The sequence below is a fragment of the Passer montanus genome, unplaced genomic scaffold (genome assembly GCF_014805655.1).
Source record: "Passer montanus isolate IOZ18808 unplaced genomic scaffold, ASM1480565v1 scaffold141, whole genome shotgun sequence".
In the NCBI taxonomy this organism is placed as follows: domain Eukaryota; kingdom Metazoa; phylum Chordata; class Aves; order Passeriformes; family Passeridae; genus Passer; species Passer montanus.
In genome coordinates this window covers 332726-466235 of record NW_024361053.1, presented here as the reverse complement: position 1 = coordinate 466235, position 133510 = coordinate 332726, and the positions used below count along the sequence as shown (strand labels likewise).

Here is a 133510-nt window from a genome sequence, read left to right as displayed (position 1 = left end):
TCCCAGAAACATCTCTGCTGACTATACGGAAAGGGAAAAGAAAATATCCATAACTTTGTGTTCACTCTGGTTTCAGTGGAGCTGTTTGAAAACCAGGGGAAGCTGATCACATGAGAGGACAAGTTCTGTCAGATAGTTTCTTGCATGCTTAGGATAACATCCAACATGTGAAAACAGATAACCCTCACTTCAGAGAAGAGCCTGTTTGCTCATGGGAAACAAGCTTGTGGTGTGGTGTGAGTGAACACCTGAGCTGGGACAGGTGAGTAACCCCATGTCCCTCACTCCCCTAAAGCCAAGGAGACTAAACATACACAGTGAGCTGAGTGCTTGACTGGATACTGCTGGGGTTTTTAAAAAGTATCCTTCCCCTCCTGTGCTAGTGACTTTAATTAGAGTAACTCTTTTTTATTGGTTGCTTGCTCTGATAAATTACATATGCAGATTCACCTGGTCATTAATTTTAACCTTATTTCTTTTACAAGCAGTTCCTGTCAACTCCACTGTAAACAAGCTGCACAGCCTGATTTAGTGCACTTCTGGTGTTATGTCCTGGCATTCCTCTGAACTCTCACTGCCTCTAGTGTTCCATATTATTACCTTGTTACTTCTTCATGCACCACTTTGGGGCAAAACTGGGACACATAAGGGAGGAGAGACAATGAGGCCTCTCAGGTATGGTTTGACCCCCAAATGTGGGCATTTGCAAGATAAATAATCCATTTTACAATGAACACTTCAGATACCAGAGACGTGAGAAAGTAGGGTAAACACTGAGTCTCTGAATGAGGAAAAGACAGGGACAGTCATATTTTTCTATTAGTCTTTCAAGTAGAAAAGCATATGAGCAATTTTTCCTCACTTATTTTCTGAATTTTGTCATTACTTTTGTTTTAAATCTGGAAAGAGCTCCCCTTACCTACCTTAAGAGAACCAAATTTCCTGACCAGAACTAGCAAGTATTCTGTTATTTCTGTCTCACTTAGTTCTTCATCCATATTATGAACTCATCCCAGGACTGTACTGACCTGCACATTCTCTTAAAGGCTTCTTCATGGTCTTTGAACAGGTATAACTCACTGGCTGCCAGCATACTATTTGGTAACTTTTCCTTTTTTTTTTGTTAGGTTGGCATGTGTCTTTGCAACAATCAGTTTCTAAATACAGAGTAGCACAATCACATGAAAATGGAGAATCATACTTATTGCATATCTGTATTTTAAAATTCATTATTGTAAGAGAAAGAAACCACAAGATGTATTAATTATTGTTGTATTAGTAAAGGAAAACCTCATTTACCAAAAAAAATTAGAAATGAACCCAGGTGAAATTTCTAACAGTTTCAGGAATGTTCTTTGCTGCACCTGTGGGATGTGTAGGCACTGTGAGGACAGGTGTGCCTTGAGCTTCAGGCTCCCCAGCAAGACTCCTCAATACTTACCCTGGTCCTTGTTCAATTAGCAGAATTACAAGAACTATCACACAGTAATAAAACTTTTTCCCCTGCAGTGACCTCAATGCTGACTGGTACCTACCTTTCTACATGGGTTGTTTGGACTGAGCAGTAAACTGGAATAATTTTTGAAGGTTATTCAGATTTATGATACACCAGTAGATTCAAAAACCAGTAGTTTTTGGGGGTTTTTTTAACTATACCAATATGATTCTAGTAAAAACATGATGAAAGTCAAAAAGCAAGCAAAGGCCTTTTCTTTTTTCCTTTCTACTGTGTTGCTTTGCCTTTCTGCTGCCAGAGGTTTAAGTGCTGCTGCCAGTCCCTACAAAGGCTGTCACTAATTAGTGAGGAGAGACTTAAAAATCAATGCGCCTTCTTTGGCGTACGTGATTATTTACTTCACTTCACCACAGCCTTTCTTTGGCGTACGTGATTATTTACTTCACCACAGCCCATAAATGTTACTGACCTGAAAAGCTAAAGCAGATAGAAGAAGGGAAAGAAATTAAAATCTCCTGGGGCCATTTTAGTGTTTTGCTTTTTTTGAACCATTTTTTCCCGTGCTGTGTCCTGGCCCTGGCTCCTGACGGCACAGCTGTGCCTGGGAGAGGGGCAGGCTCTGCTGGGCGGCTGTGACACCGCTGCCACCCAGCCGAGAAGCACTGAAACCATTCTGCAGGAAAGCGGGACGGGAGAGAAAGCAAGCGGGGAAAGAGAGAAATAAATTACAAGCAGAAGGTGCTCCGCAGTCGGGCCGGCAGCGCTGCGGGGGCCGGGGCCCGGCTTTGGCGCTGCCAGCGCCGCCTCACGGATCCCCTCAGGGCCGTCCCCAGAGGCGAGGTCGGGCAGAAAACGGGGCCAAACAGCGCCCGGTGCTCAAAGATGCCTGGGCAGGAGCGAGCAGGCTGGAATCCCCTCCAGCAACATGGGGCTGCATCCCACCGGGAGCCTCCAGCTCCTCGTGTGCCAACACCTCCCGTGCCGGAGCAGCCCGGCCTGCCCCGGCCCTGCCCCGCCTCGCCTCTGCAGAGCTGTTTAACGGGGCTGCAAAGGGACACGGCCCTCCCTTCACGGCAGGCTCCCTTTTGAGTGAAGGATGAGCCACAAGCAGCAGGGAGGGAGAGCCCCGGTCAGCCCCAGGCAGTGAGCGCGGAGCAGTGCCTCGGCTCACGGGGGCACACGGCTCCATCGCCGCCTCCTGCCCCGCTCGGGGACCGAGCACCATCGTGCCCTGAGCACACAGCGAGGTGCGACCGGCCATGGAGAGCGCTCCAGGTAGCGGCGACAGAAACAGCTGGCACTTTTCAATATAAATACACCAGTGTAAGGTCGGTAGTCTCACTTCTGCTTTTTCTTGCCACGACACCTCTGCAGTTGCCTTGAAAACATCTGTTTTCTGCGGAGTTACAAGAAACATCCACCCCCGCCACCATCTGCCAGGCTCCTGGGCTCTGCAATTTTGACTTGCTCATCCAAGCTGAGAGCCCTTGGATGAGCAGCAGCAGAGGCTGCAGTTTGCCACGCAGAGGCTGGGTTCAGGTGCTGCTGGCTGAGGACTAAAAGCCATTCCCCCTGAGGTGATGTTAGCCATGTAAAAAGTATTTTCTCTCTCCACAAACCTCCAGAGACTGCTATAGTGACCACTCCTTTGCATTAGTCAAGCACCATCAGGTTCAAGTGAAACTCAAAGGAAGCTATTAAACCACATATGCATAAGTAAAGGTTTAATGAGCTTCCTATTGCTCCAATGAAGTTCAAAATTTGCAAAGTGAATTTCTAAACTTCAAGGAAGGTGCCCACTAGAGCCCACACTACCAGCTGAAGCACAGCCACAGCAGCACCTGATGCATGCAGAGCCCAAGGCTGGGGCCACCCTGCCCTGTGCAGTGGCTCTGCTCACTTGGAATGCCACTGTTGTTCACAGTCACATTTAATAACCAACCACCAGCCAGGGAACTAAGCTTTGGTAAACAGTAATTTTCAATGTTATCCATGAGTCAAAACTCAGCTCCCTTTTCCAAAATAGTCCTATGTGCTGAGCACTCTACAACTAGACAATCTTGCGGCAAAATGCACTCTCACCTCGTAATTACAGGAAAATTGTCAAGGGGTAAAACCCAACAATCCCAAACTCTTTCAGTTCCATTTTTATGGCTATTACAGCTAAAGCCAGCAAGACACAAACACCTGGGCTCTGCAGGGACTCAGAAGCTGCTGCTGCAGAGCAACTGGTCCTGCTGAAAGAGTCTGAAATCTGCTTTGCTGGCCAGCAGCTGTTTGCCATGGCCTCTTGTCCCCAGACCACACCAGGGTCCTCCTGACCCCAAACCAGTCTGGCTTTCCGTTTCATTTTTCACAAATAAAATTACTGGTCCTGCAACTCTGAATATTTATATGTATATATGCAAAGCAAAACAACAACAAAAAAAACCAACAACCCCAAACCAAACCACAATGAGATTTTGCTTGAATTTTGGTAAGTGGAAGCACCACAGAGATACATGTTTTCAGAGCATGCCTTCAGCTCTCACCCAGGGGAGGCTGCACTACTCAGCCTTGAAGGTTCATGTTTTGATTAATTCATGGAACAGCTCTTACAAAACTCCTCTGGAAGACAGAAAAAGGTAACACTGCCTTTCTCCTGGACAGCAGCAACCAGAAATGCTTTGGAAATGATGCTAAGCTATGGCAAAAGGAAAATATGAAGTATTTCACATGCTTTTAACTAAGTCAGCTCAAATGCACGCCAGTGCTCTAGCAAGGTGTTCAAAGGCAGATGGTGGAGAGACCTGCACCATCAAACCCCTGCCAGTGCACAAAAGGCAGTAGGCAAAGTCCCTTGAGGCTTCTTGAAGCATTAATTGCTAAACATTAACTTTATATTGCAAGCATGGACATTTTCTCTAACCAGCAGGTCCACTGCCAAGGCCAAATACCAGAACCAATTTGCATTCACTGAGCATTGGCAGAAAAAATATGTCTTTACAAGAAGTATCTTTGCACCAGTCTGAGTAAGGAAGGTACAAATAAACCCCAGCTTCAGGGGTGCCTTTTAAAAACAGAGGTCTTAGCAAGTATCCCCAAAAATGCTGTTCTCCTTTCCCATCTCCCCAGAAGAAAGCTGCAGCACCTGACTGCCTCTGAAGAAATAGGGAGCAAAGAGCTTTAGTATTATCAGTGCCACCAGAGATGTGACAAGGTGATCCTCTCCTCCTGCTTCAGTGTCACTGCATCATTACACAAGACATCCTTAGCAACAGATCGTCTCACAGAGAACTCAACAGCAAAAGGACAAGGCAACAGCTGCTTCCCTGACCTTGGTTTTGTCTGTTCAGTTAATCACAGCAGCGTTTATACACCAAATATAATCTGCCTCTGACCTTTCCTAAGCAACTACCCCTCTACCTAGGGCTTGGTTTGTCAAATCGGTCCCTGAAAAGCTTAAAAAGATCTTGCACAGGGCAGGAAGGAAGGTTGTTGCTCAGTTCCATGCAGGATTGATTCCATCAGCACATGTCCCTGTACTGCCATGGACCACCCCAAATGGCCACCCCAGGCAGAGCCCCATACCTGCAGTACAGGTCCCCACCACAGAGCTTTGGACAGGGAAAGAGGTGAATTTGCTTTCAAATTACTTACCTGTTTCTGGGATGAGAATTTCAGGGGAAAGCAGCTTGGGTTTGCTTTTTTAAAAAATGCCTCCTACATCTCTTAACCTAATCCCTTTCCAGCTACAGACAGACATTCTTTTCCTCCCTATCTCTCTACTAGCAGGAGTTCCAGAATATCTGCTAGAAAAGTCAGAGAAAAGAATGAAAAGAGCCTGAAGTAGAAAAATTTCCATCCTTATACCCACTTCACTGTGTTCTTGTGGTGTGTCCTGCACTAGGCACCAATGCACAGAACAGAGGCAGTAAGAAAGATGGCAGCCATAAAGTACAGTGGCATCCATGCCAGCCTGACTCCCACAGCCTCCCCATCCCACCCACACCCACCACAGCCCCTCACACACAACTCAAGAACACAGCAGACTCACCTAGATGCACTATTAGTATTATAAGTTATATTAATTTACTCCTTCTCCCAGATCACAATTTATTTTCCCCCTGATGTTCTCTGTCACAGCTGCAGGTTTTGATCACAGCCTGTCTCTGCCCTGCCAGTTTGCTTTTGCTGCCTTGTCCAGAGCAGGTACCTGCCCCAACAGCCTCCCTGCACACTGACATCTCATCCCACCTTCTGCTGTACCATAAAGCAGCAGCCCCCTACTGAGGGAGTCCTGCAGTGCCAGGGATGGCTAGTCTTGCCTTTTCCTTTCTCTGATCAGAAACCTTTTGTGAAACACACCCAGGATAACTCAGAAATTTTATAGCAACTTCTTGTTAATGCTGTGTGGTGCTGGCTTGCAGGTGATCTGTTCTGTTAAAAACCCAGATTGGTGCTTCCCCTTGAGCCATAAACCATCACTGGACCAATATCTGTTCCTATTCCCTCCTCACCCCTTGGGTCTGGCACTGGCTTCCCACAACACTGGGGTGAGGCTCCAGGGCCTGTTACCCAAAAAGAAGTCCCTGCAATAAACTGTTATTTTCTCCAGGACTTCCCTGCACATGCTGGTTAAGGTGCTGACAACACATGGTACCAGGGGCAGCAGTACTGATCCAACTACCAAACTCCCTGTGGAGAGACAGCAAACAGCACAGGGTCAAACTGATCCTGCATTCACTTCCCAATGCAGCACCTCACATCTCATCATAATTTTTCTTCTATTAGCAACCAGCCCTCACACAAGCTTTTTTTAGATAAAACAACATGAATATGCCACACAAGGATTTAAGACACATCAAGCCACTTGGCTCTTTTATGTGACAATAGAAAACATTTAACGTTCTGCTACAGAAAATCAGCTGAGATCAGTTTCTCCCACCAGTACAGTCTGTTCCAGGCAGATAAGAAACAAGTGTTAGGAAAAGCCCAAAGCAGAACCAGTCTGAGCAGAAGTAGGAAAAAAACCTCAGAAGGAAATGCCAAAGAGAAATGGGAACCAAAGAGTTTCTCAAACTGCTGGAGTTTAATTGATCAATGTTAAAAAAGCAAAGCACAAAAGAGAAAACCCCAAACCTGGCTGTCATCCCCAAGGACCCAGCTTCCTTGAACTTTTTTCTCAAGACCCAAATTCAACAGAAGTCTTTCCTTATTTCCCACATTTTATTTACTATTCCATTTCTTTTTAGGAAGCCCTTCACTTTGCATAGCAAATCAGCTGTGTTATCAACACTATGCTCATCAACAAAGTCCAAGTGTCCTAGAAAGTATATTAATGAAAGCCAGCAAAATCTGACAATGCCACAGAGATTTTTATTTTTTCTGTAATTAGTCCTCTTAATTAAAATATTAATTCCATGGTGAGTAAGGCCAGGATCAGCATCATCTTCTAACATATTATTAAATCAGTTTTGCTGAGAAGGAATCATATTAATAATTTTTTACACTGGTGGAGTAACTGTTCAACCACAGGTGTACACCAGTAGTTCAGCAGTAACACAATGTTCCATTTCTCAAAGCACCATTTGCATTAATAACATTCTTTCTCAGTAGCTTATTTACAATACAATATTGCTCTCTTCGTTTAATTTACAAAAACCTTAATGAACAGCAAGGATTAGTTCTGCAGATCCTGTCTCATCACCTGTCTGCAGCAGTATGATTCAGATTCCCTGAAGTCACCTACCACCAGCTCCACACTCCATGCCTGGCCTAGCAGACCTCCCAGCCAGCCTGAGCTGGCAGCTTCTTGCCCCCTTCTCCCTTCCCCCCTCCATTTCCAGGATGTGGATGTTCCCACGGCTCCCACATGAGCAGCACAGCTACAACCATGAGTCCATCAGAGCAATTTTTTTACCAAGAAAGAGGGATACAAAATTTCCTGACTTTACTAGGGAGTCTTGCCTTCTATCAAGACCACAGTCAAATGCCTTACTTAAAGGGCTTCTTATTCCAAGTCCAAAAGCTGTCCAGGCTGGAGTGCATTCTTGGAGTCCTTGGGCGCTTCTGCACCAATGGCAGAAGTGACACTCTCACTGCTGGCACAGTGACTGTGTGGAAGCACAGAGGAACTCCTCTGCTCCACGTTTCTTCCACTAAGCAATGGTGGGGCTGCACAAAGGCAGTGGTTGTGACCAACATCACAGCTTGGGCTCCACCTTACTTATTCTCTTGCTCCCATCTTCTTCAGGATTTTCTAGGATCGCTCCCCAGCTGTATAAAAGACATCTTAGCCCTCAGTCCCAGCATGATAAAAAAACAAGAAAAGCCAATCTTCCATTTGCACACTTAAGAGAAACTGCAGCTCTGTTACTGTCCCTCTGTGGCTGCTGGCAGCCCTTCCACACATCCCACTTGTACTCTTTTCTCCTTGGGGCCTGCAGCCTTCCCAGGCATCACTAAGATGCTTCAGTGGTCACGGGCAGCCACCACAAAGATGTTCAGCTCGACAACAAATACTGTATTGGCAGCAACACTCCTTCACTCTCCAGAAGATCATCCATCTCACTGGTCTCACAATTTCCTATGTGTCCACGTGAACTCAAAGACAAAAAATTACACGAATTGTTTTGTTGGAGGTTTTTTTTTGTAAAGGCTCCAATTTTTGCTGCCCATCAGCACTGTCTCAGGATATTGCACAATGTTTTCTTTATTATAAAAAAAGTCTGTATCAGGCAGGAAGAAAAAAATTCTCAGGAGGCTAATGTGTACTATTGTCTGTAATTAGAGGTACGTGGTTGCTTGTGTGGCCATCAGGAAGTGGAACCTGGTGAAAGAAAAACAAGGTGGTGTTAATGGATTGACCAGAAACAGAATCTCCACCCTCCCTCCTCAAAAGCATCCTTGCACACCTCCTGCATGCCTTTTACCCAGCCTCTCACAGAAATATTATACAAATTTGGTTGCCTTCTTTCCCCACTCACATAACCTTGCCAGCTGGCAAACTTCAACCAAATTTAAGAGAAAGGCAGAGGTCTAAAAAGTATCTACAGGTTTAAATGGGAAAAATAAAAGTAATATAAAATCAAGTAGTTGCTAGAGAATCAACTCTCTTATTGCCTAAAGAAGGGAAAGGTGAAGGCTCAGTTCTTTCACGCTGCTTGGCAGCAGCCTGCAGAACAATAAGGAGCACCACTGAACCCCTCCAGCACACAGTGCCTCCTCTTCAGAGTGCAGGCCAAGCAAATGGAGATGTGAAACCAAAACCAGGACAGGGGGACCGACCAGACCTGGGAAACATGTAATTTTTGGAGCAATATGAAAATAAAAAGAATATAGTAAGGACAGTGAAGGGAATGTAAGACATCTAACAGACTCAGCTGCATTAATTCAGTTTGTTAGAGAACTCTACTTCCTTACATTTTTAGTTTTCCAGCTATTTTTAAAAGCTGTTGAATCTCTGCTAATATGTATGTCAAGGGAAGGGTCTATTGCAAATATCTTATTCTACTGTGACCAAGTCCCAAAGTTGTCCTTATCATCCATCCTCAGCTGTATCTCTTAGACAAATACTCAGAGGAAGCTTTCCTTACCGATGTGGATCTGTAAGAGCCCAGTCTGAAACGGCAAAAAATAATTTCTGCTACAAATCTTCCAAAGCCATGTAAAATTCCTGCAACATCAAACAAGAGTTAAATTGTCACCAGTAGTAAAAATGTATTATTTATGGAAGCATTGCAACAAAGCTAATGTACCATACTTAGACAGGACACAGTGCAGTAAACCCATACAGGAAACACTGAGAAATTAACACGAAGAACAGATATATCAAAGGCAGGGCGCGGGAAAGTTCTAACATTCTGAAATGCATCAAGAAAGCAAAGCTACCTAGTAAATGTAATTCCCTCTGCCAGCTTTCATGGCTGAAAATACATTGTGTGGGACAGAAATATCTACTTTGAAAAGCAGCTCTTAGTTTGAAGCCTCTTTACTGAGCTCTCTTCCAATGAGAGCCAAGGAAAGAAAGAACTCGTAATCCAGACTCCCTATTATGTCTTGACCTGTAAGTGAATTGTGCTTTTTCAACTTAGTTACTTTCTTTGATGAAGAAAATCCAGCAGTACACCAACAAGGAAAATCTTCCCAATTCTTCAGATGGAAATTTTATCTCAACTTTTGTCACTGGTTTAATTACCGGATCCCAACAACAGGAAATACACAGAATATCAATGTGTGTGTGTGTATACACATATACATAGATACCTATGTATCTATAGACAGATGTAGCCTTGCTCTTCCAGAAGTAAATTAACTTTGCTATAGTTATCCAAAAGGAGACAACAGGCCCTCAGAACACCAGAAACACCATATTGGCACACCAAAACTGAGTAGCCTTCATGGCACATTTCAATGCACACAAACAAGCACTTTGTGTTAAACCTATTAACAGGACTCCCTGCAACTCATCCATAGCAATCACCATGATAAAAAAAAAGCAATAGAACTTAAGAAAGAAGGAAGGCACTGAAAATCACCTGTAGTTGAAAAAATTCCACCAATAATGCCACAGAGCCTCACTAAGAACTGCCAAAAAGGCATGTGTTCTTCTGTCACTGTCACCATAAGTGAACTGATGTCGTATTTCATGAATATTCCTGACACCCCATGGCTGCCAGCTGCATGGTTAATTACTCTTTCCTGAAAGAAAAGACAGAAATACTTGTTAGTCACACTTGTTATCAGTCACAAGAAAATCAGTGTTACAAGATGGGATGACAGTGAGTTATTTAATCACAGTTAGGAATGAACAGAAGACTGGGGAGTATCAAGGCCACTTTGATCAGTACCTTCCAAAAGTCAAACATCATGAACTAAAAATACTTTCCTGGTCACTGGTCTGCTGTGCTGCATATCAATATTCACTATTGTGCTTTGGTACTATTCTCTCAAGACTTGCTCACATGGTCCTTTAAACAGGACTTTTATAACTCAATTTGTGTTGGTACCTATAAGGACAATGCCACAGTCTTGCCTAGCCTGTGAACTCAGGGGAGTGCACTGGTGTAATACTTGCCACAGCTCTTCCTACTTTATTGGCCACTATGAATCACTTAACTCAGTGTGAGACCTTAATAAGATTTACTTGGTCCAACAGCCTTAGCAATGGCAGAATCCCCAGAGGATTCATATAAATCATAGAATACCAGGAAGGCACCTTGAGAAACATTTGGTCCAACCTTTCTTGGCAAAAGCCTCTTTTCAAACTTTTTGTCAGTTACATCATATCAAACAACAGTCACACAGCAAGAAATACCTCAATAAATAACTCACTATGACTACCCCGCACCTCAGTCCTAATCTGAGAAATTTCTAGTTTCTTTTCATTTGCCAAATTCTCAAACCAAAAGACACCAAGGAGGAATGTGGCTGCTATAAATACCTACTAAGATTTCAGGACAGAACACACCTCAACACAAGCTTCTTTCAAAAGTCTGCTGTCATTTTGTTGTTAGTGAAAGGTGCTGATAAATGCACTGCCAGGTAAGTCTGGCTGAAAATACCTAAGGACAGCAGAAAAGAACGTAACGGACTGAAGACAAACTCAGCCATGCCTGAGCAAGTAAGAGCCAAAAAGACAAGATAAACAGGACTGAACAGAAAAGCAATATATCACAGCTCCATTTCTCTGTATATTTAACAGTTTGAGCTCAAAAACCACAGAGAATATGGTACAAAAAAAAAAAAAAGCAGAATACTACTTTGGAAAATGTAGGTTAAGCAACTTCTTCAGTTAGCTAACATCGTCAAAAACCATACTGCTTTTTATGCTACCACACCAAAATTAAAAGGATGCCAAAATAATGTATCAGTAATGACAACAGGTCCCAAAAACTTTGCAATGGTTAAATAAAACAAATCAGTAAGAAGTGCTTTCCATATTTCAAACCATGAGTACTGTCAGCATTTGGAGATGGATGACCAGTCATATTAAAAAGGGAGAGAAGACTAAAGGTAGTTAAACAGAACCTTGCCACTGCAAAGTACAAAACTGTACTTTTGTTTGCTTTTCCTCTCTCATTTCCCTAAGCCTTACTGGTCTTTTGAGGTCAAATGGTGGGAAAAGAATATGAAGTTAAATAGAACATACAAAACTCCACCCTTAAAAGAAACAGAATTCTTTTTCTGCAAACCATTTTGATCTGCTTCCAGTTTCTACTGCTGCAGAAGATTTAACTTCTAAACTAAAAAACTTCTAACTGCTAAAAAATTACTAACTTTGCATCAGATAGCTCAGTGAAGCCTTTCTAGAATTAAATATTTTTAACCTAAATAACTACAGTATCTCAACCATCAAGAATAGTGGAGAAGATCTGGCCCACACCTCTCAAACTTTGCTTCCCCATGTGCCCAACACTGGCAATTAAACCTCACTGCACTTCAGTTTGAGCCGTGGTGTCTCACCACCTTTTCCCATGTCTGCATATGTGCCTACTCTTTCAAAGTAAGTGCACTAAGGTGTTCAGTGAATTGTTGCTCTTAATAACCTTTCTCAGCTCATCTAATAGAAGTATTTGGTTCCCTAAGAGTAAACACAAATAAGCTTTGGAAGAAACAGGGTTGCATACTGAGGCAGCAAGAGCAAACAAGTACATAATGGACACTTTATCTCCATTATTTACAGGATCTTCTCCAAAGTAATGTGTGGTTGTAGCAATTTTTTATAAAAATACATCCCCACAAAAAACTGAAGAGCTAACTAAGACTGGACAGTTAATTGAAAGAACAACTGTTACACAGGAAGAGAAAAAAACTGAATGCAAGATGAAATAAAAAGGAACAATAAGACAAGCTGTTGACTGGCTTACAGAAGTCTAAGGGATGCCTTAGTTGTTGCAGATTGTGCAGAGAAAACACAAAGCAGATGGCTAAACCAGCAGGAGGTAGGAGTATACTGCATGATGAAATTCTTCTTCATTCTCTCCTTAGCCCAGCTTTCATGAGTTCTGGAGCAAACCTTTCCCTCCAGTGGCCTGCATGTCCAGGGCTGAACATCAAGACATCACCTCTCACCTACTTCCCCTACCTCAGTATTTTTCAGAAGCACAACATGGAATTGTGAGGAAATAAAAAATTCTTCTCCCTTGGAGAAGATCACAAACTGTAATACAGTGAATTTCCATCCTACTAATACCCACATTTTCTTTCAACCCAAGGCTCTCTTGTCACTTCTCACTTTAGCTGTCATTTTTAATTAAACTTTTCACAAAGATTTTTTTCTTTTGGCTTTTGAATAAAAGATGAAAACAGTTCAATATCTGAAAAGACATCTAGCCAGTACACGCAAGGCTTTTCTCCTATTCACAGCAGTCTTTAAATTGGTACTTTATGATACATACTATGCTGCATTAAGTACCCTTGTTATGGATTCAGAATAAAAAGCCTCTCAAAACCCAGAAGTGGAAGCTCTCTAGTCTTGAGAATAATTAAATTTGGTAGTTCAGCAAAGGTTAAACAAGACAGCTGAGACACTTACTGTGCAATGAGCTTTTCATACAAACTACCTGCTCCTGTTTCTTATGCTCCACAACCAAATTCAGGATATTCAAGCGAGCTGTATGTTTGTTTGCTTCCCACATGGATAAAAAGCTAAAGGTGAATTAAATATTTGTAAAGCTACACACTATGTTACAGACCTAAAATTTGGAGGATTTCACCACCACCACTATTCCAGTGAAGTGGAAATTACTGTCTATCATTAATTCTAATATCAGACTCCAGATCTATAGATGCAAAACATTAATAGAAGTTTGCATGTGTCACCAAGCATATATATTTTTATTTTTTTACCATCACTGCTGTATGAATTACAGATAAATCTAGTGTACTAGAATGTTCTACAAAGAATCTCTTCATGCTAGAGTACTTTGCAAAACCATGGTACTATTTTCACATTTGAACTTTTGTTATGAACAATCACTTTTAGACTTTTTATGGTCTATAAAAAAGACCATCTATGTTTTTTTTCTTTCTTCTACTTACCCTTTCTGTCACTGAAAATTGATGAGTTTCTGCTGAAATTTTGTATGTATGGAGTTTGGTTGGCACAACTGTGATAAAATATTGGAACATCTGATTGTCTAGAAGAAAAAAAATCTTAGACTGTTGAATCAGGAAGAGTCAAAGGCCATCTGAGATATTCATAAATAACTCAAAGAAATAATAAATCAGCTAAGGCATTTGCACTAGGAACATTCTTCAAGGAATGCCAGCACTGCCAAAACTGCTTCAGCACCATCTGCACAAAGTTAGTTTCCATGGAAAAGACATATATCCCATTTATACTCAGAAATTTAAATTTTTTCCATGTCATGAAAAGACTCACTAAAGTCAGGCCACTCAAAGCTTCAAATGAAACACACAAGTAGTGTTTTCCAGGGCTCTAGAACAAGTTTCACACTCTCACATGTTTCAAGATGTATACAAATCTCAAAGTGGTCTGAATAGATTTTGGCCATTGAATTGTATCTACAGTGCTGGAAGCCCTTTTAAACTGCTTAACAGATTTTCTCTCCATTACACCTAGAGAGAATTCTTCTAGAGCCATCAGCACACTCATGCATTTGCCCTTTGTGCAATTCCCTAAGGGAACAAACACCAATAGACTGAAGCAATTTATTTATTGCAACTATACTAAACCACTCTGGCTGTAAGAGCCAAGAACTGACTGGCTTTGAGACAACAGCAGCTGTAGAAGGTTCTGGGCTTCGCTCTCACAGGGAATGCCAGCGGTGGGATGAGGCAGGTTACTACCCTGCTTTATTTATACATGAGGAAACAAAGTGCTCCACAAACCCATCCTGTTTCATCACAAAACACACTTTGGAAGGGACAAACCAAATACAGGAATGGAATCCAAGGATCCTGGTGCTATTTTTTAAACCAAATCAGTCTCATTTTTCCCCATCATCACAACAATCAGATTCTCCACTGTAACATACTGCTGCAATATGGCCAGACATAGTGTAACTTCAACATAAAAAGCCTGGAAAAAACTGCAAATCACCTCAAAGGAAACAGCACAGAACAGCAATGCAGATATTAGAAAGAAATGCCCATTTAAGATGTCATGTGGATATCAGAACAGGGCATTGCTCACTACCAAATTTAGCCTGACATGCTGCTTGTCAATCACAACATTTATGAGAAATGATAACATTCAAATGTAACTACTGAGGAACTCAACAAAACATTTATTTTTTTTTTTTAAACACACAACACTTACGATCTGATGCAATTTTTTCTGTTCCATCCAATGGATTAATAATTCCTGGAATAAGCTCTCCAAATGACAAATGATCTATTCTATGGGAGAAGTTATAGGCTGAAAGAGAATATAGAGAAATGAAGTATTTTTAAACTATGACATTCTGTACTTAGAGAAAAAGATGCACCCATTTCCAACACTGAAATATTCTAATTAATGCATTTACCAAAAAAACACTGTACACATCATTGGATCTACCTACATATCAAAGAAAACTCAAATCCAAAATATTTAATAGAAAAGTTAAATTTTTCTAGAAAAGAGCTTCTAAACCAAATTGTAACTGTATTTGAATTCATGGTGGAGCTGAACAGAGCTATAATTTTATAACAGAGAATTTCTAGTTGGCCAAATACTTCTATTATTCTACAGTTGATAGAAGAAGAAGAACAATTCTTGTAAGCAATTGCATTAAAAAGACAAAAATTTAGTAAATCAAACGTAAAGAGGAAGTGTAAGGCAGCTGCCAAGTCACTACTACACTGCCTATTTGGCAGGTACTTAAGATGTATAAAATTATTAAAGTTTTGTTAACATAAATTCATGGGCAGACATTTGGAGGCATAACTAACTGTAACTGTTTTAATCAAGTTAATTTTTCACAGTAAGTCACATTTGCTTCACATTAAGTGAGGCAGCAACACATTTAATACCTAGACTCATAATCCAAAAAATAAGTTTCTAAGGAAAAAGGTTAGAAATTTTTAACCTTTTAAAAAGGTCTTTGAGGAAAGAGGTAGTTTGGACTGAAATACAGGAATTTCATTTGGCATCTATGTTACACCAAAGTACAGCTGAGATTCCAGTGTTATCATTACTATAGAAGCAACCTAAAGACAATCTTAATGGTGTTAAATGTATGAAAGCAAATTGTTACAGAGTGAGATCATTGCAAAGAATGTTCTTCACTTTGTTTTTGCAATGCAATTGCACAGCTAGAACATCTTTAAAACAGCAACCTAACGTGAACTAGAAGACAGCACTCTGACTGAAGTGAATCATATTGGTATGGAGATGACAGAAGGAACTTACACTCATGGCTTACAAGGGCTGCCAAGTGTGCATGGCCTCGGGGGTGTGGTATTGCCCTGAAGAAAGCAACAAATGTTTTATCAATCCACACAGGACTATGTAGAAAAATTACCTTTCCTCCTCTACTTCAATAAACACTTTATAATATATGTACATATTCTCATATGTATAGCATAAGATATATATGCTTAAAGACATATAGACACAGATATGTTTTTTTTAAAAACTGGTATCTATGGTCTATATCTATTTAAAACCTAAATATGACATTTTTATTACTGTCAAGTACAGACAGACTGAACAGTAAGGTCAGGAATCTTGGATTCACAAAAACCCTCTTAGACAAAACTAGTGTCTTGCATTTTTAGAAATGTCAGGAACTCATCAAGTCACTATACTTCTGGAAGTCACCAAGTCCTACGATATGAAAAGCTGCAGAACTGCCCAAGTGAAACTCTTTCAAGAGTTTCCATCCTATAAAAGACTGAAATTCATAATGACTACATTACATGCAACAATGCAGTGCACGGTTTTGGCAATTTATGTAGAAAATTAACAGAGCAAGAATAGGTATTACATAGGAAAAAATACCAAGCATGAGTACAGGAAGGTCAATAAAACCCAGTCATTAACTGAAGCATAAAAGCACACACACATATAGATACAAGCACTATACAGAATGTAGAAGTCAAGGGATTTTTTATTTTCAGGAATTGGAGAGAACATACTTGCCCACAGTTATGTGAAAGTTCCCTGCCACTTTATTGACATAGAGATGACCATGAATTCTGCATGCATCTGGAGACTGTAATGAATTATCTTCCCTGTTTAAATAAAAACAACATTGAAAGTACTTGAGAATATTCACTGTCTAGCAGAAATAACAGCAGTACAGTTAGACATCTTTTAACTGGCATAAAGATACAGCATTATCCTCTACCAGTCCTTATTGTATCTTGAATTGTAGCAGAGATGGTGGAAGGGAGGGAAACTAGTAAAGGTCAGTTTGATGAATTCAATGAGCTTTCATTCATACTTGTATTTGGAGATCTGGCCTACAAGGCTGGCTTATGATACCTGAACACACAGAGAACATTAGACTATAAGAATGTCTGCCCCAGGGATTTATATTTTCCCACTTCCTTCTACCAAAAATGGCTCCTTGGGAGAATTTTAATGCTATAATGAACAGAACCAAATAAATTTTGGTCACACAAACAGCACTGTAGCAAGAAGAGCTTTCAACTTTATTTTTTACAAAAGCTTCCACTCCTTACTCATGTTGTGATGTCCACAACACAAAATCTAATTCCAAATCTGCTCTTTTGAGGGAGATGAAAACCAACTTTTTTTGAAATACATCTCAAGCATAAATACGATTTCAAATACTGCACTAACAAGCAACACAGAGGCACAGCAGGAATTAATTAATCTGAAGACATCAAGCAAATGAGAAAAAAAAGATTTTTTGAGCCATCTTCAGGCTTGCCTTGGGAAGGAGGAACACATTTGATCCTCAGAAGGGAGATTACAACACAGGAAGTGTGTATGGCAGCTTTAGTGTTTGCTTTGTTTTATTCACTATTTTTTGTTTAGTGCTGTTTCTAAGCAGAGAAAATTTCAGCTTTCATGTAGAAAGTGTTCTTCCCATGGGGGAAAAATAAAATCATACAGCATTTAGATTCAGCAGACCAAACATTCTATGCACTAATTTCTTAACATTCCTGAGTAGCTGGAATTAAGTGTAAACAGCAAGCTTTCTCCACACAATCTTAAAAGTGTTATCTTAGACACAGGAATTAACTAACAAAACACATTGGCATTCAAAAGTTGATTCTTTTAAAATTATGAAGCATTATGACACAGGTAATAGCAGCACTACTTTTAAAAGCTGTGGACAGAAAGGTAGTTTTAAAAAAAGACTGTTTAGTATTGCCATGGAATTACTCATTCCCATTAAGAAGGAGGCATTAAATCACATGGAATAAAAAGGTGTGTGCATATATTTACTCATGTCTACATTGTACATGTAAGCACACACACAAACCTGGAAACCTTCTCCAGTTTGGAAACCCCAGAGGTTTTCATAAAGCAACAGCTTGCCAAGGCAAGTATCGAGTACATTATTTTAAAATTCATTAAAAAGCAGCAGGATCTTTTCTTACAACCGTGTCTTCTGGGAGTAGGATGGAATCATAACCACAATAAAATGTTAAGTCTAATTCACAGTTTTGGAGGAAAGGGCAGTAATTTCACAAAATCCCAGTTTTTCTTACCGTGGTGGCAGTGCTGTAGAAGCACCTTTAAATGCACTTTTGAATATCACATCTTGAAGAGAGTGTTCTTCCTGCAGCCTACTCTGAATTAGTTGCAGCATCCTAAAGATTAGAGACAAATGTAAAAGCATGCAACAGTAAAACAAAATCTAGCTTCACAATTCATCATTGGCCTCAACTGCAAGTTGCAAGTCAGGAACTTAGCAAAGTCAATGACAGCAATAAAGCATTACATTAAACGTTGGGAATAATATTTTATACAGAATTTAAAGCTCAGGTGTTCACAGCAATGTGTTACCAAAATACTAGAACTAGCCAGATCCCCAAACAAGCTTCAGAACCATTACAAGATTATCACTAGTGGGCACACAACACCAAGATATTAAAGTGATAAACACAGTGTCAATTAAGTTATAGGAAATAATCAATTTGTTTTTGCAAGAATGTGCTAATTTGTTACAATGGCTCAGCTTTGACGTTTAGATACCTATTTTACACATTTGATTCCATGATTTTAACTCATGCTATCAAGCATTCATTTGGAAACAGAAGCTGAGAGAGTCCATACATCTTGGCTTGCACCTACATGGCCCCATGGAATAGTTAAGTCCTAAGCCAATTTTCTTTTTCCATAACAGAGATCTTAAATTATAAGGAAAGCAAAGTAACTCAATATCTTTTTGCAGGTTTGCATTCTTAAATTACAAGCTGGAGGTATTAGACTCAAGACACAGCTGTGTCATGTACCTCTGGTGTACTTCAAAGTCACTTGCAGTACAAATAATACAAACCATAAACATGTCTCTCAGTGCTTTACCTTTGCAATTCTTTTTGTTGTGGGGTGAGCTCAAATGGTACCTGAAACAAAAATAACACATCTAATAAAACACACAGAATGCATCCCTTCCATGAAACCCAGGAGAGAATTAGGGTGTGGGTACAGAGCTATAATCAACCTCACACATGGTACCACAGAACAGTTTAAGAAAGGACTTTGCAGTTTAAATAATACATTTTGTGCTCAAGTATAAGAAGTTCTCTCCATTCCCAACCAGAACTGCAAAGACAGGAGAGAATTAGGGTGTGGGTACAGAGCTATAATCAACCTCACACATGGTACCACAGAATAGTTTAAGAAAGGATTTTGCAGTTTAAATAATACATTTTATGCTCAAGATGTTCTGTCCATTCCCACCCAGAACTGCAAAGGAGCAATCTTTGAAAGACAAGGGTCCAGGTGCAGATTGCATATTTCTAGGCTCATCCCACATGAAGCACTAAAGAAAAGGTATGCTTCATCAGCATAACAGGATCACTAGTAACATCTGACCAGAACTGCAAAGAAGCAATCTTTGAAAGACAAGGGTCCAGGTGCAGATTGCATATTTCTAGGCTCATCCCACACGAAGCACTAAAGACAAGGTACCAATCCTGCTATGCTTCATCAGCATTACAGGATCACTAGTAACATCTTTCACCAAATTCAAACCCAAATATTGGTTAACACAAATGTACTCAGTAAATTCAATTGCAATTAATGCTCAAATATACCCAGAAGCTATGCCCAAAAGAGATCAACTATGGAATGTTCCTCTAAGAGGTTAGTGGAGGAAAAAAAAAACACAAGCAAGCAAACCAGCCCAGTGGTGCTTTGCACCAAGAGGAATTAAATTTTTAAATAAAAAGGTCAGAATCAACTTACTGGTTCATAGATTAACCCATCTGCAGAGGCAACCATTGTTTCTGCTAAATCCAGAACATCAGCCCCCACATCTATTTTAAACAGGGAGAAATATTAAGTCACATACACAATCAAGAACAAGCAAAAAAAAATTCAGGTTGAAATGAAGTTTCACAGTGATAAACTTCAGCATATGTTATTGTTCCTTCAACCTATTTAACCATCAGTATCAGCTAATAGGCATTGACCAAAAACTCTTGAGGTCTGCAGTATTTTCTTACTGATTTGACACCTACAGAGAAGTTGTATGAACCACACATATAAGCCTTCTAGGATCTGCTATGCATAAATATTTTCTCCTGTTTTATAAGCACTGAACAGAGACCAAGACTAGTCAAATCAGAGGATAAAAGTTTATTTGCAAAAAATAACAAAAAAACCACTGACATACAATTAATGCTAATTACACTAATTACAGTTAATGCAAGGTTTAAACTAGGCAACAAAAGTGCATCCTGAAAATCTGCTTGCATTCCTGGTAGAAGTAGTATTCTCTCTTCTCTCAGTCCAGGACAAGCAAGACTGAACACAATTAAAGTTCATCACCTAAATGATGTCAAAATAATACTAATTATTGCCTTTAATAAGGAAGGCACCCCTCTTATGTTTACAAGCAGGATGAAATTACGTGACGGTTTCAGTGCTGTTAATAGCAGACAAGCTTAATATATCCCAAGTTCATAAATAAATAGAAATTGTTATAAATTCCTGCTGCTGATTTGTGTCTCACAATGAGCTTTTAGAATATTTCACCTAATGAGAGACTGAACAATAGATCCTGTTCCTGCTAACAGACAAAGCAAGGTCCTGCAAGGTAAGAGTGAGATGGCACAGATATTCTTCTTTACATTTCTTACTAATTCTGTCAATGAGTCATATGCCATCAAGATCACTACATGCCATTAAGATCAGAAAAAATGACACTGGTAAAATATTCTGAACAATATCTAACTACATTATCAGCAAGTATGCTCTCTGAAGAGGCTTTAAAGCGTTTAAAAACTTTCCTTGATGGAATACTTACATTGACACCTCATGGCAACTGTAATATCAATATTGATCCTTAATTTACTGGAAAGAAAAAAAGGGCAAAAATCCATTAAGTAACATTGAGTACAAGTATCAAGAAGAAATCTCAGACTACTTGCATTAATACAGTAAAGTACCAAAATTTATATAAATAAATATATAGCTGTTTAAAATTTGGGTGAAGCAACATGGATTTTAAGAGGATGTTAAAGCACTTGTAACTTAAGAGATAACCTCCATCACACCAAAAGTCTGATTGTGTGGCATTCTCCAATATTCTGGGCATTTCCTATTGGTTTTCATGTTAATTTCACAAAAGTAATTTAAACTATAAGGAATAAACTCCCTCACTACAGTCACAGTGTTCTGTTCTCAGGGAGCTGACCTCAAGCAAATCACATAAGCAAGGGATTCAACACTGGCTCAACCTGGGTCAGACAGGGTCAGTAGAGGAGAAAAGCAGTTAAAATTATACCAGTCTCCATTGGTTCAAACTGTGAAGAACCACAGGCTGAGTGATTAGCTCACAATCAAACTGGGGAACCTGTAGTAGGACATACCCCAAATCCCGTAACAGTCTCTTAACTGACAGACTACCCTTCCTGGGAGACAGCTTCACTTGGGATATAACCTACTTCAGCAAAGACCTAAATGTGAAATCCCAGCTGTCTGAATGGATTTACTATCATTTGAGTTTTTGATGCAGCTCCTTCAAATTTCTCCTTTTTTGTTTTTCATTACAGAAACCTTCTTTACTTCTGATGTACCAGACATCCAATTAATATATGTATCTTTAGCCTGTTACCACAGCAACTACCCAAACAGCTCTTCAAGTTATTTCAGTTCAGTTAGTTCAGCTCGTGGGTGCCAGTGTCAAACCATGACACAGACACATAACATTTAGAGGTGTTCAGAGCACAAAATCTGCATTAACTTCACAGGAACTCATGGGTGCCTGACCAGCTCTTGGAAGAAAGGCAAACAAGTCCTGACAGGCACATGAAAGCGGGGGGGCTGTATCTTGAGACAAAATTAGTGACAGCCTCTAAATAATGTCACCAAAGTTCTGAGTGCTTCGGGCTCACCTCCAGCAGCAGAAAGTATAATGGCAACATACTAATCACATGAACTGAGAAAGCCTTGAGCCACAGTGGGCGGGTTTACCAACCTGATGTGGAGTTACATCCTACAATCTTCTCTGAACTGTTACCAAGTAATTCCTAAGAGCTCCTTCAATAACAAACCTACACTATTTTGACTTCTTCACTGCAGAAATCTCAATTTATCTTATTCATAGATTACATAGAAGAAAATGCCCCAAAACAATCAACACACGAAAAATCAAATCCCTGCAGCATTTAATTTGCAATTTCAATTATGAATTGCTTTCAAGTCACATGAATATTTTAAATCTGTTCTTCCCTGAAATGCAGACAATTAACATTTTAAAAAGAAGTATAACAAACAAAGTTACCTAGTAAAATCCTTGTCTACTTCATATTCATATTTCATCCATGTGTCCCGGTACACCATGAACTCCATTATAGTCAGGAAAGCTATCGTTGTAAATGCTATCAGAGAAACTGGTCAGAGGAAAAACAGAAATTCAGACTGTGAGAATTACTATCCAAAAACATAAGCAGAACAAAATTCTAACAATTCCAGAAGTTGAGCATTACCAGTACAACACTGGTATCTTTGATTTAAAAACCCAAAACCTGCTCTTAGAATGTTGTTTTTATGATAGTATTTGTTTTCAGGCAGGAGTGGAAAAGAGTGAGTCCCACCTTTGCATCAAGAAACTACTTTTTAAGTACAGTCAAATACTGGAATGATTAGGAAGCTGTGAAATCCCTGTATGTAAAATCTAAGAACAGACTAGCTCATCCTCCACATATAATTGCATCAAGAAACTACTTTTTAAGTACAGTCAAATACTGGAATGATTAGGAGGCTGTGAAATCTAAGAACAGACTAGCTCTTCCACCACATATACAGCACACACTGACAGGGATGGTCTAGGAAAACTCAATCCTAACTTCTGACATGAAATAAGAAAGTAGTGCATCTTGAAATTCCTTCAAGCCTCCACTTGTCTACAAGTTAAGTTTTTATAACATTTTTTTAATATCAAGTTTTAGACTCAATAAGCTAGCACACAACAGAAATAAGATGCATTATATTACTTGTGTATAGCAGTATAATCATGACTCCCATCCCAATATTTCAAACAAGTCTCTCTCTGGCAACAAAGAACAGGCAGCTATCCATTCTACCAATAAGTGAAGAACTTGAAATTATTTTTAGGATGAAAACGAATTGGTGTATTTTAGTGGTACATGTGCTTCACTTATCTCCAAGACAGCCTACTCATCACATTTGCAAACTTGTAAGTACAAGGGGAATATGCACCCTGCTGCACAGTCAGAAACACAGTAATAGATGCACAGAAGCACCTGCTATGCCCCTTTTATTAAAACATGGCTTTCATAAGCTTGAAAACACTTCAGTTATGGAGCATAGTAGCAATCTGTACAGCTTATTGGCACTGCAGGTTTTTTCATTTACATTCTGTGGAATATCTCTATGGAATCTGTGAAGGGCAATTTGAGAAAAAGACAAGCTCATTGTTGATAGGCTTCAACTCCCTACACAGTGGTCCCCAAGCCAGAGGTGGGAGCAGAGAATAAAGGCACTGTCCTTGGGGATTCAGGAAAGAAGCTATTGGCTGCTGCATGGATCAGCAATGTTTCCAGTCCCATCTTTCAGCTGACACTATGTAACAATCACACATATTAAATGCTTATGTCAACTGCACTAACCAGTTCATTATCCTGGCTCTCAATTTCTTCTGGAACCAGCAGGCCAGGCTCACCCTGGCTATGCAACAACAGGAAAGCTGGAGCCATATCAGCTATCCAGAGCCACACAAACACAGTAACAGCCACAGCTGCTTTCTGGATAATTCTGAGCAAATATATGTGTGGATCTGAACAGGAAAATAAAAGTCTTGTAGAATTTTCTTTCCTGAAGGGTCTCCCAGCCCCAGAGCTGGGAGAGAGCTGTTGGAGAGATCAGGACTGAGAGAGATCAGCACTCCTGCTGCAATGGGTTTGAAGGCCATGAAAGTCTGAGAATAGAGTCTTAGTAGTTTTAGATCCCTATCACATCAGAAAGTAAGCCTGACACTTTAATCCTGAATGAAACAGGAATATTATATTCAGATTTCACAATGGCAAAGAAAAAGACAATCCTATGTTGTCATTTATAAGGTTACTGGGATAAAACCAAAGAATGTCAAAGTAACTTCTAGTGTTGAGAAATCCTTAAGGGACCACTCACCAAAGCAAAGGTCTCATGAATGATGGTGCTATACTACAAAAAAGGATTCTTTAGGAATTTGGTGTTTTTATGCAAATAACAACATAGAAAAAATACATTTGTTTCCTCAGGAACTGGGACTAACATTAACAAAGAATTATTTAAACACTTCTTAGAGATTATTTAATATACAATAATCCTTTAATTATTAACAGTGCACTTGAGGAAACAGCAAAGTAATATATAACCTTCTGATATTTACTTCTACACTATAAGTGCCATAACAACTTCAAAGGCTTATCTGTAGATTGCAATTGCTTCCTCAACTTTTTATTCAACTGAGCTTCAGGCATAATCACACACCAGAGAGATTTTTGTCCTCCACTTTTAAGTGCTAGCAGTTTCCCATCTGCAAATAATTCCAACAGTCCAAGAGATGAAGTCACTATTTTCAAATCTAACTCAGCTCAACTTAAAGACACAATTTTATGATCAGATATGTAAAGAAAGGTCTTTTTTACAGAGCTCAGCTTTTTCAGAGAAGCTCAAGTGACTAATAGGGAAAGTACAAGCAAATGTCCTGGATTAAAGTGTTTAGTTCTTCAAAGGGCTTTCCTTACTCTTAAAATAAAGTACACTTTTCAAGCTTTAGAAAACTGCTCTTCATCCTTATTCTCAACTTATCTGTCTCTGGAGAATATTTTTCTACTTTTGCAAAAAGTGGAGTGTTGCATAGTGTTGAATTCCATCATCATTTCAGGTCATGCTCACTCAGTCTCACCCAGAAACCTGACACCAAGAAAAGAGCTTGGTGAGACAACAAATGAGTAAGTTTTATTACAGCCTTGGCACGGTGCACTTCCAGTTGCAACTGGTTAGAAGCTTTTATTTCTAACCTTTACACTGGGTACAGTCTCACCAACTTTATACAAAAATCTCCCTTCAGATGAGTGATGGATCTGTTTCCATAAGATGTCTTTACTTGAAGGGGATGAGCTCAGTCAGTCCACCAAAGCATTCAAGAAACAAATTTTGGCTAGTTTCAAGGAAACACAGATGCCTGTCCTCCTCACACTGAAGTTTCTACCAATATCAGCATCTCAACAAGGCCTACCTGTGCCTCCACTCGCTGAAGTCTCCACATAGCTTTCAGGAACCTTTGGAAAGGCATCCAATTCTTTCATCAAATTCAAGGTCTTCTTCCGATTCAGTCGCCTCATCTTCAGCACACTCCTCCACCTCCTCCTTCATATATTCCCTCTAATGTGAGAGTAAATTGTGATTAAAAGACACAAGCAAGATTGCTCAAACTGAGTGGCTTTAACATAAAGCAATAATAAGGCCATTCAAACCCCAGAAATATCAAGAAACACACACTAGACAACTGGATAGTCACTCTTACTTCAAGAAAATTGTTAAGATTGGCCTGGACACTGCTGCTTACAGTCCAGCCACATCCAGCACATTCACCATTTAATTATTACTAATTTCTTTCTCAATTAAGTTCTTATTGGTAGTGAATAGATCACATTTTAAATTTAAAAAAAAAAAATTCAAACTCAGTCCTGAAGTAAATTTGCTGAACAGACCTGACAGTGCACAGAAATCACTGACTTAGGAGGAAATATCTAATAGGCTGCATAAACTTCAGAAGATGTCAGACAGCTCTGGGCTCCTACATTCAGCCAACGTGGGCACAAATTATATCTCAAAGGTAAAAAAAAAAAAGGTGCATTTTGCATTTTTACAGGTGTAGAATATTACGATCATAAAATGACCTTTTTTTTTTCCTCTATAAAAATACCTCCCAAAGCAAGTCATGGATCAAATCCTAACTCCATCCTTCAGAAGAATGTCTGTACATGATATGATCTCTGCTTGGAGTCATGTTAAGCAGCAAGATGCTGAGAAAAGCAGCTTGCCCTGGAAATACTGTCTAAAACCATTTCCAAATCATGCAAATATGCTCACAGCCTGGTCCTGCCAATACACTGCAAGTTTTAACAAGTTGACATTGTTGTTTTTCTTCTGGAGAACTGCTGAACTTCAACCTGAATTTCTGACTATGAAAACCATCATGCATTTACTGTATTCTGAGAATGTCATCTTATTGCTCCTCATTTAAACACTATAAGGTGAGCAAGCTAACCTACACTGCCAACACATGAGACAGCTCTCATCATCATCTTATACAAAAATCTGTGAACTCATCTACCCTGTACTGTATTCTGAGAATGTCATCTTATTGCTCCTCATTTAAACACTATAAGGTGAGCAAGCTAACCTACACTGCCAACACATGAGACAGCTCTCATCATCATCTTATAGAAAAATCTGTGAACTCATCTTCAAGAGGACATCAAATCTCTGGCATGTCCTAGTGAAATCACTCAAGATCTATTCCCTGCTCTGCCCCTTCCTGGTGCTGACCAGGCTTTGTACCATGCAATAACAAAGCAACAGGCTCTACTGGAACTGAAAGCTCACACAAAAAAAATTATCTATGCCTCCAACTTTCTTGTTACACAAACTGTCTTCAGACACAGACTCTGCACTTGGTCAGGCTGCAGATATCAACAAAATGGTACCGTGTGTGTTGCACAGGATTCAGAGAAACCACAGTTGGAGTGGGCAGAGAAGAGAACTGCTGGAACAGGCTTTTAGTTATAGTGTTAAAAAAATAATCAGGAAGCACAGATATGGCAAAGCAGCTGCTTGGACACAACTGAAGTCATAACAGCAGTTAGCACAGAGGAAACACCAGCAGGGCTTGCCTGTTATCCTACACACTCAGCAAGGAAGCCAACACAGCACCCTTTCATTTTCTGCATGTCTTCCCTGCTATCGCATGTGTATGAGCACACCGTAAAGAGGCACAAGATAAACACAGGGAATTTGAGACCACTTTACTAAAAAACTTTCTAAATCACCCTGCATCAGTAAGTGTGTGGATATTTGTAATCCAGCTAGAAATATGCAATCTGTTCATTGGTTTCTTTAATCCTACACAGACTCACTTTCAGCTACAAACCCAGATGGAGACCTGATGCCTTCCCCCTACCCATCTCCACACATGTACTACAGACACACCAAAAATATGGAGTCCACTGCTACGAAAGTCAGGTATTATGAATCCAAGAGCCAACTGCATTAAGAAACATTATCAGCATTATTATTCACGATAAATAAGGAACAAAGCACAGCACAAATGCCACTCAAGACCAGAGGCCCGCTCGAAGCCACGCACCTCCGACCCAGCTGCGGGGATGGGGCAGTTTTCTCTTCCCCGGACAACTTGGCAGCGAAGCCGCTACCGGCGCGTCCCAGCACCCGCTCCCACGGCGCGGGAAGCCCCTGCCGGGGGCCCGGGCCCGGCTCCCCACGCCGCGGGAGGCCCCGGCCGGAGCGCAGCCGGGCAGGGAATGCTGCCCGGGAGCCGAGCAGGGAATGCTGCCCCACAGGCTCGCCGCCCGTCCCGCAGGCGCGTGGGCTCCCGGGCATGGTCGTGCCACCCCGACGTGCTGCTCCGCAGAATCGGTGACCGTGCGAGGTATTTAGTGATGTTTTAAAGCGATGGCTGACAAGCGCCTTCCAAAGCAAACTGCTCAAGGGCTGTCACGCGGCTCGCAGTGTTGATACTGGTTTGGCCACTATGGATACAGAAGCAGGCAGCGTTTGAAAGAGGCAGCATCTTGGATTAGCTGTGAAGAAAAAGGCTTTAAGACAGTGGCCTATAATAGAGGGGAAGGAAAGATGTTAAGCCTATAAACCAGTCTTCAGACTTGAAGTGAAAAAGTTAAGAGGGCAAACGTATACCCAAAATCTCAGTCCTTTTCCCTGTGCTAGTGGAGTTAACTAACAGGCACTGCCTCTCCAAAGGTTTATGCCTTAGTAACTGCAGCATTAGTTTATCTCCAGATTTTTCCTTACAATCCTAGCAAGTCCCATCATGTTACTGCCACCCTGCCCACAGGTAGCTGACCCAGAAACAGCCAAAAAGGGAGCTCTCCCAATACCTTCCAGGGCGTAATAAGTTCTTAGATGATATCAAGAGGATTTTTTAAAATTGCTCAATATAAGGTTTTAAAGAAAAATAAATTATAACAGACATTTATCTTCATACATCTGAAAAAGAGACTGAAGTCTCCAGTGTTTTTGATAATGAGGCAAGCAAATAAAACCCACACCCTAGAAACACAAGTAGTGGTGAATTCTGCAACAGTAATTCAGATTTGCTTTTTTAATAGTTTAGAGGAAAAAGTAGATTGATGACAAAAGAGTTTCAATAGCATGCCAAAGTATACACAATTTGAATTAAACTACTCTTGGGGTATCTACAGCATTTGAGAATAAAAGGAGCCTGAAACAAGAAAGGAGTATGAAGAGATTCAGATTATTTTTTGCTTTTTATGGATAGGCAGGAAGAATGGAAACAAAATGCAGCAACATGCCAGTGTTCTCACTGAATTATGATCAGTCTATTTCCATCATTTTAGGAACTATAATAACAACTGGATCAGACAGTCAAAAAGAGGAGGGGGGAAGTATGAGATTACAAGAGATAAACAACTAGGCTAAAAATATGTTTATTGTACATTTGTTCCCTCATCTCAGAAAGAGCAAGCAGCTTTAGGCACATAAAGCTCTTTGACATGCCTGGGTCCTAGGGTGTAATTCAGCAGCCAGGGATTTTTCTGGCTAAGCCCTGTTTTCCCTTGAAATGCTCTTGGCACTGAGGCTTGGAAGGAGAAACTGATAGATCTGGTTATTAGCTGTGCAGCAGAGATGCTCAGCAGATGTTTTCACAGGCAAACAATCTCATCTGCTCACAGACAAACATGGGCTCAGCCTTGGTGCTCCACATCACACTGAGATGCCTCTTGCAGAGAAGTGGCACAGGACAAAACTGCTTGCAGCTTTGCACCACTACAGTCTTATTCATAACTACAGATGTCTCCATGACGTTTTATGAGGGAAAAATTTAGGAATTTAGGAAAATCAGATAAAATTTACATAATGATAACACTGTCCATTACACCAACACAATGTATTTGACTGCATTGTGCTAAAGAGACACAACAGTAATTGTACTGCAGCCATCAAGTACCAAACTACTCCAGTTCAAACCATTCTCCTTTCCTTACACCCGTGTGTTTTCTGCTCCCCTGATCACACCTAAGTCGTGGCAGCCTATAATTATCTGCCAAAATCAGATAAAATTTACATAATGATAACACTGTCCATTACACCAACCCAATGTATTTGACTGCATTGTGCTAGAGACACAACAGTAATTGTACTGCAGCCATCAAGTACCAAACTACTCCAAACCCGGCTCCTTTCCTTACACCCGTGTGTTTTCTGCTCCCCTGATCACACCTAAGCCTATAATTATCTGCCAAATAACCTCAGGGAGCCTGACAAGGAGGAAGAAATTCAGCTGCCAAGAGCAAACCATGCAGGTAAGCCAACAGGCTGCCCCTCAGCTGCTGCTTTTGTTGCAGTTCAGTTTTTAAAAAGATCCCAAAGCACCCCAGACTGAAATGCAGCCATCTATGCAAAAACACGACTGTCTTCCCAAAAACCCCAGCACTTCTTAACACTGGTGATTTATGAAGTCCCTTGATGTGTGCAAAGAGAGGAAATCACATATCATACCCATATGGTTTAGCAAACCACAAAATACATAGGACAGGAAAAAGAATCGCAGGAGTATGGGCTATGAGGAACATTGATATCAAAGACAGTAACAAAGAGGACGGTAGTAGACTAAACAAGAGAAAGAAATGTAAGCATGCACAGATATCGCCCACCTGCGCTTCAACACACTTCAGCATTAGTTAAAAAGCTGGAAACCATGTGCAGGATATACAAACTAAAATCAAAACCTGAGTAAAGCATGTCGAGACTAAACACAAGCCCCCATCGTTTACTGCTGCTACAGTCGCCTGCACAGGTGGTTCACGATAGCTGAAAAATCATTTTGTTAGCGCGAAAGGGCGAGGGAAAGGCTGGATAGCACGAGCGGGATCGGCCGGGAGCGCCTGCAGGGCGTGAGGCGAGGCAGGGATTCAGAGAGAGAGCGGCCGCTTTACCGGAACGTGCAGGCAGCGAGGTGGCATTTGGGAAGGAGAAGGAGGGGCGGGGGAAACAGGTGCAAAAGAGCGAATATGGAGATGAACGGTGGGAGTGGCTGGCAAGGGGGTTGGAGGAGAAGAAAGTCCTGGAGGTTGAGAGGTGAGGGAGGGGCAGCGAAGGGGTGACGAGGGCGGAGAGCGGCGGCCGCAGTGTCTGTGAGGGCGGCCGTGAGGGACGGGGCAGCGGCGCCCTGGAGCGGGCTGGGGCGAGAGCGCCCTCAGCCAATGAGGAGGATCCACGCTCCAGGAACCGCCAGGAGGCGAAGGCAGTTCCGGCCGCCCGTGGCCCCGCCCGGGACCGCCCGCGGCCCGCCCGCTGCCCGGCCCGGAGGCGCCGTGGGCCGGCCTGCTGGGGGTGCCGGGTGCGGGCCCGGAGGCGCCGTGGGCCGGCCTGCTGGGGGTGCCGGGTGCGGGCCCGGAGGTGCTGTGGGCTGGCCCGGAGGCGGGAGGGAGCGGGGCTGCAGTGCGGTTCCGCAGGTGGTCACTGCCGCGGGGTTTACTAAAGGCTGCCATTTGCTTCGTCTGTCTAGCTGCTGTCAATAAAAATAAGCTGTTGATGAACGACTTGGTCTCTCTAATCTTTGCTATCAGTTTTCCAGCTCAACCTGACTCCTGGTCCTCTGAGAGATCCTTTTTTTATATTATCCAGTGAAGATTTCTTGTAGGGTCTCAGGAGAAGAAGAATCCTGCTCACTGGAAGGAGGACGATGTTAAAACTACTGAGGCAACCTGAAGCAGTCCCATTGCCCACTGTGTGGACAGAATGGCTTTGTTCTACAGAGTTGCCACTGTCTTCATACATCATTATTTACCACTACAATTTTTTTTAAGATAAATTAATCCTAATTCTTATATTGGATATTTCTATGACTTAGTTAACGTTTAAGATACAATAATATATTGCATAGATACAGCTGCAGTGCGCATATATATATATATATATATAGTGCTGCAAATAGTTTCACGAAGCTCATGGGGAGCTCACAAGTCAGCTGAGGTAAGAAGTGTGTTGTGTTACAGCAAAGCTCTGTGAAAGCTGAGGTTGAAAAATGTAACAGTGTAATCTTCCTGGGGTTTTTGTCCTTTTCCTAAGAGTTTAAATTGTTTGGTGCAGACAGGTAACCGAATCGAAGTTGTCTTTCATTCAGCAGAGATTTGCTGTATGCTGTTGATAGATTGTATGGTATCTGTGGGGAGGAAAAGAGCATCGCTCACTGAATTGAATTCCTGTCCAGATTACAAATGTCAGGTTGTAATAAAGCCTGATCTTTCACTGCTTGGCTATTTTTAGTAATTAGATCATGATTACAAAAGAGAAATATTTTGATAATTGATCAAGTTACATAAAAACGCTAATCCTTCCACATAATGTTCTTGAATTGTCTAAATATAGCACAAGGCCATGAGTACACAAAGACACACTAGCATGTGTTGCGACCTTCAGTATTTATTTTATTTTAATGTTCTGTTTTCTGTTCTTTGGAACACAGTTTTTCTGAAAAAAAAACCACATGACCATTAATAAACAGGTTTCCAAAAATTTCTTTGAAGCTGTATTCACCAATATGCTATATTTTACTCCTTTGCTACAAGCTTGCTCAGTCCCAGCATAAAACTTATTCTTGAAAAATATCACTAGTCTTAAAAGCGTTATTTTAGGAGCTATTTGGCCTTCTGCAGGGTTAGCTGGTTGAGAATGGTGTTAGCTGGCATAGTGAAGGGACAAGAACCATTTACCTTGATAGAGAAAGACATTGCTATTTGTTAACTGCATTAAAGACACTAAAGTCCTTCTCAGGGTATGGGAGAGGTCTGGATAAACCATATGTGAGGTGATGGTGATAGTAGGATATTCATAAATAGTATGACATAGTCTTACTAGTATTTTATCCAAAAAAATTCAAGTTGTTGTGACACTTGTGGTGTTAGAATTATATACTAGTAGTATGCATATAAGTTCAGCAGAAATCAGCATATTTCCCCCCAAGTTATTGTAAACTCTGTGTAGTATGCGTGTTTGTTTGGGCTCTGTAAGTGTTGTAGACAGGCAGGATTATAAAAGAAAGGCCTTATGAAATCAGGTCTCACTCTGCTAAAATTGCCAAAGCTGGCCTGTCATTTCTTCCAAGTGCAGCTAACAAGCAATAACACTCTGCTAAAATTGCCAAAGCTGGCCTGTCATTTCTTCTAAGTGCAGCTAACGAGCAATAGGCAAGTGCCCATGTGAAGCTATATTGAGAATGAGAAGTTCTTTTAACACAACAATCTGTTCTGACGGTGAAAAACAAATGCATTTGTGTGAATTTATCCCAAAAAGGAAAAATGTAAACATATCTAGAAAGAGAAAATTTGATAGACATGTACAATTGCCCTTACCAACCAATGAACTGAATTTCACTGTATTGCTGACCAATTAGGTTGAACACAGTGTCTTCTGATATTTCCTATAAATATGAGCTTTGTGAATAAAGAATTGGCTTTCTGCATGAAGAAAATGGCGTCTTGGCTGATTTATTCCAACATATAAGAAATCAGACTTTTGAGTTTTCTTGTAAGTTTTTCCCATGATATTCCAGCAGGCCAAATGGATTATAAGGAACTCTTGACAAATTGGTACAAAGGTTTTGCTTTATAAGAATTATAAGATTATAATATAATTATAAGATTTATAATATAAAATTATAATAATATTATTTTGATTTTTATAATAAATAACATGAACTCCATATATTGCTGAGGGATTTTTAAGTTATTTTATCATACTTGTTGCTTTCTGTAACAATTTGAATATGATCGATGAGAGCTGAACTTTGCAAAAATAAGAACTAGTTATTAAGCTTTATCTAGTCAAAGCGTAATCTGGCAATCACCAAGGTTTCAATTAATTTTCAGGACACTTCTGCAAGGCAATCTGCAGGGTCAGGATACTCTTAAGTAAGCACTTTATCATGGACCTCTGTAAGCCCAATGCATTCTAATTCTCCAAACAACCACTGTATTTCTGATTTGCCCACTCTGGGAATGGAGACCCTGTAGCCATATGGGTGGGTTGCCCTGGTGCATTTTTAGTCTCTGTTCCTGCATGACAATTTTAGGAACTACTAGCACATGGCATCTCTTTCATGCCCATCTGTCTAAACCACAGCTTTTAGCTACAACTTTGAACATATTCCCTGTAATCTCCTGCCCAGCTTTCTTCACATCTTTCTTGCCCCATCTATGTCACTGTGATTGCCTGTGGACCTTTTCAAAACATTAAATCTTTTTGCTGCCAGGGTACCTGACTCAGCTGCTTGCCTTCCCTCTCCCCAACTTCAAACTGATCTTCACTTCCCCAAAGTTCTGGTCCTTTTCTGTTTTCTGTTTCAGGCTACTTACCCTGTGAGATATAACAGAGACTCTGAAGTACCATCTGGCTCAGGGTTCACAGACACCTACTCCCTTGACCCTGCCAGGACCTTGGGGTAATGCTCACAAACTACCTGGTGAGAAAGGACAGGAAGCATGAGCAAACCAATTGTTGTTGGAATGTCCTCCACACAGGTGGTCAGCAGAGGAGGGTTGCTTCCTGCCTTCTTCTGATGAAAAGGAACTGCCTCAATAATGGCTTTTGAAAGCAAGAGGCATTTCCTGCTCCAGCTTTGCTGCTGACATTTTCTGCGCTTGGCTGGGTTTCCATCATACCCAGCTGCTCCTTCCTGGTTGTGACAACACTTTCCTTCCATTTGACAAGAGAAGATCAGCAAAGTGAAGTAAGACACATTTTTTTTCCACTTACTTCCATCTGGTATAATTAAATACTTGAGAGAAAGCAGGGCTTATATATTCTTGATCCTGGGGAAAATATATGAATTTGTCCACCAGTTCCCAACTTACTAGCATGCAATGTTCTGGCTGTGCTGCTGTTATGTTGGTTATATCATTAGGGTCCATGACAAAATCTAATTATTCTTCTCTCTTATGTGTGACTTCTGTGTGATGCTTCCTGTGTTTGTACAGATTCTGGATGTTACAGGGTGGACACAGTTAAAACTAAACCGCTGATAGCCAGCCAGCTATCATTCTGCCATGCTTTTAGGTAATTAAAATGCATATGTTGGGAGATTTCACAGAATCTCAGAACAGTCTTGAGTTGGAAAGGACCCAGAAGGATCAAGTCCAGCTTTTAAGTGGATGGCCCATTTGGAGATTGAACCCAAAACCTTGGCATTATCAGCATCATGCTCCCACCAACTGATACTTCTGGAAGCCTTTGTATCCATGTTCATTTGGGACTGAAAATGAAGAATCTCCAAAATGTCAGTTTAGCTGTTTATATTGCCAAGAGCTCAGGATCATCTGACTGCTGTCTGCTCTGTTCTCACTGTCTTCTGCAATGAGGAACCTTGTGGGTGACCACAGGAGAGGGGCTGTGTGAGACTGCTCAGCCAGACATCATGCCTGTCACAGGTGTTGGTAACATCAGATTTATCAGTTATTTCTCCATGCAGACAGATCTTTTTGAAGCTACTGCATCTTTCTGAAGATTTATTCATTTTAGCCTAATGTGCTTTTTCTGTCTTCTACTGATGTTACTTTGATTTTTCCAATTATATGAGAAAGAAACAATTTCTTCCAGCCAATGAAGTAAGGAGAAAGAAAAGTGATTTCAGTCCATCACACTTTCACTAACCAAAATGAATGTAAATGAACCAAAATTGTTTTATTCCATGTCAATCTGAAATAATAATATTTAATTTTGAAGTCCTTATAAATAATATTTTCTTTCATATTTAATTTTTAAGTTCTTATAAAAAAATAAAGAGAAACCTTGAGGGCAGATTTCTTTCATTTCAGAGACCAGTAGTTCAGGTGCTTCCCAGGAGGGTGGAAAAGGTGATATCAGTTTGTCCTTCTGACTGAAGGACTAGAGCCAGTGGCTCCCATGGGAACTTTTACCCACTGAGCTCTGGTAGCTCTGCAGTGAATCTTTTGCTGCTGCTGTCACTGCTGTTGTCCTCCAGTGGACATGGTCTCTCTGCTATTTGCACTTCTCAAACTGAAGCTGTCATCCTTTTGTCTTTCAGGTTCTCCACCTGATGATCTCAATTTCCTAGGGTTGTTTGGGGGAGCTTGTGGAATTGACTGTTTTTCCTTTGATTCATTTTTAAATTGTGGTCTTTTGGCTTCTGATTTTCTGTTTATTCATGCCCCCCCCAATAAAACACCCCAAACCTACATCTGACTTCCCAAACAGATCATAGTATGAAAGTTCATTGCATTAGTAAGAGAATGTTTCTATGCCAGTGGGCCAGGGGTTCCTCAGGGGCCAGAGAGATTTTCTGAGCTCAAGATAATTTCTAGACAACATCAATTCAGTCTTTGCAGAATAATTTACTTTTACCTAGAGAAAAACACTTAGGACAATTTAGGCTGACATGTATGGAAAGTCTAATAATAGCGACATAAAACAGGACATGGCCACAAATTTGGACAAATAAAAATAGGACAATCTTTTCTCAGCATTTTCAGCAGTACAGAGACCATTAGCAGAATAAGAGCACTGTTATGCCCTATTAACAGATACTGTGGTGCAAAAAGCTTTCCTGTGAGAAACTTCATGTTTAAGGTTGCAGTAACATATTTCTTTTCTTTTTTTTTTCTTTCTAGTTCTTTCTGCTATGCTTTCATGTGCAATAATCCATTTTTTCCTCTTAAATTTAGGGAGAATAACTATTTCTGATTAACAGGCCAGCAAAGCAATGAAAAATTAAAAATTTTCAAGCCCTTGTTTGTTGATATGAGAGAGTTCTTAGAAAGAGTCTTGTCCAGTTGTACTGCATGAACTCACTAAGAAAACTTAACATGAGACTGCAACAAGGTATGTGACAGACTTCTCATCCTCCAGTCCTACTGCCATCAGGGAAATGTCAGGACCTTCGGAAATAACATGAAACATTGTATCTTGAATATATATATATATTTATATATATGTATCTTAACTAGCACTTTTAAAATCACACTGGTATTTTAAAGTAAATACACTGTCTTTTTCTTTGTTGTGCTTCAGGAATGTTATTCTCCAGTTTAGTACTCCTGCTAAAACCACACTGCTGCTTCCCCCTCCCCACCCCTCCAATTGGAGGCACTAAAGGCAAGGCTCACAGGTTGAGATAAAAACAATTTACTGGAAACAACAATGGGATAAGAAAGCCAACAATGAGAGCAATAATGTTAATAGAGGTATACAAAAGAGGGAGTGATTGACCTGCAAAAATGCTCACCACTGACTCCTTGACAAACAATGCTGGAGGGACTCCCCCTGCCATGTTTACTCCACTGAAGGAAGGAGAGTCCTGACCTCCTGCCCCTGGCAACGACCTGAGCTGGTATTGAATAGTATCAGGGTGCTGACCACTCCCCTCCATCTACTGCAAAAAATTAACCTGTCCTGGCTGAAACCAGGATGGTCTTTAGTATTAATTACTGCTATTAACGCTGTGCCTGCCAGGGAGATAATATTCGAGTTGAAGCAACATTTCTTCTTTGTGGTGGAAAAATCAAAGTCTTAGAACTTGCACACTGAAGGTGAAGGGCACTGTGGGGTGCTGTGACTGAAAGAAAAAGAGGAAACTTCTCATAAGTTACAAATAGACTTGACAACCTTTTGAATTGTGAGAAAGCTCTTTAAAAATACTTATTAAATACATGTTTAAAAGTAGCTGTTTCCTTCAGGGTGCACAATGTGGAGGAGCAGCCAGCCAGTGGGACGTGGAAGTGAGGAGGATGAGGGGTAGGGTAGCCTTTCTCTCCTGTCATATCTGAGTTCGTAGCCTATCCCTCTGCTGTCCTTAGCTCTCTCCTGATCAGATTTATAAAAAAAAAAAAACAAAAAAAAAAAAACACAACCAAAAACCAAAAAAACCCTACCTTATGTTACCTGGTTGTAAACTTACAGTTCATTCTAGTTTTGTTATTCAGTGCTACATTCTCACAATATATAAAACCACAAAAAATCAGTCTTTTGAGAAACTTTGAGAAACTTTAGGCGTAAGATATAGTCTTGAAGAAATGAGGGCAGCAACAAAGGAGGGGAGAGAGAATGTAGAAAGATAATTTTGATTTTCAGACCATTAGACTTTGTTCAAGATTTTGGCCATTGATGGGATTAATCTCAGTACATTTTAGTTTTTTAAAATACAAGCATCTGTCCTAAAATAAGGAGCAGGGATTCTCATAACCAAAGGAAAGCAGCAGATACCTCCAAAAGGGCATTATCCCTTTAAAGTGTCTAAAGAAGGTGGTGGGATGAACTCTGTAGGGTTCCCTGTCTTTCTTCATTGACGTGAAGGAAGCCCAAGTGATTTGTTTAGATTAAATACTTTTCACATAGCAAGAAGAATCTTAGGCTCAAATAATTTCATTTCTTGAAAAATGTATGGAAATTTTAAAGTGGTGGCTCTGCTCCTGCCCCTTCCCTCACTGCTGGTTGGTGTCTGTGAAGGGAATACACGCTGCAGTGCTGACAATTCCCATCCTTTGTGTGTACTGAGGATATGCCTTGGGCCTAAGCAATGACAACCCTCAGACCTGTGATGACTTGAAAAATCACACACCAGTGCTATCTACCCTCCAGCCAGCACGGGACGAGTGATGCATTATAAATCCAGATCCTTTACCAGTGCAGAGATTAAAGAGGCAAGAAAGAAGTTTCTTAATCCCTGCCTCAAGCAGTTTAAAAACTCCTTCTTGCTTGGGGTCCTACATAAATCAGAACAGAGGACTGGTTATATTCTGCAAATAAATCTTCCTTGATATTTACTTCTCGCATAAATTCTCTGTAACAAATTCTGAATTCCCCATGAAATACGTTAATAAAATGTCAACCATTTTATAATTTAGTAGCATTATAATAATAATACTTTCTTCAGTTATATGTGTCTCTTTCAGGCAACACTTGACATACTGCTTGCACATAAAAGGTTAAATTAATATCTTAATATATCATTTAGTTATTTTCCTAATACCAAAACCCACTAAGTGTAAACCATCTGTACAATAATTAATCACGCATGAGTGCAAACCAAATGCAGATTAAATCAGCCTGAAAAAAGTCTCTCACAAGTAATTTCCCCATGCATTTGAGGAAAATAATTAAAAAAAAAATTATTTCTGCTAGAGATAGTAATTATAATAATGGCAGAGGACACTTAGTACTGAGCATTGTAATAGGATTAAAGAACACACCTTTCTTTTTTTGCCCTGAAAGAACAGGAACAACCAAAAGAAAATGCAGTGATTAATTTATAAAACATATTTTGTTCATATAGAAAACCTTCTGTTTAAGCATGTGTGATGATACTTGACAGACTATAATGAATTTAGCCTTACAGTCAGAGGAAAACTGATAACAAATATGTCACCTCTAGAATCGTGTGTCGAGGCAAGTTGCCATTGTGAAAACTGGAATCACAGTGCCACACGTTTTAACAAAGACACCAGAAAGCAGTGGCCAGTTCTGCACATGAGCTGTTGAACTCAGAGCTGCTCCATCACTGTGTTGCCAGTGCTGTACCCCACACATCAGTCCCTGTCCTGTGCTTGCTGCTGGGGACAGTTACATGCAAAACTTGTGCTGAAATGCAAAGCCATGACTCAAGTTGCCCTGTTGTCTTCAGCTTTAAATTGAGAAAAACCCAGTGCTCACACTGATGATCCAGAGTTTGAACTATTTCAGATTTGGCTCAATATGTCCACACAATGCAATCACAGCTGTCTGGCAGGCACGTTTACAGTCACCTCAGAACCCCAAACAGCCCTCCAGACCATTCACACTCCTGATGTGAGGAGGTATCCTTTTTAGTCCATGGTCAGATAATCCAGAGCCACTAGACTTCTGATGCTAACTAGCTATAAAGACTTTGATATTTGATTTCAAACCAGACCAACTGAACAGATGTTTAATTAAACAACAGACAAGGTGTTGTTTGCCAGCACTTTAAGGATCTCAGCCTTCTGTTGCCAGTTGCATGAACTTTTTCTGCCATGAACTTAACCTGTCACAATTGTCTTTCAGTGAATATATTTGCTGATGCCAGAAGCAGAAGGAGTTCACAAATCAAGCTTTTGACAGGTTGCAGGCTGGGTCTCATTCTCACCTACACCTTGGAGCCTCGGGGGATGTGCTGTCTTCTCCAGCTGAAGTGCACAGGTATGCCTTTACTTGCTTCCCTCACTCAGCTCTGCTCATTCCCAGCTGCGACACTTGGCTGCTTGGAACCCAGGTAAGACCTCTTCAGCATCTAATTTTCCTGTTAAGCACGGAACCAAAATTTGTTGGGGTTTTTCTAGTCCTTGTTTGTCCATTAAAGGGAACGGGGTTTAGAGAGTATCACTTGTATTACATGTCACAGTGTTAGGGTAGGAATTGGATGTGTAACTGCCACAATTGCTCACCAGAGGCACCTGTATTTCACTGCTTTGGCAGTGGTTGCAGCTTAAATCATCTCTGAATCTGTCCATTATTCTGCCAGAGTATAAAATTTAAAGTCCAACAGAAAAGGAAAATATTTGCTCAATTTTGCCTCGGACAGTGGATCTGTGGCCAGGTCTCTCTGTAGCCAGGCACAGCTGCATGGATGCTCAGCAGCATCATCTCCCTGTCACATGCCAGGCTCTCTGTGGTTGTGGCAGATAAGAGTAGCTGCAGCAGCATGAAAGCCTGGTGACCCTTGCCAGCTTTCCCTGCCTGTGGTGGCTGAAATACTCAACTAGGTACAGCTGTTGTGTCATGTGCTGTGTAGAGCTGGGTGCACCAAGCCCACATGGAGCCTATAACACCTGAAGTACTTTTGTTTCTGTTCCCACTACTCTGGGGGTGTATTTCATTTAAGCTCACTCAGTACAATGATGCCTGTGTGAGGGTGAGAAACAAGAACACAGCTGGGAGGTGGTGCTTGGGGCACGCTCATAGAGGGATGCCCCGGCAGCTGGAACTGTTTCAAGACACACGAGCCTCACTGATTCCTACAGGTGGAGAAAGAGGTGGAAGATTCAAAGATGGGGCAGGTTTGGTTTGGGGGTTCTACTTGGTGGCAGGATAGTGGATTGTCTTTTATACCCATGGCTGCCTTTTGTTTTTCCAACAGTTTTGTTGGCAAGTCTCGCTTTCTTCCAGGTAAATAGGAAGAGGAAGGATGCCATAATGCCACAATCAACCTCTCTTGGACTCATGCTGAGTTTCCCCTGTACAAGTTTTTTGCACTGATGCTGACATTACCTGGTTTTCTTCACTGAACATTGAGATGCACTTACATCAGATCTCTGACAAAATTCGTAGCACCTCACATCAGGCATTTCTCAGTGGCATCTTCATTAGGACCTCTGACTATCTTTTAAGTTAATGAAAACAAACTAGGACCTCCAGAGAAAGAGCTAGAGCTCTGCAAATAGCCCTGCTGAATCCACTTAGAATTAAGGGGTTTTTATTTGAATACTACAGTATTTTAGCTGGTAGCATTCTGGTTATATTTTACACTAAGTGTGAATATGTTTTCACGGTCTTCTCTGAAAGCCTTTGTGAAATGCTCCTCTGCTTTCATCCCAGTTTCAGTGCCAAAAATTCTATCATGAGATTTGTTTTTTCTACAACTAAATCAAAGCCGGGGTTTCCTTTTAGTCTTTATATTTTTATTACATCTCTGTCACTTCACTAAAGGCTGGTCCTGGGTACACCTGTGTGCCCTGGTGAGAGAGAACACCAAGTGATGGACCAGTTTTTCTCTTGCAGCAGTACCAGTCAGAGTTTGATGGGGAGGCATGAGGCTGGGGCTGGCCATCCTGTTACACCTCAGTAAGTACAGATGCTACAGTGACTCAGACCAATTTTGAAATATTATCATGTGATTTACACACCTTTCCAAGATTTTGTTAAAGCACTTCTTTTAAGAAAATGCTATTGAGAAACACTTGACAGTGAATCCTTATTCCCCACCCTCCTGCCAGTGAGGGACCTACAAGATATGATATCTTCAAGTACAAAGAAAACATACATGTTGTAATTGAGCCTGATTTGGGTCCTGAAAGGGGCAATCAACATCTGCTAATGAATAATGAGCATGGATTTTTATAAGTAAAAAGAGCATGCTAACTAAACATAGGCACCGCTTTACATCTAAAGAGTCAAGTGTCACTCATCATCTGAATTATAGCCTGAGCCATGGCTGAAACTTGGTTATGAAATGCTGTATTTTTACTGTGGTAGTTGTATTTCTAGTGTTTTGTGGGATCTTCAAGTATCAGTTGTAGGGGTTTTTCAACTGCACCTTTTCTAACAAGTTGAGCCAAGTAAAGCTGAATGGATATAGCCTCCAAGGTACCCATTCCTTTGCAGAGTTTCAGGACAGAACTTGTTTAAAAGGAAAAGCCCTGTAAGGGAAATCTTAATATAGTGGGGAAGACACTGAAAGTTGTTTCAGGCAAAACAAAGAAGTCCTGCAATTATTCAGACAATTCAGAATTACTCTTTTAATTTATTAATGACAACTACATGGGGTTTAACAGGGCCCTGAACTAGGGATTCATTGCAAATTAAAAGAAAATCTAGGGGACCCCTTATATCAATCCTGGTCTCATTTCCACCATTATAACTAGGAACACTTATTTCAACAGAAATAAGTGGAATTAATTCAAATCTACCTCTATTCACAGAGTCAATTGAAATGCTCAGTGTTCTTTTGTAGGATTGCTGGCAATGGGTATGTCAGGATGGGAAGCATAATAAATTATTGCTCATGGTAGATTGGCATTTTTACTGAAAAGTAGTGTGCTGAAAATTTAAGTTTTAGCATAGATTTGCAATATGCTAGCTATATTTTTTTTATTATTATTTTGCAGCTGGTGTGTTCATTACTGAAGTTCTTTAAAAAATGTATAACTAAGGACAAAAGGGGTACAGGCAAAGGATAATTGTGCTTTCTGCTTGTGTTGGGATTTAACTGATTTTCTCTGGGAAATACTGTTGGATATGCAAAACAATTTAGTCTTTCTTTGATCTTCTTTTATGCTCAGTGCTGCTAAGAGCCCAGCATGCACAGCATGACTGTGGTGCTGGGTCCTGCCACCCAGCCCTTGGGGACCTTCTCCAGGGCCGCAGCAAGCAGCTGACAGCCTCGTCAACCTGTGGGATGAGCAGCCCTCAGAAGTACTGCATTATAGGCTACCTAGAGGTGGGTTTGCCTTCTTTTGTTAACTCCTCTTGCTAACCATAACCACTCTACCTGCAGATAAGAATAAGGGAACCTTATTCTCATCTGCACAGGGAATTGGCCCAGACTGGGAAGTTCCTGTGGGAGTTATCTGAATAATTGTCAGTGTCACACTGAGTCTGGAGGAAGGCTGTGCCTCTCTGCAGCACATAAGGAGGGTTTGGCAGCAAACAGCCTCCACAGTGATGTGTATCTTCTCAAGGGAGAGAAAGATCCCTGAGATGCACAGGGATTGAGCACAGGGATTTCTGAAGGAGCTTTGCTCTGCAAGTGCTCTTCCCACTCAGGCCCCAGAGGTGAAGCCCACGGTCTGTGTGTGAGTGCAGGGGTGCCACAGGCTGCAGGGCCCTCTCCAGAGGACTTGTCCACATGGTGTTGAGACCTGAGGCAGCCTGTCAAGAGATTCACACCACACACTCTCCTCTCTTTTGATCTGAAATGAGGCCAGTGTTGCTGAAAGATGCCTCTGAAAAGGGAAGACCTAAAGCTGTAGCCCAGGCTTTGGCCATGTGGGTGAGTCAGATCAAATAAAAATGTGGCTGACCAAGAGGATGCTTCTCACTCCCTGGCTGCAGGGATGGGGGGGAACCACTGGGTATATGGAAGGTGTGCAGAAATGAGGATTCCCCTGTTGTACATCCTGGAGGGCTTGGCCCCACTGAGCTAATAAATTGTCACAAATAGAAATATTGTCACTAAATAACAGCCTAGGCTGAAGAGGAAGTTCAAATACAGCTGCTTTGAAAGCAAAACCAGTGAGAGACTAGTCAGAAATACAATGTATAAGGAAAAGGAAAAGCAAAATACATGCAATAATACAAAAGAAAAACCACTGACAAAGTCAGAGGAAGTTCAAATACAGCTTAATTTATAAGCAATTGAAAATAATGACAGTGTATGACCTTCTAGCTTAATGTTGTGACATATTTGCAGAGTAAAAGTATGGACATGAAACCAAGGGGGGGGAACCACTGGGTATATGGAAGGTGTGCAGAAATGAGGATTCCCCTGTTGTACATCCTGGAGGGCTTGGTCCCACTGAGCTAATAAATTGTCACAAATAGAAATATTGTCACTAAATAACAGCCTAGGCTGAAGAGGAAGTTCAAATACAGCTTAATTTATAAGCAATTGAAAATAATGATAGTTTATGACCTTCTAGCTTAATGTTGTGACACATTTACAGAGTAAAGTATGGACATGAACTGTCCCAAACCCCAGATTACATCCAGGTGGGGATGCTTAGCTCCTCTCCCCTGGGCAGAGCACCTCACAATGGGCTGTTATCATTCTAATGAGCCATTGAAACCAAGCACTGCTCCAAATTGCACATTGTATCTACAGTTTTCTGCAAAATGTAAATATCTCTTTCTTTTACTAAAATAGCCTGAATCCTCATTCTGGTCCTAAAGCTGGATGAACAATGCTCCTCCTGGTTTCAGCAGCTCTTGAGGATGGGAATAGAATATATTTTATATTGTAACCCAGGACATCCCACCAGCCAGGCACACAACTTAGGCATCACCTTCTCCTGTGGCTTATTCCCACATCCTCACACTACACTCTGCCCAAATCCCTGGAGTCAGTCTGTGCAGTGCATCCACCCCTGCCAACCCTGCTGAACACTTTCCCAACTGCCTTTTATTCTTGCTTTTTAGGAGGAGATCAAAGAGCAATAAAAAAAAATCAGTATTTTCGCTTGCCTGTACTTACCCTTTGAATTATGTAAATACAGACTCATGAAAGGAGCAGCTGTTCTGCAATAATCCCTGTGATTTAATGCTGCTTCAACATATCTTGACCCCTGGTGGCTGTCTCCTGAAGAGGGTGAAAACTACAAACTCTGCTGCTACAGAGCCCTTTGTCAATGCGTTCTGTTCCATCAGCTTGCCTTAAATGAGTCATGCACCTACAGTGCATCAGAGTGCCACTTCACTTTCAATTTGCTTTCTCACCAGCACATTTGAATTCTTTGCTGGAAGCAGACCAGGAAGTTTTGCATCTTGTAAATCAAAGTTCTCCCTCTCCTCTCCTGATGACCTGTGTCAGATTTCTTAAGAGCAAGCCTTACTCATGAAAGTGGGTGTTAGTCAATGAGGCAAGCTACCAAGAGCCAGGATTTAGCTGGGGTTCAGATGGGGAAAAATTAAAATTCAACTGCTTTGTGTTTGGAAAGAAGCGTTACAAGTAAATTTTAGTCTTTAATATGTCTTACTGTTTTTAAAATGTAGGTTAAGTGGGTTTTAGCTCAATGATTGGATTTACTACTTATATATGTTTTGAAAGGAAAGGACAGGGCACTCAGCATTGAGGAGAGTATAAAGCTGCACGACTCAGAGGCAAATGGGATCTGCCAGACATGGACATGCACATGCTTGTCCTTTGGAACAGATTTTTATGGAGCAACCTTAAAGATAAGTTGCCCCAGTGTCATATTGTTTGTCTATAAAAACCAGAGTGGGAGTGTGCTGCTTCAACTGCTTCCAGCTGCTTCAACAACCTGAGCTGTCCTTACCAGAGCTTTGTGAAATGACAGATTTTTTTTTTTTTAATTTCTCGCTCATCTGCTAAAATGTGCATTCATACACTTGTCAAGTGTAGTATAGAATGACTGAACACAATACATAATTACTATGTTTAAAATGCATTAATTATACCTGTAAATCTATATCTCTTCATTTATTTAAATGCAAATTATTCCCAGGTGATTTCATAATTCAAAGAAGTTAAAACCATTCTCAGTTCTTTGTGGATGCTGAGTGTACCACCTATCTCCTTCTGGGTCATTTCCAGCCTTCTAGCCATGGCCACTGAACTCATGCCTCCTCCTTCAGTTCCCTCTGGGGTGCTGCGTCAACCCTTTCCTACTGCCAGTGTCCCCATGTTCTGCTTTGAAAGCAAAACCAGTGAGAGACTAGTCAGAAATACAATGTATAAGGAAAAGGAAAAGCAAAATACATGCAATAATACAAAAGAAAAACCACTGACAAAGTCAGAATATAACCTGTCACCCTGTTGGTCAGGGTGTTGGTAGCAGTCCAGTTGGATTGGTGGCTGCAGTCCTCCTGGAGTGTCAGGTGTGGTTCTGTTGGAGCAGTGATCCTGTAGAAAGGGTGTAGTCTTCCTCTGAAGATCCAGTGGAAAAGACAGCCATTCCTCTGGGAATCCAGTGGAAAAACTGTCTGCTCTGTCCCAAACCCCAGATTACATCCAGGTGGGGATGCTTAGCTCCTCTCCCCTGGGCAGAGCACCTCACAATGGGCTGTTATCATTCTAATGAGCCATGTGGTGGGTCCTTGATTTCCCATTAAACAGAAATGGCTCCCAGAGGAAGTTATCTCTGAGACATTGATGGGCCCATTAACGGGAGATAAGGAAAAACAATGCTCCTCCTGGTTTCAGCAGCTCTTGAGGATGGGAATAGAATATATTTTATATTGTAACCCAGGACATCCCACCAGCCAGGCACACAACTTAGGCATCACCTTCTCCTGTGGCTTATTCCCACATCCTCACACTACACTCTGCCCAAATCCCTGGAGTCAGTCTGTGCAGTGCATCCACCCCTGCCAACCCTGCTGAACACTTTCCCAGGGCCCTGCTGGCTGTGATGGCTGCTCAGGCTCTCCACACGATCCAGCACAGGCCATCTCCCAGCCCACCATCTTAACCTTGTCACCTCTTCTTGCTCTCCTTCTCAATCCCCATTTTACCACCTTAAACAGGAACTCCTTGCCCTCACTATCAAAACTTCTCATTCAGAACGGAGCTATCAGAAGGTAGCTATTGCTACCTTCATCTTCTTCTTGTAGCATTTTCAAATAAGATCCTTGTGTCCTATTGATATCCTGATTTTCCTCCTTTGCATTGGTTTTAAGCTTTCCCGGTTCCCCTATGCTTCAAAAGACACTGAGAGCAGTCAGGGTGGTGGTGTCATCCCAAACCAACTACTTACCTGGTATCTGCTCTTACTGAGATCCCTCCTCCACTGAAAAAGTGCAATTTTTATAAAGTACCTGGGGAAGACCATGACCAACACATACTGTGTGCAAGCTTTGTGCATATGATGGTTCTCTTGGGCTTGTATATGAAAAGCCTGAGTGATTAAAAGCACAGACATCGAAAGCAACAAGATAGTTTCAAGCATTGCAATGACATAAATATATGTACATGCACCTAATTTTTAGTGAAGAATCTCGATTAAGCTTTTATTCTGCTCATTTTTTTTTCTAGGCTGAAGAGAAGTGCTTTCTCTGTGATTCCAGATACCCATATAATCCCTATACCCAGCACAATAGTCACATGGTTGAAAATGTTATCACAACGTTTGAGCCTGAAAGGAAAAAGAAGTGGTGGCAGTCAGAAAATGGTAAGTTACTTAGAGAACATGGTACTGCAAAATGTTACTGGGGGATTTCTTTATGAAATTGACTTTCACAAAGTTGCCTTCATGAAGAGATGAAAAAAACCCTGCATCTGTTCTTTGGTTAGGTAATACTGAGTGATTTAAACCCATTTGTGTGTAGCAAGATAAGATTTCAGGAAGTCGGTGTTTCTATGGACAAGTTTTAAACTCAGCACCAAGAGCTGACCAGAGGATATGTGGCAATGCTGGGTCGTACATGAAAGCCATATATTTTCCACAGGGTGTCTGTCTGGGAAAAGAATTTTCATTTGGGGCAAAATATACATTTGCCTACAGATGCAAGGTAAAGACAGTCTGTAAATCACAAGTACCCATTTAAAAATTGTTTTTAAAGAACTAATAGTTTAGGAAAAAATTAAATAAAGCCTGTCTATCAGCTCCCTAATTCTGATACTCCCAAGTTCCTTTTCTGCAGGGCTGTTCTTGATCCATTCATCCCCCAGCTTGTATTGATTCTGGGGATTGTCCTAACCCAGGTGTAGCACCTTGCACTTGGCCTTGACAAATCTCATCAGACTCCCAGAGGCTCACATCTCAAGCTTTTCCAGGTCCCTCTGGATGGTCACTGATACTTCACATGTGCCAGCAGCACCACTAGGCTTGGTGCCCTCTGCAATTTGTGGAGGATGTGTGCAATCCCAGAACTGATGAAGATAATATCCTTACAGCTTCTCTGGGAAGACAGGCTAGGAGGAATAACATTTACTCTCTCTTATTTGACATAATGTAATTATGTGAAAAGCATTTGACTGGTTGGAAATTAAGACCTAGAAAAATATGTTACCTCTATTTTGAGTATCCAACTGAAAATCCATAAGCCTTGTTGTTTTTTCATGGAGTTTAGCAAGGATCTGTCACCGGCTTTGGACACCACTGCCAATAAAGCTGTGAGAGGAGCTTTCCTTGTTCTCTCTGTCTTTCTTCTAGGATGAGGTCTCATGCACTAGGATGATACAGCTTCTCTGGGAAGACAGGCTAGGAGGAATAACATTTACTCTCTCTTATTTGACATAATGTAATTATGTGAAAAGCATTTGACTGGTTGGAAATTAAGACCTAGAAAAATATGTTACCTCTATTTTGAGTATCCAACTGAAAATCCATAAGCCTTGTTGTTTTTTCATGGAGTTTAGCAAGGATCTGTCACCGGCTTTGGACACCACTGCCAATAAAGCTGTGAGAGGAGCTTTCCTTGTTCTCTCTGTCTTTCTTCTAGGATGAGGTCTCATGCACCGCCTGGTCAGCAGGAGTCCTGAGACTCCAAATGTGTACAATGGGGATATCAGCTGAGCTTCTGGCACTCTCTACAGAGAGTGTGTAACTTCTGGAGTTTTTTTCCATATTCGTTGCAGTTTTGGAAGATGCCTGGTGCAGAAGTTCTGCTCATGACAAATTTCACGTCCAGAAGTATAGAAGGCTTCTGGCACTCTCTACAGAGAGTGTGTAACTTCTGGAGTTTTTTTCAATATTCGTTGCAGTTTTGGAAGATGCCTGGTGCTCATGACAAATTTCACATCCGGAAGTATAGAAGAGTTTAGCAGTTCTGTTTAGCATGAAGAAAACACCTCATTTTATTAGTTCTCTTTTTCTTTCTTAGCAATAAGTGAATTATTTGAATGGATTTTTTAAAATAATTCTAACTGGATATAGAAGCACACAAACCCAGAACCCTACCATGACCATCATTTACAGTCTGAATTATGTAAGCAGGACCTTCAGGCATCTTTTGCTGTCTCAGTGACATGCAGCATTGCTGGTGACAGTGCCAGGAAGGCAGCACATTTTATTGCCCCAGAGAGAGAGCTCCAGCTGCACGGGTTTGTGCACAGAGGATGCCCCAAAGGGTCTAGCTGCTCTGCTGGAAAAGGCATTTTTAAATACCCCATGGGAAAACTGTCTCAGCAACCACTTCAATTTACACATTGTGCACTTCATTTTCATTCTCTTTTCAGGCATTGACCACGTCAGCATTAGATTGGACCTAGAAACTTTATTCCAATTCAGCCATCTTATCCTGACCTTCAAGGTACATCTTTTACCAGAGCTTTTACGTAATTAATACACTAATTAACCACAGGAATAAATTGCTTACAGAGGCAATGAAAACTCCATCTTTAGAGGTTTGTAAGAACAGGTTAGATAAACACCTGTCAAGTATGGTTAAATTATAGTTGATCCTGCCTTAGGGGAGGAGGATAGACTGAACAGCTTCTTATTCGTGTGCCTTCTGAACCTATTTTCTATAAATCCAAGAATTAAAACTGGAAAAATACTTTGCAAAATTACACTCTAAAAATGGAGGACATATCTGACCTGCAGTTGCTCTTTCAATTTAGTTCAGTTCATGCACATCAATTATGATCTAGATGATTACAATTTTTTTTACTAAATTCCTAATTGTTATGGTAAACTTCCTTACTTAGAAAGTAATCACATATTTTTATGAAATGTTACCTTTCCCTTTTGCAAGAGAGAGGCTCTAATGAGCTTTTTTAGAGATTCCTGTAACCATCACAGTACCTGTAATGAGCCTATAAACCCTCAAATAAAAAATTTTAGCTTCCTCCAAAGAGAAATATCAATGTAACAACCCCTGTGGTGTCTTATTAATGCTGGCTTAGGGAATTCTTGAAATATTTCTTGTAGACATTTCGGCCTGCAGCAATGCTGGTTGAGCGCTCTGCCGATTTTGGTCAGACCTGGAAAGTCTTCAGATATTTTGCACATGACTGTGCAGCTTCTTTCCCCAACATCTCTTCTGGTCCAGCAAAAAGTGTTGGAGATGTTGTTTGTGATTCAAGATATTCAGACATCGAGCCCTCCACTGAAGGCGAGGTACTGTCAAGTTTGTATGAGTTCAAATCATTTGTGGAACTGGAGGTCTCTTGTCTGTGTCTGCTAAAAGCAGAGGCCTGTCCTTTGATCCCTTTGGTGGCTGCTCATCCCATCTCTAGAGCTTTATTGATTTGTTTTGCAGGTTGTTTTAAAAGCTTTGGACCCCAGCTTTGAAATAGAAAATCCGTATGTGCCATATATCCAAGGTATGGACACTACATGTTTTGTCCAGAGACACTTTGCTGGTATGGTATTTTTTGTTTTGTACACTGAAAGGGTCAAGACTTCAGCTGGTGTAAGTCAATGATGTTGAAAATTAGGTACCTAAAGATCTTAGGGGCACATTGTATTAGTAAATGAAATGGGCCAGTCTTGTTCTCTAGCCCCGGGGGCAAACAGCAAAGCTCTGCAGAGCACATCCATGAAGCTAGACTGTCTTTCCCTCTGGATTCAGGCCCAGTCCATACTGCTTTTTGAGAGCAGTCCCAGAGGTACACATGAACCCATGAAGACAGTGGCTGGGAAAATGCAGAGCCATACCAAGTAGGATGCTAACACTTATGCAGCTGTGTGCCAGGAGTGGGTCCCTGCACTGCCACTGTAGGCATTACTGATCTTGGCCAATAGTGGATCATTTTCATTATCTCTTCACTATGAGAAATTTCTTGGATGACTGATTCAAGCTGAAGATTTCATACTGTTCATTTTAGACTGAACTTGGGCTCCTGACCTCTCTTCTTTCCTTCCAGATCTCATTACATTGACAAACCTAAGGATCAATTTTACTAAACTCCACACCCTTGGAGATGCTCTGCTTGGGAGGAGGCACGGTGATCCCCTTGAGAAGTACTACTATGCCATCTATGAGATGGTTGTGCGGGGCAGCTGCTTTTGCAATGGCCATGCCAGCCAGTGTGATTCCATGCAGAACCTACGGGGAGATGTTTTCCACCAGTCTGGGATGGTGTGTCCTTAATGCTGTCTCCAAAAAGGGGAGTCTCCACTGGTGTTTTGTGAGAAGCAAGAGATGGAGGGAGGGAGCTGAAGGAAGATCTCTGATAATCTTTGGATTGGCCATTTGCAACTGCTAGTTAAATGTTTCAATGCAGACTCTTCCTTTAAAACCCGGGGTTGGAGTGCACAGAAGCTGTCTTTGTTGGCACTGCTGTGGTGTTTCAAAAGCAACTGGGGCAAGACGTGTTGATAATAGCAGCAAAATGCCAGAGCTGTAATGGTGCAAATGTAATGCAGTAAGTAGCCTATGGCATGTGCAGACTTGAATGGCCACTTGTTGGGTGCATTCCACACTCCAGCTGGGCCTGGAGGCTCTGCAACGGGAAGGGAGGCACTGGCACAAAGAATAGCTGATAATGCAAAGCTAACCCATGAAAAATGGATTATTAAAAATCCCAGGAATGTGATTGCAAGTTCTTTCCCTCTGGGAACAAGAGTTTTTTCTCCTGGAAAATATGTATCACGATATGAAGACATATAGGGAGAGAGAGAAATAATCTAAAATGTTTATGTCTCCTTTGATATCTCTTTAAGTATTTTTTTTCTAAATGTTGCTCAGTGGCTTTAAAACAATTTGGTTAATGTTTGGATGTATTCTCCAGATCTTTTACTCAAATAATTGAAAATTATGTCAGCTGAGGGAGCCAAAGAGCTTCAAATGTTCCTGATCTTGCTGACATATCTTAAACAAATATCTCTCCTCTCCTCTCCTCTCCTCTCCTCTCCTCTCCTCTCCTCTCCTCTCCCTTTTTTTTGTCACCTTATCTGCTCTCTGTTCTCACCACATTACAGGTCCATGGGAGATGTATCTGCCACCATAACACTGAAGGTTCCTCTTGTGAAAGATGTAAAGATTTCTACAATGATGCTCCCTGGAGGCCAGCTGAAGGGACACAAGATAATGCTTGCAAACGTAACTCAAACACGATATTTTCCTTTCTAATAGCCAGGAGTGGGTGTGACACAATCCTAGTCCAATCCATAATGAGATGGCCGGTTTCTGGGAGGGAGACTTTTTTATGCCTCATCCAGAAAAATAGGTTCCTACATCCACAGATGCTGTGTTATCTTACAAGAGGAAGAGCTGTTTCATGTTCTTATTCTTCATACAGAAAAAAAAAGAGGGGGAAAAAAGGAGCTAATGCAAAAAAAGATCATTCATTGGTTTGCACAGTGTTTTTACAGTGTTTTTCATGTGAGTGAAAGAATTTAGACAAGGCTAAATTATTTATTTCCACAATAATGAGTAATGCAGTATACACAAGAATAATAAATTAGGATCTGTAGACAAATATTCAGCTAGAGATTTCTTCAGCAGGGCAGTGTTCCCCACTGTATACCAGGCACACTCACCTGCATTTCCAAGTTTAGGATACAGTTCTGTCCAAAGATTCAATTTTTTCCCCCAGCTGTAAGACAGCAATGTGGCCAGACCACAGCATTTACCTGGTGTGAAATGCCCCCCTGTTTGCTTTGGTTTCAGGTTGTAACTGCAACAGCCACTCCAGCAGGTGCCACTTTGACATGGCCGTGTACCAGGCCAGCGGCGGGGTCAGCGGTGGCGTTTGTGAGGACTGCCAGGACAACACCACGGGCCAGCACTGCGACAGCTGCAAACCTTCCTTTTACCAGGATCCACTCAAAGTCATCTCAGATCCTCGGCCGTGCCTCCGTAAGCTTCCCTTTTTAACTTCTGTAAGAGTGACTCAAAGCAGGGCTGTTCTGGTTCCCTTTGCTCTGAGCCCTATGGCCATCCCCGTGCTTAAATGTCCACGTGGTGGTAAAAATGTTACCCAACCTATAACATCCAAACTGCCCTACTAAGTAGCTGTATGATAGTATCCTCCATCCATCATTGTGAAAGGAGCTTCATATTCCAACTCCTTGCTGAACAGAGCTTAGAAATCCAGCAAAGCTATAATTTTTCTTGAACAAGGTCAATAGAAATACAAATAGCAGTAGTGGTGTTGCTTCTGTGACCTTCAGCAATTACAGAAGAGGCACCAAAATGATGGGAGGAGTAAATAACTTTTGCTAGATACCTGCCATATGCAAGAAAAATAATCTTTCAGACATGAAAGCTCTTCTTCTGAAAGATGACCTGAATTCATTACTAACATAGGATGGAGAGAACGCTCTGAGTATTATTTAATTGTAGCAATTGACTGGCATGAAAACTCCTTCAGGAGGGAAGGGCAGACCACCTGCAGCTCTGTAACTGCATTTTCACGCTTACATCTCCGTGTGCTTTTTTTGTGTGTCTCCCTGACCTGCAGCCTGCAGCTGTGACCCCGCGGGTACCGTGCCCGAGGGCGTGTGCGAGAGCCGCACGGACCCCGCGCTGGGCACGGTGGCAGGGCGCTGCCCCTGCAAGGACAACGTGGAGGGCGCTCGCTGCGACAAGTGCAAGGCAAACTACCACGGGCTGAGCAGCAGCGACCCCCTGGGCTGCCAGCGTATGTAAACCACCTCTTCCAGTCTCCTTTCCAAAGCGTTTCTAAGGCATGGAGGTAGCTGAATGCACAGATCCACACACTAATGCTCTTGTGACTTGAGTCACAAAATACACAGCTGCCTACTGTAATTTAATGTCAGCAAAATTCAAGGTTTCTGGTGCAGCATCCAAGACTGAAACAATGCAAAATCACTTTCAGAATACATAGTATAATACAACAGATCAGGCTGTTGCTCACAGAAGGGTTATTAAATATGCAACTTAATTGAAAAGAGATATTGAGACGACAGCAAGCTACTGCCTTGCCAAAAGAACTTCCAGCCAATCATTCCTCTGAGAAAGGCTTGGTGGAAGCACATCCCACCCCTGCTCAGGTGCACTGTGGGTTTGTTATGCCCACACCAGGTGCTCAGCCACACACAAGGACTGCAGTGCAGATCAGCACACAGCCCTTGGCAAACCACTGCTGAGGCCTTCTGCCAGTGCCTCTGCTCCCCCCAGAAAGAGACCCACTGGGGAAACTGTCCATTTCCAAGGGCAGTCTGAGGGCTGGAGGGTGCCAGGGCACATTCATCTGCAGAGTGTCTGTGTGGAGAATGGAGACTGCCAGTCATGCTGATGCCACAAATAATGTAAACGCCAGTCCTGGGCCGTCACTGGGGCCTGCAGAGCTAACTGCACTTTTCTGTCCCTGCAGCCTGCAACTGCGATCCCTTGGGCAGCTTGCCCTTCTCCGTCTGTGATCCTGCCACGGGACAGTGCCTCTGCCAGAGGTTCACCACAGGGCAGCGCTGTGAAAGATGCCTTGTACGTACTCAGTTTCTGGGTTCGCTTCTGCATGTGGTTGTGGAAGTCTCCTCACTCATTTCACACCTTTTCATTGCCAGAAAAGTGAACAATTAGTCAAAATTCAAAATAATTTTGTAGCTGTATGGTATTATCCCAATTTGCATTGACACATTTGTTTTTCTTTCTCTGCTCCCAAGTATTTGTGCAATCAAATTGCAGGGGGAGGAGCACTCCCAGGAAGGAAAGGAAATGCAAAATTATGTCCTTGATCCATTTTAGCTGTTTACAGAGCAATTTGCTTGTACAAGTGGGTAAATATCTGGCTCTTGCAGTGGCTGAGCACCCCTGCTATCCAGTAAGAGGAGCAATCTCCCATGGCCAAGCACAGTAGTGCTCCATTGTTCATCCAGCAGAACAAGTTTTGTTTTGCTTTGCATACTTAAACATTTGCCATAGAAGAACCTTTCTTTTTGTACCAGGCAGGATACTGGGGTCTTGGCAACAGCTTGTATGGCTGTTCTCCATGTGACTGTGATATCGGTGGATCCCAGAATAACTTGTAAGTTCTTCAAGTTCTTTCTTGGTTTTAATTTTTATAAACTCTTAGGCTAGATTTTTTGGTTAGGTTAATATAGTCACAGTACAGATAGGGAAATAGAATGTAGATGGAATTTCATCATATACAAACAGTGTAAATTTGGGTGGAGATCTTATATATTTATTTGTGGTAATTTTTTACTTATTTCCTTTGAAGCCAACCTTAAATCAGGTTGAGCCAAGATGTGTTTTATATGAAATATAAAACACATGCCTTGAGAGAATCAGAGGCCCTAATATTATTAGAAACTAGAAGTAAGTTGGAGATGACATTTTTGACTTAGCTTCCTACATCTACCTTAAATGCTAGATTTTTTTTTTTATCAGTCCTATTTAAAATGTATAATTTTAGAAGCAAGGTTGGTTTCAGTTGGACTCCTCCAAAATCTGTTGTGTAGGAGTCTTCACTGCTGCTGTTAGGCTTCAGACAGAGGAGCACACAGTCCCATGCTGTAGAGCAGCTCCTTGTGAGCAGGTAAATCACCTGGTGTGGTAAACATACGTGTAAGCATATGAAAACATTCAATATCACATCAAAAGTCCCTCTGATTTCATGTCCTGCCTCCATAATTGTGGGTGACAGATTATTAACAATCGTGATATAGTGATTCTTATAGAAAAAGATACAGGAAATTATACAGGAATAGACAGTGACAGATGCTCAGGAAACAAAAGGATCAGTGCTTCAGGTATGGAACCGACAAAAACAAAGGAGGTTGTGAACTCTGAAATCATGGAAAAGTAGCACTGAATAAATCCAGCATCAGAAACAAAGGAGATGGGTGATAGGAAGAAGTTTAGTAACAGAGGTAATCCAGCAATGGGAGAAATTAGGCAAAGGTGGAACGAGGATGGGTGTGAGCTGCCCTCATGCTGTGAGGACCCAGCTGTGCCACTCTGATGTCCTCCCTTTTCCAATTCCTCCCATAGGTGCTCGTTGAAGGATGGTCAGTGCGAGTGTCTGCCCAACATCGTGAGCCGCCAGTGCAACGAGCCAGCTCCAGGGTACTTCTTTCTACCCCTGGACTATTACATCTATGAAGCTGAGCATGCAAAGCCCCTTTCTGGCTCTGCACCCTTGGTAGGTATTTGGCTTTTTGGGTGTTGTGCTGAGAGGGGAGCACTGTGGTGGTGACACGGGAGCTGAGGCTGAGGAGGGGAGCCCTTGCGTGGGGAGTAGTTCTTCATCAGGAAAATGCAAAACAAGCCCCTTGACCATTGTCAGTTTGTTTTTCATGGACATGACTATTCCATAACTGTGGCTGTTAAAAAGGGACAGTCACTACAGCGTGGTATGACCTGCAAAGCTGTCCTTGCTGCATCTCAAGTGCAGGCTGGTCTAGCATGAATTAGAGACATAAATTTAATTATTTAAATTAGAGGAAGGTATTTGAATTGCCAATAGCTCTCATGAGATGTTTTATTTCTGGGAATCTCCAACAAGGGAAGAATCAAATTACTCTCTGCTCCATTGGACTAATTCCTGCTGTCTTATAAAACAGCATTGATTGTAGCCTAATTTCCTCAAGAATCTGGCATCCATCTGTAATGTTTTTAGAAAAAAATTTTTCCCCCCTTCCACATGGGGGTAGTTGTTCTCCATGCTGAGTGCAAGCCTGAAATGCATCCCTTCCTCTGTCTATGCTTTTGCTAACATTTTTTCTCTGACATGTTGTACAGAAACTATAGATAAGGAATAATAAAAAAAGTTTATTTTCAGGTCTCATCCACAAATATTTAGCTATAGTCACAATCTGTAATCCTCCTACAGTCCAATAATTAAATGGAAAACAGATGTCTGGGACATAGCTTATGAGGGAAAAGTGCAAGTTAATTTTAAAGGAGTGAGGGAAAATTATTTCCAGCAGCTGCTGGGCCACAGTTTAAAGTTTCTCTCTGTGAGAATAGACCTTGTTTTAAGAATGTGGATTTTCATTTACTTGCTTACCCTCCTTCAACATTATTGAGACAGTGCTGCTCCTCTTTTATTATTTCATAGGTTCAGCCAAGCACTCTTCCAAGGTGTGACATTTACTTCCAGAAGAAAGGCTATGAGTTCATGATTGAAAATGGAAAGATTGTGTTAAACAGGAACAAAAAACGAACTGTAAGGAAATCTGGACTGGAACAGGTAAATTCGTACTTGAGTAGTTACTTAAATTTACACCAAATAATAAAGTTCTATTTTGTAACAAAGGGCAAGGAAATGTCTGAGCGTATGGGATTTGCAGTCTTAGACATTACAATCCTGACACAAATAAATTTTTGGTACACAGTTGGGTTGGACATTTTGTTATTCACACTGACAGGCTTGCTCTGCTATGTCCAGTGCCTTTGTAGACTCAAGTTCCATGAATTTTTGGAAGAGAAAAGTCCTTATGAAAGGTAGTTTGGTTTTTTTTTTGGTTGCAAGACATTTCCAACAAGTTTTAGCATGGTACCTCCTGCACTTAAATGCAGCCATTGTAAGTACTGATATTTATATATCCTGCTTATAATGGAATAGTCCAGCCATGTGTGAAATCAGGCTTACTCTGTTTAAGGTTTGCAATGTGAATGTTTGGAGATGCCAAGTATTCAGAGGTGAGTGGATTATTCTGGTCCCTCTTATTGCTGTTGCTGCAAAGTTATAGGAAGCTTTCCTTTACATGTGCCCCTAAATATCCTACCTCTGGGAGAGTCTTAGATTGTCAGTCTTGAGTTTGTTCAGAAAATGAGACTGATGGCTAAAATAAATAAACAATGTGGCAAAAATATTTCCTTTGTTTTTTCTGAGTTTGTTTTTGGGTAATTTTGGGTAATTTGACTCTGTGTGTTGTTGAAAATGCCAATGTGTCCCTGCAGGGTGCGATGCAGTTTGGACAGGACTCGGATTTGGCGGTGGTGCTCCGGCAGCCCACCGCTGGTCGGGCTGTCACCTGGACAGGACATGGCTTTGCCCGTGTTCCCAGTGGAGCTGGGCTGAGATTTGCCATCAGCAATGTTCCCTTTGCTATGGACTTTGATATCACAGTTCGCTATGAGCCCGAGGTACTTGTGATGTCTTGTGATGGTGTGATAGTGCAGGGTCTATTTTGTGAATAATAGGATAAGCAACTTGTCCTATTCTTTATATCTAAAATTAAAATTGGTTGGTTTTTCACTCAGTAACAAATTGCCTTACCAACTAAGTAATATATCCTCCACTAACCTCCTTAATCCTTTCCACTCAAATATGAAAAATCTGCACTAAAAGTATTTTCTAAGCATTGGCCAAGATTTCATCTTCTGAATGTTTCTCTTTTGGCACCTTTACTTGGGCTGGACTTTTACTCAAAAATCAAACACACAGAAAATACAGTTCCTTTTAGACAAACATCCTGTACTCCTAGCTGGGCTTTTTTGGGCAGGAAAATGTGTACAGGCAGGAGTGATCTGCGTAGATGCTTATCCAGGCCTTTTGCAGGCATCCCGCTTCCCAGTTGTTCCAGCTGGACTCTGAGATGTGTGAAAATTGTAGGAAAATAGCCAAATTACTATTTTTTGCCTGGAGAAGATTTCTTAATGATGATGACATGTCTAGGAAATCTATTAATCCAAATCTGGTTAAACTCAGGTCCTTACCCATGTCTTCAAAAACACACGCAAGTGTTTTATTGGTAGCAGATTTTGTATGCTCCTTACTCTTTTGCAATTCTCTGGGACAGTCCCACAACTCAATATTTTCCTGCTGTCTATTGTGTTCTGTTCTCTGACTGGCACTCTGAAGCAAAACAATCTTGCAGTGCCTTAAAACCTTGGCACAATTTTTCAGTGGGCTAGCTTGAGATACTTTTTCTGTCTAAGGATTGAAAAGTTGGGTTTTAAATACATTTGTTACAAAGTCTTTTATGTTTATTATTTCTTATTAGATGTGTGAGAAGGCAGCTAATGAAGGATATCTCCAGAAAAATACTATGCTAAGAAAAGAAACAACTCCAATGACTCTAACAGAGCTGGTTCCATATGAACTAGCTGAGGTCCCATTTCCGTCTCTGCTTTTCATTATCTATTGCAAATACAATGAATTTTTCACAAATAACATTGTTTTTCAGTGCTGTAAAGAATAAAGAGAAAGTCTGTCTTGTCACTGCAGTGTGCAGTGATTCAGATGGCTTTCATTAACACTTTCAAAGAGAAAGCAGGTTTTTCAGATACAAAATGTAGCCATAATTTTTGTCTTTTGTTTATAGTTCTTGGAAGACTGGCTTGCAAGTGTTGCCATCCAGCCTGCTGGTATCTTGTCAGGTCAACACTGCAAAAACAAGGTCCTTTCACAGGAGCCACATGAGCTGCCTCTCCCAGCTACAAAGAGGTCTGACTGTTGCTGTCTTTTTGCCTGTAGATCTTCTGAGTACAAATCATTTACTGAAGCACTGCAGAGCAACACATGTGTGGGATAGTGGGAATATCAGAAACACGTGTGGCCTTTTCTGTTGCTAGCACACCACAATACTACACAGGCTCTAAGGAAGAGTCTGATGCCCCAGTCCTTAATCTAGCAAAGGTTTGTCAAACTCAGGAAAGCAACCTGAGATCCAGCTGAGACTGGTTGCTGTGGTGAAGATCCAACTGCAGCTGCTTCAGTATAGAAAGGAAATATTGACTTAAAGTCACTGTCCTACTCTAATTCACAGCCAGCTTTTCAGCTTGGACCTGTGTAAAGAATAGAGAGAAGCTAAGAGGATGCGACCAATATCTTGATCAAATAGGGACAGGAAAGGATGAATATGAACAGTGAGTTGCAAACCCCCTTGCTAGAAGCAGTAAAACCTACCATTATCAGTTCAATATCCCAAGGATTAAATTGCACTTAGTGAAGCATCTGGCAGAAGTCCTGCAGCTTTCCCAAAGCCTGCAAGCATGGGGGTGGGTGTGCTCCTCACAGCAGCAGGGCTTGCTCCAGGCTGCAGGCATCAGTTTGCAGGCACAGAGGGAAGGGAGAGCTCACAACATTCAGTAAACTTGCCTTGTCCTGACTCCTGGCTATATCTGTGCTTCATTTCTGTTAAACAGGATTGCAATTCTGCAAACTCCAGTCTGCCTGGAGCCAGGAACAGAATATTTTGTGGATGTGTATTTTTCTCAGCTCTCTGCCTCTGACAAAAAGGCAAAATCATTCATCTTGATTGACTCAGTGAGTAATTCTGTCACAAGTCCCTTGAGGTTGTACTTATACACAGTGGTATTTTTTTACAGACTTATTAGAAGTATTTTTAAATAAGGTGTAGTGTGTTTTAATAGAAATTCAGCTTCTGTTTTTCTTCATTGGCATTGTTTGCATATTTTTGTATGGAAAGGCAGAATTGTATCTGGTTAAATTTTCATGGAGCAATACAAGTTATACTTGTTGCATACATTGCATGTATCTCTATCTGTTGCTCATTGATTATGAACACAGTCCATATATATGTGCTGATAAGATGCTGTGACTATGGTTAGAAATTTGTACAGCTCCTCATCACTTAGGTTTTTTTAAATATCTCTAATTTGTTGGGTTCATGGATATTTTTAATTATTATATTGGAAAAGTAAAATTAGTTGTGTACTTCCTGGGAATCAGGTCCAGATATTTCCCAAGTTTCCATCAAGACAGGAACTTAGTTTTGGGTCCTTCTCTTGAGAAAAATATTTTTAGGTCTATTTCTCTTATTATTCCTGTAGAACTGGACCTGGCAAGGGCTGACTATACTTGGACATAGAACCTTCAGCTGATTTTTCCCTATCACAGTAATACAAGTAAAAATTTTGGCCAGACACTGCTTTTGGAGTGACTAACAGAGCAAGACCAGTTCTGAGTATATATCAGAGATCTTATTATAATTTTATTTTCTTAAACACAGTCTCTCTTATTTGAAGAACTCAGGGAATGTTTAGACCTTCAGAATAAATGTGAGTTTAGATGACAGAATGGCACAACTGCAGATTTGGAAACCCAATGCTCCAGGCCTCTGTCATTGCAATGGGAATCACATTAAGAGAATGTGGGAAATTCTGGTTTTCAATATATCTAAGCAAAAATATTTTCTTTTCTCTCTTAACGACAAAGCTTGGACTTATTCCCAGAATCGGCTCCGTGGAGAACTTATGCAGTGAAAAGGATTTAGATGAGTACCAGAAGTATCACTGTATTGAAATTGCATCTGAAGTTGGGCCTCACGTCCTGCCCGAAGCGTGCGCGCGGCTCATAGCGAGCCTGTCAGCCCGAATCCACAACGGCGCCGTGGGTAAGGACCAGCCTGGGCAGGCAGCTCTTTTGGGCAGTTGCTGGCTCTCCCTTGAGTTTGTAGGACATGTTGACTGTGGAGCTCCCAGCCTGCAGTGGTGCAGAAGTGGAGCTGGCCAGCATGTGATATCCATGGATGTGCGGGGTATATCCCGCTGAACCCTGCGTGTGCTGCAAACACCTCTTGGTGGCATGAATCTCAGAGTTCATCACTCCTGATGGGCTTCATGGAGCAGCATGAGAGGGACCATGGCAGTGTTTTGTGTCTCCTGAAAAGCATTTGAATCAGATGCCTTTACCATATGGCCAAGGCAGTAACTTTCCTTCTTTTCTGGCTGCTGTTAAATGACAGGGAAGTTTCTAAGCCCTCTCTCTAGATGCTGTAAGCTAGCTGAATGCCTTGGTGAGATTCCAGACATGATGGTACATAAGTTGGTGTACTGGAAGAGGTTCACCAAGAAAATATTGATGATAATCCAGCAAGAAGGCGGTGGCAGGTAGGGTTTGAAATTCCTAGGCAGCCTCCTGGACCCACCATTAGCTGGGCCCAGTAGCTCAGGGAATTTCCCAAGTATTTGTCCCTGAGAAATTGAACTTCTCTGCACTTCCAGTAATAGGAGGGGCCTTTCTGGGCAACTTTGGTGGCCAGCCTTCTTTCAGGGAGCCTAGCAGCAATGCCTCCAAAGTGATAGCATCTGCTTCGATTGGGCAATTTTTAGCACTGATGCCTCACTCACTTTAATATCAGGCAATGAGGTCACAGGTGTGCAACCAGTGAACCCCTCATTTAGGCCTGGGCTGTGCTAACTCCCTATTGGCCTGATTCCTGAAGTGACAAGATTCTCCCAATGAAATGTGGGACTTCAGTTTTCTAGTGCTTTCCAGAGCATCCTGGAAAACATCCTCTGTGAGTTAGCAGAGCATCTTCACTCAACAAGTTAGTCCAAGGTGTCCAGAAAGAAACAAACAGTACACAGATGCAGACTAAATACAGCTCGCAGGTTATGCCCAGTGCTCCAGCTAGATGCAGATTTATAGCAAATCTTTCTAGACTTCAGGATGTCTTTATCTGGATCTACACTTTGCTACTCCCTTTCTGTCCTACCCCAATGTGTGCTGAAGGCAGTGCCTTGAATGTGGCAACTGCAACACCAAGGCTTGTGCTGGTGCCTGGTATACCATCACTGTTGGTGCCACACCATCAAATGATCTAAGCTATGGCCATCATCAGGGTAGTGAACCCCTGAGAAGAGTAACCAAACTCTTTCCTACCTATTTCAAAGTGTGAAGCCTGCAAGCTGATGAGAGCAGTAGAACTCCCTGACAGCCTAACCTGTTTTGATTTTCTTTCCCCTTGCCAGCATGCAAGTGCAATCCCCAAGGGTCGCTGAATGCCAGCTGCAGTAAACTGGGGGGGCAGTGTCCGTGCAAAGCCAACGTCGTGGGACGCTGCTGTGACACCTGCTCTGCAGGCAGCTACGGCTTTGGCTTCCACGGCTGCCACGGTGAGTGCCTTGCAGCCAGCACCACTACCACCACCACACCCCAGTTTTTCAGGGCTTTGAATCCCGGATTATGTGTCACGCAATATAAAAAAATGTTTCCACGAATAACAAATTTTCCATCCCTGCTGCCTTTGAGCAGCGTCAGCCACGGGATGGGTTGGCAGGAATGCTTTACGGACACGGCTTTGCTCTCGGTGTTTTCCAGCGTGCGAGTGCCACCCGCAAGGCTCGCTGAGCCCGCTGTGTGACCAGGCGACGGGGCAGTGCTCCTGCCGCCGGGACGTGGATGGCCGGCGCTGCAGCCGCTGCCTGCCCGGCTACTTCGGCTTCCCCCTGTGCCGGCGCTGCCCCTGCCAAGGCCGCGCCGAGCTGTGCGACCCTCGGAGCGGAGCGTGCCTCGGCTGCCGCGGGTTCACCGCCGGGAGCCGCTGCGAGAGGTCAGTTCGCGGGCTGTGCTGCAGAGCTCCGCCGCACACCGGCTGTGAGGTTTGTGAGCGTCCCAGGACGAGGGAGGAGATGAATCCATGTTCTCAGAAGGCTGATTTATATTATATTATATTATATTATATTATATTATATTATATTATATTATATTATATTATATTATATTATATTCTAAAACTATACTAAACTATAGAGAAAAGGATACCTCCTTTTCTCTATAGGTTTAACAAGAAGGGATAATAAAAACTCGTGACTGACTCCTCAGAGTCTAACACAGCTGGCTTTGATTGGTCATTAGGTAAGAACAATTCACATGGAACCAGTGAAATAATCACCTACCACATTCCAAAGCAGCAAAACACAAGGAGAAGCAAGCAGATAATTGTTATTTACATTTTTCTCTGAGGCTTCTCAACTTCCCAGGAGAAGAAATCCTGGCGAAGGGATTTTTCAGAAAATATCACGGTGACACTGGTGGTCTCCAAAATGCCTGTGTAGCTGGGGGCCTACAAATGCATCAATGACCTTAACAGGCGATTGACATATAAACATGAAACTGGGCCTGACTGTTGAATGTCAGGTACTTATTTCCTTACTATTACCCATTGCATGTGGGAATGTGCATGCAATGCCTGTGGGTGGACTGCAGCAGGGCATGCACCCAGCATTGCAGCGGGCTACCTGCAAGAAGGCATTTGAGACACGGAGACCATGGCACCCTGTACTTGGAGACATGCACAAAGCACTGTGTGTGGGATAAACTGACTCCTGCCAGGTTCCCAACTGCCAGCTTTCAAATTTAAAATTCAGCATGAAGCTAGCCAAGAGGCTGAATATTGTGCTGAATATTCATTTTAATACCTGCAATTACCTTCAAGGAGTTTAAGTAAACATGCCCTCTATCCTGGTCATATTAGTTCTGTGTCAACAGCAAATTACTTTTCCCACATGTTCCAGCTCCATTCAGAGCACTGCTCCTCTTTTTTATTTTGTACACTGGCAGCAGTGTCACAGTTCATAATGGACATCGAAATTAAGTTTGTTCAGTTTGGTTTGGCTGGACTGTACCTTGGCATTAATTTTTAAGAGGTTTTCCTCGTGAAACCTGTTGAGCTTTTCCTGCAGTGCTTTTAGACAATACAGTCTTTGGCTGTTCTACTTGTAGATGGCAAACAGATTAAAAATGGGAGACTGAAACACTTTTTGCCATATGGCTTTGCCAGATCTCCAGACCCCAGGAGGAGGATAATCAGATAGCCAAGGGTTTTAGCCTTGCCTTTATACATTTGGATAGCTGTGTTCCCATTTGCTGCAGTAGAACAGATCAAAGACTGAGGATGTTCCAGAAGCCTCTGCATTGTTGCTGCTGCAGCTGCAGGACTGTGGAGGGTTGGGATGCAGAGGCAGTGGCTGTGGGCAGGTGGTTGAGCCCCCAGGGAGCCCCAAAAGACCCCACCAGCTCAGGTAACAGCACAGCCACCAGCACCTTGAAAAAGCCATTACCCCAGGTTTGCAGAACATGTCAGACAGAGCATGGCTCAATACATATGTTGCATCTAAAATATGCAGTATTCTCTGAGTATTCTTAAGGAATCATTGGGTTTTTTGCCCTTGCCAGCACTTTTTACTGTCATGCCAACCACTCTATCTGGATGGAAATAGATGAATATATGTGCTGATAGGTAAATATAGATAATTTTTATATGGCAGCTTTTAGCTGCCTATGCAGAGCCTGTGTGATATGCCATATCATAATCTGCAGAAGATCAGGAATGGGACATCACGCCATGATCAAGTGAAGCCAATTTATTGCAAAAAGCAAGCTACATTTATCTGTGTTCTACTGTTCATGCCTCAAGCTAACACATGATTGGTTAAATCCTTGTGTGCACACGTTTTAAGCTTTCAGTTAATTTTAGTTTGTTTTTCTTCTTCATGCATCTCGCTGTGGTTTTCTTGTCTGCCTTTACATCCTGAACTGTCTGTTGCTGAGTGTGTTCTTCTTCTTCCCTGCCCTGTCCTTCAAGGGCATTGTGACCTTACTCAGTTTCTATGAAGACTGGATTGTGCATATATATATGTCCATTGTCTTGCAAAAAACCCTCAACAATAATCATTCAGTTTAAAATTGTTCCAGAGTAGGCGAAAGCCTTCACAAACATTTATTGAAAGGAAAACATATGTCTTTCTTTTTGGTTCAGATTTTGAGAATGCAGCTCTGATTTTCCATTTTAGAACACCTTTGAATCTTGAAATATCTCTACCAATTGATAGAGATAGAGATAGCATTACAATGATAATGACCTGGAATACTAATTTCAATATGTACATGTAAATTGATTCTCTTGCATGAAGCACTTGACAACTTGTCCTGCTTTGTGTTGACTGCTTTGGCAGGTGCATGGATGGCTATTATGGAAACCCTCTGGATGGAGAACCCTGCCTCCCATGCATGTGCCCAGGGGCACCTACAAGCAATAGGTATTTTGCACGTTCCTGTTACCAGGACTCCCAATCTGCACAGCTTGTCTGTAATTGTCTCGAGGGATACTCAGGTACGAAGCAAAATAAGGACTGGTTTTGATACTACTTAAATTAATGTAAGAGAAAAAAATTATCATCCTCCACCTGTCATGCGTTCAGAAATAACAATGAGATAATGCTAATAAAACAGCTAAGAAGAGTTAGTACTCAAGTTTACTGAAATTATGTGGTGAAGTTCTGACTAGGAAGAATGGGAATTGTGCAGTTAGTGTTTTCAAAAGGGATTCACCTATGCAGATACAGTGAAGTCATTAATTATTCTGATGTCACTCTCTGGAAATCTCCTCCTTTCCAGAGGCATTAAACTAATCTGGTGGGGAGAGGGGTGGAGAACCGCAGTTCCTTGTTACCTTTTAAAAAGAAGCATTGCAAGCCCAAATGGGAATAATTAGGGCATCAAAAAGAGATGATAAGATTTCCTAATCACAGAAAGTCTTTCTCCATATAGAGGCTCTTTGACATTATGCCTTAAAGTGACTGCTTCATGGTTCAAATAGTAATTTTAGAAATGGAGTTTCTCTTCTCAGCTGTCTAAAATGCAGATATTTTTGCAGCAAACTGATTCCTCATTTCCTAACGTCTTGTTGACTTAAGTTGAACTTCTGAAGGGAAAGCAGAAGATATTTCCCTTCCCTTGGGCATTAGAAAGAGCTCCTCTGGGGGAAGCAAAGCTTAATGGGAATCACTGCTGAAAATTAAACCAATGCTGTCATCTTTACTTAGGCAAGGTTCCTTTACAAGTCAAGAGTGGTTTTGCTTGAGTAATTGCTGCAGGGTAAAAATTATTCATGTTCACCCAGGGGACTTTTGGCCTCACAAATCATTGCACTCCTCAGTTTTGGACTTTATTGCTCCTGCTCCTTTCCAGCAAGACTCTTGGTCACCTTTGTAGCAGCGGTCTCACTTTCTCAGAGATTGAGAAAGGCTCTGGGTCCTGAGGAGCACAGTGAAGTTCATCCTTGGCTGAGGATGAACCAGTGGATGTGATTCCAGAAACACTAGTCTGCCCAGAATGGTTCCTGAGATGCAGAGGTTGCACCCAGATCAGGGCAGGCATTGAGACAAAATGCAGTATTAGTTATAATGCCAGCAAGCAAGGACAGAGCATCAGAGTTCATCTGAACTCCTGGGTATTCCCCACCCTCCAATGCTGCTGTTGGAGTGAAGGGCCAGGAAAATCCTGCAAATATGGCTAACCCTGACTACTGCCATTGAATGGACTTGGATGGAAAAAGGTGTTTGGAGGTGTTGTATGATGGGGCACCTAATTGCTCTGACTGAAAGGACTTCCTTGGTATAAACAACTTGGGATGAGGAGGGTGTATTTCCACCAGTCTTCAATGGGGAGGATATAATTTAAACTGTTCAGAGGATTAAAGGGCAATGGTCTCAAACAGGTGGATATTTTCCTCTGGAAATGTGCATTCAAACACACAGTCTGAATATTTTAATAATATTACTGGAAATTACATGTTTCACTTGAATTTCATCAGCCAGCAATATTTTTACCTTTCTCTGATAGGCAATCAGTGTGACAAGTGTCCTAGTGGGTTCTACAAAAACTTCAGCAGTGCTGGGCTTGACTGTGTACCATGTCCCTGCAACAACAACATTGATTTGACAGACCCAGAGTCCTGTGACAGGGTCACTGGGGAATGCACCAAGTGTTTACACAACACCCATGGAGCAAACTGCCAGTTCTGCAAACCAGGTTATTTTGGCTCAGCCCTCAATCAAAGCTGTCAAAGTAAGTAACAGCACTGCAACTGTGTTTTACTACCAAGAATATGTTTTTAAAAAATAGGCTATAGGGAAAGGCTAGACCTTGGAGGGAGGACAAAACTCAGATAAATAGAGCAAAATATAAGAATCATAAATATATTTCTCTATTTACTAAATATAAATATATCAATTATACAAATAACTTAACATAGCATCTATTAAATTCTTTGTCATCCAAATATTACTAACTCTCATACTGAATATCACTCCTGGGAAATACTCATTTGTGAAATGGAAACAGTACTCTCTGTTAGAAAAATAAATGTGCATTCAGCTTCTTCAGGAAGGAATCAAAAGTAAAGGAATCAGTGATAATTGTTTATCCTTGTTGCTGACTGATGCCAGCTAAGCTCAGTTAGAGCTCAGTTAACCAGATGATCCCTTGCTGAACTTCCTGCCTTACCAGTTGTTTTCATTAAGTGGCTAGAGTGAGAGGGTTCAGGCAAGCGAATAGATCCCACGAGGACACGTCAGTAACTCAGCACTTTGAACAGAAAAGTAGGAGTGTAAGGAAAAGCAAGGCACAAGCTTCTTCCCAGTTTTTCTCTAGACTCATTTTCACAGATGTGCCTGATTGAGGATTTAATTTTTATAGCCAAGATAACTATAAGTATAGTCAAGACACTATTTTTCTGGGAATCTCTAAAATACAGTCCAAGCCCATCCCTCATTCATTCTTGGAAGATGTCTGTTAGAAATTGTTAAGCAAGAACTTTTGGCTCCTCACAAGGAAGGCTTCTTATCTTACTTGGCTTGCTGGGGATTCCCACGCTGGATAATGCCTACTGTAAATCAACTTATCCTTACCCAACATATTTAACATTGCATTCTAACGCAATTCAAAATTCACTGAGCCTTCATTTTCTGTGCCTTGCCTGTCTTAAAAGGGTTGAACATTCACAGTAAGTTTTCTCAAAGCCATATATAAATTGCTACAGAAAGACAGATAATGTGTATGAAATTAAACATGTTCGAGGTCACTAAAAGTAAATTTGCAGCATGGGTTTTATATCCAGCTCTGACTGTCCATCAGCTGTCTGTATTACAGTCTGCTGCAGTAATTGTCCTTCTTTTTCCAGGCTGCACGTGCAATCTGGCAGGTGTTGACCCTGCCATGTGCCCAGGGGGGGACGCAATCTGCCTGTGTGACCCAGCCACAGGAGCTTGTCCTTGCCTGCCCAACGTGCTGGGTGCCACGTGTGACCAGTGTGCCACTGGCTACTGGGATCTGGCCAGTGGAAAAGGATGTCAGACCTGTGACTGTGACCCAAAAAACTCCCAAAGCAACCAGTGCAACCAGGCAAGAAAATTACTCTGATTTCCAGTAACCAGAGTGCTGGTGTTTTGACATGGCAAAGTGAGGACCCTCTTATAAATGAAGGTTGTTTTTTTGCCATATTCCCTGAAAACAAAAAATTCTTTGGAAGTTTGTAGTTGGTGCAATCACACTGTGAGTCATTAAATCAATGAAAAGTGTTGTTCTGATAATGTGGCTTTGCAATTTCTCTTTGCATGTTGTTTCTTTGTCAAGTGGATCCTAGAAATACATTGAAAAAAGATGTCACAGGAAAAAGTTGCCTCATAAATATACATATAGGGAAGAAGGAAATCCAAGCTTGTACCCAAGAGTCTGATGAGTATTTTTTAAGTGTTTATTTTCATAAAGTAGCAGCTGTGGCCATTACATTAATCATGCCTCATCTATTGTACTACTAGAGTACCTTTTCTCATCTTTAATTCCTGCGCACATTTTAGGGCTAGAATGTAGGAAAAATTAAACAGCCTTTCAGAACAGAGAGGTGAAATTGTGGTCCCATGGAGTAAACAGCAATTTTGCCATTGGCTTCAGAGCACCAGTAGCTTATCCTAAAATCTTGCTGATGTGCTTGCACATTTTTCTTTCAATATGCTCTCTGTTTGTTCCAGTTTATTCAGTAGATTTATTATTATTATAGCAAATTTAGTTCTTGACCTCAAAGAACTACTAGCGGTTATCCAAGTTGTAATTCCCTGGAGTTTAATAGCTGAATTACAAAATATTTTTTTCTAGGGTAATGTGCATAATATAGCCTCAAGATTTTCAGTTACAATTGGTCTATTGTGTAGTTTAAGTTGAAATGTTAATATTAGTTCTTAGATCTAGCAAAAATAAAAAAATAAGTCTCTTTTGCAAAGGAAAAGAATCCTCTCAGATCACAGTCAGAGGATGAGTTCTCAAACAGCATCAGTAGATTGGATCATACAAAATCTCTGACATTAGTAAAGTAAAGCCATTTCTCAGAGTGCATTTTGTTTTCAGGACCTTCAGGAGGAAGGTAGGAAAGCTGGGCCAGTACTGTGTAAACCATGGTGTTCAAAGACTGTGGGCAAGCAGTGTTGGTGCAGCTCTTGTACAGCTGAAATAATGTAGATCCAGCCCTATGGCTCTGCTGGAAGTGATTCCACCCTATCTGTCATTACAGCTTACAGGCCAGTGTCCATGTAAGCCAGGTTACAGTGGAAGATCCTGTAATGAATGTGAGGAAAACTACTTTGGCAATCCCCAGATGCATTGCGTTTGTAAGTATTATTATGTGAGACAACTGGATTAGAAACTGCCTCGATATAAATGCTTACTTTTTACATTCACAGGGGAGACAGGGCATACATGTAGAGAAACAGCCTTTCATATGTTTGTGTGTATGAGATGGACAAGTGTTTATATTACTTATCTCTATTGTTATTTCAATGGTTAAGATGGAAGTCAGAGATCAAGAAGAGCCACTACTGTGTAGTCCACCTTGCTCTAACTCAAACACTGCTTTGCTTTTATTATCTTGAAATGGGCCTTTTTCATGCATTAATCCCACAGAAAAGGAACACTTGGATGTAACCTGCTGTTCCTTTCTTGCAGCATGTGAGTGTAACCTGGAGGGGACCCGGCAGCCCACGTGTGACAAAGCCACGGGCGCGTGTAACTGCCGCGCCGGTGTCACCGGCCGGCTCTGCGACCAGTGCGGCCGCGGCTTTGAGAAGGACTTTCCCTCCTGCCCTCAGTGTCATCTTTGTTTTGATCAGTGGGATGCTGAAATTGCTGCTCTTGCTCAGACCGTGCAGGGGTTAATGAGGTTTGCAGCAAAGCTGGAAGATAAAGGAGGACGAATGCCCAGCTGTGACATGCGCTTCAAAGCCTTCGAAGATGCCATTTCTGAAACTGAACGCATTTTGAGACATCCTGTCCTTTCACTGGAGGCCCTTTCAGGCATCAGGGATTTTCAGAGCTACCTTCAGTAAGGGCTAGGTTGCTCCTGGAAAAATCCCTTAGCTGAGAAATTGTCTTCCCCCAGACTCCATCAGCCACCCCTACATATCAAGTCGCACTTCTGATCAGCACACAGACTCTGGTCTACTAAGTCACTGTTTTCAATAGATCTGTGAACAAAATAATACTTAATACATACCTAACCCATAGAGACTTAAATGCTGGAATTTTCCAGTTCATACAAAGGTCTTCTAAATAAGCCATATAATTAAATGTTTTTGTTTATTTATAAATATATCTCTTGTGCTCTAAAATATTGTGTAACTCAGTTCTAATTTAAGACCAATCTGGTCTGACTTCTGTATAACTGTCTTATCCCCTTCAGACAAAAAGTTGCACAGATGGATCCCCTTCACAGTTCACCCTTTGAATTTCCTGACCTTAACAAGAGCATAGAAGATATAGTAGAAGAAGCCAACCTAGTGTTTCAACTTCTACAGCAAAAAATACATCTGCATCAAAGGTTTCAGTACTTGAACTTCAAAGGTAAGTCAGCAATGAATTAAAAAGGGGGGACATTTTCCCTGAAATTTTGGAATGCTTTTTCATCATTAAACCATACAACATTTCAAAGATCCCTTAGCTTCCTATGGTAGCACAAAAATGTTGACACTAATAATATTCTACACTGACTTTCCAAATGCTCTTTGTCTTTAAATGCTGTGATTTCTAGCATCCCAAGTTTCAGATGCATGTGCCGGGGTCACATCAGTCAGGGGTCTCATAAATCCAAATGCTTACATCAAGATATAAAAGAAACCAAGTTTCACAGTACAGACTCACATGCAATGGAACAGCAAAGGATTCCCCCCCACATTTGACTTCTCTTGCTCATAGGAATACTTAAAGAATCTTGTACAGGAAAGGTTTATTTAATTAAAGCATAGTGTAATAGTGCAGCTTCTTAGTGTTCCCATGGGAAAATACTTAACTTTATGTGGGACAGAAGTAGCTCTCCATCATCAAAAAATGTGAAAGCAGAACTGAGCTCCTTGGCATTTTGGAAAGAATTGCACCCTCTGTGCTGGAGCTAAGTATAGTGTCCATCAGCTGCTGATAGCTGTAATAATGATGTCCCATACTGGTTTCTGGAGGAAAATAGAGCTGTATCAGGCAGGCATCTTGAATAGGTGCTACACCACCCACAATGGCAGGAGATGGTCAGCAGACCCCTCTCCAAAGAGGTGGCTGCCGAGATATGAACGCCCAGAAGAGAAGGTGCTCACCACAGAAGACACAAGCTACAAGCAATGCACCCCCACTTACAATTCCTCTGTGTTTCATTCAGGCAAGAAAAACTGGGGTTTTTTGTTTTGTTTTGGTGTGGGGTTTTTTTTTGTTTTGTTGGGGTTTTCTTTGTTTTGGTTGGTTTTTTTTTTTGGTGGGTTTTTTTGTTTGCTTTGAGTTTTTTTTAATAAAAACAAAGAAAAAAAAAAGAAGGAAAAGTCAACAAAATGCAAAATGTAGGGAATGGGAGAGGGGAAAAGAGGGATTAACTAAGGTTTAGGGCTTCCATGCCCTGCTGTACTTGGCAGCCCCCTGGGGCAGCTCCTCAGCTCAGGTCCCTCTGCAAGCAGCCAGCACAGCTCTCCCAGATTCCACTTCTCAATTCAACTGAGCCTTGCACAGACAGAAAGACAGAAAGGCAAAGAAACAATAAATCCCAGGGAGGTCAGTGGACACAGAGCTGAAGCAACCGTGGTGCTCTCTGGTCACATTCCAAACCCACTTCATCTTTTGGCCTCTGGAGACAGATAAACAGCCCTATAAAAAGCACATGGGAGTGTGGGGAGGGGAAGACCTTGAATTTAAGATGAATTTCCTATCAAGGCCACAAATATTCATTGGTTCTGCTACCGAGCATATAATAGCACAAAAATAACATTTCCCTCAAGATACACAGCTTTTCTGATACCCAGGAGAGAGACTGGCTCCTCAGTCCATCTTCCTTTTGGACCAGCAACCATATCCTGTATATTGCTCTGTCTGCTTTATCCTCTCCTTTTTGCTGGGGTAGATACATCACCTGGGGCACTTCTGGCACTCGTGCCCTAGACACACACAGAGAATGAGCTCCTGCCTGTGTCTCTGTGCAGAGCATCAGGAGTCAGAGTCTTCCTCACAGGCATACATTCAGCTAGATGACCTGGAAACATCAATATCTAATGATAAATTAAAACCACTGGAAAAACCAAGATGCAAGTGCCCTTAAAAGAATGTTTGCAGTCTGGGAGATCTCATTAAATTATGGCTTTCCAGCAGCTGAGGTGCAGTAATGCAGTGAGAGAAGCTTCCTAGGCTGTAAATCAAGCCTGTGCTAAGACACTGTGTTTAATGTAAAGGAACTTGGAATCTCTACAACTCCATCAAAAACCAAATGTGGAACATGCATTAAGGCCACTTAATGGAGAGCTGAACCACTGTGAAATATTCCTGCAGTGGAATTGTTGCACAGAAAAAGTCTCTGGCTTAGATGAGGAGTTACAGCAGTCTCTTGCCAGGTATTTTGTATTAAGAGCTAACTTTAAACTGTATATTGTTTCCAAGAATTACAAGATAAATAAATAACTCTGGTTCCACATGATAACTAAACATTGTTCAGCTTCAATCAAAGCACAGCCAAGGGCTTTAGAGCCTGAATCAAAGCACGCAGGACTTGAGTGTCTTGTCTTTGATTTCAACTCATAACTGAGTCAGTTACCAGCACAAAGAGAGATGTTAATCAGAGACCTCTAATGCTTTTTCACTGCTGACACATCAATTCTGGCTCTGGACATATTTCTGCCCAGGAATGTGGGCACAAATCTGGGCTCTCCGGAGATCTGGGAAACCTCGACAGCAGCAGTAACAGCTTTAAATTATGTGTGTTGCAAAGGGCCTGAATCCTTTTCTCAGGCTATTAATCTGCAAAAAATGTAATATTCTCCAACCCTTTTGAGCCTACTTAAGGAAAAGCTTTCACTACCCAAACAAGACTCTTGCTGGAAAGCTTTTTTAGCCTGGCCTATTAGCTTATCACGGAAGTGCTTTTTTTAAATTCATCAGTCCTGAAACTGGGTTTTCCAGAGACAAAAATGCCCTCATATAGTCCCATTTGTAATATAAATATTGGTCTCACTCTAGCACACAACTTAACTTTTGGGTGAATCCTTTTCTCAGGCTATTAATCTGCAAAAAATGTTTTGAGCCTACTTAAGGAAAAGCTTTCACTACCCAAACAAGACTCTTGCTGGAAAGATTTTTTAGCCTGGCCTATTAGCTTATCACGGAAGTGCTTTTTTTTAAAATTCATCAGCCCTGAAACTGGATTTTCCAGAGACAAAAAAGCCCTCATATAGACCCATTTGTAATATAAATTTTGGTCTCACTCTAGCAGACAACTTAACTCTTGGATGCTATGCTGAACAGAAAGGATGGTTGCTTTCCTGGCCCACAATCAGGCATCTGATAATTTCATGATAACTGGCAGGAAGAGTTTTCCTGCCTAAAACATAATAAATGTTGGGAGCTTTTATCCAATCAACAATGGCAGCAGTGCATGAGCTACTGATGAATGCAGATCAGTAGCAGTTAGTGTCACTAATGGGATCTCCTTCATACCCTGTCTATTCTGTTGCCTTCTCAAACACCTTGGCATCCTGTGGATGACATAGGATACACCATTTTTTCATCTAGTTTAGCAGGTTTTATGAGCATTGATAAATATTTCTATTTGGCAACTGGATAAGTAAAGGATTAAAAAGCTTGGCTGAGGGAAAGACAGTTCTTGCCCTTTGGTGCTTCCCAAATCAAACACCAGTGAATCAGCTGTCATTCAGCAATTGTCCAGAATTAAGTAAATGCACAAACTGAATGCAACCAAATGCAGTTGGTACTAAACCCTGTTTCTGTTGGTACAGAGGCCATCAGCAACATTAGGAAACACTCTGAAGTATCATTGCTGGCAGAACAGAAGACCAGGGTGACAATCCCTATTGTGAGACACTCAGAGTACACCAGGAATGACACACTCGCTATGTTGGATCATCAGGTCTTAAATGCAAGCAGTGTGCTGCAACAGCTCAGAAAGATCAAAAGTCCTGACATCCAAAACTTGAATGAAAAGGTAGGTGCTGTGGATTTTGAATGAAAGCTAAAAAAACCCCAAAAAAAACCAAAAACTTCTCCTTTTTTTGTGTAGTAGGTTTTATTTTAAAAGGGTCCTTATATGCATTTTTAATTCTGGAAAATGACACTTCCTTGCCACAGCCAATCATGTCAAAAACAACTGCACTTCTCAGCTGTAGTTATTTCCAACCTTCTGGAAGCCATTGTTCACAGCATAAGGAACTGTTTAAGCACTCTCTAGTCTCAAGAGGACATCAGAGTAATTTTGGAAAGATTAAGGCAAGCCTCCTCCATGAGTAAGTTAAAATAACCAGAGTGCCTTTGTCCTGGAGTGGATGGGGAGTGCTCACATATCCTTTGTGTCACTTCTGGGAAAGAAGGGGATTTCTGTTCTTCTGCAGGGCAGCAGCAAATACCTGATAGTACCAATTCATGACAAATCTGGAAGAGATCATCCACCTAAGCCTATAGGTTCCATATCTGTGGAGGACTAGACATGGCACCTTGTTCTGTTAGAGGTTACCTGGATCCTGGGCCATTGACCCATGGGCTGGATATAGTTAGGGAATGGTGTCAGCCCTTTTGCTAAAGAAGAGTGAAGCAAGGGTCTCAGTGCAACACATGGAGCCTAACACATGGCTCCTGCAAGGATGCTCAGAGCCATGGATGCTGCCATTGCATCCTTTAAATCAGGGGAGAGGGACCTGTAACTGGCAGTGATACCCATCTTTATAAAGATGCTGTGTCTTAGGGAATATCCTATCCTATATTCAATGTTCATATGATGTCAAACATCTTCCTTCCCTCAGAAGTGTACCTCAGGCCCCCAGAGGAGTCCTGACATAAGCATCTTCCCTTTTGCAGATCTGTGGTGCTCCAGGAGACCAGCCATGTGCCACAGCAGCCTGTGGGGGAGCTTTGTGCCAGGACAGTCATGGACTGCGGCATTGTGGTGGCCCAGACTGCACCGGAGCTCTTCCTCTCTCCTCTGAGGCCTTCAGGAAAGCTGAGGAGACTGCTGTGATGCTAAATAACTTGACTACCCAGCTACAGGAACCTGAGAATCAGGTGCTGTATATCAGACCTACATTTGTTCAGCGAAATAGATGGAGGATGAGATTTGGGAGGTCACAAATGTACAAAAACTCACCTCCTCTTTGGACAAAGTACAGTGACAAGTGATGGACTCTGTCCCAGCATCATAGACCTATCATGATTCAGTACCAGGTGCAAGCCCCACCAAGAGATTGGCTTTATCTAGATCTTCTTCCTCACAGCTGCTAAGATTTCAAAAGCCATAGTGCCCTGTATCTATGGGAGTAGGTGGTTTCAGGCTAGAATTGTCTACATTTTTACTGGGAAAAAATCAAATGGCACCATTTGTCAGTAGCCTGACATGCTTATTGCAATGGGATTAATGCTGTGCATGGCGTTAAGCTCTATTTATACAGCTTCATACTACTCTATGTTTGCCAATAAATTACTTTTGAAAATAATTTCAAGATTAAGCTTTTCTGCCCCCAGTAATGTTTAGGAGGGCATCAATTATTTGACTATACTGCACAGTAGCAGTGAAAAGTAATTCCAGCAAAGTGTGGCCAATGCAACATATGCCAAGGAAACAAAACAAACAAATCCCAAAGCACCAGTAAGGATTTTGTTATTAACAGTCAGAGATGATGCCTGTTACAGTTATAGACAAAGCACATTTTCCAGCAGAAATTACATTCTGCTGTGGCTTTGTCCTGTCCCTGCAGGATGCCTGGGCATCCATTTCCTCTTTTTAAAATGCACTCGATGCTGCATCCCAGGCTGCCAGGCTGCGGGGACATCGTTGCACTGAGCACGGCCCCAGGCACCTCTGATAACAGGAGTGAACTAATTGGAGACGTTTCAGAAATAAAAACATCAACATTTTTCTCATTGCATGGGGAAAGACCAAATCTGTTCCCTCTGCAGACCACAGATGTACCTGGGCTATTCTTGAAGGCAAAGCCCCTACCGAAGTAAAATGCCATTGGAATTTGATAATTAGGCTAAAGTTCTCATTTAAATTATCAAGAATACTAATTTAGTGGCAAAAGATAACTTTTAAAGACAAGCCTTGAACTCTACCTTCCTTGTGTCCTTTTTAACTGTTTTTTAACAGCAAGTTCAATATGAAATGACAAATGAAATCACATTTTCTCTAATCAGATCTGAATCTGATAAGATCTGCTTAGATCTGAATCTGACCACTGACAAGCTACAGTACTGCAATAACAGTTGGTACTCTTTTTCAGAAACAGAAGGGGGCTGTGGTTTAAGCAGTAGTTGCAGAGAGAAAAAAATGCTTGATTTAGGCTTTTTCTGAGTCCAGTTGAAGCCCAGGGTGTAGCAGCTTCTGGAGTTCCCCAAAGAGATCTCCTACTAGTTTTCAAAGCCACATCAAGTGATTCCATCTGAGTCTTGGATCAAAATTACCTTTGTGTCAGAGCCCAACTTGCAAAGCAGTGACAGATAACCTCCAGAAAATGGCACTGCTGTTTCTAATAATATTTCCAGGTTAAAAGCATTAGAAAAATGGCAGAAGACAGCAAACTGAAAGGCTCACAATTTAATGGGCAACTGGAGACAGCTATGAATCAAATTGAAGTTGATGGAGAAATCACTAAGGAGTTCATCCAAAAAGTGAAAGTCTTCTTGTTAGGTAAATATGCAATGTTCTTTTTGACTCATTTTTCATAAATATATTCCAATATAATACAGCATAATGGGCAGCCAGAAGATGATCTAGCTGTGTATGCATGAAATTTCTCATCTACATCCTGAGCTGTTCAAACTTTTTCAATCCCTTTTTTCTAGAGCTTCTTTCTCCCAGGTGACAGTACTTTGTATCAATTTTTCCATTTATCTGTTACATTCTGATTATAATCTTTTATTACTGTGTTTAATTTTAAGTAACTCTCTCTGTTCCTGGTTTATCTGGGTAAAGGACTACTAAGATAATTTCTTACAATATGTAAAGGCCAGGCATGTCCAATACATCCTCAAATTGTTATTCCACCCCCTTCTTCCAGGCCCATAAATAGAGGCTCTGGGTAGGGAGCGTGGGAATTAGGACACATCCCACTCCATCGTCTCCATAAAGCTGTAACTCCAGGAATCAAAGGATTCTGGTAGAACTTCACAGCTCTCATAAAAACAAAACAAAACAAAACAACCATATATACCCTAAAAATTTTCCACTCTCAGGATTGCAGAAAAATGCTGTAGGAAACAGATCCTAAATTTTTTTACCAGATGCACATCAAAGGGTTCAAATGTGGCAGGATTTTCTTTAATCTCTTTAATGTAGCTGATCTCATAAATTTCTATGGATTGCAGTCTTTTGGCATTCATAGCTCTGCATTCAAATGGGAGCAAGGGCAGAGGACCGAGGACTTCTTTTGTTCAGAAAAATTTACATTATTTTATTGATTCAGAAGATTTGATTGCTTAAGAGTCTCAGATTTTTTATTGATAGTCACTGAAAGTTCTACCTTTCACTCTTAAAAGAATTTTTTCAAATATTTGTTTTGCTAATTTTAAGAACGGGAACAGCTGAGAAGCATACAGTTAAACATTAAAAATACATGAAATCTGCTGTACTTGACATGGATGTGAATGGTGATTCTGGATGAATATATTTCTACAGGAAATATCTCTCAGGAATGCACTACTGTTTGCACACTAAATGTCTTCTATTTAATTCTTGCTGACTTACTCTGTAGATTAACACAACTATTTAACATATCTTAACTGCTTTATCATGCAAGGTCTTGTCTGTAAATGGAAGTGAGCAGAAGACAAAACTGATGATGTGACTTCTCAAGACATTGACTACTCTGTGTGTGCATCTGCCCTTAGCAAAGAGCTAGGACAAGCTCATATGTAATGGGAATTTCAAAATATGATTTTTTCTATTGTAAGTTCCCAGTCTATGCAAGTCTGACCCAAGTTCCCTCTGCAGCTTAGCCTTTCTCATTAACCAGCAAAGGAACCACTTTCTCAATATTGTGGCAACTCCAGGGAAGGGATTACACCCACTGGCCAGCTTGGAAATCTCCATTCACACCCCAGCCTCACCAGCACCTCTTTGATCTGTGGGCCAAGGAAGAAATGGGCTCTGACACATCTAGCTGTGCTGGGCACTGGTTTAAAGCCCTCCATGGGCTCTGTCCTACATCAGAATTTTAATAACTCAGTTCAAAGTGGGTTCAAATCCTCATTTCAGCCAGTTCTGACAACACTAACAGCAGTACCTGGAAGCATAATATTAAATTACAAAGTGTTGGAGATAATTCTCCTACCCCCTTGCTGTGCCTGTCAGCTTTATTCTCCCACATAACTCAAAGGGTAGGCAGCCATAATGACCATTTACTGGGAGGAAGGAGCTACTTCAGGATACTCTCAGCTCCATTTCTGTTGCAGATGAGGGTGCACCTCCAGAAGACATTGAGAAGGTGGCAAATTATGTCCTGCAAATAAACCTTCCCCTGACTCCACAAGAGCTCAGAGGCATGCTTGGCAAACTCCAAAGCATTATGAACCACTGTGAGAAGTACAAACTGAATAATAAGAGAAACATAAAAAGGGAGGACGCTCAGACACTGCTGGTGGAGGCACAAGAAGTTGAGTAAGTAGAGTTGGAGTAAGTGGTGTGTTCTCATTCTGCTGTGCCAGCTCCAGCTGGGGTGGCACTGTGCACAGTAGGACTGCTCCATACCCTGGCAGTAGCACTGGAAGGAGAGTTCAGATGGAGATTTCACCTTGCCTTTTCCACAGGGCCCCTCCAGCAAGAAGGAGCCATCGCCACTGGGGCTGCAGGAGCCAACATGCTGAAAGGAAGCAGCTCCTGGCAGCTCTTGGCTCCTCTGCCTGCTGGGTCAGAGAGGCCAGAGCAGCTCCTTAACTCCACCTTGGACCTGGGGGAGCATTACATCTGGCTCACTGGGTGGTTTGAGTAAGGGTGAGAATGACCCAACAAGAGAAAAAACTTGTTCACCCATGAGTCTTCCCTGCTAGCTGTGCACCACCAGGCAGTCAGCAGCACCCAACCTCACCCTGAGTACAGCAACTCAGGTGCTCCCCCACAAAGTCCTTTCCTGAGGTTTTGCTTTACCAATTTACCACAATTTTAATGGTTGTTGTTGTTGGACTTGAGGAAACAATCCTGTGTGTCAGCATGGGTGTATTTGAAACATGTTCTCACCTTGCTCACCCCACCATGATACTACATACACTTCCTTTTTCCATTTTAGCAAAGCAGCTAAAGCTCTTCTGCCAGTGGATGAAATTAATAATAAACTAAAAAATGTTGTGAAGTCCCAAGAGCACTCCAAAACCACCATCATAAAGTTAAATGAAGAGATACAAGGAATCAGAACAAAAATCTCTCAGGTATCTTGCTGCAAATATTTTAATTTATTTGCTAGATTTATTAGAAAGAGATACTTCATTCTGAAGTTTCCTTAAGGTAAACTTAAATAAACAAAACCAGAATGTGGCACAGATATGACACCAATTCCATACTGCTTAAGAGTCTCTTAATCCATGGACAGTCCCTCATTACCATGCTCCACAAGCTGAATGGATGTTGCATAAGAAATCACAGCCTTCAATTGCTCTGTTTTAGGCTGAGAACCAAGTGAACAAGACAAATGATAAACTGAATGACTTGTCAGCCAAACAGACTGAGGTGGAAGATGAAAGTGCCACATGGCAAGCAAAAATGCTGATGAGCAAGAACCAAGCTACAAAGGCAAAAGCAGAGGCAGAAGCAGCTCACAAGCGAGCCCAGAAAATTGATAATGTAAGCCCTTCTGTCACATGTTAAGGGGGGAAAAACCTCGTCTCTTAATCCATGGACAGTCCCTCATTACCATGCTCCCCACAAGATGAATGGATGTTGCATAAGAAATCACAGCCTTCAATTGCTCTGTTTTAGGCTGAGAACCAAGTGAACAAGACAAATGATAAACTGAATGACTTGTCAGCCAAACAGACTGAGGTGGAAGATGAAAGTGCCACATGGCAAGCAAAAATGCTGATGAGCAAGAACCAAGCTACAAAGGCAAGAGCAGAGGCAGAATCAGCTCACAAGCAAGCCCAGAAAATTGATAATGTAAGCCTTTCTGTCACATGTTAAGGGGAAAAAAAACCTTCTCCATGTTTAATAGTATTTTTGCTTCAGAAGCATTGCCATGCTGTCATAAAAACTTAACATTTTCCTTATGCCATGCAGTGTAAAATGCCACAGTTAAGAAGAATTTGTGTTTTATTTTAAGGTTTCTGGCATACACTTCTGTTTGCTTGAATGACAGAAAACATACACATTTCTCTGGCTACTTCATGACATTTTTCCTTGCAGTGTGTATAAGACTTGTAGTCACCATGGGCACCAATAAACACAACAGAACAAATCACAAAACCAGATATTAAAATACATGAGTGATGGAAGCAGCCTGACAATTCATCCTGTGCCGTTCTCCTTCAGAGAAAATTGCTGTGGGAGTTACTTGGAGTTTTTGATTGGCTTGGTGCTTTCCAGTAGTTCAGGGTTTTTTTTTAAATGCATAGGAATTTGCTAAAATGGCAAGAACCAAGTACCCACACAACAAGCTTGGAACATGGCCATACTTCTAAGTTACAAGAACTGTAGGCAAAATCTAAACTGCAGCCTCAACAGCCACCTAGATCAGCAGGGAACAGATTAGCCAGTAAATATTACTGCAGCTGAAAATGTAAAAACCCCAATGCTGCTACAGATAATTCATTACATTTGAATTAAGCCTTATGACAAAATGAAAGTTACAGAAAAGCCCTATCAACAGGAGCAAAACCAGCATAAATTTAAACACTTCAACATTTTTTTTATATCCTTGCCCCTCCCTCTCCTTTAGATTACTCCACTGTCAGTTTGTTTTAATTGATTTCTATCCTGTCTTGCAAAGCATTTTTCAATGTCTACAAATTAAGGATATATTTTTTAATATTTAAGAGAATGAGAAATCTAAACTTTGGTTCAGAAGGATGTTTAAAAAAGTATTAAAACTTCCTTCTGTACACCAGATTAATTATGAGATGCTCTTAAACAAGGTAATGACATTTTGTTACAGGAATTTACTGACGTTAAAAGAAAGTACACCATTCTTCAAGAAAAGCTAAAAATCCAAGGACCTCCAAATGTAACACTAAAAAAAGTGAAGCAGTTGAAAAAAGAAGCAGAAAAACTGGCTGAAGAGACTGAAAAGAAGATAAAAAGAATAACAGGTGATGTTCTCACTTCCACAGTGAGTGGTAAGCACTGTGTAGTCATGAATTCAAGGCTACAGTCCTTGCCCACAGACACACTAAGTTCACCCAAAATTAGGTTTCTAACAATTTACCTGGTGAAAATCCCTGCCTGAAGCTACTCATTTTAAAAGCAGTTGAATTGATTTGGCTTATGTACTTTTTCTGACTTAAATAGATTGCTGTAAGCAAAGGTTAAGAACTGTCCACACAGTGGACACAGTTCTTTCTTCAGTTTAAAAACAGGGCAAGTGCAAAACCTGCATAAAAACCTGGCTGCAGATTTAGCTGGAGGCCCTGATTTATGCATTTGCTTTGGGCACTTGGACCTTCTATTCTTCCTCTCTGCTCTGTCTTTCCCACCCAGGCAAGGACTTGTGTGACAGCTGTAGGGCAGCTGTTTTCCATCAGCCCATACTTGTTCCCCTTCAGACATTATCTCTGAGCAATGGCAGAGCAAACCAGCTACAACTACCAGCTACCAGTGGAGACTGAAGCTGGTGTGCCCTGAATCTGTGGGGCCGTGGCTGTCAGACAGAGGGGTCATGGGCCCTGCTGACCAGAGCTGCTGTGGCTGTGCTGTCACCACACGGGCTCAGAGGGTCACAAAAAGGAGGAGCACATCTCATGTCCCTGCACACAGGAAACCAAATTCTTATAGTCAAGGACTGGGCATTCCCACTGGGAACCCCTAAGCCTAGGATTCTGCCAGGCTCAATATCAGAAAATACCACATAACATCAGCAAAACTGAAGCAGAAACTCTATCCCAGGAGAATAGTCTTCAGGACAGGATCCAAATAAATATTTTGAGCACATACCTTGAGAAAAGGCATTAAGATTATCCAAGTCACTCTAAATGCCCGGATGATAAGGACATTAGAAACAGGCAGTGAATCCTGTGGGTATAACTCATTACCAATATCTTTACATTGGTGTAGCTTCACAGGAACCAGCATAAAACAGTTACACAAGTGAGGGAGACCTAAGCCCATCACACCCAAACTGTCTAGGCTTTACACACATCAGTGGACAACTGTCCCTCTGAGTGTTTCCATTTAAACCAAGCCCTTTAAGAGCTCCATGTCCTGTCCCATCCTAGCTGATGGACAAAAGCACATGCTGAGAAATTAATTTCTTCAAGGCTGTCATGCTCCTCTTGCTATCCAGAAGCCAGACTTTTCCATCCAGTTGCACATATAATATTCCCCATTCAAAATAGGCTTATTGCCTCTAGAACTTATGGGAAAAGAAATGCTGCTAATCACTGGATTTTACTTACACAACAAATGTGAGCATCATTGCTCACATTATTGCACATCTCTGCTCTTCCAGATTTGGAGAAGAAGCTTCAGGAACTGAATCAGACCAAACAAGATAAAGCAGAGCAACTGAGACAACTAGAGGAACAAGTGATAGCCATTAAAAATGAAATAATGGAGCAGGAAAGCAAGTATGCAACATGCAAGAGTTAGGGTCTGAACAGACCACCAGGTAAAATGAAGCTGAAATCACCATGATTATCACATCCTGAGCATCCTGGCACAGGCCGTCCGGAAATACATCTGAAGTGGCCTAGTGAATTATGTAATTTTGTCTTTTTTTCTTTTTCTTCTTTTGTCCAGTTGAGTTTATATGGAAATAGGAAATACATTGTAATAAACCATGTGATTTAGTAATCAGGTGTAGTCTTTGAGGGAGCTCTACAATATACTCCTGTGACAGTCTAGGGCTTCTTGTGGCAGGTTGGAAATGCAAAAGCAGGATTGCTCAGAGAGCTGCTGGTAGCTGCCTCAAAGACAGGCTCCCAACACCCCGTGTCTTCTGCCACCCCCTAAAATCCGTGCCATGACCTGCACGGGCTGCCCAGACTCGGACGGGGCGATGCCGATCAAGCCCTGCGGGCTCCCGCAGCCGCCCGCTGACAGCCAGCGGCAGCGCAGGCATCGTCACTGCTGCAGCCCCGTCTCCCCCTGAGGCAGAGCGGATCCCTCAGCAGAGCCCTGGCGCTGGGAGGGCCCCGCTGCTCTCCCCGGAGATGCGGCGGGCAGCAGCTCCGGCCGGGCGGTGGGCGGCAGAGCCCATTCCCCGGAGCCCGCTGGATGGCAGTGCTCGGATGCTCAAGGCAGAAAACAACTTAGAAATCTTTTATCGGGCATTGCCGCTCCTGCGAGGCACGTTTTTCTTATGCTTACAGGGGGTTTCACGCATTTTTCATTAATGTAACAACTGGAGAATAACTCCAGCTCTCAGGTTTAAGCTGTGAGTCTAAAGGGCCAGAAATGTTGAAAACCAACTTCTCCAGCTGTTCTCCCACAATGCAGCACTTCACAGAAGTCAGGGTTCACTCAGCAATTTCTTTTAGCCATCAAGAACAGATGAACTAGCTTGAATTTTAGGCTGTAAGTACTTATATATATATATATTAATAAAGAAGGAATCTGTGGTTAAGCAAGTGGTACAGATGTTTTAAAAAGACTGAAGTGAGCTACACCTCAGTTTCAAACTCCCACCCTTTTATGCATACTCCTGCAGGACACAGAGCAGACTAAGGATGGGTTTTCCTCAGCCAAAACCAGTTGTGTCATTGCTGGCTGGACTGTCCCACTGTGAGAGACTTCACTCAGCACGGTGCTGCTCCAGAGCTCGGATGCAGCCCAGACCACATCTGTAAAACTCAGGAATGCTCTGCGGGAGCACAGGGCTCTTAACATTTACTCATGCCAGCAGCACCCGTGAAACAATCCTTATCGATCCCACGGAGATAAACACTGCATAGTCATCACCCTGTGTTTACAAGAGCTAAAGCAGCATTGGTATGCGCTGGGGGCTTGGGTGGGAATTGCTGGCAGATGAGATTTCAGAGATACTCCTCTAACTCAAACCAGCTGCACTCCAGGGCAATGTGCAACATGCATTACACTGTAACACATTCTGTTGTGAAAATAATGGAATCAAATTAGAATTTTGATATCATCTAACAAAGCCACCTGAACTCAGGAATGCACGGAATTTGTGGGTTAGCATTTTCTGAATTTTAGCACCTGTGAGGAGTGAGGCTTCTTTCTAAGTTACTAAGCTGTAATCAGATGATTGTATTTAGGCTGACTTTGACCTGATGAAATCAAACATCTCTGTTTCACTCGGAGCACACACCAAGCTGCTCACGTGCAGGTCTCCAGGTAATGAAGGATTTTCTGCAGGTTTCAATGCATCTCTGCTGGACTGCTGGAAGAGGCAAACTGAAGCTCTTTGACAGAAATTCCCAATTGCATATAAACCAAAATTATTTCATTCATATTTAAAAATCTGAATTCACAAGCAAAAAGTTGAAAGAGAACTTCCTCCTAAAATCCACTGTTGACTATGAGAATTGCTGAATGGCTTTCCACAAGCTGCATGGATGAGAAATCTGTAAACACAAGGCAGTCAAACAAGCCTGGAGAGGAGATGTATGCATGGGGGGAAACAGAAATGGCTGGAAGGAAAGCGGAAGCAGGAACGAGAAATTCAACACAGAGTCTAACCTCCCCTCCCTGCCTCCAAGCATGCTCAGACACAAAGGAAACAGATCTGATGGGACCAGTGGCCACAGAACTCCAAATCCATCCTGTGACAACTTCTGAGGTTTACAACTATGCAGCATTTCCCACTGGCAGTGACACAAAAACTTTCAAAGTATTTTTTCAAAATTAATTTGTGGGGAAAATGCTGTCTCTAGATAAAAAAAATACCTATTTGTAGTTCCCCCTGGACCTCCTCCTTGTGGGCAGAAATGGCTTCAGAAAACTGTTTCTTGAAAAAGAATTGAAATAAGTTTCCTGCTGCAGAGCATTTTTACTTCAATGGCATTAATCAAAATGCAAACAACACAATCAAACTGACATAGAATCAAAGATATATTTAATCAAAATCATATCATCAGCTCTGTCTACCAGGCATTTGATCACTGCAGTGTTTTAATAAGAGCATGGCTGATCAAGTGGGTCCCACTGAGGTCAAATTGTAAAATTTTGTTTTTTGAGACTTCCACCCACACACAAACACGGACACTCCAGGGCAGTAAAGGTGGTTCACCAACCACAGGATAGGGCACAAAACTGATTTTTTATCATTTGAAGAATCAAATTAAAATACTCCCACTCATTATTTGTCATGAGCACTGCAGAGAGGGAGGGACACAAGTCCCCTGTTCCTAATTCTTGCACACTGAGTGTGGTGGTTTCTGTAATGTCTGAAAGAACAGCACAGTTCTGGGTGATGGTGGCCACCCCAGGCTGTGGCTGGAGCTCCAGCTCAACCCCTGATGTCGCACGGCAGGGTCACCCCCAGGCTGGAACAAAGCACGTTTTCATCCTCTCTGTGCCAGGGCACAAAGGAGCCTATAGGGGTAGATAGGACTTCTACAAGGCTATGAAACAAGAAAAAAGAAAGAAAGAAAAAAAAAGAAAATTTAAAAAAAAAAAAAAAAAAGAGAGAGCAAAAACTTCAAAGCTGGAAAAATACGACAGAAAAAGTCCAGTGGCAATGGAACAGTTGCACAAGGGGTGATCCTGCTGCCCATCTGCCATGGGCCAGAGAAGGCTCTACCAGCAGCAAAGTAAAACATTTTCTGTTAGTGGGGGGACAAAATGTTTGCTGTACTGAAGCTTAGGAAATACAACAGGGTTATGAAACTGAATTTGTTTTCTGAATTTAGAAGATCACATGGGAGAAGAAGTTTAGAATATTACAATTCCTGCCCTGTCACTGTAGAATGATTTAATTTTATGGATATCTTTAATGAAACAGCTCCACAAGTTCTTTAATCCAGAGTCTTGGGTTATGTTTCAAACCTGGTGTTTAACCTTTAGGGCAAGTCACTTGGTATCTCTCTGTTTCTGCTTATCCATCTGTAAAATGAGAATGAACATATTTACCTACCTTGGCAGGGTTTGCTGGGCCAGACAGACCGTGGTGTGTTTTCATTCTGGCACTGCAAATAGTGAGGGCAAAGTGTTCTTGGGGGGCACTGGTACCTGGTAAAGATTTACACAAGTACACGTGTTACACGTGTGCAAGCAGAACCTGGGTACATAAACCCAGGCATTCGTCCCAGCCACGTCCATCTTTTATACAGACTCCTAGGCGTTTATTTAACACTAAACACTTTCCCTGGGTGCTGAGGGAACTCTGCCCCACAGAGGCCAGGGCACTGATGTGGGAGGCTGGGGCGCAGGGGCAGCTCCAGCACAGCCATTCATTCCTTGCAGCTGCCTCAGTGCCCCTGCGAAGGCAACAGTGCCCTGTGCTCCCAGGGAATGTGACACAGCCTGGCAGTGGCTGCTCTAGGCCAGCTGGACCTCTCTGCCTGTGCCAGAGCCAGACCTGGCAGCACAGCCACCATCCCCAGCAGCGGCACTCCAGAGCCACGTGTGCTGGCACTGCAGCACCAGGCAGAGTGGGGCTGCTGAGCCTTGCGTGGGACAGTTGTCAACCCCCTGGTTCTTTGCTGGGTTTTGGGCCTTACCACACAAGTATGCACCACTGTCCGTCCATCCATCCATCCATCCATCCATCCATCCTTTCCTCACAGCTTCATCCACACTAGCGGCAGAAGGCAGGATTAGGTCAATAACCCCATTCCTTCATTGTTTCTCCACCGACAGGGGCAGGGACGGGGGGCACCCGATTGCACCTATCCGCCACCCCCTTCCTTTCGCGGCACCCTGCCCAGAGCCCGCTCCGGACGCTGGAAGGAGCACAGTCTGCGGGCCGGGGGGCTGCAGTCCCCGGTGCCCCGCTCGGGCTCCCTGGCCACGGCGGGACAGGACCTCCCCTTGCCTCCCACCCGGACTGAGCTGCCCTTCCTCGACGGCTGCGCTGCCTGCCCCGGCGAGGGGCCGGGCTGCCCCAGGGCGGGGGGCCGGGCGGGAGGGGCTCGGCCCGGCCCCGCGGATGCGGAGGGGCGGAGGAGGAGGAGGAGGAGGAGGGCCAGGGCTGGGGGCACCCGGCGGCGCGGGGCCGCGGTCGGGAGCGGCGGCGCCTGCGTGGAGCGGCCGGAGCAGCGGCGTGCGGAGGGGCAGCCGCGTCCCGTCCCGTCGTGTCCTGTCCCGTCCGGTCCCGTCCCGTCCTGCCGCCCGCCATGGGCCGCCTCCCGCTGTACCTCTGCTGCTGCTGCCTCGGTAATCCCGCTCGGCTCCGCTCCGCTCCGTTCGCCGTCGGGGCGCGGCGGGCAGGGCGCGCCTGGGCAGCGCCCGCCGGGGCGGCTCGGGGCGCCCAGCCCGGCCGCGCTCCCGCTGCCCTCTCTCACCCTCTGTCCCCTCTCTCCCTCCGCGCAGCGCTGTGGCCCGCGGCGGCGCAGGAGCCCGAGTACAGCTATGGCTGCGCCGAGGGCAGCTGCTACCCCGCCACCGGCGACCTGCTCATCGGCCGCGCCGCCCGCCTCTCCGCCTCCTCCACCTGCGGCCTCCGCCAGCCCGAGCCCTACTGCATCGTCAGCCACCTCCAGGTGAGCGCCGGGCGCGGGCGGGCAGCGCTCCCGGGCACCGCGCTCGCTGCCGGCGCTGCGGGGCTGTCCCGGGGCTGGGGCAGCCAGGGCTGTGCCGGGGCTGTGCCGGGGCTGTACCGGGGCGGTGCGGGGTGCGCCCCCGCGGGCAGCCCCCGGCCCGGGGGAATGGGATGGGACGGGACGAGCCGCCGCCCGCGGGTGGGAAGCGCGGGCAGCGGTGCCCGCTGGGGCAGCATCGTGCCCCGTGCGGGACTCCACACCCTGGCTCCAGGGAATCCCCCGCGGCTTTCGGATCCGACCCCCCTTTCCTGATCGAGGCCAGTAAGGGAGAATGTGCCGCAGTAAGTTCAATTAATGCTTTATTTCCCGGCTCGCTCGGAGCCGTCTAGACAGCTTCCTAAAGGAGAGTGGGCTGTAGGGCTCGGCAGTGTTTTGTCCACAGTCCCCATAATGTAATCGCATGTGTATGGTCTCAGAGTGAAAGGATGTGAATAAAGTTGTCTCAGCACATCTGGTGAATTGTTGCCTTTTAAAGCCAGAAGCAGCTCAGCAAACTTAAAATCTCTGAGAGAGAAGGGATGGTGGAGAAGAATAAACTATCAGTTATACGTGGAACTCTGTTGAACTGAAAGTAAAGGGATAATCTCCGGACGAATTACTGTGGAGACAATAGGGCCGGATTCTGGCACTTGGAAGGAAAACCACAGGAAGCAGGGGAGGCTGTAGCACTTGACTCATTTGTGCCCTGAAGTTACCAAGTCTCCCTTCATCCTTTCCCCACCTTTAGTTTTACCATATAAGTTCTGTCTAATAGCATTAATACTTTATTTGACGTGGGATTTAGCTTCACTGAACATTTTCTGTGTACATTGGGATTGACCTCAACAGTGTAAGCATCTCTGGTAGAAAAAAATAACAAAGGTGCTTTGTTACATTTTCTTGTCACTTGTTGAAGTGCCGTTGTAAAAAGCATCACTTCAGAAGCTCTCATGTACCCATATTCCTGATCTCCCAGCCCTGGTTCAGCATTTGGGATGTCCCTGGTTATTCTGAGGTACAGTGTGTGGTATTGAAGAAATCGTGGGAGTTGCCATTATCCTCTTAGTAACATGAGGCGTGGCTGCACTGAGTGCTTGGCAGAATTAGGTCTTCTAGGATTCAGTTTTGATCAGAGAAAAGGAGCAAGTTGTGGCATGAAGTGTGGGGGGAGAGAAGCCTGGAGCAGACAGTAGGGATTGTCTTCCTGGGACCCCTGCTCTTGCCGTTCTTTCTGCTGGAGGAGTGTTTGAGGGCTCGTGGGAGGTGAAGCCCTGAGCTTGGGAGGAGCCACTGAAGCCAGAACTGGTGAAATGGAAAGCCTGTGTGGTGCAGACCTGCCAGCTGTCACATTCTTGGCTGATAAAGCATAGCATTTGTCTCCATAAACGTGCTGGAGGAATGATGCTTGTGTGGCTTTCGGCAGGGATGAGTTGTTGGTGTGTTGGGGCTCCTTCACTGCCATCCAATGAGCTCCTCTCCCTCATCTGCCCCCTCCCGTTGGTCTGGGCAGGAACCCTCCTTTTTGGATCAGTTTGCACCTTACCTTGCAGTCAGAAAGTGGTGGTTTTAAGCACAAGGACAATGCAAAAATAGCACTCTTTGTAGTAATAGCCATGATGGCATTTTGTCCCCTAAGAAGAAGCTTCTGGCTTTCCAAGGAGCACATCCCAGACTTGTTCTGATGGTTTTGCTTGGGCAGACCTTGTAATGTGTGCAGATTGACTTTATGTACACAGTTTGAGGTTGCAATACCAGCTGAAGATGCGAGGTTTGGGTAGGAGTTGGACAAGCTGAATTTAGGGAAAAGGGCTAAATCGCTGAGGGCCCCTGGATGTGCTCTGAGTCTCATGGGAGGTATCCCTAATGCAGACAGCTTGCATCTCCAAGCCAGCTTCCAAAAGCCAGAGTTATTTCTCACGAGCTGCTAAGATGCAGTTTTGCACGTGTGCATTTTTACAGAAGCAATTCAGCAATTTTCTGTAGATGTTGCCATTGGTTTTGAATTCCACTGGAGAATACGTGCACTGGAAGAGATTTTCTGAAACTGCAATTTTCATTGAAAGCATGCTTCCCATAAAAATGAAGTTTATGGAATTCCTGGCATATTTTCCATTTGGCAATTTGCATTAATTCATCGAGGTAAAAAACACTTAGCTTTTCAACAAAAAAAAAATCTTTGATGACTCCTGCAGGCAAAATGAGTGGAATGTGATATGGATGGAAAATACTCTTATCTGCAGGAAGCAACTATTGCCCCATGGATGAAATCAGTAATGCTGATTATCGTGTTGTTTCAGGAGGACAAAAAATGTTTCATATGTGATTCGGAGGATCCCTTCCACGATACTCTCAATCCCGACAGTCATCGCATTGAAAATGTTGTCACCACGTTTGATCCCAATCGCCTGAAGCTCTGGTGGCAGTCGGAAAATGGTATGCGGTTTGTCCGGGGCAATTTCCGGGGCTGGGAGCTGTTTTCCCTCCTTTTGTTTAAGGGTACCTGTGGGTTTGCTCTTATCTCTGGCCTGCTGGTTACTGCCCTGTGAGGGATCACGCTGTGTGAGGAGCCATGAGTAAAACTGGCTGCTTTTTGTGCCCTGGAGCAGTCCTTAATCTGTAACAAAACCCCTGGAGTCCTCCAGGAGTGTTGGAAACAGCCGTCCAAGCACTCTGCAAGAGTCCTTTCCTAAAGAGATGAGTTTCCCACACTGGCCTCAGATATTCCTCATATTTGGGCAGCAAGAGCAGAGCAGCCTTCCAGGAGTAAAAATCCCTGGGCTTCCCCACGCTGGGGGCTGGGGAAGGAGGGGGTTTGGGTGCAGAGCTGGCCCTTGCCCTGCCTGCACGCCTCCCATTTCCTTTTCCTACCCCAGGACAGTAAAGCCAGGGATATCTCTTACCCTACATGCTGCATTCTCCCTCCTAAACTCCTTGAATTTCTGTACCATTTGCCAAACAAGAAAATTAACAGCAAAACCAAGCCAGATCGTTAAAAACAAAAATTGCATATTAGTTTGGTGGGGTTTTTGTTTTTTCTTTTACTCCTTCCTCCGCCTGTTTTACTTTTCTGGTTATGCTTTTGGCATGCCTTCATACACAAAACAAGGCAGCAAGGGTTTCTCAAACAGCAGTCCTACCCTGAAACCTTAAAGCCAGCTGGACAGGGTGGGATTTCTGCAAATGCATTGGCAGCAGATGCCTCATTGTATATGAGGGAAAAAAAAAGTAATATTTTTAACAGTTTTGCTGCCTGGTAAAGAAAGATTTTCACTAAATCCTTTTTAACCATTTAGATCAACTGCTTGCCGCCAGCAGTTCTCTTCCAGCATTCCACATAATTCATGTTTTTTGCAACAGGCTTGGCAGCATTCACACAGAAAAGTTTCTTAGCTCATAAGGTCATGAAAATGTCCTTCAACAATAAAAAACAAATGATTCTTTCTGTCCAATTCATGTTTTCAGGCATACAGCATAAGGGACCATTGCTGCATGCTTCACAGAAGGTTACAGCTGGTCAAAATTTTAAGTGCCTTATTGTTTTATTATTTTCATTTCTTACCCTTTCTCCTCTCTGTAAATCTTGATTTTATTTTTTATTTCTAACTACAGTATAATTAGTATCCAGCTGTTTCGAGAGCTCTTTTCACAAGGCAAAATAATATTTCTGGCTGTTTTTCTTCCTTTCTGTGTAGAGTCCTTGACCACAGGTTTGGTTACAGCAGTTGGAAAACCTTTTTCCTCTCACCATTTCCTTAACCCTTGGAACTGCAAAGCAGGACTGTGATAGTTGCTTTAGGAGTGTCTCAAAACCAGGTTATAAAGGAGCTGTTCTTGTGGACAGGAGAGTCCAGAGTGAGTGAAAAATGGGGAATGGCCCCCCCAGACATCAGTGAGACTGGGGGTATTAGGGCTGCAGAAGCTTGTGCTGCTGCCAAGAGGCTGGGCTGTGGGAGAACAGCCTGCAGCCACCACACACATCTGGGCTCAGCATCCCCAGCTGGACTGGGGGCTTTGGTGCCAGCACCCAGCTTGTGGTGGGCCCATGTTTGCCCAAGTCCAGCGATGCCAGGCACACCATTGTCTGTCTCAAACTGCACTGCAGGCTCACGCTCTGTGCTGGGCTCCGTCCTTGTAGCGCGGTCGGTGCTGATCGCGCGCAGGAATCCCATGCGTGATGCTCTTCAGCAGGTTCTTGGTGTCTCCCTCTCTACCTCAGGCACACACTAAACCATCATATTCCTTTTCCACATCAGAGCCAAGTGGTAAAGAAAACAGTCTCATGCCAACAGATTGAAGAGCTTTGGCAAAATTTTGATGTAGAAACGGGCAGGTGTATTTGTTTGCTGAACTCCTTCTTTTCTCTGCCCCTGCAGGTTTGGAAAACGTAACTATCCAGCTGGACCTGGAGGCTGAGTTTCATTTCACTCATCTCATTATGACCTTCAAGGTAAGAAAGCCACAGCCTTACCCCTAAAAAATGAGGAAATCGGAGGTCTGATAGTCCTTCACATCTATTTGATATTTGGGATTTGGGCTTTGTCTGAACTGTTTGGCCTGAGTTTTTCAGAGCTGCCAACCATTAACCAGTGCTGAAGTCATGCAGAAAGGCAGAGTACTGATTTGTCTTTGAATTCCAGTGAGGCTGCAGAAGGAGTCATGCTGAAGCTGGGTTTTGTGTTGGTGTGTCTCTGGTGGTTGTATTCTAGAAGATTGTTGGCTAAGCCATGTAGCAGCAAGGGTTTTTTTCCTGAAAAAAAGTTGGCCATGGTATCAAGTTTTCATTTGGCAAATGGAAAGGTCTTCAGGAAGAAGGAACATCTGTACACAAAGTGTCTTTGTTTTTTTACAAACAGATGTCTTGGAATGGTAGCTTACGTCCTGTACATCCTAAATGTTTTTCCCATGTGGACAGATTAATCTCTTCATTTTTACGCATCAGCTTTCTAGGACAGCTGGTTCCTCTTTCCTGTGGCATCCACTAGGGTTTCTCCTTGTGACTTAAGGTGGTGGCTGAGGTGAAAGGTGGTCATTTCTACTGAAGCCAGCAGTGAGGGACCCCCAAAAAACCCTGACACTGCAGACATTGTACCCCTTGGTCTGCTGTCGGGAGGAAGACTGCAGGGGAAAGATAGTTTTAATGATGCCTTGTGGGCTTTGTGTGGTAGACAGTTGAGCTGCCTTACTTCTGGGCTGCTAAATTTTTTTGTTGGGTGACATACTAGTTTCTAAGTTGGGTGATATTTTCAGCCAGGAAGCAGAGAGACTGAAATGCTTTTGTGCTTGGCTCTGGGAGGTCCTCCTCTGAATACATAAAACTAAGGAAGAGATTGTTGCCATTTCTTGGTAGGTACAAGCCAGGGTTAAATAAATATCTGGTTTTTGAAAGGCAGCACAAAAATTAAAACATGATTTTATGTACGTCAGAGGAATTATTTTTTTTTTCTAAACTTCATGAGTTTGTTGTTCTAGAGTTGGATACATGTAGGTAAGTAGGACAGTGGTTTGTGTGAAGCAGATGCAGCCTGCCAGAGTCTGGACAAGGCCAGCTGGAGGAGAGTCACTGGGGACTGGGGCAGTCAAATGGAGCATGAGTGGATGAAGCTGAAACTCTCAGTCTCCATAAAGAAGGTTTTCTTAAGGCAGCACAGAGGACAGCTGGAACATCAGGGGTGCTGCAAAAGGTCATGTGGTCAGACAAAGGAAATGCTGGGGCTTCTCTGAGCTTCAGAGGTACCTGCTCAGCAGTAACTTCTGGATCTCAGAGCTGGGTGGGAGGCACTGGCAGTGACCTCCTGCTCCCTGCAGCAGCAGAGGAGGCCCATTAGGTCCTTTGTAAAAGATCAGGCAAAAAGATACAACAAGGAAGAAGGTTCTGCTACTTTCCACAAGCTGTGGGAAAAAATCTTTTTGTCTCTGTAAAGCCCTTCTTTAACCCCCACTTTTTAGAAAGGGTTTGGAATCAAAAAAACTTACAAGTTTTTGTGTTTAAGCCCTTGGCCACTGAGTGCTGTCTTTTGAAGATGGGTAGTAGTCTATGGTTTGATGAGTGTTATTTCATGTATCTGCCTCTGAGAAGAAAGTGGAATATCATCAGAAAAGTATTTCCAGTATTTCCACATATGGGAAATAGTTGGTGCAGGGAGAGAGATTAAAATCCAGACATGTGGATTGCTCACACTAGTAAGATTTAATGTACATGCAAATAATAATTAACCAAATGAAATCTCTTGTTTTTCTAACTGTTAGACATTCCGTCCTGCTGCAATGTTGATTGAAAGATCGTCTGACTTTGGACAGACTTGGCACGTTTACAGGTATTTTGCATATGACTGTGAGAGCTCATTTCCTGGGATTTCAACTGGACCCATGAAGAAAGTGGATGATATAATCTGTGATTCCCGATACTCTGACATTGAACCTTCAACAGAGGGAGAGGTCAGAGACAATTTTTCTAATATGTTGATTGTGTAGACTTTTTCCTTACAAATTTGGATTCTCTTATTTTTGAAGCTGAATCTTTTGTTGTTTGATTTTTCCTCCAGGTGATATATCGTGTTCTAGATCCTGCTTTTCGAATTGAAGATCCATACAGTCCAAGGATTCAGAGTATGTATGCAGTTGCCTTTCAGGCTGATTTGAGAGCATTTCAGTACTTACTTGCTTACAAAAACAAGTAATCCACTAACAGATCATGCATTAGCCCTGATAGCAGTTTTGAAGTCATAGGAATACCTTTTCCTGACTCATACAGTGATGTGCAGGGAAATAAAGATCAGTGTTGTGAACTCAAGGGATTGCTCTTGCACACTTCCTTGGATTTGGTCCTTTTCTTAATTGATCAGAGATTTATTTTCATTAAAGACCCCCTTTCCCCAAAATACATGCAGTTGCCAAGAGAAACCTTGGAATGTGATCCTGTAATTGTACAGTATTCAGAAAGCAAATGAAGAGAGCTACAATGGTACTTATTTCATTGTGCATTTCTAGCTAAAATCATTGGGGTTGTGTTTTATTTTTCAGAACAAAGTTGTGACTTTGGAACAGTTTGCCATGGTAGCACTGCATGTCTGGGCCACTCAGATGTGGTCATAGCTAAAATCATTGGGGTTGTGTTTTATTTTTCAGAACAAAGTTGTGACTTTGGAACAGTTGGCCATGGTAACTGTTGGGGCATGTCTGGGCCACTCAGATGTGGTTGTAAACCACAACTTGCTGTAGTGTTCGTGCATGGTCATGGCAATACATGAGGGATCTGTTGCTCAGTTTAAGAGAAACCTTGTGGGGTGTTTGGCCTGAGGGAACTGCAGTGCTTGGCCTTAACCTGACCTCTGATTTAATATGCATTCTCAGGCTGGGTTCATGTCCTTCAGTGTAAAGCTACCTGGAGCAAAAGGAAATATGTGAAGTAGAGGAGTGTCTGCTCGTTGCTATGAGTTTAATGTTTTTTTTTCTTTACTCAACATTTTAAAGGAGAAACTGCCTTCATGTGCTTGAAGTGCTTTGTCAAGCCTAGTTCAAGGCTATAGGAAATTACATAGGATATACAATACCAAAGTAGACATCTGGGTGGTATTAATTAGTGCAATATTGTATTCCCATGGATTATCCCTCAAGAAATTCTTTGTATTTGGTCAGTGATGGGGTATTACTTCTTTCCACAAAATGTAACTAATTACATTTCCTAGGAAAGTTGGGTGGGTACAACAGAAGAATTATTTGTCTTTGTTTCCAGCTAAGACTTTTTCCAAAAGTCTCATAACTCTAATGGCTCCTGGTCCTCTTGGCAGCAGTTTCTTGATATCAAGTCCTTACCCATCTTATATTTTAAAACCCCAAATAACCAATATCTTTTAGGTAGTGCTTTTCTCCTTGCCTTTAACGTTTGTGTATGTGCCTGTGCATGTCTATAATAAAATAGACCATTATTTTAAATTATGCTTAAACTTACTTATACAGTTATCAACTTGTAGTAAAATAATGTAACTTCTTTTTTTTTTTAATTTGGGGAGTGATGTGTAGGTGCTGAAATTAAATCTGATCTAATCTGCCCATAGGAAGCATGCTTAGGAAGTCACTCCTGACTTCCTCCCATTCAAAATATCTGGTAAATAGCTCCAAAACAGGCTTGCTGGTTATGTATTTTGTGTGTGTCCCCTGCAGACCTATTGAAGATCACAAATCTGAGAGTCAAATTTGTCAAGCTGCACACGCTGGGAGATAACCTGTTGGACTCCAGGATGGAGATCCGAGAGAAGTACTACTATGCCATCTACGACATGGTGGTCCGCGGGAACTGCTTCTGCTACGGGCACGCCAGCGAGTGCGCGCCCGTGGAGGGCTTGGACGAGGAGGTGGAAGGAATGGTAAATATTCACACTCTTCTGCACAAAGCTCTTCTTGTCTGTGCCTCTCTTAAGTGATTTGAACACAAATGTGAAGATGATATTCTGTCCCTCACCTCTACGCGCTTGATTTCCAAACAACAAAACTGTTGTAATTATTCCTCCTTGGCAAACACATCTGTCATTATTGGTATTAATCAAACACGTATCTTAGACCAGGTGATAAATGTTTTAGCATTCCTTTTCTGATCATGTTACAGGGCTGATGAAACTGAAAGGTAGGAATGAAGAAAGGGAGCGTAACCTTAATTGGTCAGAGACTGATGTATGAGTTGACTTGGTTACCTTAAAATTGAAGTGGAATAGAGGCATCAAAGGCTGAAACACTTGTGAATCAAGCATAACCTGTGTTTGTATTAGTCGTTACCAGCTGAAAAATCCAGGTTGTAGCTCTAATAAACACAGGCCCTGAAGGAAAACCTGATTGCTTCCATGGTATGCTGCTGCACAAGTGCACATCCCTTCTGGGGTCTGCTTTTCCCCATGGTTTGTGCATGACAAGCCATACTAGCACCCTGTTAATGGGTGAGTTATTAACTGGTTGGAGATGTGGAAGCATGTGGGAGGATTGTGTGGGCTCTCCAGGGCTGCAGGATGCTGTCGAGCCGAGTGCTCCACTGCCCTGTGTTTGGTCAGTGTCTACACCCAAGCTTTGCCTTTAGCATTGTGGCTACAGTGCTGGTAGTGCCAGTGGCAGCAGCTGTCACACAACCACTCTTGGTCTGCTTGGTGCTTGTTCTGTACACAGGGCAAAGGCAAAACCTGGGGCTGATGGATAAACACCATCCAAACTGTCTGTTATCTTTGCTCTGAGAGCCAAGGCAGGGCTGGAAAGAGGGCACTGGGCTAGTGACCTGCTGATGTAAATAGATGCATGTTAATAGCTAATTTACAGCTAATAAACTGCTGACGTTTAAAGTTCCAAGAGGCTTCTGTGGTTATTGGAGTGGAGCTGTGTTCTCCTTCTTTCTTTCTGAAAGCATTTATTCTGGCACTAGTTCTAGTAAGGAAAGAAGGACTAGTTCTAGTAAGGAAAGAAATTTGTATGAGGACACCTGGGATTGGAGTGGAGCTGTGCTCTCCTTCTTTCTTTCTGAAAGCATTTATTCTGGCACTAGTTCTAGTAAGGAAAGAAGGACAAATTTGTATGAGGACACCTGGTCAGGTGAAGGACATTCCTGTGGCCCTTTTTTGCCTTTTCTAAATGCAGTTACATGGATTAAAGTCTCCAAAAGTATATGTCTATTATGTGCTAACTTTATTTTGCATTCATTGTAGAATGGTTTGGGGTTTTTTACTTTTTCATTTATAAACAACTCATCTTTTCATTATTTTTTTAATTTCCTCCCTTTTTTTTTCAATTACAGGTTCATGGTCACTGCATGTGCAGACATAATACCAAAGGATTAAACTGTGAGCAGTGTTTGGATTTCTACCATGACTTACCCTGGCGCCCCGCTGAAGGTCGCAACAGTAACGCATGCAAAAGTGAGTTGCAGTAAAATGCAGAGCTGGGTGCCGTGAGCGTTACACGCTGTTACTTGGGCTTGTGTAAAATCCTTGTGTGTAAAACCCTTCATGTTCTTTGCTTGGCACCGGTGTGTCTTTCCCGCAGAGTTGCACTTCCCCCAGGACTCTCACTCTGCTTTCTGTCTTTGTCACAGAGTGCAACTGCAATGGCCACTCCAGCCAGTGCCACTTCGACATGGCCGTGTACATGACGACGGGGAACACCAGCGGGGGAGTGTGTGACGAGTGCCAGCACAACACCATGGGACGCAACTGCGAGCAGTGCAAGCCCTTCTACTTCCAGCACCCGGAGAGGGACCTGCGGGACCCCGACGTCTGTGAGCGTAAGTGAGCCCCACTCCGCAGGTGGGAATGGCCTTGGGATCCCTGAGGAAATGTGGCTGTCTTGGAGGTCTTGAGGGAGCATGGCTGGGTTTTGTTTTCTCTTTGAGGATCTGGGAATTTACCTGGTCATTGTGTGTCCAACCCAGATCATGTTTAATACTTGCAGGAGTGACAGTTTCTACACAGCAGTTGAATTTCAGTAATCCAGTGTGAGACTTGGCCTTTCATTTTGTAGCAGTTAATAAAACACGTGTGACGCTTCCTTCTTAGCTTGCAACTGTGACCCAGCTGGCTCCCAGAATGGTGGGATCTGCGACCGCTACACTGATTTCTCCACCGGCCTCATTGCTGGACAGTGCCGTTGTAAATTATTTGTCGAGGGGGAGCGTTGTGACCTCTGCAAAGAAGGTTTCTATGGCCTGAGTGCTGATGACCCAGCGGGCTGTCAGTGTGAGTAAAAACATATGTTCCTTTATGTGTGACCAAAAGCTCTTTGAGGAACTGTTAGTGCCAGGAGAAGTTGGTTTGTAGGATGGATTTTTTTTCCTTTTTTTTCATGTTTTGGCTAAAGGAAAAACATTAGTGTAGATTTGATGAGCTTGGAGTCCATCAACCCTTGCAAAGCAGTTTGCCATTTGATCCTTCTAGTGTATTCAGTGGAAATAGCATAATCCTCCTTATTTCTTTTCAATGATGAGTCTCTAGGCCAGGGAAGTTTTACTGGGATGGGTGGTGGGCAAAGAATGAAATTAATTTCTGTAATGGGGAATTCAGGGGAAACTTCATTGTATATATTTAAGTTGAACATGTCTAAAATATGACTTAAGTTGAACACTGTCTAAAATATCGAAGTCACATTTTTAGACAGTGTTCAATTTAAATATAGACATTAAAATATGTTTTTTACCTGCCTATTTTAATATGCTTTTGACCTGCCTGTTTGTATTTCCCAATGTAGCTTGTGCGTGTAATCCTCTGGGTACCCACCCTGGGGGCAATCCTTGTGATTCGGAGACAGGAAACTGCTATTGTAAGCGTCTGGTGACAGGAAAGCAGTGCAATCAATGTCTGGCAAGTAGTTCACCGTAAAATCATTTAGGAGAAACTGGTGTGAGGGAGGTTGGAGTGTGGGAAGAATGGAGCAAGGTGCTGGCCACTGTCTCTGGCTGCCTGCTAGCCCATGCCTGGCATTCAGGCTGTAGAGGGCACCTTGAGATGTCAGGAGCCATGAAGTGTGCTGTGTTTTGGGGAGCTGGGATGCATGTCAAGGCAGACAGGAGCATCCAGTCTAATTCCTAGACCCATAAAAAGGGAGACATTAGGAAACCTGTGGTTGCTCTAAAAATGAGGGATCTAGGGCAATTCTGCTGAAGTCCTTGCTGGGGTGAAAGACAAAATGGTCAGGGAAACAGTGTTACCAAAAAAATTGCTTCCTAAACAGGCCATTATTTTAGGCAGGGATTATTTCACACACATACATTTCCATGTGTTTATGCATGCTGGAGTGTTATAGAAACACACTGTCAGATAACTGGATGTGTTTGTACAAACACTGAGAAACTCTTATCTAGCAGTGAACTGCATGGAAAAACCAAACAAGTCTGCCTGTCTGTCTATCCAGCAAGCAAGTTGCAGAGTAGCAGCCCTGCAAGGGCAGTGCCCTACACAAATACCCACTGCCCCATGTGGCTCTCTTGTCCTTGAAATGGTCAGCAAGGTGGGAGGAGAGCAGGTAGGGAAGTGCTGTTGGTGCTTGTGGGGGTAGACCCACAACCAGCGCAGCAGGATCCATGGGTTGTGGGGTGTGCTGAGTGTTTAAAACTGTGCCTTTGGGTTAGATGGAGCTAAGTCTGCAGCAGGTTACAGTGCTGGTGATGTTTCCTCCTGCAGCCCGAGCACTGGGGCCTGAGCAATGACATGGACGGGTGTCGGCCCTGCGACTGCGACCAGGGGGGAGCGCTGAACAACAAGTGAGTCTCAGCCCAGTTCCTCTCCTGTAATCACTCACCCAGCCTCATGATTTTGGAACCACAGCATCCAGGGCTCATTGTGCTCTGGGGGAGGATGTTTGATACCCATCTTTCTGCTTCAGAAGGTGGTAGACCTTGATTGCAGCAAAGGTGGCAGGGGCATCCATGTCTTTTCTGTATTTAGCAACCTCTGTTTGTGCCACTGGTGCAAGTGAATGTGTAAAACTGTTTTTAGTGTACCTCTGCCTTTGTCAGTCATGGTAGGAACTAGGTGTGGATTAAGCTCTGTCTTGGCTGTAACCCAGGGTATGGTCCATGTCAAAGCTTTGCTCTTACAGGATGAAAGTAGGACTCGGGCATGATGTGGGCATGGACAGTGACATGGATATGCTGGTCTTACTTTGCTCCCAAATCACCCTTTGGCCAATCTCTCTGCCCAGTGGTGCTAAGGGAAGCATGCTAGCTGCACTGGTCTGCTCCGTTGCCCCCAGTGGTGCTGCATGGAGTAGGATGTGGACCTGGAACTGCCCACTGGGGAGATGGACATTTTTTAGAGAAAATTGTAAGTTTTGAATATGTATCCATCAGCATCAGCATGGAAAGTTGTAGCTTAGATGCCCTGTCAATGGGATGCTGGGTAGCCAGCCTGCTTCTCTGACCAGAGCAGTTCTCTGTGTGCTAGGTGTGTGTCCAACCTCTGGCTTGTCAATAGCACCATATTCTTTGGCTCCTTTTTTTCTTTCCCCTCTCCTCTTCCTTCCACAAACTCTTTGAAATGTCATGCTTTTGTCTAAAGCCACGGAAGTTTCCCAAGGGGGTCAGAGAACTGTTTCCCACTGAAGCTCATGGGACCACACTGAGGGAGTGTGGGACACATCTTGGTGTGTCTCCATAGGTCATCACAGCCTACAGACACCCCATCTGCACCAGGGATTGCCGTGGGAATGTCCCACGGGCCGTCTCTGCTGTCTGCTCCCGAGTGAATGATTAGCCCTTGGCAGACAGCAGTGTGGATGTTAGGGATTATTTACTCCCCCGTGCTTGCTCCCTGCGCACAGATGGGTTACACCACACAGCCCATGACAGCTCCCCCAGCACAGCTGCTTCCAGGGCTGTGGGGTAACAGCCCAGCCATGGCCCAGCCCGTTTCCCATGCACTGAGCCCACGATTGCAAAAGCGAGTGGGGAGGGGACTGCAGTGTCCTGGCACGGGCAGGCAGCAGCTGTGCTTTCCTCCAGCCGCAGGAGGACCGCAAAGCCCAGCTCTGGCTCCTGACTCCGCTCTCTCATGTCATCAGGAAGGGAGAGCTTTGCTCTCCTCGGGGCTCCTCTCCTCAGCTGCTGAATTGCTGCTTTCTGGCTCCTGCTCTAGGTGTGGGATGCTGTGCCTCGCCCAGAATTCATCCCTGTGGTGTAACCCAGGTGGTGGAGTTACTGCCTCCCTGGAGGGGATGCTTCCCAGCTCCTCTTCTGGGACAGCTAAGGCACTTCTGGCATCTCAAAGTGAACATTTAAGAGAATCTCTGCAACTTCAAAACCAGTTTAAGTTAAAAATTACTCTTTGTCTGGGGACTTGAGGAATCTGGAGAATGTTCATGGAAACCAGAGGCATTTGCGTTTAGAAAATGTTTCTAAGTCCCACTCAGATTTAAAGAAAGAAGTGTATTTTGGTGGACCAAAAAACCTTCCTTTCAAGAAGTGTGATTGGGTGTGTGCAAAATGTTCTTAAAGGTTCTTTATGATGCAGGACAGACTCTAGGGACAATAACACAGCCAAAGGCAGTTTGGAGATAGGGGTGTATTGAGTAAAGAAAATGGCTCATTATGAAAGAAGGGGAAATCTGTGTGTCACTCTGGACAGACCTTCTGGTGATGGCCCTGACTGCCCCATGTCACTGGTTGAGTCTGTCCTACTGTAAAGCAGCCAGGGGTGGTTTCCCCCCACTGTAGCTGCTGATGGTGACCTGTCTGGATGCTTTGCAGCAAGTGAGAGCAGCTCAACATCCTGGGGCACGTAGGATCTTGCATGTTATTGCTCTGTCTGAGACCATACAAACAGATACACTGCCTGTGTGGCTTGCAAGCTTGGAGCCCAAGGCTGCCCTTGGCTTCAGGGTAGATATGCCTTTTGGCTAGGTCTGGTAGCAAGTAAAGCTCCCAGAACTCCTGTGTCCCAGGAAATCACTGCATCCATAGCATGAAATCCTCTTGCCATCCAAACAGAGGGAACTAGTTTTAAACTGCCTACTGGAAATGTTCCTGGTTCGTGCTTGCTTCCAGCCTGAGCCTGGATTTGTTGTTTTGGAGAGTGCTGGTTGGGTTGAGCCAGGTCTGTACCTGAGACTGTGCTACTGGGTTGGTAGTGCAGGTGGCCCAACTGCAGAGCCCGAGAGCCTCTCCTGTGTGCTGTATTCAGAAGTGCTTCTCTTCCTGTGTCATTTAAAATGTCATAGCTCCATCACTGTCTCAGCATAGCCAAGATCTGTTGTAAATTCATTCTCTTCCATTTTAGCTGCTCGAGTGAATCTGGCCAGTGTGAATGCCGGCCCCACATGTTTGGACGTCAGTGCAACCAGGTGGAGCCTGGCTATTACTTCATTTCACTTGATCATTACATCTACGAGGCAGAGGAAGCCAACTTGGGTCCTGTGAGTAGCAGTTTCAGTGGTCTGGGCTGTCTGGAGAGCTGTGGGAATGTTGTTTCACCAGTTGGCTCTTGGAAGTGTCTTTTCTACTCTACGTCTTTTGCAATTAAAATGTGGAAAACACAAAACTGAAATGTATCAGAAAACCATTAACCTGTAGCTTTTCAATCTTAGTATCAATAAATAATGGAGTAATTGAGGGGGGAGGAATTGCAATTTTTTTAAACCTGTTTTTTTGATTATGACTGTACAGTTAGTTTTCTGTCACCATCCGTCTCTGTAGCCCACCACATCCACTTCTTCTCTTATGTCAAGAGAGGTGGACACAGACACTGGTTCTTCTCTCTGGTGCCATTTCACTGGGAGTGAACAAAGTACACATTTAAGCATATTGCCACAGTTTTTATAGTTTCTGTACATGAGTAACATATATTTTATTAATGACTAAAACCATATTGGTTGTGCAAAATACTATTTTTGTAAGTGAGGTTGCCTCTAGCTTGTTTTGCCTGCTGGCATGGTATAGCAGGGTTTCTGGCTCTTTCTCTTGCCCATCACACAGCCTTGCTTTCAATTCATTAACAGCAGCTAGGTGATTATATCAATCACTTTTGCCTCCAGCAAGGAGACAGGGAGATGGAAATAATGGTTTCTGTAAAGCAGCAGATCCTTTCCTGCCTACAATCAGGGTACTTGTTGCTCTAATTTATTTATTTTAAGCAAAATGCAGCCACTTTGCAGTTTCAGCCAAGACTGAGGAGTTTTTGCTGTCATATAATTGCAGAAAGGGAAGGCAGCACAGAGCAGAAGTTGTACCACAGCAGAGGGCACATGAGCTGGCACAGGGTTTTTGGTGCATACGTGTCTGCCCAACTGGAGAGGTGGTACCTGAGGCCCTCCAAGACTCAGGGATGGAGAAGCCCAGCACAAAAATCCACCCTGCCAAACAGAGCAAGGGGATGTGCTGCTGGTTTGCCTTTTGAAACCTTGAGAACAAACAATTTAAAAAAACATCAATATTAAAAAGCTTTCTCACAAATCTGATGATAGAATAAAACTCCAAATTCACAGATAGGGACCCAGCACAGGACAAAATGCAGTGGCACAGAGTTGTAGGGATTGATAGGCAATGCCAAGCCCCCAATGTCCTTGCTCACATCCTGCCTGCCACCCTTTCTGAGGAGCTCTGATTTTTGTGCAAAGCCAAAGGCTAATAACTTACAGTCAGGCTCTGTTCAAAGAGTGTGAGAATACATGAAGGGACATCCTGAAGTGATACGTATATATGTAGACATTTCCTAGCATTTTATCCCTTTCTACTGAAGCAGCTTCCTTAGGAATGCACAGGATGTTGTTCTATGGAGAGAACTATTTGTGGATACAGATACATTTGAAACAGGAAATTTGAGCTTCATGTTTCTATTTTCTGTTACATTTTTCTTCTTCTTTGCTTTATATAAAAAACAGATAAAAAACCTGAGACTGAAAAGGGTGACCATGTGTTGATTTGGCTAGGAAATACCTATCAATAATTAGGATCTCTGTTCTTTAGTGATACCCTGCTCATTAAAGCCACAATCTGCTTTTCCAATATTATTTTGAGCAGCAGTTTGGTTTGAAACAGCCTGGTGTAGTCAGGGAGCAATTAGCACTCAGCCTTCGATGGTTAATGGAACAGTGATCTGCCACTGCAGTAAATCCTACTGCTACAAGTACAATGTGGAAATCTGTATGGTGAATGAGATGTCAGAGCTGGTGAATTAGTTACTCACAGCAAGTTTTTAAATTTAATTCTGCACCATAGCAGAGAAATAAATGAAGAGTTGTGCAGTCTTGTCTTATCTCTCTTGCATTCGTAACGTTGGAAAGTGAAAGAGCAATGCTGTGCACACGTATGGATTTCAAAGAGAATTTGTGTTGTCTGGGATGCCAGCAGTGGATGCTACAATCCAGAAGAACCCTGCACTTCATGTACTCCCATGGGACTTGCAAATGTACTGGATCAGTACTGAAATATCTGTTCCCTGTTTTGTAGGGAGTGAGCATAATAGAGCGCCAGTACACGCCAGACCGCACACCGTCGTGGACAGGCATAGGATTTGTGAGGGTCCCTGAGGGGGCCTACCTGGAGTTCCACATTGACAACATCCCCTACTCCATGGAGTATGATGTTCTGATCCGCTACGAGCCGCAGGTGGGTCTGTGAGGATGGGCATTGCTGCCTCCCCGCAGGTGCTGGCTGTCCTGCTGCCCAGCTGATGTGAGCCTGGCACTTAAGGAGTCATCAGGGCTCAAAGAGAAGGACAGGTGCTCAGTTAAAAGTCCGAGATGTGTGAAAATCCAAAATTATATTGACTATTTCTAGTACTGTTTGCTTTAGAGTTTGTTTCGCTACTGCATTGTTTCAGCACCTATTTAATGAGCGAGTTAAAAAGTGACAAGTCCCATCAGAGCAGATTAGACTATAAATTTGTTATTGGCCAGATCAGATGGGCATTGTGCACCTTAGGAAGCGAATTGCCCATCTTGGATGTTGAATGCCTGCAGCCAAGAGTTGGCAAGCAGATGGCTTTGATAATTCACAGAATGAAGGGAAAGAGAAAAATCCCTCCATCTCCTTGCCTGTTGGCAGCAACTAACTGCAGTGAATACTCAGATACAGGACCCAGAGGTGAGGGGAGAGGAGTCACCAAACCCCCTGTTGCTGTAGCCCCATCCTCCCTGAAGCACCCTGACCACCCTGTCTGTGCTCACACTTTTCCTGGCCTGAGCTCTGGATCCTTCCAGGAGTTTATGATTATTACTTGATACTGATGAGCCTTTTTTTTTCCCTAGTTGCCTGATCAGTGGGAAAAAGCTGTGATCAGTGTCTCACGCCCAGGCAAGATTCCCACAGGTAGTCGGTGTGGCAACACAGTTCCTGATGACGATAATCAAGTGGTTTCACTGTCACCTGGATCCAGGTTGGTATAACTGGATGGGCAAAAGGAGAGAAAAATAGAACATTTAAAAATTGAAGTACAATAATGTCATATTTTCAGTTTGTTGTAACCTCTGTGAAAATAGGTGAAAATTTCTAGTGGGTTATAAAAATCACATTTAGTAATGTGTCTGTAGGCTCAAAGCTTTTAAGTTTATTCTCATATTCTGATACGGTTTGCTCACTGAGCAGAGGGAGGGGGAGGTGTTTGCACAGCCTGTGAGTGAACACTGGTTTGACTCTTTACCTTGCTGATAACCTTTTCCGGTTCTGACTTCCATAAACCTCCAAACTGCCTCTCTCACGTCGCAGCTTTTGTTCTGTCAGGTCTTGGCTGCTTTCTGTTATCTTGATTGCTCTATAGGGGCACCTGAAAGGCTTTATGGTGCCGTGCGTTTGAAGTAAGGGCTGTTTTTGTTTCCTGTTCCTCATTCAGATACGTTGTTCTCCCGCGGCCCGTGTGCTTCGAGAAGGGGCTGAATTACACCATCCGCCTGGAGCTGGCCCAGTACTCCTCAGTGGATACAGAGACTGAGAACCCGTACACACTCATTGACTCTGTGAGCAGAACTTATTGCAGGGATGCTCTTAAAAGCCTGGAAGTTTGCATTTCCCCCCATGTAAATTCAAAGTAGTATTTTGCAGCATTGTTCCTTACAGCTGAAGTCAGATTTCAGCTGAACAATGTAATACAGCATAGGTTTCTTCAAAAGTTCCTCAAAGTATGTGAGCTGTTTTTCTGCTGAGAGGCTTTTGAGGTATTTTGCAGGACTGCAGCTAGTCCACAGACCTGTAGTTTCTTTGGGAAGGCTCATGTGTGTCATGTCAGTCATGAAAATCAATGTCAGTGTCAATCTTCTTCTTTAGAATTGATAGGATTTGGTAGATTTGGTAAGAATTTGTCAGATACCAGAAGTATTCCACCAAAACTAGAGAAATACTGTCATTTACCTTCCAAATTCTGTCTGGCTGTTTCCTTTTTAGCCAGAAAAAAGTTAGAAACTGGGATGATACTAAAGTTTCACAATTTTGGTGGAGGCTATTTATAAGTAGTGACACTTTGTCGTTGTAAAATTGTTTTGTAGCTTGTTCTCATGCCATACTGCAAATCGCTGGACATATTCACAGTGGGAGGCTCAGGCGAAGACGTGGTCACGAACAGCGCTTGGGAAACTTTCCAAAGATACCGGTGTTTGGAAAACAGCAGGAGTGTTGTGAAAACTCCCATGACAGATGTCTGCAAGAACATAATATTCAGCATTTCTGCTCTACTGCATGAGACTGCATTATGTACGTAACCATCTACTCGTAGGGCAAACTGTGCCTGGGGGCTGGATGGCGCTTGCAGGCAGAGCAGTTTGCATGGGGAAGACATGGGATGAGGCAGGGGATTCATGTGTCCTGTGCCACAGTGCTCACTTTCTCCAATGTTTTTCTCTGCTCAGCATGCCAGTGTGACCCGCAGGGCTCCCTGAGTTCAGTGTGTGACCCCAATGGAGGACAGTGCCAGTGTCGTCCCAACGTTGTTGGAAGACAATGCGACAGATGCGCCCCTGGCACCTTTGGCTTTGGGCCAAGTGGATGCCGACGTATGTTAAACCCTTGGCTCTGGGCTGTGCTGTGGTTGGGGCCCTGAGGTTATGGCTGGTCATGGAAACTCAGCCCCTCTCCCACTCTCTTGCAGCGTGCGAGTGCCATGTCCGAGGCTCTTACAACGCCTTCTGTGACGTGGAGACGGGCCAGTGCCACTGCTTCCCTGGGGTGTACGGGCGGCAGTGCGACCGCTGCCTGCCCAGCTTCTGGGGCTTCCCCAGCTGCCAGCCCTGCCACTGCAATGGCCATGCTGACGACTGCAACCCCTACACCGGGGAGTGCCTGAGCTGCCGGGACCACACAGCTGGACACAACTGTGAGAGGTACGGCACGTGTGTCCTTTGCCTGGCCCTTCTCCTTCCCCGCAGCAGCGTGGGTGCAGCAGCTCAGCTCTTCCTCTCTGGTGTTGGTGCTCAGGCAGGTGTTAAGCCACAGCAAAAGTCCCTGGGCCCAGTGAGTCAGGGAAGCACTTTTGGTCCTGGAGATTGATGGGAGTGGGGATCCCCTCTTCCCTGCCCACAGCCTGTGTCTGCATAAATGATCAAGAGCACGCTGCAGGACCCCTGGCCTTCAGTGAGCCATTGCAAGCCTTCTGAGAGGTGTTTCAGTGGCAGGGCTGTGTCCAGCCTTTGGTGTCCTGCTCCTATGCTGATGTAAACCAGGCAAATTTGTGTCTGAGGACACAGCTGCTAGGAGTGTGAGTGGTAAGGGAGAGCTGTAAGGATCTTTCTGCCCTTTGCTTCTTCACTTCTTCACTTCAGTGGTATAAAATCTGAGCTTATTTACTGCAAGGCTGCAGTGTGTTTGCCTTCAGTCCCTGCATGCTGTGTACTCTGTTGTGCAGGTGCCAGGCTGGCTACTATGGAGACCCCATCCTGGGATCAGGTGACCACTGCCGCCCCTGCCCTTGCCCTGACGGCCCCGAGAGTGGACGCCAGTTTGCCAGTGGCTGTTACCAGGATCCAGTCACACTGCAAGTCGTGTGTGTCTGTAGCGTGGGATACATAGGTACTTGGTGGGACTATGGAGGGGTGGCTGGCTGGGTTGAACCTCTCAGGGAGAGGATATGTTCATGTGGGTTAGATGTGACCACAGCACCAGCTGGGTCACAGCTGTGGGTTGTTGCAGGGGGTTGCCTCACTTGGAAGGTGCCAGGGCAGAGTGGTTTGTGTGGGTGGTGCCAGCATGACCATGAACTTCATCTGCAGCAGTGAGATGACTGCTGCTGAGCAAAGGGTTGACAGGACAGCACTGAAACTGAGGGATGAGCAGCATGCCTTGCTGTCCTGAGTGGTACCATCAGTGCTCTGCACCAAGTTGCCATGGTCTCACCAAGTGCTGTCTCTATTTCTTTAAACATGTTCCAGTTAATGCCCCCCCATGAATGATCTTTATTGCCTTGCCGATCGCGGGCTGTGCACAGGGAGCCGTGATGGCCATTCCCACTGTGCCTGTTTGTTCAAACAGGCAGTCGATGTGATGAATGTGCGTCTGGCTTCTTTGGGAGCCCCGATGAGGTCGGTGGCGCCTGCCAGCCGTGCCAGTGCAACAACAACATCGACACCACTGACCCAGAGGCCTGCGACAAGAGGAGCGGAGCGTGCATGAAGTGCCTCTATCATACCGAGGGTGAAAACTGCCACCTCTGCAGAGAGGGCTACTACGGGAGTGCCCTGCAGCAGGACTGCAGAAGTGAGTGTGAGGCACAGCTGCTGCCCCAGCACCTGCCTTGTCAGGGGCAGCAGTGGACAGCTAAATGCTTTTTACCTGGGAGTATTTGAGGTGGAGGAAAAACCTTATTACTTCTACCTGGAGTTGCCTGCAGCTGCCCTGCAGCTGGGTGGAGCTCCTGGCTCTTTACCTTTGAGACGTAGCAGGCACACAGCATTTACATTTGCTGAAAGGAGGAAGGATTTTGCAGGAGGGAGGCTTCTTACCCTCTTGATAATGGTCTCTGTTTATATCTTTTCAAGTGATAAGGTGGTGGGAGGAGGGTTTGGCTTTTGTTTACACAGGGTCCCTGCAGGTGTGGTTGGGTAGTGGGAATGAAGCTGTGGTAGGAAGCTGAAATGGGTGGTGGGGAGGCCACCTCTCCTGCGGCATCAGGCATAGCCCAGCAGGACAGGCGGGTCACTGAGCAGGTGAGCTCGCTGTTGGCCAGTTCAGCACTTCAAGCAGATTTGTCACCATAGCTGACTGAGGAGAGCTGGGCAGACCTGGGCTTTGCTTGTACAGAGGGAGGAATGGAGAGGAGCAGGGAGGGTTGGGCTGGTGGAATGAGGGACTCCTGTGACATTCTGTGTGCTGGGGCAGAAGCTGTAGAGGTGGCCAGCTGTAGGACATGAGGAGGGCTCTTGAGCAGCGCTGGGTGCCATTCAGTGTTGGGTCAGCCAGGCCTGGCCATGTCATTAGGACATGCCAGCATCTGCCCACACCTCTGCGGACTCAGAGAATAAACTAGATGTGAAGTCGGGGCACTCTGGTAGCGGGGGGCAGGTTGACACAGAGGTGCCATGTTTTTTATGCTCTTTCCCTCACAGAGTGCGTGTGCAACTACCTGGGCACTGTCCGGGAGGACTGCGAGGACTCGGAGAGCTGCCGCTGCGAGGCGGCCACGGGGCAGTGCCGCTGCCTGCCGAACGTGGTGGGGCAGACGTGCGACCGCTGTGCCCCCCACACATGGCGGCTGGCCAGCGGCACCGGCTGCGAGCACTGCGACTGCGACCCCGCGCGCTCCCTGGGCCCCGCCTGCAACGAGGTGAGAGAGCGCGGGCCTGCCCGAGGCTCGGCCCTGCTCTGGTGCGGGGTTGAGCTGCTGAGGGGCCTGTGTCTCCTGATGGGTTTGCCTTTTGGCTTTGACAGTTCACAGGGCAGTGCCACTGCATGCCGGGTTTCGGAGGCCGGACCTGCCGGGAGTGCCAGGAGCTCTTCTGGGGTGACCCAGGCGTGGAGTGCTTAGGTGAGTCCAACCCTGGTACCTGCTCCTTTTGGAAGTGTCTGCGTGGCTGGGCACACCATCACACCCTGGTTCACGGGGACACCCCTGCCAGGAGCAGCCCACTCGAGCCTTGGAAAGAGGGAAAAAGGTGTGGTGGGTTCTGCCCTGGGGTTTTGGTGCCTTGCAGGATGGGGCATGTGGCAGGAACCCAGGCCTGTGCTTGTCTGTGTTTTTCGTGTCTGACCTTTATTTAGAAACGAATCTCTCTGTTTAGAAACAACTCTTCCTTAAGGGTAAGATTGCAATGCTGTCAGGTAAGCCAGCATAAGAAAACATATTACAAGCATTTGAGTTTGAGAATTGTTCTGGAAACCAGTTTCCTTTGCCTTTCAATTGTAGCTGAGGACCCCTGTCTCTTGTGCCTTCTTACAGAGACTGGAGATTTTCTATTTAGTAGGAGACTTTCCTTATATTTCAAATAAAAATAAAGGAGGAAGCAGAGACCATGCAGTGGGTTAGCCATAGCTACATGCTGCAAAACAGAGCATCGTGAAGTAGGTTGTTTAGAAAACTGGATGGCCTCTGTCCTTTCATTATAAACAAGTCTGTTCATTAGCTGGAAAAGAAACTTCAAACATTGTCCAGACCAGAACAAACTTGTATCTCTGATCTGTTCAAATAGGAGCCTTTGCCAGGAGGGTTTGCAATAGATTAAGGTATTTTTTCCTGCAGGGAGGAATGTGCTTTCTGTGGTCTTTAATAAATCCCTTACAATAGAGATACCTTGGAGCCCATTATCTTGGTAGATAGGCAGGTCACAGCTACTTGGTTACTGCAGCAGATGAAAGGACTGGGGAGTTGTCCCAGTTCCTGAGTACATATTGGGTTTCTTGGGGGAAAGGCTGCCTTTGGAGAGGCTGTGTGTGTTCTGACATGGTAAGGGGTGTGCTGACCCTGCTGGCTCCAGGGCAGGGATTATCTTTCGCTATCAGTTTTCTCCATCTGGGTTTATTGATGGAGTCCATCTGCACACCTTATCAGCAGGATTTTGCAGCATAGCCTCATTTCTGATCTCTCGTGGAGTTTCTGTTGTCTTTTGAATGCATGAAAACCTGTTTTAATTTTTCTGAAGTAAAGAGTCAATCTATTCTATTGTTTTACCATGTAAGATCTACACTCCCCTTCCAGTCCATCATCCCTTCTGTGCCCTAGTTGACAGAGGAGACTCCCTCAGGTGGAAAGGCAGATTTTCCTTCATGACTGCATCCAACAGGAGGTCTCTGTGGCAGGTGGGGAGAGCTGCTGCCCAGGGCTGAGCAGTGGCAGCCTGTGGTGTGATGCTCTGGACAGGCTCCAAGCATGTGCTCGCTCGTGGAACACATCCAGCCGGGTGGTGCTGCAGGCTCTCCTGGTGTGCTGGGGTCAGTGCCTCCTGCCTGTCTCCTATCTTTCCTTGGCAAGAAGACAATTGACTTCTCAGCCCTCATTTAGCCCCGGGGAGTGAGTGGTGATGCTCATGCTGGCAGACCTGCAGCTGCTGTGTGGGCAGGTAACAGTTCTCAGGGATAAGTGGGTTGCAAGCGAACTGGAAAACTGTGCCATTTAAGGAGCTGCTGAGCAGTGTCCCTGGAAAATAGCAGAGATCTGGCCTGCAGCCAGTGAAGCTGGAACTGAGACAGGGCTTTGTCACAAAGATGTCTGCTCCAGTTGCGGGGAACATGTGGACTCCTGCCGTGGCATTTACCACCTGGCGTGTTCTTGCTGGCCCAAGCAGCCAGTACGGCCACATTTTGTGCAGGAGCAAAATAGGAACCAATCTGGATGGGGAATTTCAAAAACTCTGAACCATGTGAGTGTGGACACAGTCTTCACCAAGCCGGTGCAGAGGTGTGGACATTGCTCTCAAGGACTCCAGCGTGGAATCCTCCACTCTCTAGGGCAAGTGGGTTCTGCTCAAGGTTGGAAACCACTGGGTTTATCAATTACTCCAAGGACAGTGATGTGTGATCTCTGCACGAAAGGTCTTCAGGTTGTTGGCATCAAGAAACACAAGCTTCTGATGGGAAATGGGGACCATACTGCCCATATTGCTTTGACAAGCTTTACAATACTAAAAAATCCCAAGTGCCTGCCAATAAGCTCTGGACATAGCTGTGTGGAGATGTGCAAAATGGCCCATCTAGGACAGGCTGGGGCTGCAGCTCTCCATGGGTTCTCAGACACTTGCAGCAGCAGTGAGTTGTTGATGTACTGACCTGGGGTTTCAGTATACTCCAGGGGATACCAGGCTCTAGGGCACTCTTCCCTGCTATCCCCATTACCAGCTGCTGCCTGTGACATCTCTTCTAGAAACCTTGGTAAGATCAGACATGGTGAAGCAGAAGCCGGGGAAGGCAGGTTTTTGTACCTGGTCTGGGTGCTACAGTCTGTGCCCCCTGCTGTGGAGAGAAAATGTCACCTGATGTCTCCTCTCTGTGTGTCCATGGAGATCACACTGGCACCACACCGATGGGGCCAGCTGAGGTGGGTGCCTGTATTTGGACAGCATCCTGAACCCACAGCACTGGCTGCACTTCAGCACCCACAAATGTCCACTGAGGATTGCACACCACAGAGAGCCTCTGGCTGGGTCTTCAGAGACTGCTTACTCCCTGAGCTTTGAAAAAGCACAACATTCTTTCATTGAATTCTACATAATGCCTGAAACAAGCAGAGCAGAGGCATAGAGATGGGGAAGAGCCCAGCATTTCTCTCTGGCCTCATGCAGGTTCCTGGGAGGGTTACAGTGGGCAGGAGCTGTGCTGTGAGTATTGCCTGCTCTGGAGGCAGTGCCAGCTCCTTGGCAGGACTCTTCTGCCATTGCTCCAGACTTGAGCTCCTCTGCAGCTCCACGTGAGCCTGCATGTGGATGTGTGTGTGTGCATAAAAATCCTACCTGAGGTAGTAAATAATAGCACTACAGAGTTCATGAAATTCAGGTCTCCCAGGCATTCTGCTGGGGCGTTTCCAAAGCCTGGCAGCTAAAGTGCAGGACTCAGCATGCTGAGTTTTGCACCAGCTTCAACCCACAAAGCACATCTCCAGCAGAAGGCTCCAGGCTCCTGGGAAGCCTGAGATGTGGAGTGCCTGCAGATGCAGCTCAAACAATGCCTTTGCACAGTAGGTACTTAAAGTTTATGTTTGATCTAATATGAAGGAGATGACAATTTTACTGTCATTACTGTTGTAATAAATTGAACGAGCAGACCAGAGTGCAGTTAGTAGGAGGTACTGTGTGAGATTGAAAGTTAAGTGGTGTTACTACAGCCCCTTCACAAGAAGCATGTCCTGTGTTGACATGAGTATCAAGTCTTACTGTAAAATTACAGAATTTAATTGAACTACAATGAAAAAAAAGTAATGTTTTTTGTCAAATGCACTCTGCATGCATTGACAAGAATGTTGTTTTTCTCAGTTTTTAGTATTATATGGCTGGTGCAGGAACAGCAGTTCACTAAAAATTACCCTATTGCCATTGAAGAGTAACTTTTGTATTCTTAAAATTTAACACCTGCATCTTAAACTAGTCACATAGGCTGCTTTTGTGGAAGATGTTTTTGGTGTTCAGAGATGTCTTGTTTCCTTCTGTGAGAAGTGCCTAAAGGAAGTCAGACAAATTCTGTGCTAAAGAAAATAGAATTTTCACTTTGAGTTTCATAATTTTAATTGACCTAGGGTCATAAAATACTGTAATGTATTGATTGTTTCCAGAAAACTATCCTATTTTGGCATGGTCTGCTAGCATGTTAAGATGTAGCACAACTCCAATAATTTTAGGCTGGGATCTTATCTTAACATTCCTACTGAAAATCATAATGCTGAGGAGTTAGCACTATGCTTGCATGGTAACTTGAATCAATAGCTGATTATTCAGAAGAAATTTGCTAGCTCTGCAAAACTTTCAACCTTATAAATTGTTGAATGGTCTTCTTATCACAGTGCCTCACTACCACTGGGAAATTATGCCAGGAAATCGTGTTTGAGCAAAACCTTTGTGTTTTTTCTGTGGAGGAGTTAAACATTTGATGCTTGCCGCCCTCAGTCTCAAGCAGTAAAAAAAATTTTTCTGGAAAAATTATTTCTATTCAGCGTAGGATGATGTACAACACTTGTTTGTTCCTGGCATTCCTCAGTAAAGAATTGAACACTGATACTGGTCCTCATAGAGCCATTCAGTATCCATTCTGTCACCTCTGCTGTAGTACCAAGTGCTTTGACACTCCTGAGTTTAAATTAAGTGATGTGCAAATATATTGCATATTGAATTACAGTAGTTTAAATGGAAGTGATTTCTAAATATTTAAAATCAGAGGAAAATATAGCAGAGCTGTCAGAGTAGGTAAAAGATAAAGCAATTCACAGATCCTTTAGAGCTTAAAGCAAACTCCTCCAGCTAGTTACTTGCTTCTTTTAGATTTCTCCTCTTAGGTTTTTACATGACTGCATTTGGTATACATGTTTGAGTGTTACTTTTATCTTTAGGATCAGGAAAAAGGAGGAGGAGAAATGCACTGATGAAGGTGATACAGAAATTACCTATGGATATTCTGTGTGTGCATGCACATACATGCACGTGCATTTGTAAAGAGATACAGCTACAATCCTCATAATCTGCTAATCAGCACATCCTGACTGAAGGATTTGGCTAAAACTTTTCCAAAAATATGGTTTCCCTGAAGTTGAAGTGTGTCACAAAAGAATCGTTGATTGAGTTACACACTCAGTTAAAGAAAACAACATACGCCCAGTTCCAAAATGACATTTCAAAACAGAAACCTATTGTTTAATTTAGTAAATGCTCCTTTGAAAACCCTTAAATCTTGGGCCAACAATTTCAAAAGACTTCTTTTCCTCCACTGTGTTTTCCATGGGAGTTACTGCTATGTCCTGCTCTGCTTAGAGATTTGAAGCCTGTCTAACACTGATCTTCGGTGCCAGCAGCCGTGTCTGCATTAATTTGCAGCCCTTCACCTTGGCTTTGGGCCATCTGTCTGCTTGAAGGGAGAGTAATCAACCATTTGTCTTGAAGGCATTTCCAACTCAAAGTGGTCAAGGCATCCAAGTATCTTGAAGTAAACTCAACATCTGTTTGATTTTGCAGTGCAAAATGAACTACTTTTCCAGTTTTTTGTAATGTAAGCATAGGGGAGCGACATAAAAGGAGTTTATAGGACTTTGTCTTTCCCTGTGCCACATATAAGTAGAGTATACAGCTGTTGGTAGCTACTGAGCCACATCTGAAACATCTGCAGGCACATCTACATCCCTAAATTTGCCTGTGTTTCTAATTCTTGAAAAAGTTCAGATTAACCGGATATACTCTTAACACTGGATGTGTTGTATTACTCAGGTCTTACATCAGATTTAGGAGTGTGCTGGTTGGAGCCAAAATCTCCTGAGCAAAGCAATACTTTGAAGGTTGTGTTTGAGTTAGCCTCTTGGGTACAGAGCTGCTTCTGAGTCACACCATGGCCATAGGAATAGTTGGACATAACAAAGGAGGTGTTGGAGGAGCAAGAACTCTGCTGTGGCTAGAAGTGATGGTGGTACTTTGGTCAAACACAATACTGGGCATGATGTGCTGGATCACTGCCATGGTGTTTGCTGTTTCTAGCGGGTGATAGGAATCGAGGTATCTCTGGTACTCACATCCCAGTTCATTGGCAGAGATACTAGAATGTGACAGGAATTTTCTGGTGCATGTGCACCCACCATCCTGAATGATAGATATGTAACTCAGTTGTTCTTCCCTGAGCTCTTTGCCAGTCCCGTGCCAGTCTTTTCCAGTCTGTGCCAGCTCGGAGGGCCTCCTTTCCCTTTGACATACATCCTGCTACTGTCACTATGCTTTTGTTCCTTTAGGATGAAGTCATGTCCTTCAGTCAAAGAGACTGAAGCCAGCAGGTTCTTGGCAGGCAGGCATTTCCTGAGGCGGAGGTGAAAGCTGGCACTGAGCTATTTGCCTGGTGGACTGCAGTGCTCAAGGTGCTACTCACTATGGAGAAGGCTTTACATTATCTTGGCTTGGGCTTGCTTTCCCTCTCTTGAGAACTGGCCACAACTGCAGTGAGTAGAGGGCTTGATCCCCACCATGGCATAAAGGGAAGGTGTTCTTTTTCAGTGGCCTTGAATGTACTCCTTGCTGGGCTGTAAAATGTCTGGTGGTGGTGTCCAGGGCACAAGGTACAGGACTCATCCACTAGAGGTGTTAGAGATGGTTAGGGGTGAAATCTGGTGTGGTCCTGTATATGGTAAATGTCTTGGGAAGATAATGGGGAGGAGGAAGAGCAATAGGAAACCAGCACTTGTGAAAGCCATTCTATATACATTTCATTCAGGGGACTGAGATAATTTAGAGCCAGGATTGCCTGCTTGTGAGCTTGATAAAAAAATCTTAAAATGGAGAAGTAAAACACAGTAATGTTTCTAGCTGCGTTGTACAATTTCATCTCCCTGGAAAGCTCAGTTTGGGAGATTTGTAGGACTGTATTCTTCCAACTGTTGCTCTGCATTTAGAATAAATTACTTCTTTGCTCTTATCATCCCCCAACAGGCAGCTGTGGAGTTTGTGTTTTCACTTTGCAAACAGTATGTTAGTACCTAAATTATTTTCTCTTCTTCCCTAGTGTTTTCTGGTTCCAGAGATTTTGGAATGCACTTTACCATGTAAATGCTACTAAAGCCATGTCATCTGCATTTCCTGAACATGCAGGTATTCAGGAGTAGAATTACCAATATGGGGTTACGGGTTTTTTTTCACATTAAGCCTTTTAAATCTGCAAGTAAATATAGTGATCTGATTTGCCAGCAGCAAGTATTCATGTAACTTGATCAGACCTCAGGATCTTTGAGAGAAACCACATGCCATTTAGCCTCTTTCTATACAGAGGAATTTGGACAATTCATCATTATACCAAGGGCCTTATTAGTTGACAGAAGGGTTAACTGACCTTCAAACAGGAACTCAACGGTTTGCCTGCAGGGAGCATATTCCATGGTGAGTTGACTACTTAAGCACTTTCGATGTAAAGTAAAAACAATCTCTTGTGTCAGGATATAGTTCAAAGAACAAAAGACCGTTTTGCTCAATTGTGCAGGCAGCAGAAGTTATTTTTGTCTCTTGCCTATCATATTCACGTTGTACAAGAAAGTAGTTTTGTTGAGGAGCGATTTGTTCTGCTGGGGCTCTTTGTGTAAGTTTTGAACTGAAGACCACCACTGTGCTCTGGCATTGAAGCAAACAATGTACATGTTGAAAACAGCTTTGTGTTTTGCCCTATTTTCAAGGGGGCATTTGCTTTGGGTGTGTGAATTGATTTATGGGCCCTTTTGAGCCATTTAACCTCCTTCAAGAATGCCTGGTAAATGGATGTGTAAGTGAGGGGTTTTATCAGGTATGCCAGTCCTTTTCCTGTTTAGGGAACATATGCTTGACCTGTTTTGGGTGCACTCTGCCATAATGATAGGTAGATGATGTGCATATTTTCAAAGCCTCTCTTTTTGTTGCTTGCTGCCATCTCTTTATTAAAAGCTTTGCATTTTGGTGATGTCCTTTGCTGCTGCTGCCTCCTGTGGAACTAAGGAGGTCAAGTGGCAGCCTTGCTGCATGGAAATGCTTCTCCTGATAGCATTATTGTGTACAGAGCATGTCTGTGCTTTCAGCAGTGACTGTGCATCACTAAGTTAAGTGAGTAACTTCTCTCTGCGATGGGTTAGTGCCAAAGAAATGCGTTTAATGAAGGTGTGAATGCTAACTCTGAAGTTGGTGCTCAGTGTGAAATAATTCTTTAAAATTTACAAGTCTGTTAAGTGTCCTCATTTCCACTGAGGGGGACATTGAGGGTGACAAACAGTGTGTAGGCTCTTGGTCCTTAACACCTCAAACACTACAGGGCTGCCCATGACCACATTTTTGTTCTATTCTACTTTTCACTGCCAGATTTTTTCCTGATTTTCTGTATACCCAAAATGTCAGCCCAGTGCCAGGCTCCTCAGTGTGTGTTGTGAATGTTTTCCCACTGTCCATGGCAGGAGCATGTTCTGAGCCAGTCCTTGTACCTCTGCCTAGAAGATCTCACAAGGGCTTTTGCTCTGTAGATTTGTCCTGTTCTTGGAAGCTCATTCCACTTTTAGCACCCACAGTGCCTTACAGAAGAGAGCTCCTCCACTTCACCAAGTGCTGTGTAATCAGTTATCTCCTTTTAGTGCGCTGTTTGTGGGAGGTGCAGGGGCAGTGGTTGGGTTTTGATCTGCAGGGTTCCTCACCTGAGTGTTACTCCTCTGCTGGAGGAGACAGTAAATGGCTGTTCCTAGTCCAATTTTCCTTTTTCTCTCATGGTTTGCTCTTAAACCCTCTGCTATGTGCCTGCCTGCCACTTCTTTTCCTGTCCCAAGAGCCCTGCTGTACTCACTCTTCGTTGCAGGAGAGAAACTGGGATCTTTGTTTTCAGTTGCTATTCAGCTGACATCTGAACCTTGCAACAAATGGTGTCCATCCTTGCTCCATTATTGTTCCTATTTCCAAGATGTCCCCTAGTGTTATTTCCCCATCTCACTCACACTTGCTTCCCCCATACATAAGTGATACATCCATAATTAGCTTTTTATAATTGAGATGCTGCCCACCATATCTGTATTCATTTCACCACTTTATTATAACTAATTTTTTCCCCACCCTGCCAACATCACAGTCATTTCCCTCTCCATGGCCTTCACGTGTGCCTTTTTCTCCTCCCAGCATGTGACTGCAACCCTCGTGGCATCCAGACCCCTCAGTGTGACCGTGCCACTGGGCAGTGCATCTGCAATGAAGGCGTGGAAGGGCTGCACTGCGACAAGTGCTCCCGGGGCTACTCAGGCTTCTTCCCTGACTGCGTGCCCTGCCACCAGTGCTTTGCCCTCTGGGATGTGATCATCAGTGAGCTGGCTAATAGGACCCAGCAGTTCTTGGACAGGGCCAATACCCTCAAAATCACTGGAGTCACTGGTCCGTACCAGCAGACGCTCAACACACTGGAGGAGAAGCTCACTGAAATTAAAACCATCATCGCTCAAAATCCAGCAGCAGAGCCCCTGAAGAACATTGGCAATCTCTTTGAGGAAGCAGAGTGAGTACAATTGTAGTTACATGGATCAGTCTGTCATGGGAAGAAGTGGGAGTTCCAGTGATCTGGGGTTTACTTGGGTGACTGGTGTCCCCATGCTGGGCTGAGGGCACTCTGGCTCCTCTGGCTGGGTGAGGGTGCTGTGGCTCCTGGGCTACTGGAGCACCTTGCCACGCTCAGCACTGGCTGTGAGTGCCCTTCCCACTGGGCAGAAACCTCTTGGGGCAGGCAGGAGCAGTGCAGCAGCCACGGGCTGGGCTGGGTTGTCCTGCTCCCACTGCTCTCCAGGCAGCTAATTACCAGGGAGTCACTCATGCTTGCCTTGTGCTGCCCCAGGGCAAAGGACAAACACTGCTATTATGTGAGAGAATTAGAGGGGGAGAGATTAAATTCCTGGATTTCCGCGTGTAGCTGATGAGTTGGAAACTTGGGCTTCTTTCTGCACTCTGAGCACGTGTTGGGGGAAGCACCAGGTTTATAACACGAATTGTTTCCTTTTTTTTCTGAGAGTAGAAGCCTTGTATTTTCTTTTAGGGCTAAGCATACAAAAGTCTGGAGATGGGGCATCCTAACATTAAGTAGGATTACAGAGGCTTTCTATCCCTGTCTGCAACTGCTCCAGCTTGCTTGTGCATTGTGAAGGGAACTGCACAAAGCAAAGGGGCAAGGATTAAAGCACAAATGTCTCAATTAGGAATAGTTTGTGTCCTACAGCTCCCCTCCCTCCTGCTGGAGAGCTGAAGGTTGCTGCTGCTTCTGGACTCTCTGTGTATTGAGGGAGATCAGAGCAGCTGAGGAGCTGCTTTTTCCCTAACATACCTTATGTGTATCTGTTCTTGCTCCTCACTGGCTGTATAGAAAGTGCTGGACTTTGGAGGAGTCCTGGAAAACAGCAGACTGTTGGGCTATTGAGAGAGCTGTAAATTGATCTTAGATCTTAAATACTGCCTTGATTCTTTCAGAATGAGGAAATGCTTGCGTTGACAGGATCACCATGGATGGGAATAGCTTTCTATGCCCACTTCTGTTCCACAGCAGCCTTGACATGTAACACTTGCTTTTCCTTTTAGGGATATCCCACTAGCTAAAGCCTGCTCCGTGGCTCACTGAGTGAATGCTTAGAGCAGGAGGTTTTCCTTCAAAACTCTGGTGAGGAGGGATCGGTACAGAAGAGTTTAAAGAATCCATTGTGTTAAAACTAAGGCTCCCCCCTCCCTGCTTCCTGAAGTTCAGTTCTGTCTGATGAGCTCGTAGTAATCAAAACCACATTTGAGCTGTGTGGGATGCGAAACAAATTATGTATGGATCATAGTATTCAACTCTGACCTATGCAGTTGCCATGGTACAAGAGCATGATTCCAGTCCTCTGGAATCTCCCTCCAGTTAATCTTACACAATGCAGCTGTTTTCTGGGCAATTTGGTGCTTTGGGTTTATAAATGTGCTGTAGATTAAAAGTAGGTTTGTATAATAAAGGAAACAAAACAGTATTCTAGGTAGACATGTTGTCACAAATAACTTGGAGCTCCATGAGGGAAGACAGGTCCTGCCATGGGAGAAGCTGGGAACATCTCTAGCCACCATGCTCCAGTGAAGTATGAGGCGTATGACCCTTCTTCCTCCCTGTGTTACAGAAAGCTGACAGCAGATGTTACAGTTAAGATAGCTGACATAGAAGAAAACCTATCAGCCTTATCAGCGAAGAGCAATAGCACAGACACAGATCTGAGTGCACTGGAGACAGATGCCAAAAGTCTCGACCGCGTCGTGAAAGAACTTGCAGAGCAGCTAGAGTTCATCAAGATCTCTGATGTTCGGGGTAAGTGTCACAGGGAGGGGGAGAAGGCAGCAGGGTGGCCAAAGATTTAATTAGTACATGGGTTTAAGTACCAGATTAATCTTTTAACTTGTAATAAAACACAGTTCCTCAGGGACAGATTCTTTCTGTGCATTAGCAGAGTTGCTGATGCAGCAGGAATTTTTGCCCCTTTATCTGGTCTGTCTTCCTCTGCACATTGCAAAGCTGGCTCAAATTCTTAGGGCACAGAGTTGTCTTAAGGTATCATGCTGAACACATTGTAGATGAGACACAACAGAAGAAAGTACACCACAGATTTCATGATATGTCTGGACATCCCCCTTGCTCCCTTCAGTTTGTTAAATTGCTATTTCTGAGTGAAAAAAAGAGCTCATGGTAAAGGGTCCAGTTCTTCTGAGCCACCCAAGCCTTGCATGTCCATTGGCACACTGAAATGGGCCAAGAATCAAAATTTGCTGGAGGAAGAGGAATGTCACCAAATTACCTGGAAATCTGGAAAGCTGACTTTAAAGAAAGTATTTATAATTTTTCTAATATATTTCCTGGTTTGCAGGAATTCTGAGATTGTTTCCAGTGAACGTGGGAGATTGCAGAGTGAGGCGAGTAGCATGTGGAATAGGAGAGTCCCTGACTTTTGGCATTCTGCAAAAGAAAGCTGCCACAAGGTGCAGAGTATAGTCACCCCCGTAGGGTCCCTCACACCCACACAAGGCCTCTCCAGGAGTTGTCCAAAATCAACAGTTCCATAAATCAGCATCTTTCATCAAGCAGTTGTTTCTTAGGAAAGCTCTGACCAGTTTCCAAGCAGTGACTCCATAAGCCAGACATCCCAGGGCAAGCAATAAGAACTGATGGGATAAGGGAATCCTTAGAAAACAGACTGTTCCCCTAAAAACCTTCAAAGGCTGTATCTCTTAGGGCAAATAGAATTCAATCAGTAGGGTCAGAGAAAGACTTAACTTCAAAGACCAGCTTGACACTTTCCACCAAGCAAAGAAGCAAACTTTTTTTCTGCAAGAGGCCAAATTCTGTCATCCTTGCAATGGCCCAGCTGCCAAGGCCAGCGTTTCATTTAATGTGATGTATCACTAGCCCTGATGTGTCATCTGCTAACATCTGTAATATACATTACTTTGGGTTACTCAACAGTTCTTATCAGCTCCCTCTGATTTCTGCAGGAGCCTTGGACAGTATCACCAAGTACTTCCAGATGTCCCTGGAGGCAGAGGAGAGGGTCAATGCCTCCACTGTTCATCCCGACAGCGCCGTGGAGCTGTCAGCGCGAACGCGGCAGGAAGTGGAAGACTTAATCAATGAGAAGGAGGCCCAGTTCAAGGCTAAACAAGAGGAGCAGTCACGCCTTCTGGATGAACTCGCTGGAAAGCTGCAGAGCCTGGATCTCTCTGAGGTGGCTGAGAAGGTACACAGCTGAGCATCGCCAGGATAAACCCGGAGCAGAAAGAGAGTCGGGTTTGTGGTGAAGCAATGGGCAGGGAGGAGCTGTAGGCATGGCAGTGTGAGATGTGCAGTTGGTTCATGAGAAATGCCCCTTGCTTGGTTGAGCAGCCCCTCGGTTTTGTGGGCTAGGGCTGGGTTGTTTAACTGTGGGCTCTGACACTACTGGCTTTCACAGACCAGCCTTTTGTGTTGGTCTTCCTCCCACTCTTCCCAGCCCCACAGAGCACCTGTTTTTACATCACCCCTGTTCTAATCCAATGTTCTTTGCTAGGGACGGAGATCCCACGTGAGAAAAGTGTGGCAAATCTGCTGGGCTGAGAGCCATCCTCTTCAGCCTATCCCGAGTTCAGTGGTTGCTTTCCCTAGGCTCCCCTCTTCCCTTCTGCAGCTCCATTGGGTGTGGAGGCACTGTGCCTGTACAGTGCCCAGCCAGGCCTATCCCGAGTTCAGTGGTTGCTTTCCCTAGGCTCCCCTCTTCCCTTCTGCAGCTCCATGGGGTACACTGTGCCTGTACAGTGCCCAGCCAGCCTGTGCTTCTGCACACACCCACGGGCCTCAGCATCCTCCCAGGCTCATTCTCCTGCTCAAGACAAAGCAGAATTTACAGGGAGCTGGAGTCAAAAGGGCATTTTCTCTGTTGAAGGTGCCTGCTCATCTGTAAATGTGATTAAGGATGGCTTTTTCTTGGGAGAGGCTGGGTGTTCTCTCAGTTTCTCTTTGAAGTTGGCCAGCTGCATTCAGTGAACAATTCCTGAACAACCCTGGGTGAAGGCAGGCTGCAGGGCACCGCTCATTAACTCCCCCGGGCAGGCCAGGCCTGTGGTAGAGAGTGAGTTCTTCACATGCTGATTGTCCCTTGGCCTTTACAACCAGTCATCCCTCCCACTCCCTCAGCCCTCCTCTTTTCTCTGAAGGGAAGAGAGAGACATCTTTCTGTTTAGTTTCCCTTCCCCTACATTCCTGCCCTGACTGTTCTTAAGAGCTGAAGTCTTGGGTAGATGATTATCAAGGCAGTAAATACTGAGTTGCTTGGAGGTATAATCATGAGACACACACATACACACACACCTTTTTGCTTTCTAGCTACTGCTGGGTTACCTGCCAAAGAGGTAAGAGGGACTCATTTACACTTCAGAGGAGACAGCTGCAGCTAACTTGGCTCAGCCCCTAGGTTTTCCCAGGGAGGTTTTTTGGCTGCAAAACCTGAGTTAGTGACTATCATTTGGCAAGGAGGTGGGGGTGCATGAAAAGGTAAAAGAGCCTCACAGGAACAGGGAATTTTCTAATTTTCCCTCTGGTTAAACCAACTCCTGTGCTATTTCATTACCAAACAATTGACCAAGCAGTGGATAATTCTCAGCACAACGTTACTGATAGAAATATTTTTGCTTCTTGAAAAAAAAAGTTTACTGTGAAATTTTGTGGTAGAACAGTGTCCTACTCCAGCCCCCAGGCAATGGAATGGGAATCAGGCTGTGACTGCTTCCCCTGTGTCCCTGCAGACGTGTGGCACTGCTCCGGGAGCCTCCTGTGCCGAGTCCGAGTGCGGGGGGCTGAGCTGTCGGACAGACGAGGGCAAGAGGAAGTGTGGAGGCCCCGGCTGCGACGGGCTGGTGACCGTAGCTCACAATGCCTGGCAGAAGGCTATGGATTTTGACAGAGACATCCTCAGTGCGTTAGCAGAAGTTGAGCAACTCTCCAGAATGGTAATATGCCAAATCAATTGTTAAGATAGTAGAAAAGAAAAAGGAAAATCTGTCTGTTGTAGCACAGACACTAATTGATAAAGTATGTGCTGGTTTGCTGCAGAAAATAGTTCTTTTGGGTTGTGTAACTTCGTCATGCTTGTAAATATCTTCAGAAGGGGAGCTTGCTAGAGTGAAGCTTCATGGATAACTAAACATCAGCCTGAGTTGTTTAAACTAGCACTGGTGGTATGGATCAGGGCCAGCTTCCAAGTGTTCTGTGAGCTTTATGAGAAAAAGCATTCCTTGTTACTATTACTTCTGACTCCAGATGAATTGTTTTAAGACAAGCCCTAAAGCATAAGAAGATAAGCAAGCAAGCCTTCCATTTTCGTTTCTTTAGGTTTCTGAGGCAAAACAGAGAGCAGATGAAGCAAAACAAAACGCACAAGCAGTTTTGCTTAAAACCAATGCTACAAAAGAACAAGTGGACAGAAGCAATGAAGATCTGAGAAATCTTATTAAACAGATTAGAGACTTCCTAATGCGTAAGAATGTTACATTTTAATTATATTTTAATTCTGTGTTTGTGAAAACTAGCTTTACATCTGTATTAATCTTCCAAGAGTTAGTGCAACAGTTGTCATCATTCCCCCCACCTCCCCTGGACAGACAGTGTGTATGATGAAATCTGGAAACATGAGAATAAACAAGAGAAAACCAAGATAATAAGAAAGTGAGAGCAAACTGTGACATGTTCTTGTGTGCATTTCAGCTGAGGCTGTTGTACTGCTGTACTTTGCCAAGTATGTCTGTAAGTTCTGGCTAGAAAGACAAAGTAGTATTAAAGGGGAAGGAAGTCAGAAACTGCATTTCTTTCTCCGTAAGAAAGCAAGTAAAGGTTAAATGAGAGCCTTGTTTGCCAGCAGCCCATTCCTTGCCTGTGTGCTCAGGGCTGACTATGGTGGGAGCACAAATATGTTTACGTGCAGCTGTTGGTTTTGTTTCCTGTGGGCCTCGGTCCTCCCCTGAGTGGTGCAGCTGAGCACCAAGATCTTCAAATGGCTTCCAAGAGCACTGTGCCAGCAGGGCCTATATACCTGCTGGGCCTCTCCTGAGAGGGAATTTTCACCTTGGGAAGTGGCTTTAACACCTTGATTTTCCATAGATCTGGGGGAGAAAGTTTTCCCATGATTTTCCTTCTTAAGGAAGCAGCTGAACAAGAATTTGAGTGCTGAGATGTGACAGAGAGAAGCTTTTACTCACATCTTTGTCATTTGTGTCCATCTGCTAGAAGACAGTGCTGACCTGGATAGCATTGAGGCAGTGGCTAATGAAGTGCTGAACATGGAGATGCCAAGCACTCCCCAGCAGCTGCAGGCCCTGACAGAAGATATTCGTGAGCGTGTAGAAAGCCTTTCTGATGTTGAGGTCATTCTGCAGCAGAGCGCTGGAGACATTGCCAGAGCAGAAATGCTACTGGAGGAAGCTAAAAGAGCGAGGTATGCAGCCCTGTTTCATCTCATTGCATCAGAAAATGCAGTTTAACTTTCCCTGATGTGAATTCTTTTTCCTGCAGTAAGGGGCAAAACCAGCCCCTTGCAGCCTATGTTCTTTTTCCAGTTCCAAAGTAAGAGCATTTTTAACATTAACAATCTTGCTCCACAGCAAAGGTGCAACAGATGTTAAAGTCACTGCAGACATGGTGAAAGCAGCACTGGAAGAAGCTGAAAAGGCTCAAAATGCAGCTGAAAAAGCCATCAAACAAGCTGATGAAGATATTAAAGGAACTCAAGACTTGCTGACTTCGGTGAGTTCTTTATGAGTATTTCTTAACATAACAGAAACAGCACCAAGTCTGATGCTTAGAAACTGATGTAAGCCTGCCTAGAGAAAGCTCTTGGGTACTGCAAAGCAAAGGCTGCAGTTAAAAAGTTAAAATGCATCTAAACTGCATCATTCCTGCCTTCACATCAACTTTTGAGTGAGTTGGACAGATGCTAGGGGACTTTTTGCTCATAAACAAACCAAACCAGACAACAACAACAACAAAAAAAACCCAACAAAACCAAAAACCAAACAAACAAAAAAACCACACACACACAAAAAAACCCCAAAAACAACAACAACAAAAAAAACCACCCCAAAAATACCAAAAAAAACCCACCAAAAAAACCCAACACCAAAAGGCTTTTCTCACCCCATATCCTGCACCAGCCAAATTAAATGAGCAGGACTGTAGCCTTCTAAACCAGCAGGTCTGACAAGACCCCTGGCAAGCCACACCTGCCAGCCACCCTGGTTGTGTATTGGTGTGCTCAGTCATCTGCACTGCAGCACCAGACTAAAATAAACAAATGCTGGATTGAAGTGCCAAGTGCTACAATCTTGTCAGATAAAGTATTTGCAGACTTCATCTCAAAGCCCTCATGAGACCACAGTGCTATCTGTACTTATGAAGCTTGGCCAGTTTAGAAGCTTCACAAGTGCATTATCGGATGATGGAGTCAAATGTCTGAAGTTTTGTCAATGGATTAGTCAAGTCTTGCGTGTATAATGCAATCAAATACTTTTTGACCATGTTCCTTAATGCTTGTGCAGCCCCATATGTACCATTCTCAAGCACTGAGCTTTTTCACCCTGACTCCAAAGGGGCCATTTTTAGCAAAACTAAAACACTGCTTTTAACTCAGATATATGGACACAAACAAGGTAGTTGAGCAGGGTTTATGGAGAAAGTTTAGTATTATATCCATTGTCTTTTGAAAGTCTAACTCTCATTCTTCTTTCTCTTAGATTGAATCTGAAAATGCAGCATCTGCAGAAACGCTGAACAATGCTACCTTACGTCTGTTTGAGCTAGAGAAGAGTGTTGAAGACCTTAGGCAAAAGGCTGCTACAAATTCAGGGAATGTAGGAGATATAGAAGACAAAATTATTAGTGCAAAACAAAATGCTGAAGAAGTTCAAAAGGTGAGAAACTCAGGGACAATTCTAAAGAGAAGCCAGCAAGTCCCCCTCCACCCCAGGTTTGGCTAAAGGGAGATCAGTGAGCACATGTGATCTGTCACATTTATTGTTCATACTCTGGGGGTAGAAAATACTCCAACATTTATGTTCTTAACAAAGATAGCAACTTTTTACTTTGGTATCAGATCCTGAGAGAGATTTATTGGGAAGTTTTCAGGTTCTGAAATAGCTGCAGGAAAATAGTCAGCCTTTCACAGATAGGTGTCTGTTCCTCAGCTTTACTATATGTCACAGAAGAACTGGAAATTTTTTTTCCCACTTGTACAGAGTATTTATGGTTCTATGACAATGATAGGTTCAGGACAAACAAACCAGAATTTGGCATATACAGAATCAAGCGACAGGAAAAGTAATTATCTGAACAAAAAACTGAAGTAATTGCTAAATATCAGAGATGCAAGGTTTTTCTCTGTGAACATATGGCATTACTCCCAATGTTTGCTACACACTTTTGTAATAGCAAAAGAATGTTCATTAACAAAACAATCAACCAATCTGCCAAAGGAAGTTTCATTGCTCCCATCTCTTTTCTGTAGTTAGCCTACCCATCTCCAGAGAGCCATTTTCTGACAGGAGAGCTGCATTATCCATCAACTCAACAATATCCAAACACTAAGTAGTATTTCAGGTGCTGTCAAGTAAACACAAGAGAATTCCAGTGCTGCTATAGTTTGTTATCTTGCTCAATGGTTGAATTTAGTTGGGCCATAGGACTTCTTTAATATTAACCCCACAAGCAAAAGCACAACTGAGAAACCAACCTCATGACTTTCCCAGCATCTTCACTAACACCAACTGGTTCAGTTCAGTTCTTGTTGCTGAAAGGGCAGCAAGGGTCCTCCCCAGATGCAACCACTCAGCCCAGGAGCTGTGCCAGGTGTAGCTTTCCAGCAGTTCTAGGGGCCATGGTTTCCATTAGTTACAGAACCCTGTAACTGAACCCCATAAATCTCTGCCAAGTGCCAGTGTTGAAGCTGTAAAACAGCCACAGATCTGCAAAAGAGCAACTGAGGAGTCTTCACCACAGCTCTTAGTCTTGGACAGAAAGTAGGAAATATCCTGACACTGTTTCTGCTTCTGTTAAGTGAGCTCCCAGCGTAGTCTCTCCTTGCAGCTGGCTTAGGAAAGGACAGAGGGAGGAAATGCCAGCTAACTCGGGCTGTATTGGCTTCACTTGAGCTCCATCTTGTGCTTGAATTCGGAACAGGTGCTCAACAACGAGCTGAGTGGCAAGTACAGAACTGTGGAAGAGCTCATTGCAAGGAAGACTGAGGAGTCGGCCGAGGCCAGGAGGAAAGCAGGCGTGTTGCAAGATGAAGCTAAAGCTTTGTTGGCTCAAGCAAACAGCAAACTCCAGCTGCTCAAAGGTAAGGCTGTTCTGAGGAGGCAATTTGGCACCTTAGAACATGAAGCAATTTCATGCTGTTAAACCAGCTATTCATCAGCAGAAGGGGAAAAGAAAAGGTACTTTTTTGTTACTGAGACTTGATCTGCTTTCCTTATTCTTATGACATAATACAGTCTTTTGAAGCAAAGATTTCTACAGAATAAGCTGAAACAGGTGAGACACAAACTTCTGGTGAGGCACCTCTCACTGTCCCCAGAACTGCCTCAGGGAAGGAACAAAACTACTCTGCTCAGGACAAGGCCTCTTCTGTTCCAGCAAAACCCCCATCTCCAAACAGTACTCCCCTCACCCCACCCTGGAAAGCTCTTAAAACAAAAGCTAATCAGGACACAGGAGTTCCAGTTCACAGATTAATTTAACATTTACTGTTGACAAAGTTGATTGAACCAGAATAAGGCAATTTGTCCCTTGCTACCAAAGACAGAATGAAATTTTCCTTCTTGTTTTGCCAGGCCAGGAATTAGTTCTTCCCCTCTTTGCTACTCCTGCACAGTTACTGTGACTTGCTGAGTAGTCTGAATCATCACAAGCCAAAACATTTCCCTGTTCTGTAAAGGCCACCATAAAGCAAAGAATTACAATTATTTTAACCCTCAAAATACACTTCTGGATTTTCACCTTTGGAAAATAACTTCCTTGTTCCTTTACATCCCTATGTTAAGGAAACAAAAAGGTGCCATTCCAGCCTTTGTTGATTTTGGCGGTTTTGTTTGGTTTTTGGTTTTTTTCCCTAGTCAGCATATCTTCCACAACAGAAATAAATTTGAATAGTAATTTATCTGTAACTATAATTATTTACATTAAAACACCACCAATTAAGCTGGTTTTTTTTTTGCCTTCCTTTGCCTACAGATTTGGAAAATACATATGAAAACAATCAAAAAGTTCTGGAAGACAAAGCCAAGCAGTTGGTGGAGCTGGAAGAGACAGTTCGCTCCCTCTTACAGACAATCAGCCAGAAGGTTGCTGTTTATAGCACTTGCTTATAAACAGGAGTGGGAAGTGCTTGTGTTCAGGGTGGGTTTTACAAGTATTATACTAGTTCTTTTTGACATTACACTAAGACCTGATAAGGTGAACAGGTTTTATATTGACTTTAAAGCCACAGAACCAAAGAAAAGTAACTTTTTTGATGTTGAAAATAAACAGTACTTTTGTATCACTGTATGTACCTAGTATGACTCATTAAGTTCCTGCCTATTTTCAGTAGCTGCAATGGTACATCAATTAATCCTTTAGCAAGTCTTGTTCTTACACTGGTTAGACATCTAATAAAATCTTGGCTTGAGCAATGTAATTCTAAAGAAGGGTTACTCTTACTATAAAACATAATATGGTGACTCAGACCAAATTACCAGTGAATGAAGAAATAGTATCCACATGTAGTTAGTTATGCCACAGCACTTAAAAAGGATTGTATACCCCTTGCATGATACCCATTTAGACTACTTTCATGTCACTGATTATAAAACACTTGATATATAGAGTGAAAACAAAGAGGTCAGCACTGAAAGTATGAATGCACCAAGTTTATGTGATAATCCAAACTTGGACTCCTAAAATAGAGTTGGAAGGGCCCCACAAGGGCCATCAAGTCCAACTCCTGGTTCTGCACAGGACAGCCCAAGAGTCACCCCACGTTCCTGAGAGCACTGTCCAAAGACTCCTTGAACTCTGTCAGGTTTGGTGCTGTGACCACTGCCCTGGGGAGCTGTTCCAGTGCCAGCCACCCTCTGGGGGAAGAACCTTTTCCCAACACTGAACCTAAACCTCCACCAACACAACTTCAGGCCACTCCCTCAGGTCCTGTCACTGTTACCACAGAGAAGAAATCAGTGTCTGCCCCTCCTCTTCCCCTCATGAGGAAGTTGTAACTGCAGTGAGGTCTCCCCTCCATCTCCTCCAGGTTGAACAGGACAAGTGACCTCAGCCACTCCTCATATGGCTTCTGCTCAAGGTCCTTCACCATCTTTGTTGCCCTCCTTTGGACACTTTTTAATAGTTTAATGTCTTTTCTATATAGTAGTGCCCAAAACTGCCCCAGCACTCGAGATGAGGCTGCCCCAGTGCAGAGCAGAGCAGAGCAGGACAATCCCTTCCCTTGCCAGCTGGTGATGCTGTGCCTGATGCCCCCAGGACATGGGTGGCCCTCCTGGCTGCCAGGGCACTGCTGACTCATAATTCAACTTTCCACTGACCAGGACCTCAGCTCCCTTTCCACAGTGTTGCTTTCCAGCCTCTCATTCCACAGTCTGTCCATACATCCAGGTGCAGAATCTGGCACTTTCCCCTTGCTGAACTTTCAATGGTTGGTGATTGCCCAGTTCTGTAATTTGTGAAGGTCTCTGTGCAGGGCCTCTCTGCCTTTGAGGAAGTCAACAGCTCTTCCCTGTTTTGTATCACCTGCAAACTTGCTTAGTAGCCATTCCTGTCCTGCCTCCAAGTCATTAATGAAGATGAAGAGCACTGGACTGAAGATGAAACCCTGTGGAACCGCACTAGTGACAGGTCACCACTCTGATGTCACCCATTCACTGTAACCTTTTGTGCCCAACTTGTGAGTCAATGATCCAGCCATGTGCTGGACATTCTGTGCAGAAGGATCCTATGAGAGACAGTATCAAAAGCTTTGCTGAAATCCAAAAAGGGTACATCAACTGGCTTCCCTGACCAGCTATGTGGGTTGTCTTGTTATCACAGGAAATCAGGTTTGATAAGCAGGACTTTCCTCTCATGAAGCCATGCTGGCTGTGACCAGTGGCTGCATTGTCTTTCAGATGGTTTTTGATACCCCCCACATTAATTTTCTCCATGACTACCAGGCACTGAAGTGAGACTGACAGGCATCTGACTGACTGCCAGTTTCTGGGATCCCCCTTGCCCTTCTTGAAAAGCAGAGACAACGTTCAGCAGTTTCCAGTCAGCTGAGAACCCTCCAGATTCCCAAGACTGCTAAAAAAAAAAATTAAAAAAAAAAATAAAAAAGCAACAGGCATTTTGTGATGACATCAGCAGCTCCCTGAGGACTCTTGGCTGAATCCCATCAGGCCCCATAGATTTTGTAGGGATCCAGTTGGAGCACATCCTGCACAATTCATAGTCCTCCAGCTCAGGGCACTGAGACTTCCTTGGTCCATCATGTGTGTTGAAGACAAGCAAAGATTGTGTTAAACACCTCTGCCTTGTCCCTGACCCTTTCTGTGACACGACCATCCTCATCCTATAATGGGACAATGTTATTTTTACACTGCCTGTTGCTATTAATGTATTTGAAAACCTTTTTTCCTTGTCCCCCACTGTTCTGCCAACTTCAACCCCAGCTGAGCTCTGGCCACTTGCATTTTCTCCCTACAGTGGCCATCAGCATCTCTATTCTCCTCCTGGCACCTGACCATGCTTCTACTAGGCATACACCTTCCTTTTTTATTCTAGAGATTCCTGTTCAACCAAGCCAGTCTTCTGCCTCACCTGCTTGACTTCCAACACTTGGGAATTGCCTGTTCCTGTGCCCTTAGGAGGTGATGTTTAAAGAGTGACCAGCAATGATAGATCTCAGCATGTGAGAAAGCATTTTCCCAGGGGACCTTACCAATTCCCAGAGCAACCTGAAGTTCTGCTCTCCCCCTGTCCAGAGCTGAGGTTTTGCTGGCACTTTGCCTCCTGGCACCTGGGATTTTAAACTCCATCCCTTCGTCGCTGCTGTGGCCAACATGGCAACCATTCTCAACTTCACTTACGAGCTCCACTCTGTTGGCACAGATTAGACCAAGGAGGGCATTTTTCCAACTCATCTCCCTTAGAACCTGTCCTATAAAGTTGTCATCCAGGTTTTTAGGAATCTTCTGGCCCAGGTGCAATGCTCCCAGTTAATTTCTGGCAAGTTGAAGTTCCCTGTAAGGTCAAGGAGAGTTGATTTGGAAGCATCCCTCGTTCTCAAAGAACAATTCATCTGCATCAGCATCCTGGCTGCAAAGTTTATAGCAGGCTCCCACAACGACATCTGCATTATTTTGCCTCTTGATTCCTTACCCAGTGGTTCTTAATGGTGCCATTGCCAACATTGTAACCTTCTCTTACATTCAGTGCCACCCCTGTGCCTCTTCTGCTTTGCCTATCCCTCCTGACCAACAGGCATGCCACACACAGACTTATCCC

The 133510-nt window shown here is 43.4% G+C and overlaps 3 protein-coding genes and 1 long non-coding RNA gene across 6 annotated transcripts; 2 read left to right on the top strand and 2 right to left on the bottom strand.

The window, feature by feature from the left end:
• Positions 1–6506: 6506 nt before the first annotated feature.
• ERGIC2 (ERGIC and golgi 2) lies at positions 6507–30392 on the bottom strand. Of its 3 annotated transcripts, none has more exons than XM_039700517.1 (14): positions 30260–30392; positions 25279–25424; positions 22318–22426; positions 20839–20885; positions 19776–19846; positions 18891–18931; positions 18074–18175; positions 16526–16621; positions 15798–15853; positions 14724–14822; positions 13481–13578; positions 9976–10138; positions 9034–9113; positions 6507–8267 (listed from the first exon to the last, which is right to left on the bottom strand). In XM_039700517.1, the coding sequence occupies exons 2-14, from the start codon at positions 25382–25384 to the stop codon at positions 8202–8204; spliced, it is 1134 nt and encodes a 377-aa protein (XP_039556451.1). In that variant the 5' UTR covers positions 25385–25424; positions 30260–30392; the 3' UTR covers positions 6507–8201. The 3 variants fall into 3 exon arrangements, with proteins under 3 accessions (XP_039556451.1, XP_039556452.1, XP_039556450.1); XM_039700518.1 differs by lacking the exon at positions 30260–30392 and adding an exon at positions 30053–30210; XM_039700516.1 differs by lacking the exon at positions 30260–30392 and adding an exon at positions 27412–27572.
• Positions 30393–40204: 9812 nt separating this feature from the next.
• On the top strand, positions 40205–83781 carry LAMB4 (laminin subunit beta 4). Its single transcript, XM_039700494.1, has 34 exons — positions 40205–40324; positions 41070–41132; positions 42350–42507; positions 46780–46915; positions 48925–48998; positions 49619–49807; positions 49950–50013; positions 50557–50771; positions 51614–51734; positions 52305–52493; positions 53098–53277; positions 53974–54083; positions 54545–54624; positions 55593–55743; positions 57507–57692; positions 58874–58995; positions 59697–59817; positions 60730–60907; positions 62268–62411; positions 62617–62848; positions 65253–65410; positions 66922–67146; positions 68261–68481; positions 69644–69740; positions 70075–70450; positions 70808–70968; positions 74382–74587; positions 75454–75657; positions 77134–77278; positions 79042–79246; positions 79872–80010; positions 80246–80422; positions 81729–81882; positions 83238–83781. Exons 2-34 carry the CDS (start codon positions 41099–41101, stop codon positions 83375–83377), a joined length of 5292 nt encoding a protein of 1763 aa, XP_039556428.1. The 5' UTR covers positions 40205–40324; positions 41070–41098; the 3' UTR covers positions 83378–83781.
• LOC120498130 lies at positions 54187–88171 on the bottom strand. The gene is made up of 4 exons (XR_005626641.1): positions 88048–88171; positions 86826–86920; positions 56611–56711; positions 54187–55146 (listed from the first exon to the last, which is right to left on the bottom strand). It is a non-coding gene; the product is annotated as an uncharacterized LOC120498130 (long non-coding RNA).
• LAMB1 (laminin subunit beta 1) lies at positions 87835–130643 on the top strand. The gene is made up of 33 exons (XM_039700492.1): positions 87835–88066; positions 88223–88392; positions 90729–90864; positions 92805–92878; positions 94678–94866; positions 94974–95037; positions 96592–96794; positions 98201–98321; positions 98498–98686; positions 98958–99137; positions 99646–99758; positions 100578–100657; positions 103170–103305; positions 105338–105496; positions 106138–106265; positions 106719–106842; positions 107368–107572; positions 107728–107871; positions 107967–108198; positions 108720–108883; positions 109343–109567; positions 110416–110633; positions 110738–110834; positions 119590–119959; positions 121590–121774; positions 122953–123194; positions 124735–124938; positions 125321–125465; positions 126212–126419; positions 126586–126727; positions 127714–127890; positions 129155–129314; positions 130208–130643. Exons 1-33 carry the CDS (start codon positions 88027–88029, stop codon positions 130342–130344), a joined length of 5361 nt encoding a protein of 1786 aa, XP_039556426.1. The 5' UTR covers positions 87835–88026; the 3' UTR covers positions 130345–130643.
• The last annotated feature ends 2867 nt before the right edge of the window (positions 130644–133510 follow it).

What these genes read in the sequence shown, in the direction of transcription:
- ERGIC2 (XM_039700517.1), bottom strand. Translation starts at nt 25,384, where the DNA reads ATGAGGCGACTGAATCGGAAGAAGACCTTGAATTTGATGAAAGAATTG. An exon ending in GTAGACAAGGATTTTACTAG is followed by an intron (nt 20,886 to 22,317) that starts GTAACTTTGTTT and finishes TTTTCTTTCCAG; the next exon opens with TAAATTAAGGATCAATATTG. An exon ending in CAACAAAAAGAATTGCAAAG is followed by an intron (nt 18,176 to 18,890) that starts GTAAAGCACTGA and finishes TCTAATCTTTAG; the next exon opens with GATGCTGCAACTAATTCAGA.
- LAMB4 (XM_039700494.1), top strand. Translation starts at nt 41,099, where the DNA reads ATGAGGCTGGGGCTGGCCATCCTGTTACACCTCA. An exon ending in CAGTTCGCTATGAGCCCGAG is followed by an intron (nt 57,693 to 58,873) that starts GTACTTGTGATG and finishes TTTTGTTTATAG; the next exon opens with TTCTTGGAAGACTGGCTTGC. An exon ending in TTGTCTCGAGGGATACTCAG is followed by an intron (nt 65,411 to 66,921) that starts GTACGAAGCAAA and finishes TTTCTCTGATAG; the next exon opens with GCAATCAGTGTGACAAGTGT.
- LAMB1 (XM_039700492.1), top strand. Translation starts at nt 88,027, where the DNA reads ATGGGCCGCCTCCCGCTGTACCTCTGCTGCTGCTGCCTCG. An exon ending in ACTGCATGAGACTGCATTAT is followed by an intron (nt 107,573 to 107,727) that starts GTACGTAACCAT and finishes TTCTCTGCTCAG; the next exon opens with CATGCCAGTGTGACCCGCAG. An exon ending in CTCAAGACTTGCTGACTTCG is followed by an intron (nt 126,728 to 127,713) that starts GTGAGTTCTTTA and finishes TCTTTCTCTTAG; the next exon opens with ATTGAATCTGAAAATGCAGC.